Here is a 144,179-nt window from a genome sequence, read left to right as displayed (position 1 = left end):
GGTACATGTTCTATGTTCTCAACACTGGGAAGGGGGAGATATTAGCATCACAAGTCTTTCTAGCCATCCAACCTAGACTAATCAGTGAGCCCTAGGTCCCAGTAAAGGACTTTATCTCAAAAAAACAAAGTGATCGGCTTCTGAGGAATGACCTCAGAAGTTGACCTCTAGCTTCCAGATATACACATAGATATATACACACATAGACATATACACATAGAAATACACACATAGACACACAGACATATATACACACACACTAGACACACACACAAACACACACACATATATACACACATAGACACACATGTACCAACACATATGAATGTGGACACACACATAGACATATACACATAGACATACACACACACAGACATATACACATAGATATACACACATACCAACATGTGTGAATGTGGACACACATGCCCATGCACACCCCACATGCAAAGACTGACTTTTGAAAGAATTGATGCTGGCAGGGTTGGATGGACAGCAATTCCATTGTACAGGCATTGGGAGATGGTCATGGACTCATCAGACTCCCCATGGCCTGTAGCCTGTGAACCAAAGAACCTAATTCGGAGAAGCCACTGCTAAGTTCTGAAAGTTCTTTTTGATTACACATCCAGAACTCCAGAGTCTCAGAGAAATTCCCAAAGGGCCACGTTTAGCCCCAGCACTGTGATCCTTTGAGCCCACTGGCTTCCCACACAGCAAGAGAAAAGTTGAGATTCTCTACTGAGGCCACCACAGCCATGCCATGGCTTCAAGGCAGCAAGCCATCTGCAGAGTGTCTAGAAAGGCAAGTGTGCGCTATCCTCTTTCTGGTCTCTAATTTATTGGCAGAGAAATGTTAAGTAGACTTTTTAAAAAGAGTCACCATATTGCAGAAACAGATTGAAGGAAGATGGATTTGGGAAAATAGAATTTGCTGCAGGAGAGAATCCAGGCCTTGATAGGGAAGGCACGTGGGCTGTGTCGCAGCCCATGCGGCCTCCCTCCCTGTGTAAAGTAAAGTTTCTCTACTGCAAAGAACCTTGACACCAGTGACATTTCTTGAGCAATTACTTTGAGCAAAATCTTGTGATACATGCTTTTATAAAATTAAATTCTTTCATTCCACTTTTACCAAATGTATGAGTTCATTATTATTATAATTCTAATGTGATAAGTGGGGGAAAGGTTATCTTTCTAAGGTTGTTGCATGGCGGATGAGTGATAGAGTTGGAACTTGGAGCTGTGCTTTGTCAGGCTCCAAGCTGCAGAAACACTTAGAGGGAAGCCAAGCTTTATTGTTCAGAGTGACTCACTAATACTATGTATGCCTTGAATTGTATTTTCCTCAAATTTCTGTGCTGTTTTTAGAGACAATGTCTCAATAGAAGCAATGGAAAGTCTCCTGGGTAGAGTTCTAATCCAATATGGTTTTAATAAGGACAACAGTGCCGTCTTTATTTTTAATGAGGAAGTAGGTTGTGGGTGTATTTAGCTCAGTTGTAGAGTACTTGCCTAGTGTGTACAAAGCCTTGTGTTTGATTCTTAGCACCATGGACTGTAACAGCAACACAAATAACAGTAAAGAAGTAACAACAACAAATCCAGCAAGAAACAAAGGACTTAACCAGTACCTGTAGCTTGTGAGTGTATAGAAATGGCCACCTCAGAGCTCAGCATGAATATGGCCTTCTGCAACCCAAGAAAAGAGGCTTCAGGAGGCACCAATCCTGCTGACACCTTGATATTAGATTCCCAGCTGGAGAGCTGCAAGAAAAAAAATTTTGTTGCTTCAGTCTGTCAGCATCTGACGTTTTGTGATGGTAGCCCCAGCATCATGCTGCCACCTTTATGGATGGGTTATATTTTACTCACCTTTGATCACGTGATATACATTGGTTGGTAGACCATTAACACACCTATGTGAGTAGAGAATGGGTGATATTCAGGTGTTCCAGTGTGCTTTCTTGTGCTTGTGCTGTCTGAAGGCTTGTGAGAGTGTCTCCAAAAGCATGAAATGCATTGAACAGAGTCTCAGGCATGAAGCAGAGGGAACCTGTCTAAGTGAGGCAACCCTCAGAAACAGTAGTTCACAGCCAAGCCTCCTTCTCCCTGAAAACTAACCCTTATACTCACAGCAGTCAATAATCATTGCCTTAAGCTTTTGAGATTTAGGGGATTTTGTGGGACCGCATTACTGTGCAGTAGCTAACATAATAACCAAGATCAGAAGAGGAAACCTCACAGTCTTTGCAAAATTATTTCTCTGATCATTCACTGGGGTAGGGGTAGGAACCAGGATGTAAGAAGGTGAACAAATAGTAGCTCTAATAATTCTCCCAACAATTCTAATTAGGAGACTCTATATTCCTTTAAATATGAATAAAGTGGAACTTCAATCTCAAGTCTATCTTTTCCAAAACAATATCAGTGGAAAGACATTGGATGGTGATCAGGAAAGGGAAAGAGGAGTAGGCTGTTGGATTCCCTTATGCTCAATTCAAAAACTTGGCTCTGACAGTGGCTAGCTGTGGGCCACCTGATACAAGCCACACAAACTCAGAGTGATAAGCCCCTGGTTTTAATGTGTAAAAAGGGAGCTCACCCTGTTATCCAGCCCACCTGCCTTGGTCCAGCCCCTCTTGCTGTTTTGGTGTCAGGAATATGCAAAGACAGGGTAAGGCAGGGAATGTTGGAAAAACACAAACCTACAGGGAGATTCTCCAGTATTTGAGTAGTTAGCTTAGAGAGCTCTGCAGGGTGGGATGTCTTTCTTACTGGCTCAGTTAGTTGTGAAGTCTGGAATCCTAACTGTATAGCTTGCAGTAGAAGGGGGCTCCTAGTCCCCAGATCTGGAAGAACCTATCAAGATGTTACAGGATGAAAGAGTTTTTTCCGATGGTACATAAGCTGTAGCTTGACACTGGAGTCATGGGTAACAGCTCAGTTTCCAGGCTTTAGAATTTCCTTTTGACCTTAGAAATACTTAAGAAGCCTTTTGAGTGTTTATTACTTTACCTGGGAAACAAGGGCAACAGTAATGTATCCCTTATGGTGTATACTGAATTCTGAAATTCATATTAAATTGAAGGCTTTGGTTCAGAAATATGTCACAGATGAGCACTTATAAGTGTAATCTCAGCATAGTTAATTTATCCGACCTGCCTTTCTTGGAAACACGGGACTCTAGGCTCCAAAGCTAGAATGGGACAAGATAAAAGCTTTACAAAACCTATATGCGAAGGAGAGACAGCCCCACCTGTTCAGGTCTTCAGATGCACATGCAGTCTGGGGGCCCCCAGAGAGAAGGCTGGAGTCACACATTCCCTACAGGAAATCATGCAGCAGCTGACTTGTCACTGTGCAGCAAACTCTGCCTGGTTTCCATTGGTTGGGTAGATTAACCTGTTGCCCAAGTGACAGGAAGCCTGCTGCCGACTGTCAGCACAAATCATCAGGAACAGCTTCTGAGGAGACATTTCCTTACATCAAGTCCTAATCCAACTTCCCCTTCCGGAACCACAGAGAATGAACACCATGCTCTCCCCTTATGAAGCAGCCCTTATGTTTTCTGCTCTCATAGACACCTACACCCCGCCCCCATCAATATTCATTCAGCTGGTGTGGTCTGACAGCATCTCTGGATTTTTCAGTGTTGAGAATTAGAAATTCAACATAAGCTGAGCTCCACAATCTACCTGTGTGTTCATGTAGTCAGCACAGTTTTACTGAGTCTGTTTAATGATGATGGCACAGCAAAGAAAGCAGAGTCTACCCAAGGGAGCTTGCACCCTGGTGTGGAAATATGGATTCACCTCAGTAGATGAATACACACAGTTAAGGTAATAAATACTATGGGAAAAATGAAGTAGGATAAAAAGTGTGGGGAGTCAGGGAAGAATGCTGTGGGCATGTGGGTTGTCTACTATGGTGAGTGGTCAGAGGTAGGGTCTGATTCTGTTCCCCATCTTCTGCTGTCTGACTTTGGGGTAGACTGGCTTCCCTCCTTGTGTCTGCCTAGGGACTGTGGTTCTGTGACCTCTCATTTATATTTAGAATAAGCCCTGGCTTCTCCTTTAAGCTCTATCCAAGATAGACCCATCTCAAATTCCTGTGTGCAGAATATCATTCATTGATGAACTCCATCCTTTCAGAGGGATGTGAGTACTCCTGAAACGAGAAGTGTGCCCCATGTCACTCAAAGCCTTACCATAGGGTATGGACTATGTGATGACACCTATCGGGAGTACCCACTGCAAAGACCAGGGGCAGGGCCATGATCAATCTCTATTTATAATTCCTGGTCTTAAATAGGTCATACCTTAACAGAGATAGCATTTCAACCTGGCCCAAAGCTGTGATCAGTGAGACCATGGAAAAAGATGTGCTACAAGAGTCATTTGAAATAGTCAGCATTCAGGACATCCATTTTTGTCCAGCTCTTCACTCCCCAATTTCTAACAACCTTACCTGTCTGATCCTCAGAACTCAGTACCTCTTCATTTGGCAGAGTATAGTTTTGATTTTTCCCCTCATGTGATTTGATTTGGCTAATGGATGCTAGCAGACCTTCTGAAACCTACAGAAGGTGGGAATACACACATGTGTTTGGGTTCCTCTTGCACTGTGCTCCTACTCTGAGAATAATGTGCCTAGGACCCCTGTTTGTCACATGGGACAGAAGAGAAAATTGGGAAGCAGGGACAAATAACCCACATGAGCCACGTCCACATCCCTGGTGATGTGAGAGTTCCTCCTGAGTTCTTACAAGCCTAGCAAGACCCAGATAATCACCTGACCCCACCAGCCTCTTGGTCCATGAGTGGAATAAAGACTCTTGGTGTGCCTTGAGGTTTCCCCAATAGTTTGATAGGCAGTCTTACTGTGATGAGAGATGAGAGGCACTGGCTAGAAAGGTATTTGTCAAGATAAAAATGCTCTGAGTTATTATAGCTGCCTGCTTGGTATAAAAAACATAAAACCTGGTAGAACTGGTTATAGAGTTTTGAGCTTTGGAAATGTTTAAAAAATCAGGATGAGTAAATAGGATATCCTGTGAATCTTGGTCCTGGCCGGTGTGGGGCAAAGGGAGATGGAAGCGGGTCCAGAGGAAGCCAAATGTCCAGAGTAGGGATGGGTAGATCTGGCTTTTCTGAGTTTGTTTTGGATACTCCCTGATATGAATGTGCTGGGAGTTGAGCCTGTCACAAGAGAAGGAACCTTGTGGAGGGAAGAAAGATAGTAATAGACACAGCATATATGAAGGATTTTCTGAGTGGGGTTAGGAAGGTCCCTGACAGAACCAGTTAAATAGGGAGCATTCTCAAGTCTTGAAGAAACCAAGAGAAACCAGTCTGTGGGCCACAGAGGCTAGAGACATCATAGTAGGTCCCAGAGAGGACACTGGAAGTAGGACCACCTTCTCCTTGGGGACACTACTCCTTGCTACCACCAAGCCCTGTCTCTCCACAGTATAATCCAGAGGCTATTTAGAGAGTACCAGGTCAATTAAGAAACACTTCATACCCATATCCCACCCACCCAACAACACACATGAAAGGACAAAGTGGAGTCCATGGAGGGGGATCTAGAAATCAAAAAAGATGAAACACTTAATGCGTTGAGGCTCTGAATGTCTTGGATCTTTCAATTTAGAACCAAACCCATGAGTCACAGCTTAAACTAAAGTTATTTTTCTTTCTCTGCATCCCAGTTGGGAAGCGACTATGACAAAGGGTAGAACAAAGACTGAACTAGGTCCCACTTGTCAATTGGTGCTGTTACTCAAATTGAGTCTTATTCAGAAAATCTTTACCTACACCTATATCTTAGAGGGTGTGGCCTGTATTTTCTTCTAGTAGTTTCAGGTTTTACACTGAGATCTTTGGTCCTTTTGGAGTTTATTTTTGTGTGTAGAGATAAATAAGGGTTTAATTTCATTCTTTAAACATCCACTTGGACATATGGACATCCAGTTGAAGATGGTTTATTTTCTCCAGTGCATGTTTTTGGTGTCTTTGTCAAATATCAAATAGCTGTAGTTATATCTACTCATGTTTAAATAATCTATTTTTTTCCATTGGTCTATGTGTCTGTTTTTGTGTTAGTACTATGCTGATTTTATTACTATAGCTCTGTAATGTGTCTTGAAATAGGAAATAGTAATCCCTTCAGTATTGTTCTTTTTTTTTTTTTTGCTCCGGATTGCTTTGGTTATTGAGGTCTTGCATGAAGCCAAAGAAGGAATACCTTTAATAGATGTGAATGAAATGATTAGCGATGGACCTGTCTTCTATAGCACATTGCAACTATTTCAGCGCTGTATATTTTCAGTATCTGAGCCATGGATTTGTAGGGAAGTCCTAGAGGAGGCAAAGCCTGAAGGGAATGGCTTGCCATGGGTAAGGAGAAAGCTGGTCATAGCCCTTCATGGTCAGTGTTACCAGTAGTCGAGTAGGTCAGGGGAGGTCAGCTGTGTGTGTGCTTTGGAAGTTCTTCACAGAAGGGAGACATCAACCAACATATATGTGAGCTGGGAGCATGCATTATACTGGTAGAGAACATGGGGTTAACTCACAACACCCACTGCAAAGACAGGTTGTGAATTGGCACATGTTATTAGCTCCATCCTCCTCCCTCCCTTCAATTCCCACTTACCTTCTGACCATGAAAAGAATTTTCTCTATTTCCACTCAGGAATTGAAAGTCTCTATCCAGATAGCAATGAGATTAAGATGGCAGCCAAAAACAAAATCCATTTTGGAAAGAAGTAATCCTTCTTATACTTAATCTTATGTACATGTTCCAGTACTAAATCGTTTTAAACACTGACAATCAACTGCTCAGAAGGAGTTAACTCAGTTGACATTTTAAAGGACTGAAGGACCAGGTAACCTTTCAGAGGCTTGTGCCCATGGGTGTAGGCGACTAGAAGCAAACCAGGAGTTTAGAGGCTAGAACATCAATCTAAACAGTGACCCCCAGCAAATTAACTTCTCTCCTAGTAAACAAAGATATCACATTTGGAAGTCCTGGCTCCTTATCCTGATCATTCCATATTCTATCTCCAACTGATAAAAACAAACAGGGAAATATCACAGAATAGAAAATGGAGAATACAGCCGGGCGGTGGTGGCGCACACCTTTAATCCCAGCACTCGGGAGGCAGAGCCAGGCGGATCGCTGTGAGTTCGAGGCCAGCCTGGGCTACCAAGTGAGCTCCAGGAAAGGCGCAAAGCTACACAGAGAAACCCTGTCTCGAAAAAAAAAATGGAGAATACAAATCATGGGTGAGCAAAATGATGATGCAGGAGCTGAGGAAGAACTCCTGGGTCAGCTGGGCTGTCTTGGAAGAAGGGGTTGAGTGAGTTGGGCATCAGAATGGGAAGCATATGGTACAGTGGAAGAAAAGGGCTCCTCCCTAATGCAGGCCATGCAATGTCTTGACGGACCTTGAAGTAGCTAGGGATAGAGTTGCTCACTAGAAAGGCCATGAACTGGACCCTCGAGGAGCATGGTCTTGGGTTTCTCAGGGTAGAAAACTGAGATAGAGCAGGGCTGCTGCCAGAAGTTGTCACATAGCTGTGTTCCCATTGGTTGGAAGGCCAGGCCTTCCTTGAAGGAAAGCCTACCCATGAATCTCTAAACCATGGCCAGAGCCTGGTAGACAGAAATGGTCACTGTTACCAGTTGGCCATTGCATTCGGCCATTGCAGAAACTAATGTGGTGGGTAGACTTCCACAGGGTGCAGCATTGTAGACTCTGAAACTGGGAGCAGACTCTGCACAGTAAGGTTCACTTGCAGCCCTGCACCTGGAAGCAGTGGTGTGGAGAAGCTTTGGGGAATGGTTATGTGTGACACCTGTGGTCCTCTGAGAGTCATCCAAGAGTACTTTCAGGCCTTTGTGTTCAGCAGGGAGACCAGCACTCCTTTGCCTCTTCTGTTGGAGAAGCATGGGAAGAGGTTGGGTGAAAAGCCCCATCCTAGTGGGAGGTCATGAGAATTTTTCTTCTTGGCTTGTCTTTTAAAGCATGCTCATGCCATTTCTAACAAAACAGAGAGAAAGGTGATGGACAACTGGACGACTAGGCACCTGTGGTGTGGGAGGAGAGTCTTGGTCTTTTTACACCTTAAAGCTGTATGTGGGGGTCAGAGAAGTAGCTCACTTTGTAAAGTGCCTTCTGTACAAGCGTGAGGACCCAGTTCCATCCCCATAACCCATGTTAAAAGGCTGGATGTAGTGGTCCGTATGCGTAATTCCAGTGCTAGGTAGGCAAAGACAGTCTCTCTCTCTCTCTCTCTCTCTCTCTCTCTCTCTCTCTCTCTCTCTCTCTCTCTCTCTGTGTGTGTGTGTTTGAAAGAGAGAGAGAGGAAGTCCCTTCAGCAAGTCCCAGGTCCCAGTGTTAGACTCTGTCTTAGAAAACAAGGTGGGAGACTCCTGGGAAACAACAGTTGAGGTTGATCTCTAGCCTAGACAGGCATGTGTACAAACATATATGCATTTACCCCCATCTCCCCCCAACACACGCACATTGCTCTTGGGCCTGGGGATTGTAGTTTCTAGCCATGGAATCTAGGCAAGTTTTACAATTTCTCTTTTTCCTCCATTTATAAAACCAGGATCTCTCCCTCCCTTCCTGGCTCCCTCCTTCTGTTATCTAAGACACACTTATTGTGTTGCAGTGAAACATAGCTCAACAAAACCATCCATAACTTCAAAGATCCTAGTGTGCGGCAAGTGATAGCACAGTGCACACACGTGATAGTAGAGGCCTGTGGCAGCTGCTGTACAAAGTCTTTAGTTGCAGTATCAGGAGAAATCAGTGATTCCCTGGAAAGAATCACCATGGATGACACATGAGCAAAAGCCTGTGAAGTGAGCAGTGGGCAAACTGGGGCCCCAATGGGATAAACTAAAGAAACTCAGTACTGAAAATCCTGTGCACAGGCTGTGAAAACAAGTCAATTTGTTATTGACTCATCAATTTAAGGGATGTGTGAGTCTTCTGACAGCTGGGGATAGGGCCGATCAGTTGGAAATGAGTGACAGGAATGGGCAGCCATGCCTGGGGACCCTCAGATTGTTCATAAGAAGCCCTTAAAGGGTTTGGAGTTCTCAGAGCCTAGAGAGCTAGAACCCAATCCAGAATACCAGAACTGGAGTGCTTTGAGAAAGAAATGCCCACAAATGAAGCATGGCAAAGAGAGGGGTGGCAGAGAATCCCATCGATGAGGGCACCAAGACAGTGTGCTGAGGCCTTAGATGCTGCAAGGTGGCTGAGCTCAAGGACAATCCAGACTGCTCAAGGAAGTAAGGGTAGCAGTTCACTGGTGGTGGTGGAGGAGGACGGTATTTAATAGGGATTTAAGGACCTTGAACAAGCTTTGAGGATTGTGAGGAGTCAGAGAACAGGAGCCTGGGTTCCTGATGGAGGCAGGGACTGTTTGTTTTGTGCTGATGGAGGCAGGATGCGGGGTGAGGACAGACATTCACCACTGCAGATTCACAGCTTCTCAGTTGCGTTCAACAGATCACAGAACATCAGCATTTTAAATAGACACCCCTGTGCTCATGATGAATTTATTTTTAACACTCTTACATCCTCATCTCAAAATTAGCTTCTAGCGAGCTCCAGAAGATCGCCTGAAATTTGTCACTTAGGAGCATAAATAAAATCAGGGAAAAGAAAGAATGTGAAAGAGGAGCTCAAAGTTATGGGTCGTTGCTAGGTGGGAAGAAATAGTCACGATGACTGGATGGCTGGGTCAGAAAATGTATCACCAAGGCAAGAAGCTTTAGTCTTGGAGTCTGTTTTGGGTAGTGTCAGCTGTGGCACAGCTTCTAGCAAACAAAATGGATTTCACAGCTAATAGTTTTATCCTGTAAAAAGAAAAGGAAACTAATAAAATATAATAATAAGAGAAGTATGGTTGCTGAGGAAACCATAGCTAGAGGCTATGTGAGCTTTTCAATCAATCCTCATGAGTGGGAGCCTGGTAGAGTGCAGGTGACCCTGGCTGTGCATGGCAAGGAGTGGGTGGCAGTGAGGTTGAGGGGACTCTGAATCCATGTCACTGGTGATATCTCCTAAGACGTTAACAGAGCTCCATGCAGATATCCAGAGAGGAGTCTCTTAATATGGTGCATACAGTGGCCTTGGCACCATAAGTAAAACTTGGGGCCTGGTCACTTCGTGTGCATTCCTGCCCTGACATGTGTTGCTTCCCCAGCTTGGTTTGCTCTTTTCCAGATAGTCACATGACTCCTGCCCTTGCTTTCCTTAGTCCCTCCTAAGGGACCTATGTGTCCTCCCTATGAAGCCAAGGAGCCTATTTACCCACATATAGCTGGTCCCCATGTCTCCTTTCCCTGCATTATCCTTATTTCTTTCCCACAGCACTTATCATATGTTTTATTAAATTTTAGTTGCTCAAAGCAGCTATTTTGTCTGTTTTATTTAAAGAATAATTTCTTTTTTAAAAAATTAATGTGTGATGTGTCTGTGTATGTACACATGCATGGTGTCTTCAGAGGCCAGAAGAGAGCATCAGATCCCCTGAGCTGGAGTTATGATTGTCCTGAGCTGCCTGACGTGGGTGCTGGGAACTAATCCCAGTCTTTCTTCTTCCAGAGAAGTGCTCACTTCTAACCACTCAGCCGACTCTCCAACCCTGATTTTGCCTGCTTTGATCACTGCCATATCCCAACACATAGCAACATGTGTAGCACATAGACATTCTGTAAATATTCTCTGCATGGTTGGAGGAATGAATTTTGGGTCCCTGTTAACTTTCTGGCTCTGGAGAGGACTTTTCAGGCCTCTTATTCACCAAGTAGTGTTCTTTGCTCACCAGACATCATGCAAAGTCTGCTCAGAACCATTCAAGGGTGACCTCATTGTCCTTAGCCCACTCTTAGGGCTTTCTGGGTCTCCACTCTGAGCCATCATACAAACTTGTGCTCCAAAATGCCTGTCAGGCTGTAGGCTGGAGCATTCCTAAAGTCTGTAGGTATTTGGAAGACCAGAGCCTCAGCAGAGCCTGCAGAAACCTGGAGAGTGATCGCATTTCACTATACTCAGAAAGTATGACCCCAGCTAGCCTGATAGGTTCTTTCCCTCTGCTTATTAAAGAATTAAGAGACAAGAGAATAGTTCAGAGCAAGGTGAATGTGAAGTTTATTGGCAAGCCTTACAGACTTCCCAACAGAGAAGGGACCCACCAACTCTAAGGGACCCTGTTTTTTTATTTGGGCTTGTGTCCCCCTCTTAGAAGCTCCCTCTCTTCTCCTATTGGACTGAAGGTATTCATATGTGCCTTGTGTGTGAGGGGATTGGGTTTCCTGCATCTGCCTTGGAATACAGAAATCACTGCCGCCGGGGGGTGGTGGTACACACATTTAATCTCAGCACTTGGGAGACAGAGGCAGGTGGATCTCTGTGAGTTTGAGGCCAGCCTGGGCTACAGGGTGAGTTCCAGGAAAGGCGCAAAGCTACATAGAGAAACACTGTCTCGAAAAACAAAATAAGCAATAGGAACCCCTGCCTTGGTGCATGGGTTCAGAAACCATCACTGCTTGGTTGTGGTTAGTGATCCCCCGATACTCCAATTCTCTTTGTGGTGTAACAGGGAAAGAGAAACTTGTTGCAGGTGAAAATAAATAGTCTACTTATTTGGGGAAATGAAACTTATGTATTACAAAGAAATGCGTAAAGAGAATCACCGTGGTTTCTTCTTTCCTCCGAGGGGCTATGCAACCTGTGGAGTGCGCTGGGCTTGCAGATGTTAGGTGGGGGCTGTAGCTCTACACTCAGCCTTTGCATATATTGTCACATACGTGGATTGGATGTGGGTCTGCCTACCATCATGATTCTGCTGCGGATCCCATTAGACAGTCACAGACACTGTTTTCCACGGATGTCCGGTGAATGAGTGCTAAGGTTGCGACTTGGACGTGGGTTTGTTCAGATTCCCAGTTCTGCTCCATCCAATCAGTTTTGTTCGTACTATGAATTTTGGGAACAGCCACCCACTGACACCCAGCTTGTGACAAGGGTGTGTTGCTTTGCCGTTCTTTTTCTGTAGTCACCTGCACACTTCCAGATGTTCCCATGGCTCTGGGTCCGGCAGTCCTGCTGTGCTTCTGGGGGGGGGGAGGTCAGGGGTAAACTTCTGTTGTTTCCATTTTGTTCTTTGCATCATCTGCATTTTTCTCTTCGATGACCTCCAAATCAGTCCGGCTTTGTGGCTGTCTGACAGAAAATAAGAAGGAAAGAAGGAGGGGTGGGAGGGAGGGAGAAAGGAAGAGAGGAAAGAAAGAAAAAGAGAGAAAGGAAGGAAGAAAGAGGGAAAGAAAGAAAGGAAGGAAGGAAGAAAGAAAGAGAGGAAGAAAGGAACTTCCTGTGCTCTGCTGCTGGTTGCTTCGGTTTCACGTCTCTGGACTGACTGGCAGGATCACTCCTTTGCTCGCTCCTCAGTCTGGCATGGCCAACTCTCACTGAGCCTCTCCCCCACAGCCCAGCTTGAATCATCTTTATTCTAAATCAGTCATTCCATTTCCACTTGTCATGATTACCGATGCACTTGGATTTCTTTCTGATTTTCTACTTTCCATTTGTCCTGCTTAGCCTTTCTTTTCTCTTGGATTGAGTAATAGACCCAGCTCTTCCCCACTGTATTACTTATCTTCTGTTAGTTCTGAAGATTTCCTTTTCACTTTCTTAGCTAGGAGTGTCTATAGGATATATAATTTAAACACAGCCAACAACCAATCAAAACATCATCTTTCCCCTGCAAATGTTAAGAAAGTTGAAATATTTAATTCCCATTGATCTCCTGGAGCTCGCATGCTGTGTTTTCTGTCATAGTCGCCCTCCCCTAAGGGGGTTTTTGTCACTGTTCCTGTAGTTAAACAAGCTTAGATGCGATGTTTACTCTTTTCTTAGCTCACTAGTCTATGGTAGCATGGATGTTCTTTCTGGCCAACCTGTGCTTCATCCCAAGAATTTTGGTCCACAAGTGTTACAGTGAAATAGGAAGAGCGTAAAATAAGTGAACGTATTTCATAGTTTCTTCCCCACCACTCTAGAAAGGTCTCATGTAGCCCAGGCTGGCCTCAAACTTACTATGTAGCTGAGGATGATCTGGAACTATTTTTGAATTTGTCTAATGTATGTGGTATTTTGCCTGCATGTATATCTGTGTATACATTTGATGCTCATGGAGGCCAGAAGAGGGTGTTGGATCCCCCAAGACTGGAGTTCAAGTGGCTGTGAGCTGCCACGTGGGTGGGATATGAACCTGGGTCCTCTGGAAAAACAGCCAGTGCTTTTAACCTCTGAGCCATCTCTCCCGCCTGACCTTGAACTTCCGAGCCTCCTGTTTCCTCCTCTCAAGTGCTGGGATTACAGGTGTGCACCTCTATAACAGACAATATTTTATTAGTTCTTGAAATCTTAACTCGTGTACACTCACTTTCACCATAAAGGCAGCTCTGAGGCAAGCGTTGGAAACCATTTTCTGTCCTGGGGTCTTCCTGCTTGGAGAGAATCTGAGCACTGTTTTAGGTGGGTGCAGCTGCTGGGTAGGCCTCGTGGGGAGAGAGGCACGAGTGGGTCTGAGACTATCGGAACAAAATAAAGTTTTTATTGCAACCTGAGCTTTGCAAACAGTTGCTCAAAAGCGAGACTTCTGCCATTCTTTTACACGAAGCCCCCTGAAAAGCTCCCTGTCTGACGGCACAGGGTGACTGGAAAGCCTGGGGACCTGGGGGCTCGGAGGTTGACAGTGCCAATTAACAGGAAGAGTGTAGGCTGCGAAGGGCTGCCAGGGACTGGCAGAGCCTCTCTGTTTCATTAGGGTGACTTTGAAAAGGTTGGAGGCAAGCGGCACCTTTCACTTTTAAAAATCAGACTGGTGACTGATCTTAACCATGTTTAAAGCTTGATTTTGAGCTGTCCACTGTGGCAAGGACATGGCCACAACGAGCATTACTCAGAAACCCGTGGCACAAGAAGCCTGCTTCTCTCAACGCCTCCGTCTTGCTCGCCGTACTTTTCTGTTAGCTGCCTCCTCCTTGACACTTCCTTTAAACTCCCCCTCCTCCCGGCGAAAGCCCACGCCATATCCCAAGTCTGTTGCAGAGAACAGACTGGAAGACATCTGCCTCTTGCCTTTTTTTTTCCCTTTAAATTTCTCTAATTGATCGAGCCAAGACTCCACACCACAGCTCCGCTCCCCGAACAAACCAAATGGCGGCTGTTGGCAGCATATTGACAGCTTGTTAATGAAGGGATCCTTGACAGTGTGACAACCTGCCGGGGCTGCTGCAGGAAGCCAAGTCCGCCCCCACACCAGCCCCAAGTAATTAACAGGTGGGGGGAAATAGCAAGGAGCTGCCACTGAGGAGAAGAGAGATACTCAACCAAATGAATTATGTAGGTTAAAAAAAAAGATTTTGATTCTGCAATATTTTTCTCCGTTCTTGCTAGCAAGCTCCCCTCGAAAGTGTTGACTTGGGAGCCAGATGAGCGTGGGTTTGCCTCTCAGTATGGTGGCCTTCTCCTTCTGTGGCTTTGGAAGCATTTGCTTCCTGGACTTTAGTTTGTGGTAAGTCACCTGACCGGGTGCTATTTGTAAAAACACACTCATAGATGACATGTATCAATCTTCAATTGTTAAAAAAAAAATCCCTTTTTTTTTGATGATGAATTTGCTCAAGTATTCTTACATTTCTGCCAATGTTTGATTTATTTTTAATTTTTATTTTTTTAAGATTATGAAGTTGGGCTTTTATTTTTTGGAGGTATTAACTGTATGTATGTGTGTGTTTATGTACACATGTTCATGTGTGTATGCACATGTGTGAGTTTGTGTGTGGAGGTCAGGGGTCAATGGCAGGTGCTGCTTCTCAGGTGTTGTCTGTCTTGCTATATATTCCCTCCCCCCTATGCAGGGAACCTGGGGCTCAATGATTAGGTGAGAGCCGGTAGTCAGTGAGCCCCAGAAATCCTCCTGTCTCTGCCTGGGTGGTCAGTGAGCCCCAGAAATCCTCCTGTCTCTGCCTGGGTGGTCAGTGAGCCCCAGAAATCCTCCTGTCTCTGCCTTGCTAGCACTAAGATTACAAGGACACACTTGGCTTTTTATGTGTGTGTCAGAGCCACACTCAAGTTTTCTTGCTTGTGCCACAAGCACGTTACTGACTGTACTGACTGAGCCGTTCCCTCAGCCCTTTGGTTTTTATGTGTGTGCATGCAATTTTCAATGACTGTATTTTCCTGGTGAATTAAACCTTTTATCATCAGAAGGTAACTCCACCCCGCCAATCTCATGTCATGCTTTCCGTTCCACCCTTGTGTATTCTCATTATTCTATGTTTCTGTGCTGTCAACTTTCCTGGGAGTAGAGGTGAAGAATGGGGTACAGAGAACAGACAGGTTCTGGCTGGCTATTCCCCCCCCTCAGTTAATAGACTGATTGCTTCAATAGCCTCTCTGCAACTCTACTAAACCCCCAAATATCCACATGTGTCATTGTAAAGAATCTCCTTGGAGCCATGTCAGTGGCGCACCTGATTGGACACTTCCCTCTGAGCTCTGACAGACACTGGGAAAGAAACAGAGGCGATGTCTCAAAACCTGAATTTGTGGTTCCTGTTGTGTCACCGAGGGCTGGATTTAATTTAGGAGACATTCAAGATGATTTGAAGCAATTGCTTTCAAGCTTCCTGGAGGCTTAGATTCCCTTATGAGTTGATGAAAACTGTGGACTCTCTTCAAGAAAAAAAAATGTACAAACATACTTTTAAACAATTTCAGCCCATTCAATGTACCTCTCAAAGTTCTGAGTGTGCCTCTGGTTAAATATCTATGGTATAATCACCAGGGAGTGAAAGGAAGGATACAGATTTTATTCATTTTATATACCTATGTGTTTGTCTCTTTATTTATTTTATTATTATTTTAAACAGCATCTTACCCTACAGCCCTTGCTGATCAGGAACTATGTGGCTCAACCTGGCCTTGAACTTGCAAGTGATCATTTCTACCTCAGCCTCTTTAGTGCAAGGATATAGGCATGGACCTCCATGCCTGGCTGAGATGGAGACACTAAATGAACTCAAATTTATTTGTCAGAGGGCAGTTTGTGAAATTCTGGCAGAAAGTTGGCTGAGGAGCAAGCTGCTAAACAGCATTCCTCATGGTCTCTGCTTCAGTTCTTGCCTTCAGGTCCCTGCCTTGGGTTCCTACCTTGACTTCTCATGATGATGCACTATAAGGCATAAGATGAATCCCTAACCCTTGCCCCTGACCCCCCCCCCCAAAGTTGTCTGATTGCTCTGGCCCACAGTGGAATCTGGTTTACTAGGAAGGGCATGGCTCTGAGTGGACTGGCTTGTGTGCTGTGACAAGCTATTGACAAAGTGAAAAAGTACAGTGAACCCACCAAGCCACAGCTGAAGCAATCACCAGTGTGCCCCACTGAGGGCCTCCATAGTTCAGAGTATGCCCCAGACTCCCACCAAGAAAAACCCAAGGAGAAAACATCACAAATCATGGAAGAAGGCCATCACCAGGAATGGTCAGGAGGTCCCAGAGATGGAATGTTCACACTAACACAGTCAGCTGACAAGGTTCTTCATCAGAGTTGTGTTGAAAATACTCAGAATTAGGAAAGAGCGGTCGTTAGAATGTAGATCGTGTAACAGGACAGGCAAACTTGAAAAAAGTCAATTCAGATCGAAAGAAAAGCATTCCACTGGATGTAGGGGAGTATTTACAGGTATGCTCTACAACAGACAAGACTAGAACGAGGAATAAGGTATTTGTGATGGTTAATCTGAGTTGTCTTGACCTCATCTGGAATAAACTAAAACCCAAGCTGCTGGGCACACTTGGAGGAGTTTTCTTAATCAGCATGAAGCTGGAGGACCCACCGTAAATTCAGGCCACACCTTCTGGTGGCAGGCTGTGCAAATTTACACGAAGGGAGGAAACTTTCCTCTGGCCTGCTTACCCTCGCCCTTGCTGGAAAGTCTATCTAGCCTGGTGTTACAGTGTTTCTTCATGGACATTAGAACCACCTTCTTTGGGATTCTAATGTAGCCTGAAGAACAGCGCTCTCCAGGAACCCTACAGGACTCAGCATCAGATTGGGACTGAACAACTACTAGCTTCTGTCTCTCCAGTATGAGACAGTCACTGTTAGACTACACAGACTGCACCCTGTAAACAGGTCTAATAAGTCTCACATATATGTATGTAGGTATGTATATATACATATATGGGAATAGGCTACAGCATGTGGAATTTTTTCTTTTTAGTTCTGTGTAAGTCTGTGTGTGGGTAAGTTCATGTGAATGCAGTGCCTGAGGAGGTGAGAGGTGTTGGACCAAGAGCATTGCCTACTGTTAAGGGCTGAGCATCTCTCCAGCCCATAGCATGTCGATTGTCACCCTCCACAGGACACAGAAATGACAACACTGGCGTTTAAAGAGAAGGTGATGAGAGTTTCCAGAGATCACCAAAAAAGTCACTGTCACACACAAGGCAGAGTCCCATCCTCAGTAAAAGATGCCAGGGGAAAAAAAGGAAGGAAAGAAACATATCCCTGTAGCCCCGGGCAAAAGTCTCCTAGTTTTAAATCTCACTAATACAATGATTCAGACACCAAACCAATCCCACTCAATGTGACCAGCAGGAAGCCTGCTATAGTGCAAGACTTATAATGGCTGGCAAAATTAAAAGAAACTGCTATTCTTAGCTTAATATTTTTTGCATTATTCACAGTTCTTGTATTAAACCTGATTTGCTTATATAATAACTATAGCTGATAACTTGGTTGAAAGTGCAGGAAGATCGTGCCTGAGTCGGTTCATGTTAACCTGAGTCTGTTCATCACCTTTATGGCTTAGCACCAGTCACATGGTGTTCTGTGATCTACCTTCCTCTATTGTGTGTTCTTCTTCTTCTTCTTCTTCTTCTTCTTCTTCTTCTTCTTCTTCTTCTTCTTCTTCTTCTTCTTCTTCTTCTTCTTCTCCTCCTCCTCCTCCTCCTCCTCCTCCTCCTCCTCCTCCTCCTCCTCCTCCTCTCTTCACAGCAGGTGTATCTGTTAGGACCCATGGCACATTTAGGGGTCCATAGAAATGTTTAATTTTAAATACTATTGAAATCAGAAGAGGGCTGGAGGGCTGGCCAGTGTTGAGAGTGCATGCCATTCCTTCGGAGGATCTTTGCTGGGTTCTCAGTGCCTATGTGAGTTGGCTTGCAACAGTCTATAACTTCAGCTCCAGGAGATCTCATGCCTTCATGCATCTGCATGTACTTGCATTTTCATAAGCATACACAGGAATGGATATATCATAAAATAAATCTTTAAAACTCAGAAGACAAGATGAATATAATAGTAATGGAGTCACTGTCAATGGTACAGGTCTTTACATCAATGCAGAGGTGAATACTATTTCTCTCTCTCTCTCTCTCTCTCTCTCTCTCTCTCTCTCTCTCTCTCTCTCTCTCTCTCTCTCTCTCTAATAGAAGAGGGGACCCATAGGTCAAAAGTGCTTTGCGTCTGTGAAATCCTAGGGCAATCTTGCACCACTGACTTCATGTTCTGATTTTGGTTTCTACAAAAGCAAAGAGTGAGCCCAGATTCTCTGGGGAACATATTTGAGGAGAGACCTTAGGGAGCAGATTTGAGGTGCAGGGAGCGAGCAAGGGAAGGAGGAAGTGCCAATATCTTCCATGCTCTGCACACTGTCATTGCATAGGCTGCATGAGTTAGTTTCACTAAAGACCCCCATGCCCAAAGATGAGCAGAATTTCTCACAACAATGCCCCCCTCCCCATGAAGGGTGGAAGGCCTGGGTGTCCATCTATAGAGTACTGCCCTTCATTCATGGACTGCTTCCCTAGAAGTCTGTCACCTCCCTCCCAGGGGGCTTGCATAAATGCTGAGTGGTTCCCTGGCACCAGAGCAGAGATAGAAGCAGAAAATACTAAATGCTTGTTCAAGATGAGATGCTGTGAGCCTGAGGGAGAGACTGTGTGGCTGACACAATGGATGCCCAAACCAGAGAGGGGCCATCACGAGGTGATTCAAAGCACCCAGAGTGTCTGGTACAATTGTCCTGGAATCCATCTCATGTTACACCTGGGCTCTCATCTCACTTTATTTTTGTAAAAGCTCAATTTACATTAAACCATACTGCATGAATATATATAAAATGTGTGTGTTCCTTTTTTTCTAGAGATAAAAATTGCTTGAGTTCATGAGCCATGCTTATTTCATAGAACCTTGCATATAGTAAGTGCATAATACACACATAGTTTTTATTTAACTTGGATAAGGAATTCCAGGATTAAGAACTAGGAGAACTGAATCCCAGACCCCACCACACAACCCACATGATGCATGATGTTGGGCCACCCCTCCATTTATTTTGGATCTCAAAGCTGTATCTACAAAATTAGAAGCCTATACAGAGTCTTCTCTAAGGATCCCCTGGATCTGCCCATTGATGAGTCCCATCTATCTCAGCTCCATTCAGCATTTTAGAGCCCCAGTTATATACCAGGCCAAGGATTGTGGAGATAAAGCCAGCACCATCTTACTGCACAGGGATGAAGCATTTCTTCAGAAGTGAGAAATCTGAAGGATTATAGCAGATGTGAGCGGAGAGTGGCAGGGACAGGTGCATGGGGATGGGATTTAACCAAACCTGGGCATGCCAACTGGAATGCTTACAGATCTGGCAGCCAAGGTGTGGAGAATTCTCCAGTTAGAGCTTGCTTGGGAAAGAGGAGACATTGAAATTCCAGATACTTGCATAAGTATGGAGAGGAGATGTTTCTAGGGTTGCTGACTGTACTGGCTGGTTTTGTGTGTCAACTTGACTCAAGCTGAGTCATTAGAGAGGAAGGAGCCTTAGTTGAGGGAAAATCTCCATGAGATCTAGCTGTAAGGCATTTTCTCATTTAGTGGTCAATGGGGAGGAGCCCAGCCCACTATGGGTGGGACCATCCCTGGGCTGGTGGTCCTGGCTTCTATGAGAAAGCAGGCTGAGCAAGCCATGTGAAGCAAGCCAGTAAGCAGCCCCCTTCCATGGCTTCTGTTTCAGCTCCTGCCTTTAGGTTCCTACCCTGTTTGAGTTTCTGTCCCGACTTCCTTCAGTGATGAACAGCAATATAGTGTTCATATTGTAAGTGCAATATTGTAAATATAAGCTGAATAAACCCTTTCCTTCGCAATTTGCTTTTTGGCGATATCATTTCATCAGAGCATTAGAAATCCTAACTAAGACACTGACCTTGGGGGTCTGTGTTATTACAGAGCCTCATTTTATCTCCCTGTGGACAGCTATTTGGTATTCTTGTTAGAGTTCTAATGTGTGTTAGCCTAAGATAAGGAAAGGCACATATGGACCAACTGAAGTTTTCAGGGTGAGAGACAAGATGTAGCTTTTTATGTTTGCATGAGAAAGGGAATCAACCTTTGCTTTGTTTCTCACTAAACAGCATTGTAGAGATGGATTTATAAAAAAAAACTCACAGTTGTGGTTGATGTATTGTGCACCCCAATAAACCTATCTGGGGGTCAGAGAACAGAACAGCCACTATATTAATCATAGGTTTAGGCAGTGGTAGCACACCTTTAATCCTAGCATTCAGGAGGAGGCAGAGATCCAGATCTGTGAGTTCAAAGCCACACTGGAAACAGCCAGGCATGGTGACATATGCCTTTAATCCCAGGAAGTGATGGCAGGAAGCAGAAAGGTATATAAATCGTGAGGAGCAGGAACTAGAACCTTTTAAAGCTTTTAGCTTTTAGCAGCAGTTCAGCTGAGATCCATTCAGATGAGGATTCAGAAGCTTTCAGTCTGAGGAAACAAGATCATCTGAGGAATTGGCAAGGTGAGGTCGGATGTGGCTTGTTCTGTTTCTCTGATCTTTCAGCGTTCACCCCAATACCTGGCTCCAGGTTTGTTTTTATTAATAAGACCTTTTAAGATTTGTGTTACACGCACCCAATAGAAGAAGATATGTTATCCACTAGACAAATCTTCAGTGAACTGCTGCATGTTCAGTCAGTCCACTGTCCTTCTCTTTGATAATAATGAACACATTTCTTTCCAGAAATCAGTCTCTGGTATTTTCTCCCCATTTATAGTGATCAGGTTTGGGGTTATATTCGGAAATGGTCTGGAGAAGTAGCTCTTCATGCTAAGTTCAAAAAGCACATGCAGCAATCCCAATGCCCTAGGTATAATCTCACTACCTCATTGATAGACAAGAGTCAGAGATGGCCTCAACTATATGCTAGGAAGTCATTTTTCATAGTGTTTTTTGATGATAAAAATCTCACCACAGGTAAATGCCATGCTGAAAATATTTCTCTTCAGGGAGAAATGGCCGATAGGCACCTATTTTAATAACCTGCTTCATTACAGAAGACTAACAAATGACAGAACTTGCCAAAATAGTGAATAGAAATCTTGCCAACATTTCCCCCAGGGAAGAGGCAAAGTCTTGAAGACTGTTACTTTTAGGGAAGCTCATTTCTTGGAAAATTGGTTTTCTGAAACTTGTGGTGATGATAACCTTGGACACAAAGTCCTTCCTGCTGATGCCTGTTCTGGCAACTGACTGTCCATCCCGCAGTTACAATAACTGCTTAAAACACAACACGAATGTCATCATTTACACCTACCTGTGGATATTTCAGCTTTACTTCATGCTGACTCTTGACTTTATCATTTGGGGATTGTTACCAAAAGAAACAGCTCTCACCTCAAAGGAATAAAAGATGTGGTTTATGTGGGAGCCCAAATATGAGTGACCATGGCCCAGGGACATAGATTTAGAATACTGAGACAGCAAGTACATGAAGTTTTTCTAAGAAAAGAACAAAGAAACCAATTAGCTTGACAGGCTGGCCAGAGAGTCTCAGGATCCTTTAGTCTCTGCCTGGTTAGAGCTGGTGTAACAAGTGTGTGACACGCCACCTGCCTTTGCCTGGGGGCTCTAGGGGTCCAAACTAAGGTCCTCATCTTTGCCCAATGAGCCAGCTCCCCACATCCCAGTATCTCATTCATTTTCAGTTCATTTATCAGACTGAGTCTCCATGTCTTTCAACACACTAAAGTGATAAGGTTCAGGGATGAACTCATCCTTAGATAGTCTTCTGTTTTCCCTAGGGTAAACCAAAAGCCAGACAAATAATTCTTATAAAGTATATACCCCAGGTATATTTCTGGGTATCTATGGCCAAATAATAGTCATCTCAAAACTTCCCGTCTCAAAACAGTAATGGTATCTATTGTGAACATCAACAGACTTGCTTTTTAGGGACTGTCTTTGAAGACTAGGTGCAGTGGATGTGGACTCAGAGTTTTCTGGAGTGATAGGCCAGCTTTCCCTTAAGGCAAAAAAAGCTTGGCCTGAGAAGACTCTTGGTGGTCTCGAGGGATGTTCACTTAAGGCACTCAGGTTAAAGGACTTCTTATGGTATGGGGATGGGCGGATGTGACAGTTTTGTGTCAACTTGACATGAGATGGAGTCATTTCAGGAGAAAACTGTGAAAATGCCCAAACCAGATTGCCTTGTGAACAAGTCTGTGATACATTTTCTTGATTGATGATTGGTATGGGAAATCCTAGCTCACTGTGGGTGGTGCCACCTCTGGGCTGGTGGTCCTAAGTGCTATAAGAAAGCAGAGTGAGCAGGACATGAGGAGAAAACCAGCATGCAACACCCCTCCACAACATCAGCGCTTGCCTTCAGGTTCCTTCCCAGCTTAAACTCTTGTTCTGACTTTCCTTAGTGATGGACTGTTGTCTGGAAGTGTAAAATGAAATAAGTCCTTTCATTTCCAAGTTGTTTATAGTCATGGTGGTTTGTCACAGCAATAGAAACCCTAACTGAGACAGTGGCTTTGGGTGTGTGAAGAGGCTCCAAGGGTGCAAAGATTGGCTCTGCCATGGCCACTGAGGGTACAGTGTTTCATATATAGAAGGAAAGTCATTGAAAAACCCCAAGAGAAAGTTCAAAGGGCTGAGATGTGGCACAATGGTAGGACCCCTGCCCAGCACTTGTGAGATCCTGGGCTTAGTCCCCAACAAAATGAAATAAAACAAATTAGGTGAAAGATTTAAAGGACCAAGGTGAAATTTGTATATTAGAAGTATAAGGGTCACTGAAGAAGTTAGGATTGAGGAAGCAGCTGGGAAAACTACAACTGAAATGACAATGATCTTGATCCTCAACGGATGCTCAAGAGGGCCCCTGCCTCCAAAGCTGGAGCTCACTGAAATCAAATCCACGTCATCCATGACTCTGCCTTCCCTACCTTGATCTTCTTATTTCTCTTGACCTTTTGGTCACCTCAGGTTCAACTTGCTTTTAGGAAACACGGGATTTAGAAAGTGCACCATGGACAGTCATTTGGAGGTAAGACCAACTCTTCTGTGGTCAAGATATGTTCCTTTATTTTTCTACGACAGGGTTTCTCTGTGTAGTCCTGGCTGTCCTGGAACTAACTCTGTAGACCACGTTGTCCTCAAACTCAGTGATCCACCTGAGGCTTCTCCTGAGTGCGAGTGCTAAGATTAAAAGTTTGCACCACCACTTCCATGCCAAAAATCTGTTCTAAAAAGCAATGAGGTTTCCTTTTAGAGTGAGCTGATGTGATGTGTGTGATGGTGGACTAAGAATTGGTGAAAAATATAGTATGTAAAACGGTGTGTGGACAATGAACAAAAAATTGTACTCTGTGGTTTCAGTCCCTTCTCAGGTGCTGGTGGTGTTATGTTGAACAAGTTAACGCATACTTCTGTGACTCAGTTTCTTCACCTACAAGATGAGGAGGACCAAAGTCCATTTCCCAAACATTTATATTAAAGATTAAGTGAATGTAGATGAATTTCTAAACAGTCTTATTAAATAAGAAATGCAGAGCCAAATACAGAGTTAAAGCCAAAGAGATCAGAGCAAAAGCCACCTAGCTTTAGCTTACCACCAGCAGTAGCTTCCCCTGAGAGAATTCCCGACATTCCCCTTCTAATGTCGGACTTGTGTTTTTATTGCTCTCCTGTTCTGCTTTCTCATTGGCTCTAAGCCTAGTCACACGACTTCCTCATCACTGCCTATCTATACAGACCTCCAGGTCTCTATGGTTGGTACTGGGATTAAAGGTTCGTGTCACCACACTTGGCTGTGTCCTTGACCACACAGAGACTCTGCCTGCTGTGTGATCAGATAAAGGGCATGGGCTACTACTGCCTGACTGCTGTCCCTGGCTTGCTATGACCTCTGATCTCCAGGTAAACTTTACTTATTAACATACAAATAAAATCACATTTCAGCACAATTAAAATATCACCACAAGTGAATAATTAGGACTAAAGTATAAGAAACTACTAGAATAGTTCTGTCCATTATTTCACTACTAGAGCCTGATATATTCTCCATTCTTAAATATTTCTGAATGAGTATGTGTAAAACAATTATACCAACAATGATAAAATTTCACTCATAGGTTTATCTAATATGGGTAATAATAGTCAACATATGTAAAATATTTTTAAATTAAAGGAATAGCAGTAGCTTGTTTTGAATAGAAAAATGAAAGAAATACATTCATCTAATAGGTATGTTTATCAAAGGTATATTATAGAAATGAGTTATTCATAAAATGGAATACTATACAGTTATTAAAGTATGAGTCTATATGAAGTGTAAAGATATGGAATAATCTTCAACACATGCAATAAAATATTTCAGTGCATAAAATCTTATATTATTATTAGTAGAATATATATTTGTAGTTGTGGAAATTTATGTATTTGCATACCCATGTCTTAGATTCATTTCTGTTGCTGTGGAAAGTTTATTTCAGCTTAGAATTCTGGGTTCTAGTCCATTATTACCTCATAGTTACAGCAGTAGGGACTTGAAGAAGCAACATGATATCCACAGTTAAGAACACGAGAAATGAATGTGTACATGTTCAGTGCTCATCCTGCTTTCTCCATTCTTATGTATTCCAAAGCTCAGGTCAGGAAATGGTGCCTCCCACATTCAGGGTGGGTCTTCCTGCCTCAGTTAACAATGAAGACAATCTCCCACAAACATGCTCACAGGCCCAGTCTAATCTAGATAATGAGAATTTCTTCCCAGAAAATTCTAGATGTGGCAAGTTAACAAAACTAACCCATTGTCATCTTTATCATCTTCATCATGATAATCATGATCATGATGATGATGATGATGATGATCATCATCATCATCTGATCATCATCATCACCATAAATCACCATTCACGACAATATGTCAAAAGAGATTGTCCCTGGGGAAGGAAACAGGCTGTGTGGGCTAGTAAGTAGGTATAGACTTATTTTTGTTTTTCATAGAAGGGAAGTCCATCCTACTTAGAAACTAGCCAAGCAATTCAGAGTTTTTAAAAGACAGAAACCTGGAGCTGGAGAGGCACATACTGTCCTTGCTGTGGAGCCAAGTCCAGTTCCCATTATCCATGTTGGGTGGCTCACAACTACCTGTAACTCCAGATCCAGAGGGTCCTGGGCACTTGCGCTCATGTGTATAGCCACCTCTCCCCACAGTACACATAATTGAAAATAAAAGGTAAAAATCTTTAAAAAGAGAAAACAAAACCCAGTGTTGAAGAAGAGTTAATGCATAGGGTCATAGGAGAGGGTGAGTGTATTTCCGAGCATCCAAAAGAGTCACAGAAAAAGCACACATAGAGACATACTGCTTTATACAAGGCAGCACGAGGCCCTTTACCTGATAAATCCCCTGTAAATTGACCTCCAAAGATTGATTACAGCTCAGCCTTCCACTCCTTTGGCTTGGAAAATTAGATTGAATACCATTATTAATTTTGATTACCAGACTTGAATTTTCTGTAAGCTCATTTAGCCCTTCACAAATACAACTGTGGAATTCTGCAGTCTCAGGAGGTGGATGTACTCAAGGTAGACCAGAAGTACCTACTGTGTGCCAGAACCCCTGCTGGATAATCGAGGTATATGTCACAATAGTTAACCCCTTTACCTCTTCCTTGAGTAGAAGGCATTGTCTCCATTGAAATAAGAATCGGAGTTAGGTGATCAAATGATTTAGCTGTGGCAACCAGGAATAAAAGACACAAAAGAGAGGAAGCTGGCAAGCCACAATTGGTACTTGACCTCAGAGAAACCTAATATATGTCTTAGAAGCCTTTTGAGGATGATCAGCCTTAGGTACCATCTCAGCCTGGGCAGGTTCCTTTTATGCTGGTGAGAATGCAGTGGTTCAGAAGAGAGACACCCATCTGTCAGGAAACAGTCGAGCATGGAGCCACGCTCTAGGCATTTAGATGCTTCTCCCGGGGTGTCTTCAGGCTTTGTGCTTTTGCTTCTTCCTAAATGTGAATCCTAATGGTAATATCATCCTTGAACATAGTATTGTAGAACTAGGAACAGGCCCTCTGCTCTGGGAACCCTACTTTTTGAGTCTTCGTGTTCTTAATTTGTGACTTTGCCTGTGGAATGTGGATGTGAACTATCGAGTTTTAGCAATAGTTATTTTCAGCTACTTATGTTTTCACTTCACCTTTTGTGAGAAAAGGTCTCACTTTCTAGCTTAGGCTGTCCTGGAACTGACAATGTAGTCAAAGATGATGCCAAACCTTTGGTGATCCTCCTGCCTCAGTTTCTTAAGTGCTAGCATTCTAGGAGTCAGCCACCATGCCTAGCTGGAAGCTGCAGTTTTTATAGATAATAATTTCCACCTCTCTCCACAGTAGATTAGATGTATTTTCTGGAAAAGATGGAGTCTTTTATTTGCTTTGGACTTTATGGATGTCTTTGTTCTGTCCTGGGCTTGACAGTACTTACTCTGGCTTACCTAATTGAGCAACGATCTGTCATCCCTTTAAGACCTGTACAGGAGACAGGATTCTGCTGCTTCAAGGTGTGGTTATTACCAGTGGAATATGAAGTGCAAGGCTCCACATTGGAAGGTGGTATTTTCTCTCTATTCTAGCTAGAGTGGATGAGCATGTGTGCTCCTCCCTTTAACTGTGGGATGAATGACTTTTATGGGTGTTACTTGTGTTATTTTGTTACACTGTGTAAGAAATGTAAAGGGATCTCATATACGAGATGAAGGTCTCTGGCTTGATTTTGAATTTATAAAAGGGAAATTATCTGAGCAGGATTAATCTAATCAGGAAGTCCCTTTAAAAGAAGGCTTAGGACAGCTCTAGCATTAGAGAGCACCTCCTCTGGGCCTTGAGTTGCATCGCCACCAGGAAATGAATTTCAACAGCTGTATGAACCTCCCAAAGAATCCTCTGGTCCAAAAGAGCATGCAGGCCACCCCCCCACACACATCCCCTAGACCTTGACTGTAGCCTTTGGAGAGCCTGAGCAGAGACCCTGTTAAGATCCACTCAGTCTTCTGCCTTCCAGAAAAAACAAAACAAAACAACAAAAACTGGTGAGAAGTGGTTTGAAGGTTGTCAGGTTTGTTGTTCTGTGTTACACAGCCCAGAAGAAGCAAACATAGCTCTCTTCTTGGAGAAGGAAATTAGACTCCAGTGTGTAGCTAGCTACAGGGTCTGCATTTGGCTTCTCTCATTTGATCCTTTCTTAAACTTGCATGTGTATTTTTCATGTAAGAATCTTCAAAAAAAAAAAAAAGCAAGAATTTGTACCACTTGATGTACCACTGTATGACGTTTGTTGAGTGACTTAAATTCCTAAGTCACCCTTTGATTTGTCTGTGACATAGGAGTAATTGTAGTTGGAAAGTCAGACGGCTTGGTGAGAGGCACTAACCAAGAAGCCATCTGGAGAGAAGGGTCTATAAATAGAACGATTGTCTATGAATATTATGGGATGTGTGAGCAGTTATGGTGGATTAGTAGGAGAACTGACGAGTTCATGTTCATTCTATTTTAGTATTTGAGTGCTTTGTGAGCTTACATAAGTCACCACATTATTCTTTTATTCTTTCTAGTTCTTCTTCTTCTTCTTCTTCTTCTTCTTCTTCTTCTTCTTCTTCTTCTTCTTCTTCTTCTTCTTCTTCTTCTTCTTCTTTTCTCTTCCTCTTCTCTTCGCTTCTGAAGACTGAGTGACAACAATTACAGGCTAGTATCCTTAGTTTCTTCTTTCTTTCATTTTGTCTAAGCCAGCCCCTCTTTTATAAGTTTTGGGGTACCTTTTCCTTCTGACCACTTGAATTCTCTTAACTCTGGGAATAAACTGAAGACAGGATTTCATTGAGAATGGAGAATTTTCAGGTTACAAAGAAGCAATGGAAAATTTCCACTTCTTTTTTAAGAGCAAAATGTCACCCATTCTGCTTTGAGGAAGAATAAAGAAATTTGAATAAAATGTCAGTTTCCTTCTGAACTAATTTAGGAGTCGTAATGACATGCACAATCTAGGCTGAACACATGAATATTTATAATTAAAAATGAAATTCTCCCCCTCCCTTCTCATTGTGAACATGAACATAAATCCCCAGGGACGTCCTGGGTCAGAACTGTTCATTTTAAGAAAGACTCTAAGATAGTAAAATAAACTAACCCAAACCAAAAGCAGAAAAATCTCACCATGCACAGTGGGTACCAGCTACAGGCTTGGGTGAGATGCTGTTAAGGATGGCATCTGGTTGCCCCCTCAGGTCGGCTCCTAGCAGGAGGGCATCCCCTAGGTGGAAGGAGCATCCAGGATATGACCTGCCGCCCCTTCTCCTAACCTGGCTTTGGCCATGTTTTAGCTTACAGATGTATTTTATTGTCCAAATATATAGAAACTCCCCTTTATACAACAGAGTGGGCAAATTATGCTTTAAATATATAAAACGGAGCAGCATGATGTATGCCAATGGGGAAATCTGGGCATCTGTGAGATTAGCTGTTGTTTAGTAGTTATTAGGTCCATATTATAAATGAGCAATCTGAGACTGAGAGATGTCATGCTTGCCTGTACTTGGTGACAGAAGATTTATTCCCTTAATTAGAATTTTTAATTCTTATTTTTAATTAAAGTGTCTCTTCAGCATTCCTTCCTTACACTCAACACTGACAGAGACCTGCTTTGTTGTGGAGGAGAAATGAGCAGGTTGTAGGTCTGGACTGTGCAGCCTTTGATAAGACTCCAATGTCTTATTCATGTTTGGACAATTTTGCAGTTGAACTTGATGACAGTTATGGAGCATTTTCTAGCACAAAGTTTTGTGACTGTGATTCCTCTCCCAACCATGCCCCAGTTTTCCAAACTCTATGAAGCTGTTATTATTCATTTCTTTGGACTCACTTGAGGGAATTGCTTAGGGGAGAAAAACCCAGTAGGCTTGGGCCAATTAGAACCTTTCACCCTAAATAATGTCTCCTTTTCTCTCACATGTGGGGAGAGAGTGACTCCTGCTTCCCCTTTGTTGAATCAGGGGATTTCTAAATAAGTCTTGTTTGAGATTATTGAGTCCAATCAAGATAGATTTACCTCCACTGAGAAGGTGGAAAAGTTCACTAGCTCCAAAACCTCAGTCTTTCTCCCAGAAGTCATGGGGTTTCTTTTCTTTCTTTTTCTCTAGAGTTAATGGTTTCTTCCTGTAACAGAGCTGTGATCGACTTTCCTGGACGCCACCCACATCCATTATCTCAGTGACAGTGCCTTAATTGAAATGACATCTTAGAATTATTACTTTAAAATTCATTGTTTAATTCAGTAAATTTAGTATTAATTAACGCCAACTGCCCTGGTGTTTTGGTCTCTCATTTGTCACTTGCTCAGCTCGTGGAGCAGTGTAGGAAATGAGAAGTCTATTTCATTTTACAGGACTTACTTTATTTTGCAATTCAGATTGGCTATTGTGGCAAGAATGGAATTTGAAATGGCTGGGTATTTTTGCAATGATCATGCATTTGGAAAAAAGAAAGAGAATGAAGGAAGGAATTGGTGGTGGATGAAGAAGAGGAAGAAGAGAGGATGGAAAGGGGGAGAAGAAGAAGACAATAAAAAATGAGGTTGATGAGGAGAAGGGAGAGGAGGAGGAGGAAGAGGAGGAGGACCAGGAGAGCTGGTTATCAGATTCTACTTGGTTGATGAGCCTCAGTAACAGAGGGGACACCATGAGTCAGGGATGGGACATACAAGTGTCAGTAAGGGCTCTTTGGGTAAGGTCAACTCTATGCTTGGAAAACTTAGTCTATTAGCATAATGTTCAAAATAAGACTGTGCATATGTATGTCCCTGTGCATACATACCAGTATGCAAATATTCTCAACATTTTTCTAGCCCCCTGGGAAAATGGAATGCTGTAGTTAATTGAATATCATCATAAACTGTTATCATCATCTTGTTAATATTTTTCCTATGAATTAGGTGATGCCAGAAATGTAGATATTGAGTCCTGGTGGTTAAACATGGCTTTTGTCTTAGGTTGGCTCCCTCAGTGATCCTAGGTAATAATCTGGGAGTAAATAGTTGTTTTAGAGGCATCTTAGACTGTTTTCATACAATGATGTTGCTGATAACACTGTATTACAGACCAGTTAAGTAGTACAGAAAAGAAGTGTATTTTGGTTCCAGTTCCGATCAAAGCCTTCTTGCTGCCAGACCTCTGAGTGGTGCAGGGACCATAGGAGGACAGAGAGTACACACACGTCCTCATGTGTTCTGGTTTCCATTCCTCCCCTTTAAATGCCATTAGTAGTCATAGTCATTCATGCAGTCCCCACTCTGAGACCCTATTACTCCTCATGACCTCATGAAGACTACAGCTTTAAGCATTACCATCTGATAGAGTTTCCATCCACTTAATACTGAACCATGAAGATTTAACTCCAGTATGTGCTTCAGAAGGAAAAACATGGGTCCAAACCAGAGCAAGAGGTAATTAAAACAAACATCCTGATGATGAGACTGAGAAGGAAAGGAGTCCAAGAAGGGCACAACTTTTTGTTTGCTGTGACTTGGGCAACTGGGGACCAGTCCTTCTGGGGACCTTGGGAAGAGAGTCCTTTCAGTTTGTCACTTGAGGGCTGAGGAAGCTGAGTATTTATCCCTCAATTCCCCGTGGTTACTACTGAGAGCTGATCCTGGGACACTAACACACACTCCTACCACTGCCTGCACACCCCAAAGAAAGTCCTTGGGCTTGCTTTAAGTTGCAACAGGAAGCCAGGCAGCGGTGGCGCACACCTTTAATCCCAGCACTTGGGAGGCAGAGCCAGGTAGATCTCTGTGAGTTTGAGGCCAGCCTGGTCTGCAGAGTGAGTTCCAGGATAGGCACCATAACTACACAGAGAAACCCTGTCTCAAAAAATAACAACAACAAAAATCCAACCAAACAAACAAAAAATTGCAACAGGGATGTCCTGGAAAGACGAGAGCCAAATGACACAGGCAGAACACTGATAGCATCTACTTCTATTCAATAATTCCTAGCTAGTTAGGTTCAAGTACCAGCTAAGGTTAGAAACAGATGGGTGTGAGATCATAGGATAGATTGTTTAGGAGTCAGTGTTACCATAATTTCATGAATCTCAGACAGGCAACTTGCAGGTGTGGAGTGGATATGGCTAGGATTCCATCCATATTCTCATCATTGGGCCAACACCCATCCCTGCTGCCATATTGGCTGATGATACCCAGTAGCTTTTATCCATCTACAGAAAGTTACCTTTGACTAATGAGGACCACTTGTCCAAGAGGTTATACTCCTGCAAGCATAGCCCAGAGTCAGTGATGCAGGGCTATGTGAGAAGCCTAGCATCTTGTGAAAAGGTTGCTTGTTCTAACAGCAACAACTCATACTTACCCTCATGATATTAAGGCACTGTCTGTCCCTATGGCTTCCTATACTACAGTGACCAATCACTCCATGAAGATACCTCTTTACTATATTCTAATATTCTCATAGCTCCTAAAAGTCTGTCAGACACTTTATGAAGTGGGTGGGTAAGCAGAAATCATGCCATTTTATAAAGACTGAGAATGAACAATATTAATATGATGGCCACTACAATCTTAAGACAGAGAATCTTTATAAGCAAGGACATTATCTTTGTTTTATGGATACAGGTGATAGTTTTAATTGGCAACATGATTGACTTGGAGATGTGCCTAGGAAAATAGTAAATCACATGGGGTTTTTCTGTGAGGGTGTTTCCCAAGTGGATTAATTGAGAGGAGAGTGACTGCCGTGTAAGTGGGGACTGATGGAATGAGAGTGGGGGAAGGGACAAGGCCAGCCAGTGAAGACATCATAGCTCTCTCTTTCTCCATATGGGTGTGTGTGCAAACATATGTATACATACACACTCTCTCTTCATATGTGTGTGTGTGTGTGTGCAGATATGTACACACACACACACACACACACACACACACACACACACACACACACACACCTTTCTCCTAGCCACCAAGATGTGATTTATTCTGCTCTGCCATAACCCTCCCCATCATGATGGACTAAAACTATAAAATGGTAATCCCTCAAATCTTTTCTCCATTTAAGTTGGTTTTTGTAGTTTTAAGTATACAGCAATGAAACTACTACCCAATAAGGACCCTGAAGTTCAGAGCACCTCTTTAGCTTGTGCAAGGTTACAGCTTGTTGATTTGTATATTTGGAATTTGAATCAAGCCTTTCTGGACACAAGGATTGTCTGTTATCTAATGCATCAAACTGTCTCACAAATATAAGACACCCTAGTTCTTGCTGAATGCAATCTTGACATGAAGAGAGGTTGTAGGTGTGAAATTCCATTGATCTCTGTGGGTCCTAAGTTACCAATTGTCAATGACTTTAGGCGATGAGGCATTGGAGGTGGGTTCTTGTTCCTTCCAGCTCTGGTAGTCATGTGGCTTCTGGGTCACATGAGAGTCCACAGGTGTGGTAATGCTGTTTGATTGGCAGACTGGAGTGACACATGCCAGTCCAGGGTCACTGGGACTCTTTCCTCATAGAGAGGCTGGTCACCATGAATCTCATGTCCAGTTTGCCTCCATCCTCTCTTGTTTGTAATTTTGAGAGTCTTATAGCACCTTGGAGCTGGGGGCCTGCATGTCCTTGGTCATGATATGATATCAAGAATGATTCTTCTACCTCAGGGCCTGTCGAAATGCACATTCAGATCAAAACAGTAAGGGGCTGGGAGATGACTTGGTGTTTTCATGAAGTATAAGCATGAAGGTCTGAACTTGATCTCCAGAAGCCATAGACAAGGAGCTGGGTGTGGTAGTGTGGGTGTCTGTCTAGCCCTGGGGAGGTGGAGACAAGTGGATCCCTGGGACTTGCTGGGCAGCCAGCCTCGCCTACTAGCCAGTGAGAGATCCTTTCTCAAAAAACTCAGAATAGTTTCTAAGGAAAAACAGTGAAGGTCATCCTCTGGTTTCCATATGCATCTGCATACAGATCATAAAAATGCACACACACCTATGTGTGCACACATACACATACACACATACTTGAAAAAAAAACAAATAAGAAAGGAAATCTCCAGGTGGAGCTTCCATATTTACACCCGGGGAAGGGGAAGGTGCTTGGGGATGGGGCAGTATCTCACAGCACGGGGTCATTAGAGTATGTTAGGAAGTTCTTGTATTTGCTTTATGCTTTTAAATTTAAATTCTGTATACATTTGCTGAACATCTACCAAATATCAGTTCCAACACTAAGCCTTGGGGCTATTATAAAGATAAAGATGTTGCCTGGCCCTCATTCTTGTGAAGGGGCCTAGCATACACATGCTGAGTCCTAGAATTAGGGCTGATCAATCAATTGTGTATACAGCTCCAGGACCACAGAAAGACAATTGGTTATTTCTGTCTGTAGGGTGTATGAAGATGATGCTGAAGGATCAACATGGTGATGATGGGCAAGCAAAGACACTGGATCTGTTTATCATGTGTGCTCGTTCGTGTTTGTCAACTTGGCACAAACCAGAGCCGCCTGGGAAGAGGGAACCTCCATTAAGGAATTAACTCTATCAGATTGACTTGTGGGAATGTCTGTGAGACATTTCTTGGCTACCAATTGATGTGGGAGAGCCCAGACTATTGAGGCAATGCCTCCCTGGGCAACGGGGTTCTGGGTTATATAAGGAGAGAGCTAACCAAGTCATGGGATGCACGTCAGTAAACAGCACCCCTCCATGTCTCTGCTTCTGTTCCTGCCTCCGGGTTCCTGCCTTGAGTCCCTCTGCCTTGGCTTCCCTTCCTGATGGACTGTGACACAGAAGGATAAGCCAGAGAAACTGTTTCCTCCCAAGTTGCTTTTGGTCTGTATTTTTATCACAGCAACAGGAAAGCAAACTAGGACATCTTTGTAGGCAGTAACAGAAAATAAGACACAGCATCTCTCAGCTATTTTCCCACAATAGAGTTTTATTTCTATGTTAGCACACGTAGACACCCCCCTCACCCCTCCCTCCCTCTCTGAAATATTCAAAGGCGAAAACTATCTCTCATTCTTTGTAGCACTCTAGCTACTGAATAAATTAGCCCCTAGTTTTCTGTGACTTAAAGGGCCACTCCCCAACCCCCATGACATAGATGACAGTCACACAACTTCCCTATTCTGGTTTTTCTGGTGGGCTGCATTATCACGTGGCAGTCATCCAGATTAAACAGGTTCTGATGTAATTTCACGGTAAGGGCTGCTGACCTAGACTGCTTCCACATGACGAGCTCAGTTGCACAGGCCCAGGCTGCGTTTGTGTGGAGGAGAGGTATAGTTTCTCCCCATTAGGATGATTTATAAAACCTGTCACTCTGCACTTCGGCAGGTTCATTTTAAAGGGATTTGGTAGGATTCTGTTTGTTAGCAGGGAAGGAAGAGAACAATATTGCCCCAGTTTTCACTGTGGAGAGTAACGGGAAGTGACAGCCCAGAGGCACGCTGGAACGGTGACAGCAGGAACGCTCTACTGGGGAATGAGAGAGGAAGAGTGATCCTCATTGAACACCTGCTTTGTTCTGAGCACAGCTCGAAGTGTGTTTCATGTATTGTTTCACTCATTCCACAAGATAAAATGAAATTATTGCACAAAAGTGCACTGGCACCTGCTTTGCCGACGTTAGGCATAATTAATATTTTCTTTTCGTCTGAGGGAAAGATTCATTACAGAGACCATTTCTTGCTTTGTGTGACCAGATGCTAATTTGTATCGACTCAGTGGGTCAGTTTTCTTTCACCAGCAGCTTTGAAGTGGGAAGAAGCAATGCAAGAAGCAGGTGGCTGGATTCGTGGGAAGAGAAAATGGGAGTGTGTGCCTGAAGGTGGTTAGAGTTTTGTTATCAGTTCTGGCTTTGGTCTGCAACTCTTAGCCTGCTGGCACAGCAGTCCAGGTGTCACTGGGAGAGAATCCCCAGTTCTGTTCTGCCCTCCACTCTGTCTCAGTGATAAAGAAGAACAGGCTTGCCCCTCTGGAAAAAGGAAATGATCTCTTGTCCTTTTTAGGGTTTTCCCCTAATATTTTCCCTGATTTTTATGAGCATATATTAATTATACATAATAGTGTGTTTCATTATGATCTTTAATTTTTCAAAAGATACTTATTTTTAATTTGTGTGTATAAATGTGGGTATGGGTCTGTGTATATGTGAGGGTAGCACCTGCAGAAGCCAGAAGAGGGAGTCAGATTCTCTGGAGCTGGAGTTACAGGTGGTTGTGAGTCATCTCATGAGGTTACCCTGGTCTTCTGCAAGATGGGTACATACTCTTACCCACTGAGCCTCCTCTCTATTTCATTGTAACATTTTCATCATATGTAATATATTTTGACCTCCTTCATGACCCTTTTGTACCTCATTCCCACTCATGTTGACATCATTCTTTTTCCCAGCTGGTCCTCCGTCTACCTTTATGTCCTCTCCCCCCCCCCACTCCACCCCCATCCCATCCCCGCCCCGTGTGTGTGTGTGTGTGTGTGTGTGTGTGTGTGTGTGTGTGTGTTCCAATGAGTTTCATCAGGATTGGTTACAGAGGCGTGGATGAATGGATGAAGGGTTATTATAGAAGCATGGGCAATTTATCAGTGACTACACCACTGGAGAAAATGTATCTTCCTGCCCTAGTCACTATTAGCTGCTTACACATCCTCAGGGGAGTGTGGGTCCCCAGAATGTTGACAGCCCTATCATATACACATTTTCTATCAGTTGTGTTTACCCTAATCCAGATTCTTAGGGCATTTAAAAGCCACATGTCCTTAATTTTGGACACACTGAGACCAATTATTGTATTCAATTCCATTAGATAGTCTAGCCCTGTTAGACCTCTGTGGACCTCAGCATCGGTGTGTAAAATGATCTGCTGTTTTAGAGATGGTCAGCATAAAATGTTCTCACCCAAGTGACCGGTACTCAGAATTCCACCTTAAAATAGGGCAGCCAAATCACTTTCCTGCCAAGGGAGCAAGTGGCTGGCTCGCTACATTTAGTGCCCTGAGGAGGATGTGATTGGATGTGTCACTGCGTCTTTTGCCACATTCTTCCCCAGAGCAAAAGCCAAAGGTGGTGCTGAAGATTGTGTTTCGCATCATAAGGACTTAGAGAGAGGAGCTCTGAGGGCAGAGGTGGATTTCAGCTACCCCTTATCTTGAATACTGTCCAATGGCTCCCACTTTTATAGCCAATCCCCAAACATGCAGAAAGATGCATTGCATGTTGCCCTTGCCAAGGACCCCAGCCTCGACTCCCTATCTGCAGTCCCCTTTGGGCAGCCATCACTGTTGCATTTCTCCAGATTTGCAGCAGGCCCATGCTTCCCTCGCCCATCCTGATGTCTTAATTTTCTCATCTGTGATGTGTTTGTGTTATACCCCAATCCTTCTCTTCATTTTGATTCCCTCTCAACGACTCTCCATTCCTGAACTCTCTTCAGCTCCCTCCTCTCTTGCCTGGTTAGTAATGGCCTTTCTTCCTCTAAAATGTGTTATGTTTATTGCCCTTTACCAAAAGCATTGCACTTTAGGTATGGCAGGTGGTATGGTTTAATGTGAAAGGTCCCCATAGGCTCGCATTTAAACACTTGGTCTCCAGGTGGTGGCGCTGTTTGGGAAGGCCATGAATCCTTTGGCGGTAGAGCCCTCACTTGGAGGAGTAGACCTGGTGGTAGTCCTCACTGGGGGACTCGAGGCTTTATAGTCTGGCTATACTTCCTGCTCACTCTCTGCTTCCTGAATGTGAATGCTATGTGACCACCCAGCCTCCTGCCACGGTGTGTGTGCCTTTCCTACCTTCCCTGCCTGTGCTGTGTGTTCCTCACCATGGTGGATTCTATCCCTCTGGAACTGGAAGCGAAAACAAACCCTTTCTCCCTTAATGTGCTTTGGTCAGGACATTTTTATCACAACAATGAGAAAGTATCTAAGATAGCAGGCTTCTTCTGAGGTAGCATCACCATCCTGAGGTAGCATTTAACCCTCCTGTGTTGTTCAGCGTTTGTCTTCACAACGCTTTCCTCAATTCTGTCTTACTGGCTATGAATTTAAATCTCATGATGGTCTAGGACCACATGAAATACTATCTCATGGTCTCTTGAATGAGAGTGACAAAGGGAGCAGATGCTTTTGAGTCAGAAGTGGGTGTGAGTTGCAGCTGGCCACTCTCTGAGTTAAGTGGTCTTGGACAATGTGGCTAACCTTAGGAGTCTCAGCTGCTGCTCTCCAAAGAAATATGGTAGTGCTCAGCATGGTGCTTACTACAGTGTCTGGAAAGCCAGCTCTTCAAAAACATGCCTCCACATCTGAATTCAGCCCTCATCAGTGTGATCTGGGGAAAAGCTTTTGCAGATGTTACCATAGGGAAATTATCCTGGATGACACAGGTGTGTCCAACTCAAGAAGAGACCAATGCTTTTACATTGAAATGAGTTTGGTCTCAGAGGAGAATGCAATTGAGGACAGAGGCAGAGATTGCCATGATGTGGCCACAGGTGAAGGAATCCAGAAACTACCAGGAGCAATAAGAAACCTGCAATGGTTTTGCTCTAGACAAGATCCCCCAAGAGACTGATCTCAAGACTGTGGAATTCTGGGATCCAGAACTAAAGAGATCACTCTCTAATGTTCTCAACTACTGTGATGGTTTATATTGATTGTGAACTTGGCAGGATCTATAGTCATCTGGGAGACAAGCCTCTGGGCAGGGCTGTGAGGACTGATCTTAAGTTAATTGATAGGGGACCCAACCTAAAAGTAGGTGGCACTGTCTTATGGGCTGTATAAAATGGAGAAAGCCAGCTAAACTTAAACATTGCTGTTCTGTTTCTTGGCTGTAGATGCAACATGAACATCAGCCTCAAACTGCCAAACTGAAGTCACCACGCTGACTTCCATGGACTTCCCAGCCACGATGGACTATACCTCGGAGCTATGAGCTGAAATATAGTTTTCTCCCCTGAGATGCTTTTGTTAGGTGTCTAGCCCAGCAATGGGGAAAACTAAATGCAACTACCAGCTCTGTGGTACTTTGCTACAGACATAAATCTTTATTAGCTTGGCTGTAGTAATAAGTGATTATTATGCTGCACTGCCACCTGTCTATCCCAGGCAACCGTGAGTTTTCCTAGGGCAGGGACTGCTTCTTGCCTTTCTAAACTGCGCTCTTCTGGGTTTGACTCAATCTTAGAAATGAGTATGCTCTGTAAATGCTAAGACTATATTTCTAATTTATTCTCTTAACTGTTCCTGTGGAGTTGAGATTTTATCAATCAAAAGGGAATGAGAGAAACAGAGGAGGGCTTAGAAGAAGTATCCAGTGCCTGTATTTTAAGAATTAATGCTCTAAAGTTTTGCTCTTTTATTCATCTATTATGTGTCTCAGAGAGCCAGGAGAGGGTGAATGTATAATTTAGATCAGAGACCATGGAATTGCTCTCATTTTTCTTCAGCCATCAATTAGCATCTCCCAGGTGCCTTCTCTGTGCAGTGCAGGGCTCTCTTGGACTCCATATTTCAGCACCTTGACTGATGCACGACTTATTCCTGTCTTCACATCTGCTCCTCATGAGGTAGGACTGTGCCCTTGGTGCTCAGTGGACATTCATGTCAAGACAGGAACAATCAGCCTTACAACTCTATGTAAACCATACATGCACAACAAGAAAGGGCGGATCATTTTAAGATGTGTGCTCGATAGGAGTTTTCTAGAACTCTGTCAACAGTTCATTTATGTATCTATACGCTACACAGAGTCAGTCCAGTGGTAGCCAGGATGTGACTAAAGAGGAAGACAGAGAGGAAAAAGACTATAAGTGAAAATAACAGCCAAAGGAATATCACAGACATTTCCAGGGCCAGTCGTGGAATGAAGAAGTATGTCACTATGATGGGTGGAAATGATATCTCTGGTATCCTTTGGTTATTGTGTTGTAATAAAGAAAATGGACCCCATGATAAGTCATCTAAGTCTATGGGGGAAACAGACATATAACATAAACAGGCCAGTGTTCAAAAAAACAAACAAACCCAGAATTGAGTTATTAAGGACAACAGAGGTGTAGCCCTGGCAGCCAGATGATCCATGCAGGAGTGTGCTCTGTTGTGGATAGAGGTTGACGGTGATGGCTCCTTATTTCCTTATAAGAATTCCAGATTTCCATAAAGTGAAGGAACTAGAATAGAGCAGAAGAAGAAAAAGGCATTTATATCACTTTGAAATTCTAGACCTCCTGTGAATGTTATTTCGTTTAATTTTCTCAGAAAGCCTATAGAACTGGTAGTGTTGTCTGATTATGCAGATGAGGCAAGAGACCTTGGAAAGATTCAGCGACTTCCTGAAGGTCATGTAGGCATCAGATGGAGGAGTGTCTGTCGGTGTTCAAAATCTAAAGATACTCTGAATTTTCCCACACAAGTCATCTCAAGTAGCTTTATCATGCTCTGTTCCAGGTGAGGTTATTCATACACCTTCTTTACTAAAGCCTAATGGTTTGCATACACATTGGTATATTTGTAATCTGTCATGCAATAAGACTCAGTGCGTGTGTTGCAGCATAACCCACATGTCCAACTCTTGCCAGCTCCAAGTTACAATGGAGTAAGACCTAGGGCTGGGGCTTGGCTGGCACTGTTTTCTCTGGGAGAGCACCCAGTATCAATCTCCAGGTAGGATAGGGATCAGTAACAGCTGTCTTAAGTTGTAACTCTTTCTGTTTATTTTTTTTTTTCTGAAATAGCTCATCATGATGTTCTATTTGTCACTTGTCAAGGAAATCAATATAGTCTAGACTTGTGACTTTGCCAGGATCTGCTTGGGCAATCAGAGTCAAAGGAGGGTTTGCAGCAGAGCAGGGTGGGAACCAGACAGAGGGACCTGGGTCTCTGGGAGATGGGGATGTTCAGGGGAACTTGTCTCTACCAGAGAGGGCTCAGAAGTCCTGTGAGTCTAAGACAGGTCCCACTTGCACAAGAAGGGCCTGTCAGGAGGAAAAGGAAGACATTTTAAAAGCAGGGGCACTGATATTTGTTTGCTAGTGTTTGTATTATTATAATTTTTATTCAAATATTTTAACTATATATAATATTTTCATATATGTATATAATGTGTTGGCATCATATTATTTATGTCCTATTATCCTCTAGTCTCCCCTTTCCACTTAGGATTATTTTCTTACTATTCACAGGGAGCTCTCTTTCTGTTTTCCTGTTGGTGTGTGTGTGTGTTCCTATGAATTTAATTAGGATTATTTATATGAGCATGGGCAAGGGGTTCTTTAGAGTAGTGGGACAATTTATCAATGGCTATATCACTGAAGAAAATGTCTCTCCCTTAGCAATCAATAATTGTGTAGGGATCCTCAGGAAGGGGTACGGCTTTTTGAGTTAGTCCCCAACTAGTGGCCTTTTGGAGGTTAAATAAGATGTTAAACTTTGTGATGTCATATGGTACCTAAGTATCTTGCACAAGCAGGTTGTGAATGAGTGGCAGCCATTACAGGTACCAAGGGGGAAAGAGAGAAAATGACATCCTCAGCAACAGCAGACACCTTCAAGGCCAGGAGCAAAAAGAAATGGGCTGTCAATATGATGGCTAGAAACGATCTTCTCTCTCATATCCTTTGGCCATTAGGTTACTTCATTCATTCAAACATTTATCAAGGAACAAACATTGCATGTTGGGGAATTGGAGACAAATGAAGAATGGTTTTTCCCTGCAGGACTTCAGAGTCTAGTTGGGGAGACAGATGTCAACATGTAATTGCCTTGTAGGTTGCTGGATGCCTCCTTGGAGAAGAGGGAGGTACAGTCTTGGTGATGCTACGCATTCCATGAGCACAGGGCCCATCTGTGTTTGTAAGCAGTGCTTTCTCTCATGCTCACAGTAGCAAACACATGGGAACCCCCACCCATCTCCTGAGAGTGTCACTTGAATGAATAAATGCTGAAGGGAAGAGCTGGCACATCTGCAGGGTGCTCAGAGAAATCATCTATGAGATGAAATGTTTCAGCGAATGTATTTGATTCTGGGAGGTTGAGTAGGGGTGGATGGTGTGGGGTGGTGGTGGTGGTGGTGGTGGTGGTGGTGTGGGTGGTGGTAGAGAAAGACTCCAAGTCACAGAATCACAGGGGAACGTGTATAGAACATATAGGGTCACTAAACATCAGGAGCCCTCTGAGATGAGGAAACATTTAGGAGTGATTGGGGCATGAGAGTTCCTGGGATTGAGGTGCAGGTGTCATGTGGCGGCAGATTAAAAGAGAAGCCACTTCTACTGATTGATGCATCTCTTCATTTCAGAGAAATCTACTGGGTTTTACATGTCAAGGCTGTCAACACACTTTGGTGAGAGCTCATTCAACATGTCAGGCCATGTCTCCTCAGTCTCATGGAGTTTGCATCTTCATGGGGGTAGACAGCCAAACCCTTGAATGCAATGCATTCGGAGTGTCTTCAGCTGTCATTAGTAACAGATGGGAATGTAAATTCTGGAAGTGGGTATAGAGAGCAAAGCAGGAGGTGTATGGAGGAGGAACACACATGGAGGCTGATGGCTTTCCTCCCCATAGTCTTAAGGTTTGGGTTTGGAAAGCCAGACTGCACACACTTCCAGGTGTCTACTTGAGTTTCTGGCCTGTAGCCTCCATCTGAAATCTGGTGCCTGGGGCTTATGACTGCATTTGTGACTTTGCATGATTTTCTGAGCCTCATTTAACCTTCATATATAATGTGTGTGTATAGTCATTATTTTAGCCATTAAAAAGAATAATTGGGGCTGGACAATTACTTAGTTGGTGTTACAGTTTGAATATGAATTGCCCTCTATGGTTCCATGGGTTCATGTGTTTGAACACTTGGTCCCTAGATTGGTGGCTCTGTTTAGGAAGCTCTGTTTAGGAACCTGTAGCTTGTGGAGCCTCTGTGGAGCAAGAGGGTTGCCTGCAGAGCAAGTGGGTCACCTTGAGGCTTTAGAGAAACACCTTGCTTCCTATTTATTCTGTGCTTCCTTGAGGATGTGACCAGCTAGCTTCCTGTTCCTGCCACTATGCCTTCCCTGTTACCATGGGAACACCCTGCCTGTTGCCATGGCTTCATCACCACAATGAACTCTCTTTCTCTGGAACCAGAAGCTAAATGAAACCCTTTTTCCCCTTAGTTGTTTTTGTCAGGGAATTTTACCAGAGTAGCAGAAAAAGAAATCAAGGCAGTTTGCAAAGACCTTGCCAGGCAAGCATGTTGTCCTGAGTGTGACCCCCAGAACCCATATAATAAAGCTTGGCATGGTGGTACACACTTATAAACTCAACACTGGGAATGTAGAAACAGGTGGACCACTGGGCTCACAGGCCAGTCAGCCTAGCCAAAATGGTAAGCCCTAGACTGGGGAGAAGCTGCTACAAAACAAAACAAAACAAAGCAAGACCAAATCAAACCAACCAACCAACCAACCAACCAACACAAACAACCAGACAAACAAAAACAAGGTGAACAGCATCTGGGGATAGACCTCTGGCCTCTACACATACATACATACATATACACACACACACACACATACACACACACACAGAGAGAGAGAGAGAGAGAGAGAGAGAGAGAGAGAGAGAGAGAGAGAGAGAGAGAGAGAGAGGAACCATTGACTTGTTACTAATGATGATTTATCCACATTAAGGAAATACATCGCAATATACATAGGCATGTCTGTTAAATATCGTTCCAGCTTAGCAGAGGACAGACTTTTCATATTTCTCGAAAATGGATGATGTTTATTCTGTTTCCTGTTTTGGATACAAGAAAGTGTTGTCTCTAGAGAGCTCTCTGGGGACTGGCTTTGGAGGATGGTGCAGTGGCCCCACACCCCTTGCTTGTTAGAGTTGCTGTAGAATTTAATCCTTATCCCAAGGAAGGAATGAAAAACGAGGCTGAGTGTTAAAGCATTAATCATGTTAAATCCTTTTGGGCCTAAGTAAGTGTAAATAACTAAGAGAATGTCATAATTAGATTTGGGATCTCTTCTCCTCTGTTGTAGAGTACAAAGCATCAGGTCACTGGCTGGAAACACAAGTCACACTTTCTTTGTCAGGCAGAAGGGAATCTGAGTTTTCTCTTTTTCGTAATTACTGGCAATGATTCCAAGAGATTCAGATCAACCCTTTATGTTCTTCAGAGGACTGCTGACTTCCAGCCATACTTTCTTGATCTTAAGTTCCTCAAATACAACAGCAGAGAACCTCCCCTCCCATCTCCCATTTCTAAACAGTTTGTCTCAGGAAAGCTGAGGATGCAGACACTGGCTTTCTCACCTCTCTGCTTCCAACTTCTTTGTCATCCTTGCTTTGTTTCCTACCTCTTCCTTCATTGGTTCTTCCTATCACCTGCCCATGTACTCAAAATCATTTATTATATTAAAGAAGCAGAAGCCTGTTAATCACCAATGTATTTCCTTCCTTCAACATCCTTTCTTCTTGCCTTATGGAACCTTGTGACAATGTTAGTTCTCTTTCTCTCTCCTCTCTCTCTCACTCTCTCCCCCATCTTCCATTCACTTTATGATCCTCCCCCATCTTCCATTCACTTTATGATCTGTGTTTAGGAACATTTTTTTTTCCATAACCACCCCCAACAGAGACTTTCTTCCTTGGTTCTTCTGATGTTCACTGCCACTTTCTTTTTTTGGTAGTTGTTCACATTGCTTGCAAGTTTTCTCTTCACTTGGCCATTGGTTACACTCCCACCCTCCTTATCTTCTGCTCCCCCTCCCCTAGTACCTTCTTCTTTATATGGCTTCCTCTCCTGAGGGTGCTCATTGGTCCTGTTATTCTATCTGCATTCATACAGTTTCTTGGCATTTCTAGGCTTAAATGACTGCCTGTGTGTCAATGATGGCATTCATATCTAGAGCTAGACCTTACCTCTGAGTGCAAGGATCGTTCCTTTATTTGCATACTGGCTCTCACCATAGTAGCTTATCCTTTGAGCAGTCACCCTGTAATCCTCATCTTGATGCTCTTATCCTATGTCCACAATCCCAGGTGACAAAGGATCTGAATCTCCCCTCAATCTCCCACTTCCTCTAGATATCTCTCTTTACAGTCAATCAAATTTTGAATGACTTTTCTGCTTGCAAAGGGGTCCAGGAGTACCTGGAACTTATTTACTTGACTGTCTTTGTCATGGGCTTCCTGGTTCTTCAACAAGTCTTAGGAGGATCCTGGGCTACATTTTCCCACTTTCTCTATTGTGACCAAATGGGACACAATGTAGATAATTGTCAGAGGTGATCTTTAGATGCCTTCTTTGAGATATTTTATTTCTTTTATTATTAATATTTACTTATTGTTAAATAGAGAGGATTCAAGAGTTCCTAGAGATGCTTGTAAGCATAAATAACTTTGGAATTTAAAGTCTGTCTGTCCATTCCATAATGACTCTAAATTTTCATATAAAAATAAACACACTGTATTAGACTACAAAGTATGGATGCTAGTACATTGGAGTTGTTATATATATTATTAACTGATATTATTAATATTAGCTGATGCACCACTATTTTCTGACAATTAACAGTTCTATAGTACTTGGCCAGTATAGTCCAGATATATTTATTAATTCATTTAACAGTTTCCAAAAACATTTAAGACATGTATGAATTGACATTTTACTAAAGGTGAAGACACTGAAGCCAGAGGGGCTGAATGGGTAGCTTTAGCTCATACAGTGGGGACTGACAGAGGTGGGACTGGATGGATGTGGTTTTTCTCCAACTAATATAATCTTGACCACTACAGACAGATTCAAAAGGGATGTGTAATAAGCACAACAATGGTTCCCAGAAAATGTCCAGGTCCTAGTCTCTATAATGTGCAAGTAAGTATTCTATGTGTCAGGGAGGGGAACTCTTGTAGATACTGACAAAATGTGTAACCAGAGATGAAGAACCTGCCCTGAATTGTCTTATTGAGTCTCAGGTAATGATGGGGCCCTTAAAAGTGAAAGACAGTGTAGAGAAGATAAAACAAATACACCATTTAGGACTCAAGGAGTCAACCCTAAGTCGCTGGCTTTGAGGATGTAAGGAGGCATAAGCCAAGGCACCTGTGATCTTATGAAGCTGCAAAGGGTAGGAAAGTATTCTCTCCAGTGTCTTCAGCAGCACAGCCTGGCTGACACCAGGATTTCAGCTGGTGAAATAGTGAATCTGTATTGTCTTAAGCCACTGAGGTTCTGGTAACTTTGTTAAAGCAGTGTGATGTTAATGTTTAGTCTTCACTTGATTAGATTTAGAATCACTTAGGAGACACACCTCTGCTTGTGTGCTGTGAGGATATTTCCATAACCGAATAGAAAAGAAACACTCTATAAACATGGGTGGTAACATCCCATAGGCTGAGGTCTTGGACTTAGTAAAAAAGAAAAAGGATTAGGGTCAGCTGGGTACCAGGACTCATCTATCTGCTTCCTGACTGAGGATGCAGTGTGACCAGCTGCCTCCTGTTCCTGCCTCCATGCCTTTCCCTGCAGTGATGGATTGTGCCCTTGACTGGTGATCTGAAAGAAATAGACCTCCAGGTGTTTTGGTCAATGGGAAATCAGCTAATACAAGCAATGGAAGACTGTATGAGAGAGGGATATTCTTTTATCCTGGGAACTGCTCAGTTCTCCAGTAGTTTTGGGGAACCAAGTTTGTCAGTATGTGATCCTGTCCAGTTACTAGACTATCAATACATACTGAGCCTGACTCATTTTTCTGGTCCATCATGGTTATTTCAGAGCTGTATGTATTCTTTGGAATCTTAGGGATGTAAGTACTGATGGTTCATTCATTAAGTCTATAATGGAAATACATGTAAGTAGGTGTTTAGTTGCTGGAAATACATGTAAGTAGGTATTTAGTTGCTGAGGCCATGTAGAAAGTAACAACCTTGTTCTCAAAAACAGCTTGGGATTTGGGATTGCTCACTCAGTAAATTACTTTCATACAAGCACAAGTACCTGAGTTCAAATCCCCAGAACTCTTGTAACCATCTGGCTGTGACTGTGTGTACCTGAAATCCCATCTCTGGACAAGTAGAGATGGGGAGATTTCTGATGTTTGTTGGCCAACCAGTCTAGCCAAATCTTGATCTCCAAGTTCATGAGAGACCCTGGCTCAAAACAAAACAAAACAAAAAATAAGGAGGAGAGCAGTTAAAGAATACACCAAGCATTAACTCCTGTCCTCCACAGACACATACATATGTACATGTACACACACACATACACTCATATACACACCACCACCACCACCACCACCACTACCACCACCACCACCATGGTAGCAGAGGAGCAGGTGACAGAGTTTCTCCACTAGGAGAAACAGGGAGCAGAGGGAGAGATCAGAGGCAGGGGCAGGCTCTCACTGTGAAGCCCTGCCCTCAGGACCCTCCCAAAACAGCACCACTGGCTGCAGCCAGGTGTTCAGCAATATGAAGCGATTTGGGATATTTCAAACTGAGCTTCTTTTGACCGGACTTCCTCTTCGCTAGAGGCGTAGGGACAGCCACAATGGGATGTATCTTTATGTCACGTCAATAGTATCCTATTCTCTACTACACACTCTGTTGACACGAGGAAGCTTAGAGTCCCAACTCTGGAATGTCCACAAGAAATGAGCATCTCTAGGGACTAGGCAAAGACATTTGTCCCTTAGGGATCTTGCGTCTCTTCTCAGCTAGTAGTAGGATCTCCCACAGGTACAATGCAATTTCATCATAGGACAAGCACATACACAATTGTGCTATATTCCTCCCAGTAATAAGACTGACCTCCACAAAGGAAAGTCTTTGATAAGTTACTGTCTGTTGAGTGATTTGGAGTCCAATGCATAGGATCCCTTTTCAACATTATGCATATTTTACTTTTATTTACATGTCATTATTTATATGATAGAGGCATTTGTTGAGTACTCCCTTGCACTGAATTCTTACATTGTGTAAAGAGAAGAAAATGCAATCGTCCCCTCAAAATATTATCCTATTTCTTGGTAGGCAGGAAACAAAAAGGCTGGTCATATAAAATTGCTAATATCCAATGAGTTGTTTAACTTTTAAAAGTAAATAAATCTTTTGTGCAATTTCATATAGTGTCTATAAAAGCCAAGACAGGGAAGTAGCTTAAGTATTGGGGGTTTTTAATGCACCAAATCACATATCATTGAGGCAGAAACCAAGGCCATTCCAGTTATGAAGTGAATGAACTGAGTTCAGAAAAAGCCAGTTCTGCTTGTGACAAATCTCAGAACCAGAGCTCCACGCAGGTCTGTCCTACTCTACATTATTTGACATGTCTCACTTGAGTCTTAACTATTTGTAAGACAGGAAGGAAGAGGCAGGAGAGGGCAGTGAAATGCTTACTATGTAAATACAAGGACCAGAGTTGCATGCCAGAAGCCACATTAAAAATCTGAGTGTGGTAGCACAAACTTGTGAGCCCAGTGCCAGGAAACAGAAGCAGGCAGACCCTGGAGCTCCCTGGCTAGGTAGCCATATCTAAATAAAATGAGCTCTAGACAATGAGGGACCCTCTCAAAAAGCAAGGTGGGTAGTGTCTGAGGTTGTCCTCGGTGTTCATGTGCACATGGTCCCTCACATGTGTACCCACATGCACATAAACATGTACATATATGTGTGTGTATGTACCCAATTACTTTTCCTATCATTTTAAAAGTTAAATTCAACTTTGTTATGAAATGAAAGCAATTTAAATAGTTCACATACATCCTCAAAAAATCTAAAGCTAGTTAAGACATAAAAATATGTTTGGAGAAAATTATTTCTGTATTTTTAGGGGAAAATATGTGTATAATGTGTACATGTAAACCTGATTTTATTTCTTTGGTTAGAGGAGGACTTATTCACAGGGCTAATGGGGGTGAAAAAAGTCACAGGCCTCTCAGCAGAGAACAGGGTTTCTAACAATAGCAAATGGGCCGGTCGATAGCAAATCCATTTTAAAGCGCTCACTCATGGAGAATATCAATATCTTACTTGGTCAGTGCTCCTGTGAGATAAACAGGCACCTGGTCTTTCTGTGAGAAAAACCACATGAAAGAGCCAGGCTCTTGTTTCTAAACAATTAATTGGATTATTATTGAGGCTTAATGGATCTGTTCAATGTATTCACATGAAACTGTCAAGAGGATTAGGCTAGCCATTTCCTTGGAGTGACCATCAAAATAAATGGCAGGATGCAGGAGTTTTACACAAGTACATGCAAATGCAGCATTCTGTAAACATGTTTGTGCTACACCTACGGCCTATCTAAGAGCCGCTGACTGGGGCTTGCACTCACTGGGGCTTACACTGACAGGGGCTTGCACAGACTGGGGCTTGCACTGACTGGGGCTTGCACAGACTGGGGCTTGCACTGACTGGGGCTTGCACTCACTGGGGCTTACACTGACAGGGGCTTGCACTGACTGGGGCTTGCACAGACTGGGGCTTGCACTGACTGGGTCTTTGGCTTTGAACAGTAAAGGCAGACCTGGTATCCAGCTGTCCTGGGGAATATGAGCCAGTACTTAAATTATAAATGACAGCACCTAGACTGCTGGACTCTTGTAGATATGTAAAACATGTAGAGTTCAAGGATTTATGTCAGCGAGATGAGGAAGACCCTGCATCACATGACTGACCAGTCAAGTTACTAAAAAACAAAACAAAACAAAAGAGATCCTCCCCCCATGGAAAAGGAATGAAGAAGAATATCATGTTTGTCTTACCCTCACAGGGTAGTCTGTCCTAGATACAGACCTCAAAAGTTGGCAAGCAAATTATTTCTTATGTTGAGAAACACCAAATTGATGTAGAGATGAAAAACGACAAATCCCTGAGAAGTTACTATTCACTTAGTACGTAATTAATTACTCCCTTGTCCCTTAAGGTAACCCCTTAAGTGGTATTCTACATGGAAGTTGAGGCAATATGATGACTTTTTCTTTTTAAAGACTAATTTTTAAATTTCTAATTATACATATGTGTTATAGAGTGTATGCCTGTGAGTGAAAATGCCCCAAAAAATCCAGGGGCTGAATCTCCCTGAACTAGAGTATAGTCTATTGTCAGCAGCCCAACATGGGTACTGGGAACAAAACTCAGGTCCTCTGTAAGAGCAATTCATACTCTTAACTATTGAGTCATCTCTCCAGCCCTGGAAATGCTGTCTTAAAGAGTCCTATGACAATTAGATGGGGTAGGATGATCAAAGCCTTATGAGTTCAATCCCTTTTATTTCATAGTTACTGTATAGATTGTGGTTAATTTACTGTTTAAAGGGTAAGACAAACCTACACTAAAAAGCTATTAGTCTGTCCACATTAAAATAAGAAGTTTGGAAATTCATTGTATTTGATTAAGGTTAGAATCTGGGGTGTGAGGCCCTCCCTCTGTAGAAGTCTTCACATTCTGTCTCAGATACTCAAATGCAGTTTAGCTGGAGGTTCTTTCCATCTCCCTCCCTTTGCAAGGATGGTTCAGTGTGGTGCTAGCTTGGTCTACCACTCTGCCACTCATGTGTACAAACTGCATCTCTGGTGCTTGTGTTGTAGACAAGAAGCTCAGCTCTGAGCCTTGCTCCATTTGGATGCAGAATCTTATCCTGTTGGGTTTCAGGGACACGTTCTGATTGGAAGAACCCATTTTCAAGCATAGTTGCCTGTAATTGGTTGTTTTTTGCTCTTTTGCTCTTTGTTCTTTGGCCCTTTTAGGGGGCCCACCACCCAGCTGCCAAGTAAATACACACAGAGACTTATTATTTACAAATACCTGTCCTTAGCTTGGCTTGTTTCTTGCTAGCTTTTCTTAAATTATCCCATTTACCTTTTGCCTCTGGGCATTTTTCTTTTCTCTGCTTCTGTGTACCTTTCTTTACTTCTTACTCCATGACTTGCTGTGTAGCTGGGTGGCTGACCCCTGGAGTCTTCCTCTCCTCCTCTTTCTCTCACTCCTCCATCCTCTCAGATTTCTCCCCCCATTTATTCTCTCTGCCCACCAGCCCCACCTATCCTTTACTGCCAAGCTATTGGCTGTTCAGATCTTTATCAGCTCAATCAGGTGTTTTAGACGGGCAAAGTAACAAATCTTCACAGAGTTAAATAAATACAACATAAAAGAATGCAACACATCTTTGCATCATTAAACAAATGTTCCACTGCATAAACAAATGTAACACATCTCAAAATAATATTTTTCAACAGTTGCCAGATTCTAGATTCTAGTATAGATTCTCATCTGTGTACAGTGGGTATTTATTTGACAGAAGGTTTCAGCTTTCTTCACATATATGCATATGTATGGCTTAATAAATATTATGCTGAGTGCCTAAGGCCTTTTTCAAGCAAGTACAGAATGTAGTTGGGGCACAGTTCTTTCCTTCTCTGCTGCCTTCCACTTTCTCAACCTGCCCGTCCCATGAGAATACTTTGTTCCTCTAGGTACTTTGTCTTCTACTTTCCTGTCACCTGTGCATGCATGCTATGTATTTATAACATCTAGGGTGCATGCGTGAGAGAAAATGTGATATTTGTCTTTCTGGGACTGACATTATTTATACGATCACATAATACCTTCCCATGACATTTAGGTCAGGACAAGTTTCTGAATGAGTTGGTAAAGGGTCAAAGCTGAGAGTGTCTCTGATGTCATGGTAATAAGCACTTATATTGATATCACAAAGAATTGAGATATTTTTGTCATAAGAATAAAAGAGATATATGCAAACAGAAGTAAAACAAGAATTTTGTGACCTAAAATTTGAATTCAACTACCGATTGTTATACCGATTGTTTTGACTTACAAATTGCTTAATCTGTACACTCACCTAAGTATCTACAGAGGCCTAGAATCAATAGTCAAGGAGAATTGAGCACCTTAGGGGCAGATTGAAATGTCTAAGCACTGTCCTTTGCTAAATGGAACTGACACTCTACATAATTGATTCCAGGTTGAGGAAAGTGAACATACATGATAAGTCTTAGTGTTTTATCAAAATGAAAAGTTTTATGTTATCAAAGAACTGGCCATCTCCTGTGACCAGATTGGTGCCTAGCTCAATTGTTATCAGAGAGGCTTCATCCAGCAACTGATGGAAACAGATGCAGAGAACCACAGCCAAACATCAGGCAGATTTCAGGGAATCCTGCAGAAGAGGAGGAGAAAGGATTGTAGGACAAGGAGGGGTCAAGGGCACCACAAGAAAAATCACAGAATCAACTAATCTTTCCTCATAGGGGCCCCCAGAGACTGAACAACAACCAGGGAGCCTGCCTGACTCTATGGATAGTCAGCCTTCCAGGGACTGTGCATAGTCAGCCTTCTATGTCATGTCCTTCTGTATGTTTTGTCCATGTTCTCGCTGCAAAAGCACACTAGAGACTGGACTATGTCTGAGGAAGAAGGTAAAAAGAGTGTATTTTTTATACTTCTGGAGGCTGAGAAGTCCAAGATCAAACTTTCAGAGAGACCACACCACAGCACATGGCAAAACATCACAAGGATGTCAAGGGCAAGAGGTGCTGGTTAACTTTTCCAACAAATGCACTCTTGTGGTAGGAAATCCATCCCCATAATTATGTTATTAATTCATTTTTAGAAGGCAGGCCCTTCTGACCTAATTATCTTGCAAAGATACCTCCTCATAATACTGTTTTGTTAGGGGTCTAGTCCTCTATGTGTAACTTTGGGGACCCTGTTCACACCATAGCAGATGGGATTTCCATTTCCTCCTTTTTTTGTGGTAATTGGTGTTCACATATATTTGCATATCAGATTTTCCTTACCTAGTAATTTATGATAGACGCAGGCTGCTCTCATGCCTTGACTATGAACAGTGTTTCTGTGAAGGTGGGGACACAGAGAAACAACTCAACGCAGCAGTTTCATTCCTTCGGATTCAGTATGAAGTATTCTTTGCATTCTTGTGACCAAACATCTGACAGGAAGCAACTTGATGCAAGAAGAATTCATCTGGGCTCAAGGTTCCAGGGTATTAGTCTATCATGATGCAAAGGTGTGATGGTGGGTGGGGCTCATAGCTGCGGTGTCAGGGACACATCTCATGTTGCCCAGGAAACAGACTGTAATTCACCTGGAAGCTGAGCCAGGATATGATCATTAAGATCTGACCCACAGTGGCCCACTTCCACTGGTTAGGACCCACCTCCTAAAAGTTCCACAGCTTGTCAAAACAGCACTACTAGCTGAGGACCAAGTGTTCAAACACCTGAGCTCGTGGGGACATTTCACATTCATGGTGCATGTGTATATATGATGCATGATATATGTACTATTTTAATTATTTAGGTCCCACCATATGTTTCCCATATGGTGGTGCCACTTTTCATTCTTTCTAATGAAACTGCACAGGCTTTCCCTTTCTCTATTTCCTGACAACATTTGGCATCTCTTCTTCATTTGATGATAACCTCTATCAGGCATGAAGTGATGGCTCATTGTGGTTTGAGTTTTCATTTGTGTTTGTCTGATGACTTGTGATTCTATATACCTATCCATATACCTGTTAGCTATTTACATGACTCTTTTGGGAAAAAAAAAACATCTATTCTGGTCTTTTGTGCAATAGTTAATCAGGTATTTTTTTTCTTCTTTGGTAACTATTGAGTTGATTGAGTTCATTAGATATTTGGATCATAACCCCTTATCATATATATGACTACAAATCTTTCCTCCTACTCTGTAGGGATTTTTTTTTCATTTTGTTGATATTTCCCTTTCAAATGGAGAGTTTATTTCTAGTTTCTTATTGTCATGTGTGATTTTGATGCCCTGCTGCCCCCTCTCATAATTGCAAAGACCTTTCTCATCCTTTTATTAGTTTATTTTAAATTTCATTCTTACAAGTTTTTAGTCAATATTGAGTTGATTTTTTTTGCATTGTGTTATTGGTGAGGCTCCAATTTTATTCTTTTGCATATAATTTCTTGTTTTCTAGCTTCACTTATTGACAATGCCACTCCCTGCTCCAAGGTATGTTCTTACTGTCTCTGTCAAAAATTAGTTGATCATATTCATGTGGATTTATTTCTGGTTATCCCTTCCATTCCTCTTAGCAGCATGTCTGTTTTCAATGCCAGCATGGTACTGCTTTGATTAAGTAGTTTGTAAAAATAATTTAAAACTGGGAAGTGTAACATCTTCGGCTTGTTCTTGTTCAAGATTAAATTTGTGGCTCAGTACAAATTTAAACATGTTTGTCTCCTTTGATGTGAAAAATGTCATGATAATTTTGAGAGGAATTGCTTTGAATCTGTAGACTTATTTTGGCAGTATAGGTATTTTAACCATTTTAATTGATTTGTCTTATAAAGTTTCAATTTGTGCTATTTCTATTTCTTTTATTCATGATTTATAATCCCCCTTAGTTAAGCTTATTTGTTTGTTTGCTCTTTGCTTTTTTGAGACAAAATCTCTCTATATAGCCCTAGCTGGCTTGGAACTCACTATGTAGAGCAGGCTGGCCTCAAACTCATAGAGATCCATCTGCCCCTTTCTCCCAAATGCTGAGATTAAAGGTGTGTGCCACCATGCCTGGCCCTAAGTACTCTTGATGCTATTACAAATGAGATTGTTTTCTTAAAAATTTTGACTCTGTGTTGATAGAGCAGAAAAATACAATTGTGTTTGGTCTGTTGATTTTTGTGTTGTATAGCTTTACTAAATTTATTAATGATAACAATTTTGGTGGGGTAATTAGAGTTTTGTACATACAATATCATATGCAGGCAGATTTCATTCCAATTTGGATGGCTTTTGTCCCTCTTCCTTGCCAACTTGTTTTGGCTGGGACTTCCAGGATTATGTTGAATAAAAGGGAAACTTGGCATCCTTTCCTTATTTCTAATCTTAGAGGAATAGCTGTTACATTTTCACCATTGAGTTTGATGATGCCCCTGGGCTTGTAATGCATGATTTTTCTTATATTTAGATTCATTTTCTCCATTCTTAGTATGATTGATTGATTGATGACTGATTGAGACAGGCTCTCACTATATAGCTCTGACTGGCTGGTCTGGAACTTACTGTGGAGACCAAACTGTCCTCAAACTCACAAGGATGCAACTGCCTCCTTGAATGATCCTATTGAATCTATTGAGATGATTCCATATGTTTTTCACTCATCATTCTCTTAATGTTTAGTATCATTTCTATTGATCTGTATGTGTCTGGCTATTTCAATCCAACAGACAAACTCTACTGGGTTATGGTGAATGATCCTTGAACATACTGTTGATTTCGGCTTGCTGGTACTTTGTTGAGAGATTTTGCCTGCATTTACATCAAGTATGTTGGCTAGCAAGTTTTTCTTGTCCTGTCCTTGTCTGGCCAGCTTTGGTATGAAGGTGATTTTAGACTTGGAATGAATTTAAAAGGGTTCTTAGTTCTTCAAACAGTTAAAGAGTTTAAGAATTAGCACTAAGTTTTCTTTAACATTTTTTTTGGAGAAAACTCGTGAAAGCATCTGGTCCTATTCTTTCCTTCATTAGGGGCTTTTTGACTAGAGCTTTACTTTATTTCTTCACTATTTGTTCAGAGTTTTCTATTTCTTTATGACACACTCTTGACATGTCTGCTTCTCAGAATTTATCCTCTAATTACAGCCACTCTGTCTTATGGCCTTCTTACCTGCTTTCCTTTAATTAATTGATAATGATTAATTTAAAGTTTCTGCATAGGTTGAATATTGGATAAGTTTGAGTAATCATTGCAAATTTTGTTGGTTGTTTTATAATGTAAATGAATAAAAATGATGAACAAATGCCCTGATTGATGTATGACATTTCCTCTAAAGTAGCTAATCAAAGCAAAAAGTGGGGAACATATTTAAAACAAGGTAGGTGACATATTGATAACTTGATTAGCCCAGTTTCTATTGCTATAATAGAATGCCTGAAGCTAATGCTTTACAAAGGAATGTTTATTTGACTTATAGTCATGAAGGATGAAATTTCAGCACCAGGTGGTCCTTGGTGAGGGTTACTCAGAGCAAGGCACAAAGGCAGGAGTGTGTACGAGGAGGCAGAGTCCAAATGCCAGCCCCCAAATCACTTCATTTCAACAGTGGATCCCTTTTCTGCCTTTTCCTGATTGGAGAGAGTACAAGCAGAGCTGTTTGTGGGATGTGAATCTTTGCATTAACAGGGCTTGGGAACCCCTATGGCTGTTACACAGTAGGAGCTGTCAGTTCCTGATTAACTTCAGCAGGTGCAGAGACCCTTGCCAGGGAGCTGCCCCCAAATCCAGCAGCCCCATTATTTATGTGCTCCTTATTTTTTTTAAATGACACTGGAACTGGGGAGATAGATGGCATGGTTGGTAAAGTGCTTGCTGCACAGGCACGGATTCCTGAGTTCAGATCCCCAGATTCCATATGAAAAGCTGGTGCAGTGACACATATCTGGAATCCTAGTGTTTGGGGTGTGGGGAGGAAGAGGAGGATCCCTGGCCGGTTAGTCTAGCTGAATTGTTGAGTGTTGAGGTTGAGTTTTGAGACCCTGTCTCAAAAACAAAGGTTGAGAACAGCGTCGAGGAACACACTGGGTGTCGACATCTGACATCTGCACACTGCACACGTATGAGGACATATATACATGTACACTCATGTACACATAAGCACATTATATGATATCATTTGACATTTCAGCAACAAAAAATGAATGGGGCCTGTCTCTAGTCTAGTTCTTACAGAGACTCTAAGGAGGCATCTATTTTAGTCTAGCTGTTAACACAGAAGCAGCCATAGTGAACTTCTTTCTAGGGTCATCATATTTGTGATTCAGGATCATGGCCTCAAGGAAAGTCAGTTTTGAAAATTCACGTAATGGTGGTTTGTATAGGTGACCACTCTGTTATAGACTGACTTCTGGTATAGCAACACAGTATATCTGAACATTGCAATGTTCAAGGAACTGGGTTGCTGGGGGATTGTGACACCATAGGAATAAGCCACCGCAACACTGGGTTTCTTTCAGGTCAAATACATATATAAACTTCTTCAACCACCACCCCCTTCCACTCCAGAAACTTGAAGCAGATGGTAGTGAGTTACTTTGGGCTACTGCTGGCCCTGTTCTATGTTAAGCCCACCACATGTCTAGTCTTCCTTGGTTCTCATTAAATCCTTCACGGCTCACATTATTTTGTTATAGTTAAAGGTGAGCAATCTGTGAGCAGAGATCTTCCATAGCTCACCACCATCATCGCATAAATTCAGAGTGGCTTCTGAACAGAGCCACTTTGCAGGTATAAAAGACCATATTGATCTGGTTAAAACCCATAAAATCAAGAAAGGTTGGATTTAGTGTTTGGAATTCCCCAAATCAGGGAAGTTACTACCAGACATGATTGAAGATGAGTAATTTATTTGCTGTATGTAAACATGCTCTTCTTTTAGTTAGAAAATTATATTGTATCATCATAATCCATATTTAAAATGTGATATATACATCAGTTCCAGTTGGATTCCTCCAAATCCTGTGCTCTGAGTACATGATATCTTCAGCAAAAGGGTTTTTACCTTCAAGTTCTGGGAAGCGACCAGGGCAATGGCTTTAGCCTGTATTGTTTGGGACACTTGGACTCTTCTGACCAACTATTGGAAGGAGGTTTCCCTTGGCTGGCATTAGAGTTTTGTTATATAGTCTATGGCTCTTGTAAAAGCTTCAACACCCTTCATGGAATAACTCCATTTATACTGTGTGTGTGTGTGTGTGTGTGTGTGTGTGTGTGTGTGTGTTTGTGTGTGCAACAATTACAGAAGAAAAGGTGATATATTTAAAAGGAGGAGACATGGGAGGAGGTGGAGGGGAGAGAGGTGGACATGATAGAAATACGGTGCTCATGTATGAACTTCTCAAAATAATGTTGTCTTTCCACACTTATGATAACAGTAATGTGTGTATATAAAATGTATAAACTGTATGTAAAACACAATGCAGAAGCAAGTAATATTATGAGGTTAGCTCCCTTTCTCATTAAGTCTGTCATAATCACCTTATAGTAAGGCCTCCATATAGTTTCAAACAAAGAATATTCCCCCTCTTGAACAAAAATACCAGTTTTTGTTTGTATTGAACTTTATCTCTTTCCTAGGATCTGCAGGCTCTGTATTCTCTAACGCTGTATGGCTGTTAGTAATAACAAGGTTTTTGACAGTGATGGCAAGATTCAGGGATGTTGATGAAGTGATACCTTATGGAATGTGTCAGCTTCCATTGCCAGAACTGTGCAGAGAGTAGGGAACTGGCAATGTTTTCTCTTCTTAGTCTAGTCTGATCCATTTGAGAGTGAGTGTCTTCTTCCTGCTCCCAGACAGCTGTGTAGACAGAAGATCAGCTGTGTAGATGGAGGATCTGGTGAGTAAATGTGGGCAAATTGAACAAGTTGTACAAACCACTACCTGCACTGACTTGAACAGAGACAGGTAGAGAGCTAAATGCATCTATTTATAATTTAATATGTGTCACTTTCAAAATAACTGTTTTCAAACCTTCTCCCAACAGGGAGCCACAGAGAGGCCATATGACCTTATTTTACATTAAAAAATGATTTATTTTATTTTAAGTGTGTGTGTGTATGTGTGTGTGTGTGTGTGTGTGTGTGTGTGTGTGTGTGTGAGAGAGAGAGAGAGAGAGAGAGAGAGAGAGAGAGAGAGAGAGAGAGAGAGAGAGAGAGGCAGAGAGAGAGAGAGGATCCTCTCCTGACACTGGTGGCATTGAGCTGCCCAGGGTAAATGCTGAGAACCCAGTTCTGGTCCTCTGGAAGAGCAGTAGGGCTCATATTTGCTGAGTCATCTCTCTGGTTTTCCTTTTCCCTTCCTTTCTTTTTTCTTTTCTTCCCCTTCCTTATTCTTTTTCTGTTTTTTTAACATGTTATTTGCATATGATAATATTGACTATGATGGCATTACATTTAGTCTAAGACCTTAGCTCTCGTGGGTTAGGCCTCTAGATTTTGGCTTCCTCATGTTCTCTGGTTTAAAACACTACATGTTTTCCACTTTCCATGATATTTTCTGTCTTCATTGGGTTTTCTTCTACTAGGTTTGACTCTGTCTCCATGCCTAGCCATATCTTAATTCCTCTTTAACTTGGGATTTTCATGTATTCTAGAAACTTGCTTCTCTGAGTTCTATTCAACATTTCCCATTGCTTGCCTGAGTACAGGGAAAACCCGGATTTTCTCCGTGCTCCCTGTAATCACCATCAAGCCCTCCCCCAATGATCTTGTTAAGGTCTGGCAAAGTGAGGTGTTTTGTCTCTGGGCTGAGTTTCTGTACTTGGCTCCAGGACCTTACTGTGCATGGAAACCAGGAGCCCTGTGTAACAGCATCCTGTGTTGGAGCTTCGGACTTATGGTCAGATTCATCATTTCAATGACCGACTATCCCAATCCCAGTGGTACTCATTGGTTCCAATCAGATCTTAGGAGCATTTTACTTTATTTTTTTTGGTTTTTTGAGACAGGGTTTCTCTGTGTAGCTTTGCGCCTTTCCTGGAGCTCACTTGGTAGCCCAGGCTGGCCTCGAACTCACAGAGATCCACCTGCCTCTGCCTCCCGAGTGCTGGGATTAAAGGTGTGTGCCACCACCACCTGCACATTTTACTTTATATCTGCAAAGTTTAAAGGCAAGTAGCTAAGTGATTCTGAAATTAAGTTGTGGATATAAAATTGGTCGTTTATTTGATGTTTGGATTGATAATTGTGTGGATAACTCAGTCTCAGTTTCAAAGCTCTTCAACCATGAAACACTCATTTAATAAGGAGCTATTGAGGAAACACTATATCCCAGGTCAGGGGTGAGACTGGAATAGAAATGTACTTGGTACCTGTTCCATTTTTGATCCTCTTACTAAACCTGGAAACTATGGAGCCAGAAGCTTAGGAAGTCAATAGGTGAGGGAGCAAGGTCTTGGGACGGTTTGTGACTTGCCCAAGACCTTTAGATACCTAGTTATGGCACTAGGACATGAGTCTATGACTTCTGTCCATCACTACACTGAACGGTGACCGTCAGTCTCTTCTGCAGACCACATAAGGTATTATAGTGTAATGTGACTCAGAGTCCATCAGGTCTTTTTCTCTAAGTGAGTCTGTCACTAGAAGCCTGTCCATCACCGTGGTAGGATGAACCAGAGTATGAGCCTTTCTCTTCTTCTAGCACTAGAGGCAAGATGCAGATGAAGGTGATGACATCCATAATTCCAGTGTGACTCTTCCTCTTTGTTCCAATTCCTAGGAGGCAACAGGAGAGGTGAGAACCGGAAGACAAGCAGGGCCAAGCTGTGAATCTCATTGTCTGTGCTCTTTGCTCATGTGGATAAATTAGCTGTAGTCAGTGCTCACACAGTCTCATCGTCTCTGATCCTGTTTCCTCCTTGGTGAAACAGATTGTTCTACAACACTTTTTGTTTTGGGTGTTTTTTGTTTGTTTGTTTGTTTTTGAGGCAGAGTCACAGGTATTCTAGCCTTGCCTCAAACTCACTGTGTAGTTGAGGGTGGCATTGAACTCTTGATCTTCCTTCTCCTACCTCCTGAGTGCTGGGATTACAGCATGCACTACCTTGCCCACCTTATGTGGTGCTGGGGACTGAACTTGGGGTTTTGTACATGCTAGACAAGCACTCCACCAACTGAGCTATGTCACCAGCTCTACACTAGAACATTTTAAAAGTCTCTTTAGCCCTTCATCCTGTGACTGTAAGAAAAGGAAGTAAAAGATGGAAGGACAGGACCGAATAGCAAGGGTGGGTGGAGCTTCTCTGAGGATAATTGGTTTGTTGCCTTTTCTCCTATCCAGACAGAGAGTCTCTATTTTACTGGAAGATACATGACATAAAACAACATTACTTTTTGGAGCAACATTTAATATTATCTTCAGGGTTGAAAAATCAATATGCCTAAAATCCAGAAATGTTCCTCTTCTAGATAAATACCAAGATGAAACATCCTCACGTATAACAGGAGACTCCTGTTGGAATGTTGCTAGCAATACTGGAATAGAAAGGAAAACTGGCACATCCCTTGACTGTCCACAAGGAAGAATAGATACACAAATTGTCTGGAATGAAACAATTACAGTTTTTTCTTCTGCTCTTTGTGCTGTCTCAGTTAGGGTGCTGGCTACTATTTATGTCAACTTGATCCAAGCTAGAGTCACTTGGGAAGAAGAAACATCAGCTGAGAAAGTGTCCCCACCAGACTGGCTGGTGGGCAAGCCTGTGGAGCGTTTGTGATAACTGATGAGTGATGTGGGAGGAACCAGTCCATTTTGGGTGGTGCCACCCATAGGCAGGTGGGTCTGGATAAAAGCAGGCTGAGCAAGCCAGTAAGCAGCGTTCCTCCATGGCCTCTGCTTTAGTTCCTGCCTTCATGTTGCTGTCATGAGTTCTTGCCCTGACTTTCCCCAGTGATGGAGTATGACCTGAGAGTTGTGTGCTATGGGATGTCTTTCTGAATACTGTAAATGTGTGTTGCTCTGATTGGTTGATGAATAAAGCTACACTGGCCTATGGCAAGGCAGTTTAGAGGCAGGCAGGGAACCCAAGCAGATATACTGGGAGAAAAAAATGAAATGAGGGAGATGCCAACCTGTCGCCCAAGGAGCAACATGCCAGCTGACCGGTAAAGCCATGGAACATGTGGCAAAACATAGATTAATAGAAATGGGTAATCCAGCACTCAGGAAGCAGAGCCATGTGGATCTATGTGAGTTCAAGGCCAGCCTGGTCCACAGAGCAAGATCCAGGACAGGCACTAAAAACTACATGGAGAAACTCTGTCTTGAAAAACCACAAAAAAAAAAAAAAGAGTTAGCTAGCAAGAGGCCTGCCATAGGCCATACAGTTTGTAAATAATATTAGGCCTCTGAGTGATTATTTTATAAGTGGCTGTGGGATGGGTGGGGTGGGGGAAGGCAGGCAGATGTGGGGCTGGGTGGGACCAGAGAAACATTCCAGCTATAGTTATAAGCTGAAACAAACCTTTCTAACACAGTTGTTTTTGGTCATGGCGTTTTTTATCACAGCAATAGAAACTCCAGCTAAGACACTGGTTGAGCTTCTCTCTATGGCAAATGTGCACCGACTGTGTTCCCTCTGCTGGCCATTGTGTCAGCGGGGTGATAAGTGTATCCCCATGGCTTAATGTACACTGTAGCTCTCCTGTCCTCATAAGGCGTCTCATCCTTCTGCTTTCTTTGATCATTCATTCAGTCTTCACTTCTGTGAAGTTGCTGGAGGCCCACAAAAATTTTAATACTATTTGTAAGCAGTTTAATTGTTCTTGTGCATTTACTGTCCTATCATATTGAAGAAGCTGTTGACTAATGTAAGATCATGGCAGCTTATTCATAGTTTTTTTTCCCTAAGGGCTTATACACTTAAGCTTTCACATTTAGTCTATAAAACATCTTAAATTAATTTCTGCATGTGGTGTGATGGAGAGGAACAATTTCAACCATTTTGGTATTCAGTTGTGGTATCACTAAGTAAAATAATACTTTTCCCTCCATTGTCATGTTTTACCATAACTGTTGGGAATTGTGCTTTTCACCTATTTTTCTAGTTCACTTTAACTGTCGACTTGAATCTCAATCGAGAGATTTCCCACATCAGATTGACCTGTGGGTGAGTCAGTGGAGGATGGTCTTGCCAGGTGATCATGAGCTCTAAAAGAAAGTCAGCTAAGCATGAATCTTGAGCAAACCAGCAAGCAGCCTTCCTCCATGGTCTCTGTTTCAAGTTTCTGCCTGAGTTCCGGTCCTGGCTTTTCTCAGGGATGGACTGTCAGCAGTCAGCTGAAATAAACCCTTTCCTCCCCCAAGTTAGTTTTGGTTGTGGTGTTTGTTACAGTACCAGAATGGAACTAGACCAGACATAATAGTTTATTTCCAGACCTTCAATTGTGTTTAGTATATCTGTACATCTCTCCTGCGCAGATACCAGTCGTCTCGATTACTGTTTGAGATCAAAAAGTGTGAGTTCTTCAACTTTTTTCTTTATTATCTTTCTTTTTTTCTGCCTGCTTGCCTTCCTTTGCCCCCTCCTTCCCTCCACCCCTCCTTTCTTCTCTCTCTCACCCTCTCTCTGTTTTTCTTCCTCTCTTTCTTTCTTTGTTTTCTGAATCCTTTATGTTATACCTATGAAGTTTTAAGTCAGCTGGGCAATTTCCAAGAAAGCTGGAATTTCAGTAAGGTTTCAACAGGGATTGCTTTGAATCTGCAGCTCAGCTTAGAGTTTTTTAGTTACAACAAAATCAAGTCTTTAAGCCCAAAACATGACATATGCTCCTATTTTTTTCATACACCATTTATTGTCTCTCAACTTGGGTGTTTAGTTTTTATTATGCACATTTAGTCTTTTGTTTGTTCAATTTGTTCCTAAATATTTTATTTTTATTATCTCTGGTGAATAGAATTATTTTTTAATTTTTTCACATTGTTCCCACTAATATAAGTAATCAACATACTGATCTTATCATCTTGCTCACTCGTTTATGAAGTCTTGTGGGGGCTGCCTGTTCACGCAGTCTAAGTCCTTGGCTTCTCATCTCAGGGGTTCTTAAAATTTTCTTGACATAAAATCTGTAGGGCGCATGACATTGTTCTCTGTTTTTACACTAGGAAATTACATGAATAATTTACTCAGAGGATAATTCGAAAAGTATTCTTCTCTTCCATTCTTTTTAAGTGTTCTTTATGGACTTCTCCTCCTACTCTTCCTTCTCCCCACCCCCCCACTCTCTTGTCCTTGTTGTTTTTTTGGTTTGTTTACTTATTTGTTTGTGAGGCAGACTCTACCTACACAGCCCTGGCTGCCCTGGAACTCCTAGGTAGACCAGGACACCGCCAGATTCATGGCAACCCTCTTATCTCTGTCTCCCCTGTGCCGGGATTACAGGCCTGTGCTGCCACACCTGGCTCTATAGAGAGATGTTCCTCTTTATGGCTTTCACCACTGATTGTAAAAAGCTTGTCTTATCTTTGAGGGGAAATGACAGGTTATTAATAAAATCACTTAATTACTTGATACATGTCTAGTTGCAGTTCTTATAATTCTCTAAGTAAATTTTGGTAGTTTTTGCTTTGAGAATTTTTAGTTATGCCTATGACATTGTTTGGTTTTCCTGATGCATGGTGTCACTTCAAGGGGTTGCATGCCTCTGCTGGAACATGGTTGGTCAAGAGACATCCAGTTACTGCCCTAGCCATTCACCTCACTTTTGCTGGGCTCTACGTCCTGAAGAAAATCATGCCTCCATGCTACCTCCGGCCACTGTATACTTGTGCTCAATAGACACACCCCCTTTTAAGACTCATGATAGCCATCATCTGATCCTGGTGCCTGGTTTTTATCTGGCCAAAACTGTATTTTTATTACATTTTGACTTCTACAACAAAAATTGCCCTTATAACTAAAGTGCAGTTATATTTATTTCCATTTGTTGTGGGGGCAGTCTAGCCTAAGAATGGTGCTGGTACCATCTGAAAGATGATAGTGATCTCCAGCTCTAATCCTTTATCAAAAGGCTATAGTATCCCATTATCTTCCTTCTCTGTGTGTGAGTGCACATGTGTGTGTGTGTGTGTGTGTGTGTGTGTATTCATGTGTGTTTCCATTTGCATTTGCATATGCTGGTGTGCATGCATGTGTATTTGGCTCCCCAGTGCTAGGATGACAGATGCTCACCATTGGGGATCTGAGCACAACTTTCTGTGTTTGCATGTAAGCATGTTAACCGACTAAGCCATCACCCCTGCCCTACCTCACTGGGTTTCTGAGGGGATCGAAATTGATCCACTTCAGCTCCTCTGGCACAGCACGGGCAGAGCGAACTGTTCAGGCTTGTAGACTCAGGAAGAGAATCTTGGCTCTGGGATCTCAGCCACAGAAAGATGAGTTTTTACTTCCCCCGTGGCCCAGTTCCAGATCCTCTTTGTTCTGAGCCCACTGTAGCTTCTCACAGTAAGTCCTAGATCTTAGCAATAAGAAGCGCCTGGGTCCACACACTCTCTTCTTGAGTCTCTTGCCTCTTTGAAAAGTCATGTTTCAGCCCATTTCATTTTCAAGCATGTATGCACATTGCAGGCGCAATTAAGAGGGCCAAATCGGCACAACAATTATGGCGCCCGCCGCCGTCTCATGGCAAAAACAACTCAAGAGCTCAGCAACTTTATTAAAATTTTAAAGGAGTTGATCCTCTGGGAAGCGTTCCTATTAATTAAACAAAGGTGGAAGAAAATGAGCTTCACACTTATTTTCAGCCGGGAAGAAAGTGGCCTGCAGCAGGGATGCAAAGGATATGTGTGAATACAGGCAGCAGCCTCTCTTCTCAGGCTGCTGGGTGGGCGCGATTTCAAGTCCTTGATCTGCAAGGCACTCTGGGCCAGTTTTTGTTCAGTCTTTTTTCTGGGTAGAGGGGTCTTTTATGAGAGGCATTTTCCAGAAGTCTGTGGATTTTTAACCCTTGAAGAACCAGGCACCTGCATAGCAAACGGATGCCAGGATTTCATTCCCCTCAAGTTCAGTAGTAGGACAGTATGGACCAGACAAGAGGGTGAAAAATTGCCTGGTGGAAGAGGCAAATGGTCATAGACAAATTAGAGAATTTAATTCTTTTGTTCCCCATCACCACTACATCTATTCTCTCCATCAGTAGAAACATGTTTCATGCAATTCTGCACTTATGGGTGACTTATGGGGTATATAATAAATGCATCTAGGATACTTGCTTTTCCAGACATACCTACAAATAACATGCTTCTGTTCATGTAGACTCTTATTAGTTGTTTTTCTCATTGCTGTGTTCAAACACCTTACAAAAGCAACCAAAGGAAGGAAGGTTGAGACTGCCGTTCGTCACGGCAAGGAAGCCATGACAGTAGGGTCTTTAGGAGGCAGCTGGTCACATGGCAACCACAGTCAGGAAGCAGAGAGAGATGAGGGCTGGTGCTCAACTTCCTGTATCCTTTTTATATAGTCAAGGACTTCAGCCCAGAGAATGATGCCAACTATATTTAGGATGATTCTTTCTTTTTCAATCAACAAAATTAGAAAATCCATCTGCAGACATGTTCAGTGATTTATCTCCAAGGTGATTCTAGAGCCTGTCAAGTTCACAATCAATATTAGCTATCACATGGACCATAAATAATTCATATAGTGTGTGGATCCTGGAGAGACATAAAAGTTTCTGAGTCCTTAGACCTCAGTCTCCGAGTTTGTAACCATCTGTACCAAGTAGAGCAGCAAAGTCATGCTTGGGCTCCTGGCTGTGGGCTCTTTGTACCTTTTCCCATCAACTGACCAAGTAAGAACATAAGAGCAGGAACATGTGTACCTGTGTTGAACAAGGACAGGGAAAAGCAAAGACTGGGAATGACCTGTAAACACTCTCCACTGGAAGAAAGGAGTTGTAACCTAAGTTGACAGAAATCTACAGAAAGCTGAAAGAGCAGTTGTAAGGAAAAGTCTATGAGGTCCTCATGAGAATCTGACAGACCTGCCCTCTGCTTTAAGATTTCTCTAATTTATTCACTTACATTTTTTAAAATTTGTGTGTAGTTATATACACGTGAATGCAGTGCCCACAGAGACCAGAAGAGGGAAGAAGTCAAAGTGGGTGCTGAAAACCAAACTCGGGTCTTACAGAAGAAGAGCAAGCACTCTTAATCACTGAGCCATTTCTCCAGTCCCAAGATGAAGGGTTTTTGCTTTGAGACAGGTCTTACTATGCAGTCCTGGCTGACCTGCAACTTGGCATATAGAGCAGTGTGTCCTCAAATTCAGAGATTCACCGACCTTTGCCTACCTAGCGCTAGGATTACCAGCATGTATCACAATGTTTATCCCACCCTGAGTTTGAAAATCCGACCAAAGCAAAGACGCTTGAGATTGCTAGACAAGATCTCTGCTTGAGCCACTGTCGGGTGACATCTTTTAAGAGGAGCAGCAAGAGCTATGCAGCTGAATTAATCAAGGGAGTCAATGGTTCTTCTAGAGTGAAGGAACTTTAACACTCCAGGGAAATGCTCTATTGGTGGTAGAGGCTGAAGGCAAGCGGTAAGTGTACCAAGATAGGTAGTGTGTGAAGACCCCTGCGGAGCTTTACAGCACAAAAGGCTCTAAAAGTAGGAAGACTCAAACACTGAAAAGTTAACTAGTAATCGTTAGTGGACGAAAAGAAAACCATCTAAGTCTTGTTGGAACCCCTTATCATGCTGAGGGCATAAGAAAGAGCTTAGGCCTTTTAAACATAAACTCAGTATACAGACTGACATCTCACTCAGGCTTTGTGTCAGGAGAAGTATGATCCCTCTCTTATTCATTTACTTCCAGCATGTGCAGTGCTAAATAAACTCTTTTTTCTTTCTTTCTTTTTCTTTTTTCTTTTTCTTTTTTTGGCTTTTCGAGACAGGGTTTCTCTGTGTAGTTTTGGTGCCTATCCTAGAACTTACTCTGTAGCCTAGGCTGGCCTCGAACTCACAGAGATCCACCTGGCTTTGCCTCCTGAGTTCTGGGATTAAAGGCGTGTGCTACCACTTCCCAGTTAAATAAATTCTTAATTACTGTGTAATGTTCATCAAGTCAACAATCCCCAAACAGAAAAAGGATCACAAGATTTCTATGAAGATGCACAGATCACAGAGGATCCTAAAAACCTAAACCACATGTGGTAACAAAATGGTTAGGTGCCATGGATTTTGCTCTTATGTCTTCACTAACATTATTTTATTATAAATCCACTCATAATGTACAGATGTAACCAACCATCTTTTTAAATAAGAAACACAGAATCAATGCAAAGAAGAAAGCCAAGAGGTCAGAGCTAAGAGCCTTACTGCCTGCTGCAGCTAGCCTCTTCAGCCAAGAGACCTCTCCGAAAGAGAGCTACTTCCTGTGTGTTTGTCTTTATATAGTCTTTCTGTTCTGCCTTCTCATTGGTTGTAAACCCAAACACGACTGCCTCGTCACTGCCTGTCTGTAGAGACTTCCAGGTCTTCTATGGTATTGAGATTAAAGGCGTGTGTCTCCAATGCTGGCTGTATCCTTGAACACACAGAGATCTACCTAGCTCTGCCTTCCAAGTGCTGGGATTAAAGGTGTGCGCCATGAACGCCCAGCTCTGCTATGGCTTGCTATTAGCTCTGACCCCCAGGCAACTTTATTTATTAACATATAAATAAAATCACATTTCAGTACAAATAAAATACCACCATAATAATGTATTAGATACTTTTCTGTTGCTTTAATTAAAATACCATGAGCAAGCTGGATGATGGTGGTGCACGCCTTTAACCCTAGCATTCAAGAGGCAGAGACAGATGGATCTCTGTGAGTTCAAGGCCAGCCTGGGTAACAAAGTGAATTCTAGGAAAGGTGCAAAGCTGCATAGAGAAATCCTATCTTGAAAAACAAACAAGCAAGCAAGCAAACAAACAAACAAAAACAAAATACCATGCGCAAAAGCAACTTAAGGAAGAAAGATTTTTTTTTTTTTTTTTTTTTTTTAGCTCATGGTTCTAAGAGGGACAGAGCTCATCTTAGTGTGAATGCAAGATGGCAGCTGCAGGAATAAAAACAGGAAACTGAGATATCACATCTCAACTCTACACAGGAAGAGAGAGAGGGGGGGAGGGGGAGAGAAGAGGGAGAGGGGGAGGGGGAAAGGGAGAGGGAGAGGGGGAGAGGGAGAGGGAGGGAGAGAGCACTAAGTGGCTCATGGAGCAGGATGATGCTGTAAATGCTGAAAGCCCACCTTCAGGAATATGTTTCTCCCAGTATGGTGCCACCTTCTAAACATTCCATAACCTCCCCAAACAGTGTCATCAACTAGGAACCAAGTGTTCAAATATATGAGCCTCTGAAGGATATTTCACATTCAAACTATAACACATAATATGGCAGAAAGGAATTGCAACTTTATATATTACTACTACAGTATGGCTTCTTCTTTTGAACATAACATGAAAGTTCAGATACCATCTTAGAATAGAGAGAACCATGGCTAAGTAACCATGGCAACCAAATAAGCAGAATACCACAGTTATAGTTATGGCCATGTTGATGTAGCTATTAATACTCCTCATTAGAAATCAAGGAGGCCATAGCAGCCTCATCTGGGATTCTAGCTGTTAGAATTCCTAGCCACTCCCCCTGTTACATGACTGAGTATGTGCTGTCCAGAAGCCAGGCAAGATGCTTAGTTATCCCAGGGTCTTATGTCCTACATAATACATGTGCTGCATGATCACGTAATTCGCAATTTGCACACAGTATGACCACATGTGCATGTGTGGCATAGCTGCATAGGCCCATATGCTCATGCTGCATTGGGGGGGGGCTCTTAAAAGCAGACCACCCTTTTCCCTCACCGTTCCTTGCAGTAGGCCTATCCCACACCCACTCTTTACTCCCCGCAATAAGCCCTTATAGTGGGTTTTGTTGTGTCTCGTGTTTCTTTCCCATGGTAAACAGAGCTGCATAACAAATAACACTAGCATTCCTTCCTCCTGCCTCCCATCCAGCTGCAAGTAATCTTGGGAAATGCTAGAATAACTAGGAAGTGAAAGTTTAACTGTATGGGGGACTCTGTGTTATTCTACCATGAGGTCATCATCCATGGCAGGGTGGGACTTGTGATACAGCTGTTTAGGGGTCATCATTGTTAGGATCCTGTACATGCGCAGTTTGGGGTCTTGCATCTTACATCATCAGTGGGCGCTGGCAACTACATGGCCACTCAATCTGTGCCTTAAAAGCCAGCTGTGGACCCCCACCCTCTCTGTTCTCTGCTCTGCTCCCCTCTTCCCTCCTCCACCAGGCCTGGCTCTCCTCTCTTCCCCTCCCCCCCTTTTCCCTCCTAATAAAGCTCTAAAAACTAACAGTGGGTTCTGTTGCGACTGTGACCTTTTCTGCCGGTACATAACACTTCACCCATGTTTCTGTAAGTTTACTTACAAACTCACTGGATACCAAGTCATACTTGGGTTGAATCCTTCCTTTGGTCTGTCCTCAGTGTTCCATCTGGGATGAGTAGACATTTGTTCACCTCTTCCAAGGAAGACATTGATTAAACAATTGCATGCAAGAATTATTAAGAAAAAAACCTGCTGTGGGATGTTCTGTATGTCCCGTGGGAGCCCGTTCTCGGGTTCCTCGTGGCTTTACCCAGCAGGTCTGCATAGAGGATGATTAGGACCACGGGTCTGAGTGCAGGTGTCTGAGATGGTCTGCACTTAGCTTTGCTGTGAGATGGTCTGTATGTCAAATTGCTCTGATTGGTCAATAAATAAAACACTGACTGGCCAGTGGCTAGGCCGGAAGTATAGGCGGGACTAACAGAGAGGAGAAAAGAAAGAACAGGAAGGCTGAAGGAGTCACTGCCAGCCACCGCCAGGACAAGCAGCATGTAAAGATGCCGGTAAGCCACGAGCCACATGGCAGGGTATAGATTTGTGGAAATGGATTAATTTAAGCTATAAGAACAGTTAGCAAGAAGCCTGCCACGGCCATACAGTTTGTAAGCAATATAAGTCTCTGTGTTTACTTGGTTGGGTCTGAGCTGCTGTGGGACTGATGGGTGACAAAGATTTGTCCTGACTGTGGACAAGGCAGGAAAACTCTAGCTACAGAAACCAGCAATCAAAACTTGGAAATTGGAGTAGTATTTACAAGGGTGAGTGTTAGCACCCACCTTTGTGACTTTGTAGGTGGGTGGCCAAGGATGAGCTAAAGAAGTTCTGAGTGCCTCCATTTTCTCATCTGCTGCTTGGGGGCTTGGATATTGATAGAGACAAAGTGTTTAAAGCACTTGGCTTGGTTCTTAGCACAATTGTTGTGCTAAAGACTATTAGTTGTCTATTGTTTCCCTCTCTAGCCAGTCCTGTTTTGAACTTCATCTTTGTTTATCTAATCTAATAAGAGTTAAGAAGTATAAAAACAATTGAAGGAAGATATTTGTAACTTTTCTTGTGTGTGTGTGTATGTGTGTGTGTGTGTGTGTGTGTGTGTGTGTGTGCCCGCCCTCCATTCATTTCATTTTAAACCAGAATGGAGGTAAACAGACATCATGAAATGCATCCATTGTGCTAGGATCAGGCACAGAAAAAATGGCTAAAAAGTGTCTGTCCTTGAAGCTGTTTGTAATTGCTGGTAGTGATGGCCACATTTCTAAAACGAATACTCATACAAACGTAACACTTGACCTGTGCAAGGAGACTTCAAGAGTTAGGTCTCATTGAATCTAGGCAGGGTGCTCCTGGGTTGGAGCCTGATGCAGGGAGTTAAGGGCCTGTGGTCTACTGAGGACTTTGCTGAAAAACAACAGAAACCAGCCAGGAAACAAGGAAGAAAAACCTCTTCTGATCCTTAGAAAACAGCTAAGCAGAGAAGACAGGAGGAGACAAAGGGGAGAATAAGGAAGCTGCCCTGAGGGGCCTCAGCAGGTAGCACTTCCTGGTGAGCTCTAAGGGGGGGGGGGGGGGGGAGAAATGACTGCTGCTGCTTGCCCTCTGATCTTTACACACACACACACACACACACACACACACACACACACACGCGCGCACGCACGCACGCACGCACGCACGCACGCAGTAAATATAAAAATATTTTTTAAATTGAAATGAAGAGAGAAAACCCTTCTCTCTTCTCCTTGCTCACCAGAAATTGGAATTTCGCCAGGAATCTCAAATCTTGAGAAGGAAAAGACTGAAGCCTGTTGCCCCCAGAAGTGTCTCCCAAGAGATCTTAGAGCACTTCTCCTAGCACTTTTGAGGAGAGAATTAAGCTAAGGGGATCTGGGCAGCCCCTTGCCTTGATCTGGACTGTTTACTTTGCATATGTCACATCTTCTATTTAAATGCAAACCTCTGGCCAGAAAATGGCTCAGTAGGTAAACCCTTGTCTCTCAAGCCTGTGGACCTGAATTTGAATCTCCAGAACCCACAAAATCTGGATGCTGTAGGGTGTCCATATTCCCAGTGCTCTTATGAGAGGATGGGAGGCAGAGTCAGGAGAATCCTGGATGCTCACAGACCAGCTAGCCTGGCATATCCAGCAGGGAACAGAAAAGAGATACTTCCTTAAACACGGGGAGACAGGCTTCCCTCCCTCCCTCCCTCCCTTCCTCCCTTCCTCCCTCCCTCCCTCCCTCCCTCCCTCCTTCCTTTCCCATACACACTCATACACACACAGAGGAGATAGAGAATGAAGCCTCATGTCAGGACTCCCAATATAGACTGGAGTGGGTGGTCACAGGGCTCCCTGATATAAACCTCCTCTTTCTACATCTCTCTATAACTTTGCCTTTTATTGGCCTGTTTAGGATGGGTGACCGTACCTAGCTTGTTAAGGCTGCCAGGGCCCAGGCTCTGACCTGAGCCTCTCTGGCAACAGCATTACTAACTTATTTATCCTATGGCAAGCAGACTGGAACCAGCAACACTGTACAGGGTAGGTAGGTATTCTTCATAGCCCAGAGCAGCACTGTCTAACAGAGGACTAGCCTGAGCCATTTTTCCAGCTGGCCTATTAGAAAAGTAAGATTGAATAGTGTATTTCATTTAACTCATCACATCAATCATGTCATGAGAGCGTGTAATTAATATCAGTTATTAATGACATTACACATTCTTATTTCTACACTGGTAAATTCCCTATGTGGTTGGTGAGTACCATATCAGACAGTGCTGGACTCCAGGTCCGAGGGGTAGTTGTGTTCAAAGGGCTTTCCTGATTTCCCATTTCAATCACGTATGGGGTGTGGCAAAGAAGATGCAAACATGTCTTCTAAGACAGGTGGGGGGATGACACACTTTGGAATTCTGTGGCCTTAGATTTCAAGGGTCATGCTGCTGTTCATGGATCTGGGTGTGTACTTAGCTCTGGTTTACCTGAGCAGTGGTTTTTATAAATGGCCTTGTGATACTACTTGGATGACAGAGTCGAGGAGTGGCACATTGTGCCCGAAGTGTTCAGCACACCTCTGGCTTGGAGGCCAGCAGTGTCCATCTCTACACCCTGCTAAGGTAGTATTTGCCCCACAGAGAAAACGCAGGCCCATGCACTGCATACCTTTTTTTACTTCTTTCCTCTCCAGATTCTTCTCTCATCTTTACTGCATTATTTTTGGTTCTGCTTGATTTATAATCATAAATCTTTCCATTTATAACTGAACAAAACTCTTGAAACATCATCCTCAAGCTTAATGCTTTCCTTGTCAAAGTTTCCAAGGACTGAAACTCTCTTAGGGCTCAAGTTCAAATCACACCATCCTCAGAGGTGAAGACACTGGTTGAAAGTTTCTCTCCTTCCTGCTTCCTTCCTGCCTTCCTCCCCTATCCTTTTCTTCCCCTGAGAGTTCCTCCCAGTAAACTCAGTCATCCCTCCCAAGGCTTCCCGGGTTTGGGTGAACCACTGAAGCTGAAGGCAACCTGAGCAAGGCCAACTCCATGTCTACAGCACAGAGAAGCAGCTGCTGTGGGTTAGAACACACAGTATGCATGAGTCCTCCATCCTCCGGGCAGGGCAGATGATTCTTGCCACTTTCCCTCTGTCTCAGGCCTGAATTAGGTAGCACTGTGGTGGTGTGGCTGCTGCCGTGGATATTAACACTGAGGTGCTATGGCCTCAGCCTTCTTTGCCTTAGTAGCATTGTGAGTACTAAAGTGTTCCCCATCCCTCTCACTGGCTTATTTTCAAGTTAGTTTGCTCAATACATGACTAACAGCTCCAGGGAGAAATCTCAGAGTGCTTATCTGACCTGTAAATAGAAATCTTCAGACAGATTATGAATGTGTCCATAATTCATAAAGAATCTAAAATAAGAAGCATTGTTTCCCCAGAGAAGGTGTGTGCTGTGAACCACGGGCACATTTGTAACTCTATTTTCAGTGGCGCCCAATGGAAATAAAGCAGGGGTTATATTGGTGGAGCTATGGAGATCGCTCAGCAGGTAAGGTGCTCGCTCACTGTGCAAGTTTAAGGAACCAGTGAGTCTGAATTCCCAGAACTGGTGGCAAAGCTGGATGCAGGTCACATGTGTGCCTGACATCTCAGCACAGCTAGAGTGAAATGGAAGGCAGGGACAGGATAGTTCCCTAATGTTCCCAGCCCTGGCTTACACAGAGGTGAATAAAAGATCCCATCTCAAACAAGGTAGAAGCTGAGGTGAGGACCTGGACAGGTTTACATCACACATCTCTCTGTCTCTCTCTCTGTCTCTCTCTGTCTGTCTCTGTCTCTGTCTCTGTCTCTGTCTCTCTCTCTCTCTCTCTCTCTCTCTCTCACACACACACACACACACACACACACACACACACACACACACACGAAATGTAACTAGGGCACATATGTAACATCCAATTTCCTCATAGATACATTAAAAAGCAGAATGAAACAAATGGAACAAATTAGACAAATACTTAACACAATAAAGAAAATGTTTCCACAATACATTTACCCCCATTGCACCTAGAATTTCTCTTTAATAAAAGGAAAATCGCATGCCATGCAGAGGTCAGAAGCGAAGCTCCTTTCCAGGCAGGGATGGTTGATGGACAACTTCTCTAACTCCGAACAGGAGATGGTCAAAGAAAGATTAGGTTTCTGCTAATTAGGGTGGTCAGGTTCAGAGAAATCAGACATCTGGAGTTTGTGTAAAAGGGCAGAGAGTCATGCTTGGACAAGGAAAGAGCTAGTTAATGATCATATTTAAAGGTCATTCATTTACTTTTGCAGTAGCCTAGTGACATTTATCCTAAGTCACTTAAAAATGTTATAAAATGTCACAGATCCATGCAGCATGGCCACGTGGTGGGCTTGGATTCCAAGACTGGTGTTTCTAGGGAAAGGACCTGATATTGACATTGATCATGTAATTGGATGAAAGGCTTGGACTGGACAAGATGTTTCAAGTCAGTATCAGAATTTTATATGTATGTACAGACATGAGTGTGCGTGTGTATGTGTGTGTGTGTGTGTGTGTGTGTGTGTGTGTGTGTGTGTGTGTGCACATTGGGGCACATATGTGCATGTATAGGTGGAAGGCAGAGGTCAAACTTGGTGTCATTCCTGAGGAACTGCTCACCTTGTCTTCTGAGATAGACTTTCTCACTGGCCTGGAGTTTACAACTTTAAGAGGCCAGTTAGACAGAGATCCCTAAGGATCCCTCAGTCCCAGTATTTCCAGAGCTGGGATTACATGATAGGTCCTCACATCCAGGTCTTTTATGGATGTTGGGGATCAAACTTGGGTTCTCAGTCTTCTTCATGAGGCACTTCACGTGATGAGCCACACTCTAGCCCCAGTGTCAGCATTTGATAGCTCTGTTTTGCTTGTCACTCTGGTCCTCTGGAGAACTGATAGATTCTCAGCCTGATTGGCTAATGCCATTGGGAAATATTGTCTACTAAAATGTACTCTGTAATAGTGAAGCCAACTGGCCTATAAAGCTCTCATGTCAGAGGACATGGGTATAAGTCAATGTATTAAATTGAGATGACATTTTTTAATTCACCTGATTAATACTTGCCATATCAAAAAAAAAACTTTTCCTGTACAGTGAGTTAGTTACAGTATTTAATAGAAAAACTTGCCCAGTTTCTAATGGTTTTGGAGAATGTCAAGAAAATTCTAGAAGAGTGTCAAAGTTGGAAAAGAAATAAAAACAATGACTATGTTGTTATTTGGAAACACAACAGTTCAAATGGACTCAACCACCCACAGAAGGTTAACAAAACTCTAGAGCAATAACTATGATGAGTGTCCTTGTGGTCACTGATCCTCCAGGTCTTCCCCTTGCCAATAGCACCCTGATTTCCAGGGGGAAACATCTTCTCAACTTCTCACATGGTCTGGTATGATTGTCAGTCTGAGAGAGAGAGAGAGAGAGAGAGAGAGAGAGAGAGAGAGAGAGAGAGAGAGAGAGAGAGAGAGCATTCATGAGTCAAGCCACATCTATTGGTGTCTTCACCTCAACTCCCAAATTCTGAGAAGAAAAGCTCAATAGCACAAAAACTAGTTACAACTGATTAATTCTGAAGGCATGACCTAAGGAGACTATTCTATTAACAACAACAAAAAATCAGGACATAATGGGATATACCAGTGCTGATTGATTTGAGTATTGTCTATGATTGCTTTTTAAAATTTTATTTAAAAATAGAACATTTTATTAGCTTTTTGAGAATTTCATACATGTATACTATTTAAATCATATCCACTCTTTACTCCATTCCCCTAACTCCTACCAGGTCTACCCTCACCTTCCCACATGCTCCCAACTCACATCTTCTTTTTATCATGACTCAATTTGTGCTGCACATACACTCCTGGGTTTGGGACCAGCCACTGGAGCTTGGTCAGCTACCAGAGACCACACCCTTAAAGAAGAATGGCTTTAACTACCCCAGAAGCCATCAATCGGCAATAGTACCTTAATTAGTGGCAGGAACACCAGAGCCCCCTTGTGCTGGAGTGTTGACCCACATGGTCTTGTGCAGGTCTTAGGCAGGCAGCCTCGGTTGTGGTGAGTTAATGAGTGTACCGGTCTTGTCTTGTCCAGAAGATATTGTTTTGCTCTGGTCTTCCCTGACCTCTGGCTCTTCAATATATCTCTGGTGAGGTCTGAGTTCCTTTGTGCCATGGATGGAGACTAATGCAGAAACTCAAAACTGGTCTAAGTGCAGAGAATAAGAATCTCTTTCTCTGAGATCAGGCCTCACTGTACACTCATGATCCTCCTGCCTCAGCCTCCCAAAGTGCTGGGATTACAGGCAGGGAAGACCTTTTGGGGATCCCTTTTCCATTTTTTTTTTAAATGAGGAGCTGAAATTGTTAGCTGAGGTCTGAAAGAGAAGATGCAAGTATCAGGGGAGAATCTATCTTTTAGAATCATGACTCTGAGGAAGAAGAAATCATACTGAGACAGATGAGGACAGATGTCTAAGACAGCTTGACTTGCCAGCTTCATGACACATCAGCACACATGAGCATGGATGACACCAGTGATGGGCATAGAGAAAACTCTGAAGGTGTGATTTCACATGAGGTTAGCAGTAGAATGGTAGAATGTGTCCCTAAATGGCGCTGACAGGTAGAAAGGTAGTTAAATGTGAGCTCAAAGCTACAAAGTCAGTACCTACAGGGAGAAAAAAAAAATGTCTCTATCGATTTACTTTGGAGAATTAATGCAAGCTATTAATCTAAATGGGAATCTGGAGTGTGGACAATGATGTGAACAAAGTAATCCCTTGGTAACCATGACAATTGGGATCCAAGTACTGACAGCCACAGAGCCTCAATTCTTTTCTATAAAGTGGGGTCACATTTGCACACACCTGTGTGAGTCTTCCCAGAAACTTAAACCCATTTGTAGGTTGTTTGTGATGCTCAGTACAATAAAGTCAATGTGAAAGTTCGCTAAATAGTATTGTTCTGAGGTATAATGGCAAGAAAGTTAAGTCTCCATGTAGTCAGTATGTTTGCTTTCCTATGAATGTTTTTAATCTACAGGTAGTTGAATCTAGGGATATGGAACCCTCAGATTTGGCAGGTCAACTGTAGTTATTTATGGCAATATGAATGTCAAGGGGGGTGGGGATTGAGAGCAAGGTGTGTGTGTGTGTGTGTGTGTGTGTGTGTGTGTGTGTGTGTGTGAATTCCCTTGTTACTGGTTGGTAACATTACTGCTTGTACCATTTTCTCCAGCATTTCCTAGCTTTTAGGTAGAGAGGTGTAAAGGGGGAAGTTAGATTTACCCAGAGTTGAAAACTTATGTGAAAGGCTAGTGGGTGCTGATGGAGAACAAACACAACCTACAATCTTTTCATCCAACTAGGAAACAAAATGGGGGGAGTGATGGTGTAACGAGACTGGAGCTCTTTATCATGTCTGAAGTTAGATCTAAGTAGTAGCGGTGTTTTGAAGATGCAGCGTTAGTCCCATTTGGAGCCAGATGGGCACAAGAACTTTTTCACTTCTTGTGTGGCTCACAATAGGATTCTAAGGCTCCAGAAGCAAACAGACATCAACAATAACATGAAAGAAAAAGGGTCAACATGTTTGAGAAAGACGAAAGCAATGGCATCATTATAATTTGTTTTATATTTTAATTAAATTTTACTTTTTAAAAATACTCTCTCATGACAATCTTTTTTTTTTGAGATAACACTCATTAGGATCTAAGTGCTCAGAATCTGTCTTTTCAAGGCTGGGGAGATGGTTCAGTCTGTAACGTGCTCGTAATGCAAGCATGAAGACATGAATTCAATTCCAGCACCCTCATAAAAAGCTGAGCATAGAAACATGTGCCTGTGATCCCAGTGCAGGGGAGGCAGAGGCAGGAGGATCTCAGGGGCTTGTTGGACAGCCAGTTTAACCAATTAGAGAACTCCAGGTTCAGAGAAAGACCTCGTGTCAAAAACAAAGTGGAGTGCAACTGAAGGAGACAACAGACATTGTCTTCTTCTGGCCTCTACATTTATATCCGTCACACTCATGTGCACACACCCACAAGCATGCAGAAGTATTCTCTTTCATGCAAACCCCATGTATCTGGGTGTATTTCTGGCAAGGTAAGCTGTGGTAAGACAGGAGGAAGAGCAGAATGGCTTCTGTATTAGAAAACCAAAAACCAAAAACCAAAAAAAAAACAACCCAGGTTCAGTCCAGGATGGCGATTGCCGAGTCCTGAAGCAGTAGCTGTGATCTCATCCGCTTTGCTTGAGTGCCTCGGGCCAGTTGCCTGCATCTGAAATACTATTTTCTTTATTCCTGTTGGACTTTGGAAGAGGAGATTACATTTGTACAAGGTAAATGTAATGTACAAAGGAAGTAAAACTCTATGGAGTTAATTAACCCACAATCCCAAGCTCTCTGTGTGGAGAAGTAATCCACCTACCTCAGTTCACCTGAGTTGCTTTCTAATTGCCTTCTGTGTCTTTAATTTCCTTATTTAATTGAAGCTGGAACCAGTTTTTTAGGTGTTTCAGTAAAAAGATGTTGTCAGGTAGAGCTGAAAGATCGTTGTGGTGAGCCACGCAGAATAACTTCTGGGATGAAATTTGGGCAACACCAGGGCATTGCCTTATGTTTTAAAAATGAGAGACAGGACTGCGGGCCATCCAGTTTCTGAGCTGAGCATACAGAAAACAACGCCTTTGTTAGTTCTGTAGCGAGCGGCCTTGTCCCTCAGCCACATCCGGTATTCATAGTACCTGCTGTTCCCCCAGTGTGTTCCTCATCCTGGGTTCCTCAGACTCCTTAGAACATGCCGGAACTCCTCATTGCACTCTTGGTCCATGCTACAACTGTTCCTTTCCACAGCCCTCATCTGCCTGGTGAGTTTCATTCATTCTTCAAAATGTGTGCCATGTTTGCTGACCATGAGGAACCTTGGGTGGTCTGCTTACTTTCTTTTACAATCCCTCCACACACAAGGAGGTGACATTTCACATGTTATCTTGGGATTGCCATGTGTCCATTTTTGTATGTACATGTTCATATACATGTACATGCATGCGAGTATGTGTGTATATGTGTGTGTGAGTATGTGTGTGTGTGTGTAGGCTACAGGTCAATGTTTGATATCTTCTGTAATCACTCTTCTTATCTTCTTATTTTTAAGAAAGTTTTTTTTTTAAATTTTATGTGTATGAGTGTTTTAGCTGCATTTATGCATGTGTACCATATATGTGCAGTGCCTAGGGAAAGAGTGTTCAGAAACTCTGCAACTGGAGTTATAGAGATTTGTGAACCACCATGTGTATTGGTGAAATTATTAAGGCCACTCCACGTAGTTAAAAGGGAGGTTTATTCTGTGGGGTAACTCACAAGTGAAGGGATAGGTAACAGGGTCTGGGAAAGGTGTGGTGCAGTCTGGCAGTGTTCTCTGGAGAACTCTGCTCGGTCTACCTCCAGGGTCCAGGGTCCAGGAACCAAGAGAGGTGGTGCATCCTGATCTTGGCCTTCAGGGTCCTCTCTTGGCCCCGCCTTGTAGTGACAGTTCCGGAAGCCTCAGTGTGGGTTGGAACTTCCAGATCAAAGCTGGAATGGCCACCCACTACACATGTGGGTGCTGGGAACTGGACCTGCATCCCCTGCTGTCCTCTTAACCAATGAGCCGTCTCTCCAGCTCCTCCTCACCTTATTGGTTGGGACTGGGTTTCTCACTGAACCTGTAGTTTGCTGACTTGCCTAGATGTGCTGGGCAGTGAGCCTCAGAGATTCTGTTTCCTGCTCTTCAATCCTGGGATTAAAGACCCCACACTTTCCACATGGCTGCTGGGGATTGAACTCAGGTCCTCATGCCTGCATGGCAAATACCTTACTAACTGAGCTGTGGCCCCAGCTCCACCATTTAACAGTAGGTGGCAAACTCTGAAGAGAGGCGAGTCATTTGTCTACCTTCGTTTTCCTGTCTAGCCCCATTCCTCCACACGTTAGTACTTACTGATGGCTTTTATTTTTGTCGGCAGACAGCGTGAGTGATCCTGACAGAGCAGGTAGGAGGCCCCTCGGCTTCTTGAATTTCCTCGACAGGAGAATGCCGGAGAATGCCGGTCATGCTTCTTTCTTAAGCCACCACCCAGGTGTGATGCAATTGGTGGCTCAGTGAGCTGGCAGTTTCCACACATTCAGCGTCAAAGAGAAACAACGTCTGCTGGTGACTCTTCCAGCAGGCCGGGCTGCCCTTGAGGCTCTGTCTGCCGTTAACTGCAGCCATGCAGAGAAAGGCAGAACAGGGGAGGGGTGGGGATAGATCAACTCCGGGAATGTTTAAGGAGATATTTTATCTCTTCAGTATGTTTAAAGATGCTACTATGAGTTTTCTTTCCCCCAGGGAGGAGCTGGTTGAAAACAACACACTTCCCCATGCTTGTGTGTCACTTGTGTGTGCACAGCTACCTCCACATCCCGAGCAACGTCCTCTTGATTCACCCTGGCCGCTGTTTTCCTTCCCAAGGTTCAGGAATCGTTCAGGCAGCCATGACAGAAAAGAGCTGCGGATCAACGCAGCTCTGGGCCAGTGACCTTCACTAGGCGTCATCTGTCACCATGGCATGAACCAGCGTGTGTGGCAATGCAAACAGAAGCAGTTGGAGGGAAAGGGGATAAGCAGGGATGAACAGAGACCTAGCAGGGATATAGTTAAGGGGGGAATTTGCTTCATGCTTCTGGAATGTTCTTTAACACTGATTTTTTTTTTGTATCATATGTATGGTAGTTTGAATGAGAATGGCCCCTATAGACTCATATATTTGAATGTTTAGTCACCAGGGAGTGGAACTGTTTGAGGAGGATTACAAAGGTTAGGAGGTGTGGCCTTGTTGGAGGAAGTGTGCCTCCATGAGTGGGCTTTGAGGTTTCAAGAAAGCCAATGCCAAGCTGAGTGTCTCTCATTCTCTCTGCCTTTGGCCTGTGTAAAGCTCTCAGCTACTGGTCCAGTGCCATGCCTGTCTGGTTCCTACCATGATGATCATGGACTAGCTCTCTAAAACTGCAAGCAAGCCATCAGTTAAAAGCTTTCTTTCCTAAGAGTTGCCTTGGTGATGGTGTCTCTTCACAGCAATAGAACATTAACTAAAAACAGTTGGAGAGAAAAGTCAAGGAGGGTCTGAAGGACAGTCTACCACCCTTCCCAAAGCTTGCTCCATCACTAGGCCAATTCCAATGTTCCTAGCATCATTCCCATCCATTTGCTGACTATACTGATTCACGTGCTACTAGGGGAGGAAGGTCCATAAAAAAGACAAAATCAAAGATTGACTGTTGATAAAAAGTTGACCTTCTGAGCTCAGGGATGAATTAGACTGTCTAGGGTTTGATGCTCACATAATTGAGCGTGTGTGTATGTGTGTATGTATGTATATGCCTGTGTATATGTGTGTATGTGATGTGTGTATGCCTGTGTATGTGTGTGTATGAGTGTGTGTGATGTGTATATGTGTGTAAGATGTATATGTGTATGATGTGTGATGTGTGTGTGCATGTATTTGTGTATGTGTATGTGCGTGATGTGTATGTGTGTGCCTGTGTGTGTGATGTGCATGTGTGTGTATATTTGTGTATATGTGTGTGGTGTGTGTGTCAAATCATTTTAAATATAAAATTGTGTAAAAATGAGCATTTACATCTGAGAAAAGAAATCATTCAAATTATAAGTTTGAAATTCCCAATCAAGACCACAAATACATGCATCCTAGACAGTGTAAATGCCATTATGTATTTGTGCATGTGTATCTATATGCTTAAACATTTATAACAATAATTTTGTAAAATTATGTGTTGTTTCATTTTAAAATTATGTACTTTCATTTTATGGCATAGCTAGTTACAGATACTGGTATTGAATTACCACTGCAGTGCATTGTGATCCAAAATCCTGTAGTCAAACAGCTCTCATACTTTACTCATTGGCATCTTAATGAAGGTGTGTGGAGACTTTTTCCTTGGAACTGTTGCTCTTCATGTGCCTTTGCTGCACCAGAGGTCATTGTGTGTACCTTAGTGTTTAGGGTCAAGGTCATGGCATGTATTATATGTGTAAAGATACAAAGATAGACTGGTATTCACAAAGTGCAGAAGTTTGTTTACTTACAACATTAGTGTGTGTTTGTGTGTGTGTGTGTGTGTGTGTGTGTGTGTGTGTGTGTGTGTGTGAGTGATATGTATATATAGGCACATGTGTGCTACGATATAGACGCTAAGGGATACTTTGCAGGAGTCAGTCCTCTCCTTCTACCACTGGGTCCAGAGGTCAAACTCAGACTATCAGGATTATGTGGCAAGCCTTTTCCTGTCCTCTTTAGTCATCTCACTGGATCATTAAGTGAATCTGGTAATCTTCCCCTTGTCTGTGGTACTGATACATGCTGGTACTTCACATACACTGGGATTTGGTTTAGTATATTCTATATTCCATGAATCTCATATGTAAAGACCATATTTGAAATCTTTTAAAATTTGTGTATATTGTGGGATATTTGTACACTGTGGTAAAATGTGTTGCTGTGATTGAAGTAATAAAAAGCTGAACAGCCAATAGCTAGGCAGGAGGTATAGGTGGGACTTCCTGGCAGAGAGAGAACTCTGGGAAGAAGAAAGGTAGAGTTGCCAGCCAGATTTGGAGAAAGCAGGTTGTGCAGGAGGAGAGATTAACATCCACGAGCCATGTGGCAGCGCATAGATGAATAGAAATGAGTTAATTTAAGTTATAAGAAGTAGTTAGGAACAAGCCTAAGCTACAGGCCAAGCTTTCATCATTAATAGTAAGTCTCTGTATCATTATTGCGGGCAGGAGGTCCCACGCGCGCACGCGTCCTGTGTATAGCAGGACAGCTTCTGAGGGTTCACCTGTCTCTGTTTCCCATCTTGCCATGGGAGTGCTGGGATTATAGATGTGTGTAGCTGGCTGTGTGTGATCTGAACATAGGTCCGCAGGCTTGTGTGAGAAGTGCTCTACCCACTGAGCCATCTCTCCAATACCATATTTATAATTTCCTCCAATGCACTATTGAGTATTTTCCTGAGAGGAGAAATTTTACTTTTACTTGGTATAGATTAGAGGTCTTTTGTCTACAACTGTACTGTGTGTTCATTGGAAGGCATTTCCCATGGTGCCCTTCTCCTGCCTGCATAGTTCTGGTAGCAAGAGCTTCAAGACACATTTGTATTATGTTTGCCCTCAAGTCCCGTGTCATGATGCCAACTGAGTCAGCACGGTGGGTGGTAAGGGCATTCTTAGAAGTTATTTCTACCACCCGACAATAAGAATGTAAGCACAGGGAGCTACATCAATAAGCCCTTCTGAACCCACACTGAATATACACTCAACCTCTTTCTTAGCTCTTCTAAAAATACACATGGCTTTTCTGGTGTCACTGCACATAAAAGGGCAGAGGCGGCAGCTTAACCCATTGTACTTGAAAGACCCTTTGATAATTTCATCAAAGCTTGGGTTCTTGCAAACATACTCACAGAGCTTGGCAGGACCTGGGCTGAAGTGTGCGAGTGTGAATATTTCTAAATTCGTGTTCATTATCATCCTTGTGCAGGCTTCCTGGCTCTGTAGATTGCCTCGTCGGATGGGTGTGGCTTTGAGAAGGTTTTCACATACTCATGGATTCAAGCTTAGGTTCTTTTCACTCATCTAGCCATGCACTTGGATTTAAGACTGTCACAGTCTGACAGTGTCCGTGTGTAATGGGCAGGCAGACAGGTAGACAGCCAGCGGCTTCTGGCAAAGCAGGGTCAGCCCTTCCTCCAGTCCCCACTGCTCAGGTTGCTTTGGTTAACAAAGGGAATTTGAATTCCCCCTTCACTGGTTTGACAGCCCTTTTTGAAGGGGTCTCAAGGTGTAGGATTTGTCCCAGCTCACCTTGTTCACTTCACCTGTGAGGGTCACAAGCTCTGCAATTGTCTCCCTGCCTGACAGAGCTCCTATTGAAGCAGCCCGGTCCACTGAGCAAATAGCTAGAGAATCAAATATTGCCACACAGTGGGAAGACGTAGATTCTTTGATTGACACAGAAACTTCCACTTACTTGAGAATCTTCACCTAAGAACTCATAATTACTACTGGTGATTGCATCCTATCTTTATGCCATGGCTGCCCAAGATGTCCCACAGGGCCATCACCTCATTTTATAAGGGCTGTAACCTTGTCACCAGTGGACATTTTCTCTTTTTTATCTCAGGCTCTGCATAGCTATCAGATGTGGAGAGAAAGAGGAAAATGATAGAGTATTTGGGGCACACTTAGAAAGCAGGGGGGCCTTCAATAAAGTTAATCTCCTTTTCCTTAAGACCTAGAGTTTCTTTAAAAAGAATCTTTTATTGCTTGAGAATTTCATACATGCATATAATGTGCTTTGAGCAAATCCATCTCATTCCCCTGCCTAGAGTCCTCCCCATATCCCTCCACACCACGTTTCCCCCCTTAGAGTCCTCCCCATATCCCTCCACACCATGTTTCCCCCCTTAGAGTCCTCCCCATATCCCTTCACACCATGTTTCCCCCCTTAGAGTCCTCCCCATATCCCTCCACACCGCATTTCCCTCCCAACCTCATGTACTTTGTTTTTAAACCCACCAAGTCCACGTAGTGATACCATTGGCCACAGGCAGCTTCTCAGGGAGTCAGATCACTGAAGAGCGCTGGGGTGTGGCTTCACCAGCTCTTCCTCCATCTCTGCTTGGATTTTGGCTGACTTGATCATGTGCAGGTCATGTACAGTAAGAGCTGCTATGAGGACATGTATGTACTGTCACACCCAGCAAACTCTGCTTCATCGTAGATGTCCACCACCTCTGACCTACAGTCTTTTCACTTCTCTTCCATAAGATCCCCGAGCCCCGTGGGAGAAAGGAATACTGTAAAAGAAGATTAAGATGCTGCTGCTTGTCAGGACTGCATCTTTGGTTGAGACCATGCAGGTGTACCTTTGGCTGGCATGGAGCTCAGTAGTCGAGTTCTTGCCTAGCTTGCACGGAGGTCTGGGTCCAATCCCCAATACTATAGCAGCCAAAACCACCAAGTAAACCAAGTGGAAACCCTGTGGACTGAACCTCTCCTTTCAGCTAGCTGCTTATTTAACAGACAATAAATCTTTTAGTGAATTTACTCTTTTAAAATATCTTTTTGGGAACTAAAAATTCTCTGAAGAAAACAAAAACTTAGGAAAAACAAGGTAAAACTTTTACTGTGTATGTGTGTGTGTGTGTGTGTGTACGCATTTGTCTGTGTGTGTATGTGTGTATATGTATGTGCCTCTGTGTGTTTATGTGTGTGTGTATGCCTATGCCTGTGTATGTGTGTGCATGCATGTGCCTTTGTGTGTGTGTATGCATGTTTGTACATGTGTGTGTGTAGGAGTGTGCAAATGCCTGTGTGTGTGTTCTCAGAAAAGGTTGCTGAGTGTCCTGCTTTACCACTCACCACCTTATTCCCCCAGGACAGGGTCTTTCACTCAGTTTGGAGCTAAGCTCGCAATGAGGGAACCCAAGTGACCCTCCCGTCTCCTCTGCCACGCAGCACGAGGGCTGCCAGTGCATATGCAACCACCTTGGCTCTTTTTTTTTTTTTTTTTTTAACATGGGCATTGGGATCTGAACTCAGGTCTCCATACCTATATAACAGGTGCTCCTACCCACTGACCTGTCACTGCAGCCTGGAATAACCGTTTAATCCTACTCTCACTACCTGCCCCGGGTCCATGGAGTCTTGAATGTTAGACATACAGAAAAAATCACGGTGGTTTCTCACTCTCCATTCTTTTTTGTGCTCCATGCCACTAATAATCCTGCTATCAGGCAGATAGTGTGATAGTTCACTCCTATTGCACCAAAGGGAGGGATATTAATTTTCATTTGGGCTGGATCTGAAAGCTGCTATGCACACACTGACTGATGTCTCACTTTTCCTGATAATGATGTTGATATGTCTCTGGACTACCCATATGCTCAGCATTTGCTGTTTCAAACTTGTTCTTCATTAATTATAGCTATAGGAAAGCTGCCAGAAATTAAGTTCTATGGAGGGTTTTAAATTGAACTCAGAGTGGAATTTTATGTTGATGGCAAGAGATGTGGAGTTTCCATGACAAGAAGCATATGAACAAGGACATGATCTTAGGTCTGCCAGGACTTCCTGTGGCACCACTGATCCCATGCAGGTGTGCAGGTTGGTGATAAGAACTTGATACAAGCTACGGTCCTTGGGGGGAGAGTGCCTCTAGGCAAGTCTGTGTGGCATTTTCTTGATTAAGGGTCGATGTGGGAGGGCCTAACCCCAGTGAGCAGTGCCATCTCTGGGCAATGATCCTGGGTTGTATAAGAAGCAGGCTGAGGAAGCTGTGGAGAGCAAGCTGGTAAGCAGTGTTTTCCGCTTCGGTTCTTGACTCCAGGTTCCTGCCTTGAGTTCTTGACCTGACCCCTATGAATGCATTATGAGCTGGTAAGCTAACGTACCCTACCCAAGTTGCTTTTGATCATGGTGTTTATTGCAGCAATAAGAAGAAAACTAGAACACCAAGGGGACTGAGGGGAGACGTAACTTCCAGGTCTTTGTGTGGAGAGAAACATAGAGGAATGAAGTGAGGTGTGACTCCAGCTGTTGGGGTGTTTAATCTAGGGTATGGAAGACATTTGCTTTTGTGAAAATTGCCAATACCCCTCCCCGTCTTCCTTGCACAGATCTGAACTTCTAATATCTTTTTACACCAGATTAATTGATAATTTGAGAAGTAGAAAGAAGGAAGAATCTAGGTGAAGGTTTTAAAATAAAGATAATAATATATTTATTTTGAGAAGTCTAAACTTGGCAAGTATGTTCTAAAGGACCAACTATTTTTACCTCTATGGAGCCCCATACCATCTCTATTTTACCCTCCTTCTTCCCCTCTTCTTTCTCCTTCCCCCCTTCCCCCTCCCCCTCCCCCTATTTGCTTATTTCTCCTATTTCCCTTTCTTTTTTCTCTTCCTCTCCATGTCTTCCTTTCCCTTTTTTAGTTCTTCCTCATATTATTCTTTACAACCCTTTAAAAATACATAAAAAAAATCTTCTTAGCTCATGGACTGGCTGCAAGAATGATTTGCTCCCTAGAGCATGGCTAACCGAGCCCTTCATCATTTTCATGCCTCCCTGTAACACCTCACTTTTGCCAGAGTGAGGTTTCCAGTCATTGATAAGGGGACAGGGCAATGGGTGGAATCTAATAAAGACCAAGCATGTGGTCTGAACTCCATAGAGCTGACTCCCCAGGGCTGCCCTTCATTCTGCAGAACCGCCTTGCAAAACAGGTACTAGGGCTTCTTTAGAGGTAAAGAACTTGATGTCCCCACAGCTTCAGTCACTATTGGTTCCATCCTAGGAGGTCTTTGAGTCTCACTCTACGGAAATCCAAAGGCAGCATGGGAGACACTGAATCGGAGTTCAGGCAGACGTGACAACAAATGATACTCTGTGGTACAATAGAACATTGAAAGAACTAGGAGAAACTAAAGGGATTGGGTGGAGCAGAGGTGTTCCAAGCAGGAAGGGGAGGAGAGGGTCTGAGAGTCCTAGGAAGGCTGCATTGTTTGCCAATTTCTACACTGAAAGCAATCCTAGAGCTTTTAAACACTATGAGCAAGTGACTACCATGGGGAAAAAAGTCCCTTTGGAAAAATTATCTCTGCTTATAGAGTGTGTAACACTTAAACCATGTAAGTGTGGGCATTGCAAGGTTAGGAGGCATTGGATCAGGCTAGGCAGAAGGTATCGGTGTGGACCATGGGAGTGGAGGTGAGCTGTGGAGAGGTGAACAGATTTGAGATATTTCCTTGGAGATAAGTTTTCTAGGATTTGGTGATAGATGGATGGGTGGGAAGAAATGAAATCAGGGAGTGGTCAGGATGAGTCTCGGTTTTTCACTGTGGAGGAGAAAGAACAGTGCTTACACTTAGCACTGGGAAGTAACGTAAATGCTATACCTGTGAGGGGATGCAGGAAACGGAGGGTATTAATGTTTGTCCCTGAAGAGGAGAGAATTGGATAATGAGGTGGCAAGGGAGAACAGGAGGTGGGAGATGATCTTTTCTCCCTTTTAGAGTTTTGTACACTGTTCTCTTTTCCATGCCCGATAACATTAATCCAACATTTCAACCTGAGACTTTTCCTTGCCCTCTGTTCCTTCCTTTTTCTCTTTGTTCTTCTCAGGTTAGTTTAGAGTGCTGGTATTACAGTGAAACCCCCAGGTTCACTTGAGTGACAATGAGTCACTACTTAATCTCCAGGAGACTCAGTGTTTTACATGAGAAATGGAAATGGAAATTGTGCCAGGGGCTAACTCACAGGGCTGTCTCCTGGGTACTAAATTGTTAATGTGGCTGTTTATACAGGTACTCAAGAAAATAGCTTCATTGCCCTCGCTCCGTCTTTCCTTCCAGTCTCTCTTTTCCTTATTATATAAGCAGTTCTTCAGGTACAATTGTTCAGTTTTATTTTTCCTCAACCATGGAGGGCTTAGCACTCTCAGGGGGATTAGTTGTATACCTCAGTAATATTTCCCCCAGGGCCGACTCTTTCCGGTATTGTGGCATAGGTGTTGATGGCCTCAATAGATACTGCAGTGGAGCCAGGTGCTTCCCTGAGAGTAAGGATGCTGAAAAGTGTGTCTCTTGGGGCATGGGCACACATCATACTGGACAGAAGTTGCCTTGGATGTTGTTATCTCTCCAGCACACTTTCATTCAAGAACCAGACATTCTACTCCTTGGTGGGCTCTGGATCTATAGCATCCATCTCCTTGGCTTCCTGATTCCATGTATGAATGCACATTGTTCTAGGCTTACTTGTTTGGGAACAGAATTTTATAAGGATGATATGTTGGTAATTTTGGTGGTCATGACATTAATGGGACAAAGAACCTGGTCAAAATAGCAGTCTCAAAAGAACTCAACTGAGACTGATTCCAATAGCTAGGACTGTTTGCCAACAGGTCTTTCTGGGGAAGCCCTGCAGCTGCTGTCCAGTCACACTCTACCAGGGCCAGCTATATGTTCTCTCCACGGGAGATACCCAAAGACAGAAAGGCAGGCAGATAACTGGGATGTTTATGTACAAATAAGAGCCCTGGGAAAGTTGGCAGGCACACACTCCTCTCCCACAGTTCCTGCTTCCGCCCCTTACCACATTGACTGGAGGAAGCTGGAGTCCTCTGAGTCTCCTGACCCCTGCTTACTCTTGTTTATCTGGCGTATGATACCTCTGCCTCTAAGGCAAATCTCATACTGCACGGATCAATAGGCTATGAGGGTCTTAATTAAAGCTGCAGGATTAAATTGATACCAGTAACTAAAGTGTAAGAAGAAGGAGTGCTCTTTCTCATGGAGATATTTTATTATTAATTTTTAACCTTATAAAATGTAGTTGGTATTCCAAATATGTATATACTGATGGCATGCTATCTAATGTTGAATATATGTATGAATAATATAGTGTTCAGATCAGGCTAAAAACATCTCCTCAAATATTTGTTATCGTGAATACATTTATAATCCTTTTTTGTAGTTTTCCCTACTTCCAGTTGATTGTACGTATCAGCAGTCACCCTTTGTGTAATAGAACAGTACTTTTAATCATAATTTAGTGCCTGTTATCAACATTTACCTTTGCCATCCCTTCTACACTTCCCACCTCTCATAACCGCCCCGCAGCATCATCTCTTTGGGGAGTTTACCTATGAATGATGTTATATGGGATTAGTCTTTTTATGCCTGATTTAGTTCACTTAACACAGTGTCCTCCGGTTTCATTAGTGTTGTTACAAAGCGCCCTGAGTCTCATGAATGAATAAATGAGATCTGTATGCACAGTGAAATTCTTTTTGTAAAATTACATTTATTTAGCACGTGTGTGTGTCTCTGTACATGCCTGTGCCATGGCACACATGTTAAAGTCAGAGGACAACTTGAAAGAGTCCGTTTTATCCTCTATCACATGGGACCAAACTGCAATCATCAGGCAGCAAAATCTGTTTACCTGCTGAGCCATCTCTCGGGCCTAGCATAGTAGAATTCTGCTGGGTCATAAGGATAGACTCTTCCTGCTTGCAACATCACAGAGGCCTTTGCATGCATCACAAAGATGCTTCAGAACTTTGGGGGAACGTTTGTTGTCCCAGTGGATGTTATAAGTCCACATCTTAACTGCGATGCAAGTCATGTGTGTAGATTTCAGGCCCTGTTTCAAGTAAGAGAAGTTGAAATCTCAGGAACACTTGAGCGGACATTAGCAAGGATTTTTATTTCATTAAATTAATTATCTTCTTGTTTGTTTTTGCTGTGGTTGTTTGTCTCAGTATTTCTTTATTCCCAGTGATGGTCATGGCATCCTTTTCCATGAAAGGAAGAAACAACATCAAGGCAGAGCGTTGAACCACCAAGTACATAGGCTTCCTGATGATGATGAAAGATGTGGGGGGCAAATAAGGAAGCATCAAGAACAACTAACTGGACCCACAGCTGGGACCCGCTGCACTAGTGGACGTAGTGGGTTATAAACACAGCAAGAAGGGAGCATGAGGGAAAGTGGGGTGGAGTTGGGAGAGAGTGCTGGAGGGGAAAGTAAGATCTAAAAACATTGTCTTCATGTATGAAATCATAAAGAAGAAATAAAATGCAGAAGATTCTGTCTCGAACATTCATTAACTCTAAGTACAGAATGATTTAGTTTCTATGCAGCTTCATTTGCCCATCTGTAAATTTTGATTTATGTAGGCAGTAGATAAGATTTGCATATGAAAATATACAGCATAGTATCTGGAATATTTTGCATTTTTGCCAGTTGATCTTTTTCTAGATCTTTCACTTTCTGAGCCTACTATTCCCAAGAGCTGCTGTTGTTGCTGAGGACATTGGGAGGGAGGGGAGCAGAGGTCATCCTAGGCCTGGGTGCCTAGGTCACTAAGAAGAATATGTTTCATATTTTCCCACATCCATGATATTTATCATTTGGGAAAAAGTATGATTGATGACTGACTTTTTTATATGATGGGGAGGTAGAGGGAGAGAAAGAGAGAGGAGGGAGAGGAAGAGAATGAGAAAATCTTATTTCCATTAACCCTATGAAATTAGCGTCCCTGAACCCCAGACAGAGTGAAAGAGCACCAGAAGGGATGAAGCCAAGAGACACATAGCAATAGAGTAGAAATTCAGGGAATCAGAAGTTGACGTTCAGGTACCTGGAAGTCATCTTCTCTGTGGATATAGTTCAATGTTTAAGTGTGTGACCAGACCATTGGAGAAGAGAGAATTCAGAAACAGATTGTGGGACACATCTTAAATCTAAAATTTCACTTGAACCTATTTGGCAAATAAGATTATACTGAAAGATCTCTTTGTGATACACAGTGGTTGATCTAGCATGTTGAGAATGCATGATAAAAATCATCAGGGGAAGGGAACAGGGAGAAGGCTTAGTGTGTGAAGTGTTTGCTGTGCAAGCACAAGGCCCTGAGTTCAGATCTGTGGCACCTCTGCAACAGCATCTGTAATCCCAGGGCTGGGGGGCAGAGTCAGCAAGATTCCTGAAGCTCTCTGCCAGTCAGCCTAGCTGAGTAAGTGAGCTCTGGGATCAGCGAGAGCCCAGGAATTAAAAAAAAAATAATAAGGTTAAGAGTGGTTGAAGAAGAAACCTGATGTTGACCTCTGAATTCCTCCTCCATAGACACACATGCCCAAACACTCTTGTACAAAAGAATACACACACTAACATGCACACACATAATATTTGGGAACAAGTACAGAATTTCTTCCAAGTTTTACAACTGTAGAGGTATCAAGTCCTGTGTGAGATGAGTCAAGAGTGTAGACTATTGATTACGGAATTTAGAGTGCTTGAGAACATGTATAAACTCATTTTCTGGCACTTTACACACTGCCATTGTGTTACCTTCCATTCTGGATGCATGGGAGGAGACACCCTTCATATAAGCTAAGTCTCATCATTGCTTGGAGTAAGAATTTAGTTAGGGCTGACAATTAGCTTTCATGATGAGTGTGCAAAGGATCCACTTTCATCCAGTAAGAGATACTGTAGCTACAGACACAGAATGCTTCTGAAGTGTGTACAAATACACCACCATGAAATGAACACTAAACAAGAAGGTTGAGTACGAGGGTTTAATTCTTAGCACTTACCTGTAAGTCACGTGACTTTCTATAAGTTATTTTATTACTTTTTACTTTCATACTCCTTACCTATAAATATATAATGATAAATCTCTTTTTTATTGTACCATGTTAATGTAAAGATGAAAAGTAAAAAAAAAATTGGCTACATAAGAAAATTCTTTAAATGTTAAAGTATTATACAAATTAAAGCATTTATTTAATAGACACATTTGTACACATCAAAAAATTAAAACTGTTTTAATCATTGAACATAGAAATTGATAATTCAGAGAAAACATTTTATTGGCATTTATTCAATCCCATAGTCAGGTTGTGTTTGCTAAAACCATTGAGCCTAAATTGGGGAGGAACCAAGGATAGTGTCTCTTGGAACAAATTTACATGCAGGTTGCCTTCAGCCTCATGTGTATACACAACCTTCTCAGGGCTTCAGATCTGCCATGATTCCTTGGTAGGCTTAGGGCATCCAGGGTCAGGCAGAGAGCCCTAGGCGCCCTTGGAGCCAAGGCTTTCCAACACCCTGTTGAAGAACAAGTGGCCTCACAGACAGCATGTTACCTAGTTCTGTTTCAACTTCTTCATTGGTTTGGTCCATCTGGTCTTGGCTCACCAAGGCTTCAGTTTAATGAAGCTTTAAATAAACATAAGCCTGGGGGAAATCAAGGAATCCCATTCCAGAAGAATGCACTGAGGTATGGCTTTATTTGTTGTCTTCCAAATTAAATGAGAAAATGGTGCTTCCTTTTCTTCAGGAAAAAATGTGAAAACCAGTTAGGATAGAATAGATAGAACTAGTTTGTGATCATGACACTCAGTGGACAATGGATACTTTTTAATATATGTGTGTTGTGCATGTGTCTATATGTTCAAATAGGTGTGTGTGTGTGTGTGTGTGTGTGTGTGTAGGTCCCAGGTTGACATCGTGAGTCTTCTTCAATTGCTCTCTACCTTATTCATTTAGGAAGGACTCTCAAAATTGAACTCAGAGCTTGTCAGTGAGGCTAGTTGGCTCATTAGTGTGCTCTGGGATCCTTTGTCTCTGCATTTACACCATTAAAATTACAGGTGGGTCACCACACTCACCCAGCCTTTATGTAGATTCTGGGGATTCTTTGTTCTTCATGCTTGCCTGGTAAATGTTTTCACAACTAAGCCATCTGCCCAGCCTGACAATGAAGGCATATTATACACATCCTAGAACCTTGGCTACCTCCTCTGTGAACAGAGACATCACATATAAAATAATAGAAGCCCAAGAGTTCTCTGATGACAGACTGTCTCTCAGAAGGACTCATCAGAAATTTTTCTCTATTTTTTTAATAATTCTGAAAAAGAAGATGTGAAACATGATAATTTCAACATCTTCTGTGAACTTTAGTTTTATGTAAGTTTATGAATGGTGTAGAGCCAGGTCAAGTGTTAGAAAGTTTCAAGTTCAAGGTTCTTGCTTGAAGGAGAATACCTGACTACTTCAATATGGTTTCTGCTGTAGGGAGGGCAGTGTAGTCCAGGAAGAGTTGAAAACTTTACTGGGACACAAGGAATATGGCCAAGACCTCTGGGCAGCCTCAGACCCTGTGAATTGTTTGACAATCAGCATCCTCATTCTGTGCAGAGTTGCACGAGACCCATAGGGCTCAGCCCACTGCCTGTGAAGAGGCACAACCAGACTGGGAATTGATTTGAATGTAATGAACTTTCTGTCTCATCTGGCACTTTCAAAAGAATTTGCAGAGTCAATAGGTGATGGAGGCTTTAATTAAAATGAAAGAGGTGAATTAAAGCTTGACTACAGCATCCTAAAGGAAAGATGACCTCAGGGATCTGGGAAAATATTGTCAGCATCACACAGGACAGGAACGACTGTTTCTGTTGAATTTGGGTAATTTAAGCAGTGTGCAACTGGGAGTAGAGCTCACTTGCATGCACTCTGGTCCCCCCTAGCCATTTATTTTCTCATATCTGGAAGAGAATTTTCAATACCTGGCCTGGTGCATAAACTACATAGTGCTGTAGGATTCCATCACTCACATCTTGATGGAAGTATAGGGGGCATAGCATAGCTACCCTAAGTTGGATGCTACTTGAGATGATCTAACATGGGGTAGTCACTTTGTCAAGAATAGTAAACTTGTTATATAATGCTTGGGTCTATTTCAGAAGTAAAAGATGAACCAACATCTACTCTTGGTGTTTAACCTTTCATTGACCTATCTTATGGACCTTGAATTTTCACTAGTGATGGAAAACATTCTACTGTGGAAATATGAAGGCGATTATGGAGAAATGAAACAGGGTCTTTTCTAAGAGTTCGCACTATGCTAGGGAGAATGGTTCTGGGTTTTGATTTACCATTGGATGAAATGCACCACACACACACACACACACCACACACACACCACACACATACACACACACACCACACCACACACACACACACACACACACACACACACACACACACACACACACACACACACACCAGGCTCTGGAAAAGAAAGAATGTTGTCCTTTGAGCATTTACTCTGTACCTTGAACAAGGCCAGATGTTTTACTTAGCTTCACAGCATGAATAAACCTGACAGCCTTATGTTACTACAGAGCTCACTAAGACTCAGGACCTCAAGGAGCAAAGAGGTACAGAGTCACAACCAACTTTAAGCCTGAGGTTTTGTGACTGTTATGGGATAGTGCTATGGCTGAGACCATGAGTTCTTCCACAATGTCTATTCTCCTGAAACTCAGTTGCACAGTGGTGTTTGGTTTTAGTGGATGTCAATTTTAGTAGAAATGTTTGTATTGTACTGATAGACTCAAGGATTAAAGGGCAATCAAATTTTATTAGGAGATAATCACCCAAAAACCAGAAAAATCAAGTCTATGGTGAACTATAGTCAAGAGAACATTTAGGAAATAAGTATGGAAAAAAAATCTTTTTAGACAGTCACCCTTTGGAGTCTGGCTATCCTAGAAGTTGTTCTGTACAGATCAGGCTGGCCTCAAACTCGCAGAGATCCACCTGCCTCTGCCTCCCGAGTGCTGGGATTAAAGGGGTGTACCACCATGCTCATGAGGAAATAAGGACTTTTAAATCATGATCATAGCAGTAGGTGACAGTTCCCTATGGTGATATTTTATTTGTACTAAAATGTGATTTGTATGTTAATAAATAAAGTTGTCTGGGGGTCAGAGCTATTAGCAAACCATAGCAGAAACTGGGCAGTGGTGGTGCATGCCTTTAATCCCAGCACTTGGTAGGCAGAGCTAGGTAGAGCTCTGTGTGTTCAAGGATACAACCAGCATTGGAGACACACGTCTTTAAGCTCAATACCAACCATAGAAGACCTGGAGGTCTGTATAGACAGGCAGTGACAAGGAGATCAAGTGGTTGGGTTTACAACCAATGAAAAGGCAGAACAGAAACACTATAAAAAAGACAGACACACAGGAAGTAGGTCTTTTTCGGAGAGGTAGGACCACCGCAACAGTGAAGGTAAGGTTTTTAGCTCTTAGCTATTGCTCTGACCTCTTGGCTTTCATCTCTGTATTGGCTCTGTGTTTCTTATTTAATAAGATGGCTGGTTACATCTACAGTTCCCAAGGAAAAAGAAAATACTAGATAAAGAGATTGGGAATTTAGGAAAATACAGGAAAGCACAAACATTCACAAAGAGAAAATTCAGAACTGAAGACTATGTCATCTTACCAGACAGCTGGGACAGTTGAATAGGGGACAGGAGAAACGATGCCTACAGAAGGAAAATGACTGAAAACACCCAGGAAGAGCAAATCTTAGTGTTTCAACCTGCTAGAATCATAAAGTTTACTAAATGTGTATTGGGGGAAGGTGGAGTCAGTGGGGGCAGAAAACATGTAGTTGCATGCTTGTATGATCAAAAGAGCATGTGGGGTGTTCAGATCCCCACTCAGATAATACAAAACCCAAATTCACTTTGGTATATGTCATTCAAATTTCTGGGAACCAGAAATTGACAAAAGTCTTCAAATAAATTAAAAAAATTAAAAGACACTTTTGATATACAAGGAAAAAAGAGAAAAGTGGTAGATGATTATGGATGTAACCAACTGTTTTATTAAATAAGAAACACAGAAATAATGCAAAAGAGAAAGCCGAGAGGTCAGAGCTCAGAGCCAAAATCTCACCCTTCCGCCTGCGGTGTCCCAGCTTCCCGAATGAGGCCTCCTTTTCCTGTCTGTTAGTCTATTTAAAGAGACAGAACAAGCCACAGCTATCTCACCTCACCAGTTCCTCAGCTGGTCTTGTTTCCTCAGACTGGAAGCTTCTGTGTCCTCATCCCAATAGCTCTCAGCTGAACTGTGTTGCTCCAAAGCCTGAAAGCTTAACCAGCCAAATGCTTCTAGTTTCTGGTCCTCACGCCTTATATATCTTTTTGCTTTCTACCACCACTCCCTGGGATTAAAGGCTGGCTTTCTGGGATTAAAGGCGTGTGCCACCACCGCCACACTCTTGCTATGGCTCTAATAGCTCTGACCCCCGGACAACTTTATTTATTAACATACAATCAAAATCATATTTCAGTATAATTAGATTACCACCACATTTCCCCTTTTCTATTTTAATAAAAAAAAGCAAAAGGTTATGACTAACAAAAGAAAAACTATACACAAAAGTACAATAACTATATACAATATATACAAATAATAAATACCTAAACAGGTATTTGACAAGTCAGAGAAAATAATTCCATTATCTATCCTATTTTGGTAATTCCAAGATGTATCTAATGCACTTTCTATCCTAATTAATTTTTCAACTATAAGTAACTAATCTTCAACCATAACTAACTAATCTTCAACTCCCTCAGAGACCCAAGAAGGAAATAATATTAGCTAACAAAAATAAAAAACAGGAAGTGCATACAAGCAACTTCCAAAAAATTTGTAAGTTGACAGAAACAGCCAGCTGCCTGGGCAGTCACCTGAGGTTTCTCCACAGTGTTGGGGCATCATCTTCAGCCTATAGGCTTAGTGTATCTGACAGACTCATTTGTGAAGTAGGTTGTACACAAGGTCAACAGTTCAATCTCACATTGGGTGAGAGCAGTCCATGTACCAGAAACACCTGAATTCCACTAGTGTCCTGTCATGATTCAGGATTTTAATTTCTGGAAATTGTTGACAGTTTTTTAATTCAGCTGTCCATTCTTCTTGGCTGTGTATATATGGCTTCATCTCAGCATCCTCTTCTTCTCCACATCCCTCTATTAAATGCCAGTCTACTTTTGAGAGGCATGAACTTTCAGCTGCTGTTCCATTGTACAACAGAATCCATCGGCCCTCTGCCTGTTAAGCTGCCTTCGAAGAAAAGGGCACCGTACCTTTTCCGGATGCGAAGGCCACTTCAGGGATGGGGCCATATTGTCCTGGCCTCAGAAGATGCCTTTTGATAAAGCCATAACCACACTTGTTTTGGTAAGAATCAGTAGTCCATTGTTCGTGTTCTGTCTGTCCATTTTGTCCTGTTGATTCGAGGATACTTTGTTGTCCAGTGGCTAACTTTTGCCACAAGGAAAGTTGACTCCATATGCAGTTTCTTCAATGCCCATATTTTCTCTGAAATAGATTAGTACTGCCAGGAGCTGACATGTCTCAAAAAGAAAAATTTTCTAAGTTATTAAAACATTTTAAATGCCATATTCTGTAGATCTCTGAAGGGTTTGAAGATGACCTGTCTAAAACATCTCTGCTCAATTTTTAAAACATATCTAATATGACTACAAGTTCTATTGAAATATCTAACTACTAACTTTCATTTCTTTATATCCTAGTAGTTGGTAATAATAACATTCAAGGATCAGAAATTTGTATTACATTGTTAAATGAATGGTATAAATACAATTAGAAATATACATATAGCATTTTCTAACAATATCAGTTTCAAATTTGTATACAATATAAAACAATTCAATCCAATGTAAAGTATTAGTGATTGTCTTTTTCTTTTCTTTCTTTCTTTCTCTCTCTCTCTCTTTTTTTTTAACAAGAACCTTAAATCTAATCTCCTTTGCTTAGCCTTTTTCTTAACCCTTGACAATAACTTGTAACCAGCCCCCCTAAATGCTGAAAATTATCCCAGACCCAAAACCCATTAAAAAGACCAAAAAACCACCCACCCCACACCACCTCTTTGGGAATGTGGGCGATGTAGTCTTAAAATTGCTTCCTGCTGGGTATGGGCGAAGTTTTCTTTATCATGAAAGAATGCTCTGAGCACCTTGTAGTTCAAAGCTGATCTGTGGATGATGTTTGTCAGCTTAATGATATCATTATTGTCCACGTGGAATTGTTGTTGTTGTGGGGCCCCATCTTCTTTCTGGAGACTTCAGTTGATGTTAGGCCTGGCCATGATTTCCTGCAGAAAACTGATAAGAGACTCGAACACAAAAACATATATATGCAGCTAGCCTTTTTTCTAGAATTAGTTAGTACTCTATATGACCATTCATATCTTAACAAAGTTTAAAATGTATATATATCTATATATCTTTATATGTTAATCTTGTAAATTTTGATATAAAATTCATACTTTAAGAAAAGTTTAAAGAATCAGAATAGAATCAAAGAGTTGAGATTAGTAATAGAATAGTCCCTTAATTAATTTTGCTTTTGTCCTGTACCATAGCAGAAGATGGCTCTTATTCTGGCATGATACAGGGAGTTTGCATTTTCCTTTTAACAACATGCTTGATTTTAAAGAAGGAGAGAGCCATTCTCCAACTCCAAAGTCAGCTTTAAATTTTAATTGAACTGGGACTATTAGAAAACCAATAGTGTTAAATCTTTAGAGAAAAGCAGAAACAAACATTTAGGAAGACATAAAAATTTTTTAGATAATATATACCCATACACCGTTTCATTCTGTTTCTTGGGATAGATGATTTGTCCCTTTTCTTCAGTTGTCTCATTTGTCCAGTGTTCTTCAGATTCCTTAACCTTCATTCTCCTAAAAGACAAAAACAAAAAACCTTTCCCCAAGACTAATTTTGGGGATGTTTCCTTTTGACAAGTTATTATTTGATTAAATGAAAAGGCATGTGTTATTGATACCATTTAGTTTAAATTGGATGTTCATGCTGGTTGATGAACTATCACCTCCTCTAATTAAGAGGTCTCTCTTGTTCAAATCGAACCTTTATCAATTTTGATGGTACCCACAGCTTATCTTCTCCTGTAGAAACAAAAGCAAAACCTCGTCCCCAATGTAATACATACCCTGGTTTCCATTCTGAGGTCAGCACATCCTTAAAGTATATAGGCTGATTTAATTCTGTAGTTTTTTCTATTATCCAATGTCTCTCTGCAGCTGTTGTTCCTTTCTCATTGGCATTCAGAAAATTCAAAGTTAGAAGAGCATTATGCAGTCTATTTCTGGGGGTTTTTGTTACCCATTTCTGTTTATTTAGCATATCCTTTAGAGTTCTGTTTGATCTTTCTATAACTGCTTGACCTGTAGGATTATGTGGTATGCTGTGGGATGTTCTGTAGGTCCTGTGGGAGCCCATTCTCAGGTTCTTTGTGGTGTTACCCAGCAGGTCCGTATAGAGGATGATTAGGACCATGGGCCTGAGTGCAGGTGTTTGAGATGGTCTGCACTTGGCTGTGCTGGGGGATGGTCTGTATGCTCTGATTGGTTAATAAATAAAACCTGATCGGCCGTGGCTAGGCAGGAAAGATAGGTGGGACTAACAGAGAGGAGATATAAAAGGACAGAAAGGCAGAAGGAGACGCTGCAGCCGCCACAATGACCAGAGAGGCTGCAGCCGCCGCAATGACCAGAGAGGCTGCAGCCGCCGCAATGACCAGAGAGGCTGCAGCCGCCATGACCAGAGACACTGCAGCCGCTGCCATGACCAGCAGCATGTGAAGACGCCAGTAAGCCACCAGCCACATGGCAAGGTATAGATGTATGGAAATGGATCAATTTAAGATAAAAGCACAGTTAGCAAGATAAGGACAGTTGGCAAGAGGCCTGCCACGGCCATACAGTTTGCAAGCAATATAAGTGTCTGTGTTTACTTGGTTGGGTCTGAGCGGCTGTGGGACTGGTGGGTGACAGAGGTTTGTCCTGACTGTGGGCAAGGCGAAAAAATCAAGCAACAGATGATAGATTAGGTTTTTCTTTCTCTGTGAAGTGTGTTCTCATGATCCCTGAAGCTGACTGATTCTGTTTCAGTAGCTCTCAGCTCCATGGGTCAGACCATACTGCAGGTCATGGCTGCTTCCTTCTCTCTGGCTGGCATGGGGCTGAGGATGACTGAATCTTCATCCGGACCTGAATGTTTCTAGGTTCCTTTCTGTTCTTGGCAAAGCTCAGTTCCTGAGATTAAGGGACTAGCATGCATCTTGGTGGCTGTCGGCTGAGGGCTGCTACTGACTTCTAGGGCCTACCTGAATTTCTCAGAGTGAGCTTTCTCCCATCTGCTCAGGCTTGCTGGATCCTTCTACTGCTCCAGTTCCCTCCAGTCTCCTCTTCTGGTTCCCACCTGAGAAAACACCACACCAATAAGGCTCATCTAACTGATTATACCCATCTGATGGCCTTTGTCACATCTGGGGAATTTCATCACATCACCAGCTAGAGGGGTATGTGTGGGATAAGCAGGAATTGGGTGTCTTATATTACATGGTCTTTATCTTCCAATCGTAGAGTATTGTTTTTTTTAGTCAAAAACAATGCTTAGTCAGAAGACATAGTACCAACACAGAGAAGCCTTTTTATGCTGGTTTATGCTAGACAATAGTTATAACCACGCCAAGAAAAAGGCTCTTTGGGATAGGAGACAACTGAGACAGCAGAATCTGGAGAGCACTCACATAAATTGTCTGTAATCCTAGCACTGGATAAGTGGAGACCTAGGGATCCCCTGAGCTCACTGACCAGCCAGTCTTGCTTAATGGGGTGAACCTCAGGTTCAGTGAGAGACTGTTTCAGAAAATAGAATGGAGAGAGATCCAGAAAGATTCTTGACATTGGCCTCTGACCTCCACATGCACACACAGGCACACATGTGCACACACACTCACATACATACATCACACACAAAGCATTTAAGAAGGAAAAGGATAGCTTATTCACTATATTTTGATTTGGCAATAAAATAGCCAAAGTACTAGAAACTTCTCAAGGATTACCAGGGGACTAGGTGACAGAACTGTGGTGAAGAAGGATGTCAAGTACTTGGATGAATCTCAAAAAAAAGTGTCCCAGAAAGAGTTATGGCATGAGCAAAGGGTGAGCTGGGTACTCACCTTAGATGTATTTCTGTGATGTCCACCAAAGAATAAGGTCATTGGTACTTGTGATGGTCAACTCTCAACTTGTCTGGATTGAGATCAGCTATTACTTTGATAAGGCACACCCTTGGGTGTGTCTGGAGTGCCCTTAAGCTGCATTTGTCAGGCATTTGTTCACCTCAATGAGAAAAGTGACTAACCCGGTTCTGTAGAGTAAGGGCATGAGACACCCCATTGGTTGCTAGATTGAGACTTCAGGGTCTTTGGACTTGATTATTTCACAGGCAACTGCGGCGCTCTTTGGCTCTTTGATTTTGGCAGTCTGTGAATCGTGTTTGCATGTGTTAACTCCTGTCTGCAGGAAGAAGTGGTAATGATCACAGTGCAAAGGGGGAATGGCGAAGATGGTCAAACAGCTAATATATCAGGATGACTGGATGTCAGAGACTCATGGTTCAGTGTGGAAACACCGTGGGCATCACTTCCCTTTATGTCTTCCTTAGCCACTTCTAGGAGGGGAATTAGGGAGGAAGCCTTTTCTAAGGGTGTGAGTTTGAGGGGGTTTCTGACATCTGGAGATGACTTCTTACTTGGGGCAACCCAAACCATCAAATCGTTGGGAATGAAATACTCTCAAAAGATGGGTTTAATTTCAGTCCCAGGGTCTGGTAACCAACCCCAGAGGTTCTGCAGAGCTACTGTCTGAACTGTTGGCTTCTTTCTCCTTTGGTTCATGACCTACATCTTCTCTGTCTTGGTGAAGCTCTAAACAAAAGGATGTGCAGACAATGCTAACATCTCCACAGCTCCTCGTTGGTCAGTTCTGTGTGGTTAGCATCTATAACTGCATCCATATGGCATGATGACATACTAAGCTCTGGATGTGGAGAACCTCCAAGAAAGCTTTTGTGTTTACCTCTAGCCTTCACATTCAGTAACAAGCTCAGGCAGTGAAAGTATCTCTTCTAATGTTGCTAAGCTTCAGTTACTAAAATCACAAGCATCTTCATATTTAGTTGTCTATCACAGAGTCAGAAGAAAGCAGGGTACCTGTCTCCCACTCTGTGCACTTTAAGACATGACTGTTTATAAACCTCATCTTTCTTGATGTGCTCCTGTCAAAGTCTTCAAGAAGTCAGCTAAACCTTGGATGTCCTTGGGGTTTGAACCCTGAGTTTTCCCAGGGGAACAGTCTATCTACTGCTCACTATTTTAAGAAGGGGTGGTGTGGCCTGGATACCCTTATCCCCTCTGTGACTAGGCCTTTCCTCTCACCCTATCTTATGGTAGTGGGAAGTCTGAGTCAACCCTGATTTCAAAGGTCAAGGCCTGCTTCCATACTAGGATCCTCGGCTACTGAGACCCCTTCAGGATCTCCAGCTGCCCTTGCATTCAATGGACAGAAAGGGCCTTTCTCCATCCGTAGTATCAGATACCCATCCTCTGAAGCCACTATTTCTTCCAGCATCTCTCTTCCTCAGATATATGATTGGTTTGTTCTCCTACTTCTCTCTCTCACTAACCACCACCAACCATGGATGACCTGGAACTTTCTTTGTAGACCAGTATGGATTTGAACTCATAGAGCTTTACCTGCCTCTGCCTCCTGAGTTCTGGGACTAAAGGTGTGCACTGCTTTCTAAGGATTTTCTCGAAGACATAAGTACTTTTCTTCTTTAACCTCAGATTGCTTTGCCCTTTATGTCTGCTCATATCAATGCAGGCTACTATTTCAAAAATTGGATTAAAATTCCTATAACTAGGACTGAACATGTAACTGAGTTAGTAGAGGTCTAAACTGGTATGTACAAAGCCCTGGGTGTAAATCTTGCATTGCATAAACAGATATGGTAGTGAAACACCTATAATCACCATCACTCAGGAGGGTGGAAGCAGGTTTATCAAGTCCATCCTCAGCAATGTAGCAAGTTCTAGACTAGCCTAAGCTACAAGCAACCTTGTCCAAATAAATAAATAAATAAATAAATAAATAAATAAAGCAACCCATATTTAAAAATCATAAACAAACATTGAATTTGAAAATTCAAAGTTCAGAAATAGAATTGGACTGGAACTTTGGGCACGTCAACTATTTAAACTATCTCTTGAGATGTAGATGCCTCACAAATAGAAACAGTCTCTTCTCTGCCTTTAGGTGCTGAGCTGAGGATGTGTCCCGCCCCGGCAGCACTTCAGTTATTTCCCACTTTCTTCTATTTTATACATCTCAGCAGAATTCCAAAAGTCACACATGGAAAGAAACCCCCAGAGTAGAGTTTTATTTTAGCAAGCCCTTATGAAGACCTTCCTGGCTTCGAATCAATCCCGCGGTAAAAAGCCAGCAGGAAGCACATCAGATATATTTAGAAGCCAAGGAGAAGCTGGCTAATGAGATCTTGAACTTACGCCTGTCCCCTTGGTTTCACCAGGAAAGCAACACCTCAGCCCTGCCTGCAATTAGGTGTAATTGTTTCCTTACAGAAATAATCAGAGTAATTGAACCAGCGATCTGTTTTTGTTTTTTATAATTCAAAGCACAGTTCTTGTGTGGTGGCGACTGACAAGGGGGTAGGTTGGTACCTTTAGACTGCAGGTGCTTTGGGTTTCTAGAATACCTTAAGTTTCTGTGACTCCCATCTTCTTCTGCTTACTTGGGTCCCTCCCATGCTGTAGTCGCTGCCAAAGAAAGCTTTGAGATTGTAAGGTGGGTTTTCTTAAGAAGAAAACAGTTCTGTGTGCTGGCAGGGGAGTGCAGACCACTGGCTGAGCTCCCTTGAGCCAGACTGCTCATCCCTTGCTGGAGGGAGACTTACCCAACATGCAGGTGAAAGATACTAGTAATGAGAGAATGATAGAGCTTTCTGGAAACAAACTTGTCCAAAATGACGACTGGCACACACACGTTCAGTACCTTATTGTGGTGGCTAGTCTTCACTGGCAGCTTGAACGGACTTAGAATTATCTAGTGGATTGTCAAGGAGCAAGTCTGAGTAGATGCAAGTGTGAGGCTATTTTCAGAGAGCATTTACTGAGAGGGAAGGCACACACGGAGTGCTAGTGGCTCCATCCAGCCCCTGGACTGAGGGACTGAGCAGAATGAATGAGAGGAAAAAAACAAAACTAGTTGAGTGACAGCACCCCCCCACCCCACTTTCTCTGCTTCTGTCTGCTGTGATGTGAGCAGCTGTCTTCTCCATGTTCTTCTGCTCAAGTGGGTGTGGCCAAGCAGCGATGGCAGAACCCTCTAAAACCAGAGTCCAGATAAATCTTTCCTCTCTGGGTATTTTGTTAGAGTAACAAGAAAAGTAACAGATATGTTAGCTTGTGGGTTCCGAAGTTTATGGGAGAGGATAGCCGTAACAGTGTCTAGTTTGCACCCGAGCCCTGGACCCCTTAATTGTGCAATTATTGACCTCTCTGAATTACAGATTTCTAACTTTCAAAAGTGGATGTAGAATGCTTTCTGGAATTAGGTAGTTTGCTGTGTATACAGTGAGATATGCAAGCGTAAGTCATATTGACCAACAGGCTCCACAGCACAGGACGGGGTTCCCTGGACTTACCTCTGGGGAAGTAGGATAAAGGATCGCTTTTTTCTTCTGTTCCAGCTCATGTGACATGAATTTAGGAGTATCTATCAGATCCTCCCCTCTGCAAACCTCAAAGAACCATCCCAAGGCCTTATAAAATACATCTCCTAACAGCTCCACTGTTCAGCAGCTGAGCTATCTAGAGGGAGAGCGCAATCAGAGAGAGAGAAAGGAGGTCACTCTCTTACTAATGAGAACATCAGGAGCTGGGGCAGGTGCTTTACATGTCTCATATAATCCTTCCAAGCACCCAGATAGCTGTGTTAAAAAAATTAATCCTGTGTGGATCAGAGAGAGAAATCTCTTGTTCAAAGCCACACAGCTAAAGTGTGGAAAAGAAATAAAGTTACCCAAGTCTGTCTGCCTTTAAATTTTTCCTTTCTCTTTGCTAAACCATGACTCCTCTACCTTCTGTAAGCTTAGTATTTTCACTTATGATCAAATGAAACCAACCATAAAGATTTAGTTAATAATATTGAAAAAGGAGGCTGGAAAGATGGCTCAGCTTTTAAGATCACATACCGCTCTTACAGGGGACCTGAGTTCAATTCCTAGCACCCAAGTTGGGCAGCACACAAACACCTGTAATTCTATCTCTGGGAGATCTGATGCCCTCTTCAGGCCTTTGACAGCACCTGCCTTCATGTGCACAACTCCCTGCTACACACATATACACATCATTTAGAAATTAAGTATTTAAAAATAATACCGAGGAAGTAAGTCTCCTCTTAAATGGTAAGTGGTCTATAATATATTCTATCCATGTCAGAGGTAAGCTAGAAGGAGGCACCATCAACTCTTCCATCAGTAGTTCACAGGTGGTATTGAGTGACTACCTGATCAATTGCAGTTCAGACTTCATATCTGGGAAACATGGAGGCTGAGGAAGCATTTGTTTTTGAGTGTGAAATGAATGGTAGGGAGATGAGGAGAGGCCATTTGAGAGCACAACTCTTCAGTCCACATTTTGGAGTCTTTTTCTGGGAAGAAAAATTGATTTAGCATAGGAAATGACTCAGCAATTACAAAGACAAAATTGTGTGCCTTGAAACAAAGGTCTCAATTTAGGCACGTGATGTGTTGATGGTTGCCAAATGGAGAAAGGTAGGCTGCCCTCTATCTCTGTAGACCAGAGGTGTTCTGATAGTCGAGCTCACCCTCGTGGTTTCTTCTCCAATTATAGAAAACAATGGGAAAATGATTGTGTGATGAGCAAACACGGCTGGTCAGAGTCACATTTGCATGAGAAAACCCACACACAAAAAAGACAAGTGATCTCCTTCCCCATTCCCAACATCACAGGCTGCTGCTGGGTGACATCATCGCGACACTAGCCTTCTACATGCACTCTTCCCCTTTTTTATTGCAAAAAAGGATTCAAGTCAGTCAAGCACAGGTAAGTCTAAAATAATGGATTTGAATGGAGTTTAAAATCTGCATACCAATGTCACAAATTATACTCGGAAAAGATAATACACAATGTAAATGTGTTTTTGTAATAATAATATATATATTTCAAAATCAAATAATAAGACTCCAGGAACTAGTAGAAGCAGTTAGCAAGGAAATTATTTTGCCAATCCATCTTCTTACATGGGTGAACTCAGTAGAGGGTTGTTTATTCTGCAAGTGGATATTTAGGCATGTCTTATGCACCATAATGTAATGAGGGCTGACTCTAGCTTGCACTAGCTTTTGCAGGTTACTTGTACACACCTGTTTCAAGTCGACAAACACTCTGAGATTAGACTTTTAAAAAGCTGATTTAGAACTTCTATTAAACACAATGTTGCCTATAACAAAAGGCACAGGGGAACAGAGTGAGACCGAAGGATGGTGGCCAACATATGCATACTGACACAATGTGTATACAAAACTGAAGGGCGCAGGAGCGGAAGTCACATCCCAAAATCTTGGTGGAAGAGGTAGAAGTGTGTTGGACATAATGAAATTTGTCTGGTATTGAGTGGGACAGGATTCATGGAGACTAATTTGGTAAACAGCGAGGCTATAGTGGTCTGTTGCAGCATACTGTGGAATTAGTCCTCTTCACAGGAGATTTGGAGGTGCAAGGAAATGGGGGGACGCTCTCCAAATGTGTATGGAAGTTTTCTTGACTTGCAAATGGAAAGCAGATAGGGGCCAGAACATTGTGAAAAGAGTTAGAGGCTCCAGATGGGAGGCTGGAGTGCTTTCCTGGAGAGTCAAGGTAACTGACTGAGTAGACAATCCACTTGGCTCTAGACTGATGGCTGAATGTGGAATAGCAAGGCTCAAGCACAGATGAGGAGAATACCGAAGATTATTTGGGGATTATGAAAGAGAAATATAGCAGTGGGCTGTAGGAAATTGAGTTAGGACCGATGAAAGCCCAGAGGCTATGTGAAGGAAAGAACAGAGTAGTCTGGTCTCAAACTCAGTTGAGAGAACTGGCTTGGGAGGTAGGGACTGAAAAGCCACCAGCACACAGTATAAGCTTCCTGCTGAGAGATATAGTTTTGAAAGTATTCAATATAGACAGTGTGGACAGTTCTGGAATTGGGGGAGATTCCTCTCAGACTTCACAGAGAGAACAGAAGCCAATGTAGGCACTGAGCCCTAAGAACACAGAAGCTCGAGATTGAATCTAGGTTGGGCTTCTATGAAAGGTCCTGGTCTACTCAACACTGGGAGCCATGCTCTGTCAAAGCCAGCATGATGACCTCGCTGGTAAATGACTAGATAAGAGAGAGCAAGAAGAGTGATGACCTTGACAGGAAGATGGATGAGTATGGCAGTCCCTGTGCCAGAAGCAGATGTGCAGTGAAGTCATAAAGGACCAGGGCCTCTCACTCTTCAGGCCTGTTCCAAAGCCCCTTTTATGAAATTATATTCATAATTGAATACTTCTCAGTTTGTTCTAATGAGAGTCCAACATGTGCTAGAGCATAGGGTCTTCTAAGCCCCATCCCAACTGTGTGTAGAATCAAGGGAGAAGGAGAGGCAGATATGAGACAGACAGGCATTTTCCTGATACAACTACATAAGTTTATGCACTGAATTAATAACATTCTAAACCACAGTTCAAACTACAGGAAACTGAGAAGAAACTCACAAAAGCATCAGGGTGGGAGAAAATGTCCTCCCTCTAGGTACTAATAAACTGCAAGTAAACAGCATTGTGAGATCTGTGAATAAGTTCTGTGGATTTTGAATAATAGGACAAGTATGTTTGATGTACTAACTATAGAAGTATAGTTAGTCTGGGGCTGGTGAGATGGCTCAGTAGGTAGAGGTACTTGCAGCTCATGGCTGACAACCTGAGTTCAATTCTTAGAACCCAGGTAAAAGTGGAAGGACAGAAGCAATTCTACAAAGTTTTCCACACATGCATGGTGACAGGAGTGTCCATTTACACCCATCATAGACACACACACACACACACACACACACACACACACACACATACACACACATGCATAGGGACAGGAGTGTCCAATTATACCCATCACACACACACACACACACACACACACACACACACACACACACACACACACCAAAAGAAACATACACACAAATGCAATTAGCCTATCTTAAATAAATTTCTTGTTTGAGAATGGCACAAGGTTTTCTCTTTAACCAGATGGTAATAAAAATTAAAATGAGCTTAGCTGCTGACCCACATTTATCATGAGACTATTTACAATAGCCAAGTTCCAAAATCAACCTTGGTGCCTTTTAATGGCTAAGACAAAGAAAATATGGGACCTCCATCAATAGAGTATTGCCAGCTGTAAAGAAGGACCCTGCCATGCTGTTTGTAGGATGGACTGAGGACCATGATGCTATTCTAAGTAAGTCAGAAAGACAAAAGGTGCATATTTCTCTCCTCTTTGGAATCTGTAAAGGAAACACAAGGGGCAGAAGAGGAAAGCCAGGGAAGAAGCAGGAATTGTGGGTAAGGGAGAGAGGAGACAGAAAAGAGAGGTAAGGTACACATACAGAAATGTTGCAATGAAACCTACTGTGTTATACAATGTATGCACAAGCTTCCAAAACAAATGGAAATGTTATTGAAAATTAAAAATATCTTTCAGAATTTCCAGCTCAAAGGTGATAAGATAGATATTTTAGGATCTTAAACATAATAATATGTAATAAGACTGAGAGTGAAAAGTCATATGAAACATAAATTCTTATTATATTAATAACCAACAAGACATTAAAATGAATGTTCAGTCTTTACATCAAGAAGGTATCAAGAAACAGAGCATATAACTTTGAGAAAAACATAAAGAAACCCTTAAATACAAAAATGGGCTTCTCAGAACATAGGAAAATAGCTGAATAAGCAAGTAAGCCCTAAACTTGTTTGGCTGATCAAGGGAAACAAAGCAGGCCGCCAGAGGTGGCCTGGTCAAGACAAAATAATTAAGAAGTGGGTGGATGAATTGGAGCGCAGAACTGAAAGCTAGAGTCAGCCACCAACACACAGGAGATGCTGAGAACTTCAAAGGGATATTTACGAAAGTCTCTTCAAATGACTTTGAAGTGGATTTTTTTAAATTTTTTTTTTGGTGTGGAAAATACAAATTACTAAAATTAAACCCAAAAGCGCCAGTGTAAGACTCCGCATGCGCAAACAGCAAGGTTTCGGCCGGTCTGCGAGACTTCTCCCTCGAAGCAGCGCCAGGCACAGATGGCTTCCTCGTGAATTCTTTCAGCCTCCACAGAGCAGAAACTGCAGAGCTATTTAAATGGTTCTCAAGCGGAGGCTAAAGGAAGTTTTCCAAATGATTTTTCAGAAGCCAGCGTTGCACTCATTCCAGAACCCTAGAACGAGAGCACAGGAGACAAAACTTGAGATGAATCCCAGTTCTGAATTCGGGAGTCTAAGTCCCACAGAATGGTCCTGAGTCGCTTCAGTGCTTTTGAGAGACAGGGAGCACACCGTCAGTCATCATTTACCCGAAGGAATTGTGTCCAGTTGTCATATGTCATGGATGGATGTAACTGTCTATTTCAACTATTGAGTTTTATGGTTAGGGATAGTCTTGTCTGTGTGCCTGCCTGCCTCCCTGCCTGCCTTCCTCCCTCCCTCCCCTTCCCCCTCTCCCCTCCCTTCTCTCTTCTCCTCTCCTTCCCTCCCTCCCTCCCTCCCTCCCTCCCTCTTCTTTTTGCTCCCCACTTCTCTCCTTTTTGGGCTCAAGGTCTTACTTTGTAGTTCAGGTTTGGCCAGAAACTGATCATATAGCCTATGCTTGCCTCAAACTCATAGTAGCCTGCTGGCTTCAGTGTCCTGAGTGGAGGGTAGAGGTGGGAGCCACCACACCTGGCGTAATTTAACCATTCTAATTTAAATTTACCATACAACCACAACAGTAATAAATTATTGTTTTTAGTACTTTTTCTGCTAGTCGTACTTTATGCCCTTTTATAAAAGTCTCTCTTTCAACTGGTGCTAAAACTCATAGTAAAATAGTCATTGTGTTTTCTTACATGAGAGAAATTGGCCCGAGCAGGGGAGTTCTATGGCTCTGGGGTAGATAGTTTGATTCTAAACTAGAGGAGATGGACACTGGAGACTCTTTTTATTGTTCAGATGGTTTCAGTCTATAAGACTTCTGTCATCTGGTGTGAGGAAAGCTAGGTCCTGTGTAGACCCTAGGTGCTGAGAGAACCATCTTTTCTTTCATAAGGCTGGCTGGGCCTTTGGCCCCTCTGCTGGAGCACTCATCTGACACACACAGGACCCTGGCTTCCCTCTCCAGCATGTTCCTCGAGTCCCAGTGCTCAGGAAGTAGAAGCAGGAGTGTTGGAAGTTCAAGGCCATCCTTTGCTACAGAACACATTGAGGGGAGGCTGGCCTACATTTTGTTTCCACGTAGTAAGTGTATCCACTGTGACTGGGCATTGGAGGATCCTGGCAGCTTTGGATAGAGCTATAAGCAAACTAAGAACACAGAAGTCTGGAGAGAAGTGGGGTCAGTAGACGTGTGGGGAATAAGGCAACAGCATTCCTGCCATTGTGTGAAAGACATCTGTGTGTAGACCTTTGGTGAGGATCTGAGCCATGGGACACACACTTTGAGTTTGTCATGAAGCCTACAATTTCCACTGATATTTGCAAAGTGGTCCATGTCCACACAAGTTACACTTCAGTGTCTTAGGCCAGAGTGACTAGAAGGAGAAGGCAAGAATCAAAGGAAGAGGACTGGGCAGCTCCAGTGTCCAGGCTGGGCCAGCCTAGGGAAAGGTGTGTGCATCTATGCATTCATACTTCAGCCCAGCAGGCCTCCACTTCAGGGCCATCTTCCTGCTTTTTAGTGCCTGCTGGGTGCATATAGCAATAGGCTAACGGTCCTTCTTCATCTGCCTGCTTCAGCCTTCAAGCCTGTGCTGGTGCATGTATGTGCACAAACAAAGGAAAGATTTTTCCAGGAGCCTGGGTTACACAGATGTTCTGTGAGTATATGGTGTGGTTCTGAGACCCAAAGCAAAACTGAGTGGATGAAACAACATAGCCAAAGACAGGCAGGATCTCTGCTCTTCAGCAAGGCCAGCTCTTCAAGGATAGGTGGAGATAGAGGCAGGGGTAGACTTGATTCAAAGGGTGGGTGTGTAGTTTTGACATTCACAGATTCAAAGCCACGGTGTTTCTCATTGACCCTTGTCTTGCCACTAATTATCCACTTGATGTTTCCATGATTTGTCTTGATTGTTTGGAGTTACCATCATACAGTGCTAAAAGAAAGGAAGAAAGAAAGAAGGAAAGAAAGAGAGAAAGAAAGGAAGGAAGGAAGAAAGGCAGGCAGGCAGGTAGGAGCGCAAGCAGGCTGTAGCTTAGCAGTAGGACACATGCCTGGTATGTGAAAGAACCCCAAGTTCAATGTCCAACACTACACAGAGAAGAAAAAGTTGTCTTCCCTCCTGGTATGAATTTCATCTGAAAAGAAGAGCACAACCCGAAGAGGATGGCTGGATGCTCACAAATTATCATGCGGGGTAGGTCATTGGGTAGAAAATCATCTCTTACTGTGAAAAATTTTCCTTTCAAACAGCCTCAGTTGGAAGCTGGATGGGCACAGCCGGTAAATGAGGGCTTAGCAGCTAATTCGGCCATTGGAGGCGGGGCGTGCCCTGTTTGTATCTTAACTAGTTTCAGCTTCTCAGAAACAGCAGAGTTGGCAACAGGAGAGGGAGGAGGTGCTGCAGAATGCAACAGGAGGAAAGAGTCCAAGAAAAAAAACTAAATTGCCTACAGTAGGAGAATAAATAAAAAGCCCCAGGAATTCCTTATAGCTGTGGCCTCAAAGGCCCCATAAAATGTAACTCTCTGATTTACCTTCCTTGTCTCCTGTAGTGGCTGCCAGATGAAATTAAAAATGGGCCCATGAAAGTAGCAAGATTGAACGCGACATAAAGAATGCTTCAGAGGCTCCAGATTTTAAGTGCCTTTCCACTTAATTGTCTTTGGTTGCCAGATATGGAGGGAATGGAGAGAGAGCGGGAGAGGGAGAAGGGACTGGCTTGGAACACTTGCATAGTGAGAGAGGACAAAACATCATGCTTGTGCATGCTAATGGCTACCTGTGCCTCCTGCATTTTATCTCTACTTTGGTAGAGGATCCTCTGTCCAATGGGATTCATGCCAGAACTCAGGTATTCTGGACTGTGAGAACAGGCAACATTTTGCACATATCTATCAGCAATATCACTTAGTAATTCTCATCTTTTTGGGGGAGCTCTTGGATGGGTGCTCCTAGAAGTGGGAGCAGAGAATAAACTTGATCCTTTCTGCCTGTTAGGTCAGTTTTTCCAAGGTGGTGCAGTGCTGTGTCTATTTGGGGACATTGAATGCAATAAAAATTTATTGTTAACTTACTGTAATAAGTATAGAAATTATAAAACAATCACAAATCATAGTAGAGAGCATGAACTAGTGGTTGTTGTATTGAATCAGCTGGAGGGGAGTTAAGTGATGGATGATTTAGGCTGGGGCAGTTTGCCAGTCTTCAGGTTGGTTGGCCAACTGTTGGCTGATCTAGAATGACTTTGGTGGGGACATCTGACCCACTCCATGTGTCTTTCATTCTTTGCTGACCTAGTCTGGGTTTGGTTTCTTCATGATGATGACAGAAGTTCAAGTACCAGGCAGGACACACAAAGCCTCTTGAGACACAAATCCCAGAAAGAGGGCATTGGCATTTCTGCTATATTTTCTTGGCCAAAGCAAGACATATACTGGTTCAAATTCAAATGGAAGCAGAGGAGACTCAGGTTAGTTAGTGAGAAAAGCTGCCATCCAAGGGGAATATAATTAGGTCACAAGAGGACTGGAAATGAGGGTTCTCCCTGTACTCTACCAGGCTCACCATGTGCTGTACCCACAGGGTGCTTGTAGACAGCCTGCATTTCCTTTGACCCCATGCTTCTCCTTCTTGCTACCGTGTGGGACATAGCTTACCATCAGCTGTCCTTGTTGCTAGGGAGAAGGGTCACCCTGAATTTTTACCATATGCTCTTCTCCTTTGCTTCTTGGCTCTTCCTAGAAAGCAGGAGTGTTGGAAATGAACACAAGAAGGAAGTTTCCCCCCATTAAGCGTTACAACCTGGGCTGCAGCAGAATGCCACTGAAACCCACAGAGAGGGTAGGCTGGCATCCCACTCTGACCCCCTTTACCCACCTAGTGAACCCAGTTCCCAGCTACTGAGAGCGTTATCTGCTAATGCAGCTGCTTTCTCTTGCAGCATATTGCCTTCATCCAAGTGATGGCTGCTTTGCCTTAGCAGTTATGTACCTACAGTCTGTCCAAGCAAAACAGGCTTTTGTTAATGATGCAGTGAAATGGAACTGTAGGAGAATGTTTAAGGGTGGGAAAATTCTGGGTGCAAATTGTGGAGTAGACTGTAGCAGACCAACCTGAAGCTGACCTTTAGCTAAAGTTACATATTTACGCAGTTTCCTCTCTAGACTCATCCTACCTGACCCATCTCCACTCTCCTAGGAGTATTTTATCAGTAGGCAGGTCCCCTGTCTCAGGCTCTGCTTCTGGTAACCCACACTAACATGCCCATCTTATACCACGCATGTTAAAGGGGAAGAAGAAGGCATGGTCCTCTTTGGCAAAGACCGTCTTGCCATTTTGGTACCAGGAGAGGTTTTACATCATAGAGGTAGATTTTGTTGTAGTGAAAGCAATACCCACAAGGCTTTGGAGGTAATGAATGCTTGAGCAGTGGTGGTGCCTGGACTGCTGAGCATTTTCAGTATTTTATGTAAGGTGTTCTTGTGACTCTCAGGCACAGCTGTCCAAGGCTTGGAGAAAGGAGAGAGGTGAGAGATCTTGTGTAAGAAAAAAATAAGTCAGCTTGCACCTTACAGCTGTAAGTTAGCTTCTGCCAAGACCAAGGAACTGAGTTTTGTCTCCAGAATCTACATGGTAGATTCTGACTCCCCAAAGAAAAGAACTTACTCCCCAAAGCTGTCCCCTGACCTTTACATGAAGACCATAACACATGCGCGCGCGCGCGCACACACACACACACACACACACACAGAAATGAAAAATCTTTTAAAAATAAATCAAATGTCTCTTATCATGACATTTTATTTTTCCTGTTAATGTGAGGCACATCCTAAGTCCGATCCAGTGAGTCTGTCAACCTTAGATTGCCTTTTCCCAGTGATTTTGCCGTGAACATTTCTGCTGCATGTTTACCTGTATGCAGTCTAGTGGTGAAGACACATCTTTATGTTAATAGAGGTCTCCAGGATCCTGGGGGTGTGGGGTGAGGATGGGCTCATCACCCGCTGCACAATGAACAGTACTTGGTCTGCTCCTTAGGAGCGATCAGTGTGAGCATTTTTAAATCAGTGTTCTAACCCTCATCATACCTCAGCCTGTGTCTTCTAATCCATTCTCCAATCCTTTGCCAGATTAATCTTGTAAAAATTAATTCTTACCTTGCTACTGGTCTGCTTATATTCTCCTTTCCTCTGGTACTGTTGTTTCAAATGACAAATTTCCTGCCTTTTAAAGGTGTTTGAGTATTCCTTTGTGAGTACATACACCTCTTTATCCAGTCCTTTGTTGATGGATGCTTAAGTTGCTCCCATATTTTGACTTTTGGATATTCTGGGCAATACTAAAGTGGACCAAGGAATTCAGATGCCTCCTTATCACACTGATTTCCATTACTTGGGTATATGATCTGATTTCACTTATTTGTGGAATCTAAAAAAACCAATCTCATAGAAACATAGAGGAAAAAAGTGGTTGTGGTGGTTTGAAAGAAAATGGCTCCCAAAGGGAGTAGCCCTACTGGGAGGTGTGGCTTTGTGGAGGAAGTGTGTCACTGTGGGGGTGGCCTTGAGGTCTCATACATACTCAAGCTTCACTCAGTGTGATACTGAATCCACTTCCTGTTGCCTTCTGATCAAGATGTAGGCAGCAACATGTCTGCCTTCACGCCATCAAGTGCCCTAACATGATGATAATGGACTGAACCTCTGACTGTAAGCTGCCACCTCAATTGTTTTCCTTTGTAAGAGTTGCTGTGGTCATGGTGTCTCTACACAGCAATAGAAACCCTAATTAAGACAGTGGTTTACCATGGTTTAGGGTGTCATGAATGAAAAGATTCTGTCCAAGTGCATAAAATTCCCATTGCTAGAATATGATTTAGTGACCTGGTACATTATGGGTTGACCCCAGTTGGTCATAGTTATTGTATATTGCAAACTTGCTGAGATATTTTTAATGCTCTCATCACAAAGCAATGATAACTTGGTGAGGTGATGGACGTTAATTAGCTTCATTGCATTTTTGTACAATGTATACATCAATCAGAGCATCACATCATACTCCATAAATATATATAATTATCAATGCCAATTAAAAATGAACAGATTTAAAATTTCCTTTGATTACCTTTACCTTCATCTATAACAAAAATCTGAAACTACCTAGAATCACAATAAGAGACATTTGATTTATTTTTAAAAGATTTTTCATTTCATTTCTCTCTCTCTCTCTCTCTCTCTCTCTCTCTCTCTCTCTCTCTCTGTGTGTGTGTGTGTATGTGTATGTGTGCATGTGCTATGATGTTCATGTAAAGGTCAGGGGAGAGCTTTAGGGAGTCAGTTCTTTCCTTTACCATGTAGATTCTGGGGACGGAACTCAGTTCCCTGGCCTTGGCAGAGATCCCTTAGTGCTGAGCTGCTTTGCTGTTCCTGCAAATGCATTTCATGACAGCTTCTCCAGTTGGCGCCTTTTTGGTTTCTGCTAGGTCTAGACCGGCTGTAGGCTGTTTGCTGAGCAGGCCATGAGTCTTGCCCTGGGCTTGCAAGCGTGGTTTTCCTTGGCTTAGAGAAGCCTTCATGTTCTAAAGCTGGTGAACCTCGAATCATCTTCCCATCTCCCTCACCTCTAGGAGGAGTGTCTCCTGTTCTTTCAATTCTGTTTCTACCTCAGGATACATTACATTCTTGTTATATTCATTCTGGGCAAGCAGGGCACACCAAAAATACATCTATCATCAGAAGTGTGTGATGGATGAATGCATTAGAATGCATAATTCTTCTGGGAGAACTGCCTAAAGTCTGATAAAAAAGAATCATAAACAAACAAAACAAGGTTCAAGAGCACTGAGTAAAATAAGGCTCCTGTGGGTTCAAAATCATTTCTTTTATTCATGGAAAAGTCACATTTTGCGTTACTTTAAAGAACTGTTGTCCATGTACTGTGCCTCACTGATGTTACTTACAATGTCTGACTTGGAGAATTTAGGAACATTTCCCTTCTCTTTTGAGCAGTGTGTCTTATGAAGAATCTCAGTTCAAGACAAAGCTGTGAGAGGCTCTACCCATTCCTTTTCAGGATTCTCGAACAGTTTGCATATATGTGAGGGGAGTCATGGGATCGGACAAACACTATGCGTGTGTATAAGGGGTGTCCTGGGGTGGGACAGACATTATGCATATGTAGAAGGGGTGTCACAGGGTGGGACATACATTGTGCATATGTATGAAGGGTATCATGGGGGTAGGACAGGCACTATGTGTGTGTATAAGGGGTGTCACGGGGTGGGACAAATGTTATGCATATGTAGAAGGGGTGTCTCAGGATGGGACAGACATTGTGCATGTGTATGAGGGGTGTCACGGGGCTGGACAGACACTATTTGTGTGTATAAGGGGTGTCACAGTATGGGACAGACATTATGCATATGTATGAAGGGTATCATGGGGTGGGGCAGGCACTATGCTTGTGCATGAGGGGTGTCATAAGGTGGTGGGGAGCCCCTGTGGGACAGAATCTATGCCTGTCAACATGGTTACTTTCTGAAAATGGCTCTGGAGATGTCAGTTTCTTAAAACAAAGGAGACTGGACACATACACCCAGTATTAAATGAGTCAAGCTGGCTGATCACCAAAGGAACACAAAATCTCATGACTAAGCAGGGGTGAGAGGGAGAAGACCACATTTCAAATCACTTCCTTGGTGCCCTCATTTTCATAGGTGTGACAGTCACTTGGGGAAATGATATAAATGTTTGTGTCTAGGTTTAAACACTCAGAACAATTCTGATTAAGACCCAGTGGCAGAGGGTTGCATAGGTTTCCTTGTTATTCAGGAGGAACTCTGGCCACACATTCAGTATGCACCACACAGCCAGCTAGTCTCTAGTCACAAAACTTACATTTAAAAAAGCAAGAAAAAGGAATATGGTGCTGTCTCCTTACAGAAGGCTGTGTGAGGTGAGCTCGGGTCAGTTCTGCATTGATCATCTTCTTCTCTCTCCTGGGTGGATCACTTCCTTTGTTAAATTGGTTCCTGTGTATTTGATGGTTATGGGAGGGGACTCATGCAAATAGGATCACTGCTTTGGTGTCTCTTTTGAGTAGGTCATTATTTGTACAAGTCATTTTTTGCATGTTGATTTTATGTCCTACAGTTCTATTGAGCTCATATTTCAGCTCCAAGCATTTCTTTTGGAATGAGTCATTAGGGACCTGGGGAGGCAGGAAAGTGCTTGCCTTGCAAGCGTGAGACCTGAGTTTCATCCCTAGAACCCATGGTGTTATGAGTTTGTAATCCCAGGGCTAAGAAGACAGAGATGGGCAGATCTCTGAGGCTCATTGGCCAGTCTGTGAGCTCCAGGTCAGTGAGAAACTTTGTCTCAAAAAATCTAGGTGGATGCCTTCTAAGGAATGGCACCAGACAATACACACACACACACACACACACACACACACACACACACACACACACACACAAATATAAATGAAGATCTTTAGATATTTCAGCATGTAAGATAATTGCATCTGGAAATAGTTGAATTGCTTTCTGATTAGGATGACTTGCATTTTCTTCTCTTGTGTGATTGTTTCTGCCATTCATGTTGGACAGACATATGGCGGTAGGCATCCTTACTTTCTATCATTCTTTGTTTTTTATATTGTAAACTATCTTTGAATCTCAGAGATAAACCCTATTTGATAATATAGTAACATTTTGGATGTGTTACTGAATTGATAATTCCTGATATTTATCAAAACTGCAGGGCAGTTGTCCAGCTGTGACAGAATGGATAGGAACTGTACAAGCTCCAATCTGAGAGAATGCAGCACTGAAGAAAGAGGTGTCATGAAGTCTTAGCCTTAGCTAAGGAACTATGGGTAATTAACAGCTTCCAGGAGGGGAACTCAAGTCTGCTTTCCTTAAGGATGTGGTCCCTAGTAGGCAAAGCACACTCTAGAGGATGACTTGTACAGGCCAAGCGTACGTGGGCAGCACAATTTGGACTTAGGTGTGTTTTAAAGGAAAAATGAGGGCACAGACTTGGGTGGATATGAAACAGGAAGTGGATTTTGGAGGAGATGAGGGAGGGGAAGTAGAATGATCCTTTCTCTGAGGTTGGTGTTATGGTGGACCCCACTCATTTATTGCTTTATTCCTTCATTTCATCCTGCCTAATAGACAAGTTCATTGAGATCCAGTTTTGTGTATGACCTTGTCAGCTCAACTTCCCAGATTTGCAGCAGTGGAGGGTAGCTACAGAATGGGTGAGCTACTTCTCCCTACCAGAAACAACTAGATCTATTATTTTTTACTTAAAAAATGTATCTGGTGTGTGCACGTGTGTATATTTGTGCACCTGAGCCATAGTATACTTGTTGAGGACAACTTGGAGGACCTCAGGATCAAATTCAGGTTGTCAGGCTTGAAAGCTCTTATCCCCTGAGCCATCTCACCAGCCCTAGCTTTACTTTTTGAGAGGATGCCTGCTTCCTCAGGCTTTGCTTATAGTGAACGTTCTCCTGTGCATCTTAGAATAGTGGGTAGAGTCATTGACCTTGACATTTTGTAAATTGGCAGTGGCTTGGATTTGGCTCCTTTTATGTAAGACAAAGAATATGAGACTGACTTTACTTTTTAACAACATAATATTGGGAAACAGAGCCAAAAGGCACACTCAGAAGGTAGGTGGAAGTGTGTTTTCTTTTCTTAAAAAGGATTTATTTTTATTTTATTCATGAATGTTTGCCTGCATGCATAAATATTTGCCTGCTTGCATGCATGCATGAATGTTTGCTTGCCTGTATGTATGTATATCTCTGCACCAGGTGCTTGCTGTGCCATCAGAGGCCAGAGGGGGCATCATATTCCCATGGAACTAGTGTTATACTTAGTTTTGAGCTACCATGTGGTGCTGGGACGTGAACTCGGTCCTCTGGAAGAGCAGCAAGTGCTTTTAGCCACACTCTATCTCCAAGATGCTCTTAGTCATCTCTCCATCCCTGGAAGTATGTTGCCTCACTCTGTGTTAAGTATTTGTCACAGTGCCTAGCACAGGGTTGAGTACATAATCCTGTTGAGACAGGTATTTTTGTTGTTTTACTGTGACAGTACCTATCTTGAATTTGGCTCATGTTTTCTGAGTTGTTTTCATGCTAGGAGATTTATTTATCTTCTCTTGGACTACACTCTGAGCTGAGAATTATAAGATAAAGGAAAAATAATGATTAGAAAAATAATTGCCAGCCTCCTTCTGAGACTTCTCATTAGAACTGGATTTAGGTGATGTGTTTGTTGGCAAACTTAAGACTCACATAGAAAACCTGGAATCCTGTTAGACATGGAATGACCATAGGAACAGCCCAGACACCAGAGGAAGACCAGAGAGAGAAAAAAATGCCAGGAGAGAATCTTGCATGTGCTTGAAACTTAGGCATAATAGTTTAGGAATGATCAGAGTAAATTCTTTGCTGTCTATAGATTTATGTCGCAGAAGTACAGCATAGGTAGAGAAAAACTTCCATCTGTGGAACTGTCAAGGTATAGTTCACAGTGAAAATAATCTCACTCAACACTCAGGACTCCTCTGCTATGAAGTGTGTCACCATGAGATCATTTCTCCTTTCAGAAATGAAGAGGTTGAAGTACAGAGGGTCCCAATTCACAGGCCCCATATCTGCTAAATCCCAGTTCTTTCTTCATTTTATTAAGTTGTAACTGTTCAAGGATGTTTGCCCAGGAATAGAGATGTCTGAAAAGGCTTTTCTTTGTTTCTTTTGTCCTTCTCTTTTTTCTTCCCTCCCTCCACCCCTTCCTTCCTTCCTTCCTTCCTTCCTTCCTTCCTTCCTTCCTTCCTTCCTTCCTTCCTTCCTTCCTTCCTTCTTTCCTCCTTCCTTCCCTCCCTCCCTCCCTCCCTCCCTCCCTCCCTCCCTCCCTCCCTCTCTCTCTCTCTCTCTCTTCTTCTTCTTCTTCTTTCTGTACAAGTTTCTTGCTGTGTAGCCAGACTGGCCTCAAACTTACAATCCTATTGCCTCAGTTTCCAAGTGCTAGGCTAACAGGTATATACCACCATACTTAGCTCTGATAGGTCTCTCAGAATTAAGAATATTGGGGGCAGTGAGATGACTCAGTAGATTAAAGAGAACTTGTTGCACTAAGCTTGATGATCCAAGTTCAATCCCTGGAATCCAGGGCAGAAAGAGAGAACTGACTTCTGAAAGTTGTCCTCTGTCCTGCACATGTGCATCGTGGCATGTGTTCACACACACACACACACACACACACACACACACACACACACACACACACACAATTTTATGCACAAACACAATAACAATAAATATAACAATTTTTTCCATTTTTATTTATTAAGAAATTTTCTACTCACTCTACATACTACCCACAGATCCCATCTCCTCTCTCCTCCCACCCCCCAACCCTCCTTTCCAAGCCACCCCACATCTCTACGTCCCCCAAATCAAGGTCTCCCATGTGGAGTCAGCAGAGCCAGGCACACTGAGCCTAGGCAGGTCCAAGCCCCTCCCCACTGCACCAAGGCTGTGCAAGGCGTCACACCACTGGCACTGGGCTCCCGAAAGCCTGCCCATGTTCCAGGGACAGATTCCAATCTCCCTGTTAGGGTGCTCCCCAAACAGTTTGAGCCAAACAACCATCTTCCATATTCAATAGCAGCCTTAACTTTCTGAAGTAAGATTAAATGTGTGACAAAAGCCAGGAGGTTTGAACATGTGTTTGTTTTTTTTTTTTTTTTCTTAGTCACTTGATTCTGCTTTATGAATTAGCAGGGTCCATGCCCTAGTTTGGACTTCATTATAATATGGGTGGTGGAGTGGATGGGTAGTCTACACAACACTCACAACACTTTTGCCTGTGGTGCTGTGTCTTCTTACCACCTAGGCACTGACCTTGTTCTTGTGTCTCCCAGGGTAAAGCAACTGTATTGTTGAGAAACTAGTCTTCAACCTAGTGATAGTCTGAGCCGCATAGCAATCTCTGACAGAAAAACACTTTATTCTTCAAAGTTCACATGTTCCTTCTTCTTGCCCTTGAAAAACCTCCTATTTGAAACAGCAGGGAACAGAGGAAAGCTAACATAGTTTATTCTTCGCATTTTTCTAAGTGTTAGTTTCTAAAAGAAATGTTTCTGTTAAAAAAAAAAAAAGACCAAAAGGAATTCTGATTTAGTTATTCCACCCATATGTAGGACGGGTATATGTCCCTAGGGTTTGGATCTTGGGGCTTACTGATTCTTCATTTGTTGTCCCTTGGATGCTACAACCATCAGCAGCCACGCCTTGAATAAGCGGTACTGTGAAGGGGATTTCCCCCCCATACTGTGGAGTTATGAATCCTTTCTTCCCAATCTCTGGCTTGCCAAGGGGTCCTCCTTTTGTTCTTTGTGTTCAATCTCTCTTTTCTTCCCAGGAGTCTCGCATGTCCTCTCCAGTGTATGTGCTTGAATAAGAGGACAAACAGATGTGGACTTCCATACTGTAAAGCATACAGAAAATGAACAATTAACATTTATCCATGATGAATCTACTCTTCTCCAGCATTGCTAGCTCTTGAAAACGTGTATTCCATGTAAGCACCCTGGGACATTTTGTTTTCATTTAGATGCATAGCAGAACTTAACTCAAAGCTATATTCAAATCCACCCAGTGGGAGTCTTCAATTATTCTAAGAAATAAAACCAATGAATAGAATATTTCCATTTAAAATATTTGAAAGGATTTTCCCCAAATGTATTCATATTTTTGCATTTTTAAAAACTCTTATAGATAATTGTTGTTATCTACTTAGACAGAGGTAAATGTAGTTATAAATGGTTTCTGACTATAGGTATTATGTCTAGTCTTAAGCTAAGTATATATAGAAGATAATGATGCTTTAGGGTGTTTTCGCTGGATAAAGTAGCCACTTAGTGAGAAATAGATATCATGATTTGTTTGCTCTTAGAATTACCCAGTGTTAGACATATATGTAAACCACCTCACACACAGATACACACACACACACACACACACACACACACACACACACACACACACACCCACACCACACCTCTTATGTGTCTGCCTCTACTTCACAGTATGTTTTCGTAGTAATCCCATGCCTCTAGAAGCTCATCTTGATCTTTTTTGGTTTTCACTCGAGTGTAACAGAGCCTGAATCACTTGGACAGCTGCACATTGTCCCAATATCTGGTAGATATGTGATGAGTGCCCAGGTAGTGGCAGGATGATCAGAACTGAACTGTTCTCTGAGAAACAATTCATTTCAGACCACTAGTCTGATGTGTTCATCTAGAATATCCTATTTGGAAGCAGAATCTGTCTTATATTTCTAGACTGTGATTCAATCCTTCTAAGTAAACATCTTTTCTACTTCTGCTTGTTCCCATGACTAATTATGACAAGTTCCATTATACTTTTTTTAACCCTAACTCCATTTTCACCTTCATCCTATCTCTATCATCTATCTCACCTGTACCTCTTTCTCCATCCATATCCACATCTCCATCTGAACCCCACACCTTTATCTTCATTTTCATTTTCATGACCATCTCCATTTTCACCCCCACCTTCATTTCCATCCCAGCTTCATCTCATCTCCCCCTCCTACCTTCATCTCCATTTCCTTTTCTAGCCTTCCTTCACATCTTCATCCTTACTTCCATCCATATTAACACCTCCAGCTCTGATTACCAATACTAATTTTAACCCTGCCACTTATGATTTCCACTGATAGGCCTGTTCCATTCACTAACCAATTAAAAAAAATTTAAATCCACACCCTCAGAATTCACTGTTGTAAGTCACCATGGAACCAGCCAGATGATAGACACTGGTAGATGCAATAGACCATTTCAACTGATTGACCAATAGAGAATCAGAAGCTGGCAAAGCATCACTGCAGTGACCCTCTATTTCTGCTCTATTCACAGCCTTCATCCTGCCCTGTTGCTTATAGTTCCTTTTACCTGTCCATTCTTATAGACTTGCTTTGTTTACCCCCATTTGGCATGACTGCCTATGCTTTTCTTTCATCTAAAACTTGTTTCTTTCCCCTGCTCATGCTGCTACTTATAAGGTTTCTGAAAGTCTTGAAAAGCAGAAATGTATAAAAAGCAACTACATTTTAGTATAATAAAAGTGCTGTAGAGACAGCATTGTGACTAGATGGCATACAAAGAGATAAAGAGATTTGTTACGAAAGTCATTTAGTAGATAATAAATCTAACTTGAATGAGGCCTCTGGGTCCCACCCCAGTGCATCAGATTCCCTAATTTCAGCAGCACAAATATTATAAGATTAACACGGAATGAAACATTGAGATGAGATTAAATACAACCTGATGCACTATTAATCTTAACCTTCCTTGGAGAGTCACGTTTCAGAGGATGTAGAAAAGAACTCCAGAAGGAAGCAAGTCCCAGAAGCAAACAAGCCTTCACTCTCCCTGGCTTTCTAGGGGTGGAACTGACCTCTGCCAGCGCTAGAATATATCAGTGTTGTTTGTAATCACAGCTCCCACCACACTCCTGACACTGTAGCACCTGCAAATTGAACTTAGAGGCACAAGATAAATTATGCAATTTGTGAGGTGCCCAGAAAACAGCTACCGTGGAAAATTACCATTAATAACAGCCTCATTACAAGCTTAGTTTATTCTAAACTATACTGAGTCTTGACTCTCATACCAATGCATTATATTCTTTGTTATGAAGATTATATAAACTTATTAGGGAAAAGTGGGTTCTTTCCATAGCAAAAAGAATCAAATTAGAAAGGCAAAAAGAACTGCACTTCGCCGAGTCCCATGATAAAAACCCATCAATATTTGTCAAATTTGCACTGGAATTTCTGACAATGAAAAACACAAATTCTAGCTGTCCAGTTGCAAGTCAACACAGCTTGTCTAAATACAGCCCTTTGACACCAAAACCAACTTGAAATGTATTGAGCTCCCTTCAGCTGGTAATTTAGACCTGTCAGACAACAGTGGAGTATAACTGGGCTGAGAGATCCTACTTCTGTCTTATACAAGGCTCATAATGAACCACATTTTTCTGACTCAGTCTTCCAATCAGATTCTATTCAATGTGTTGTTTGGTTCTGGCATTATTGTGACTCATGGGGCTCCATTTTCATACTGCAGTGGCAACTTTCTTTTTCAGCATAAACTAAAGTAAACTTATTTGTCGAGTGTAGCAAGGTCTCACTGAAGTGAGAAAAATAAGATTGTGTCAAACATTCTTTGAGTGTGAAAGTATTCTGGACAGCTTAAACTATTTTGGGCATTGAGTTATTAAAAGAATCCTGAACTTTCTCTTATTGATCTGAAATTCAAGAGTTGCTCAGTTGTCATGGTTTTATACCTACTAAGTTTTTAGATCTCTTAAGTTTTTGGATTCCTCATGACCTTTGATTCAATACTTGCAAACTATATATATATATATATATATATATATATATATATATCAACAAACATAATCTTAGACCTACTCTCAGCCAGACCTGAGTGAAGCCCTAGTAATAGGGAGATGAAGAAATCCTTGCCACCTTAAAGCTCATGGTTCCATAAACAAGTTGAAATGACAGTCTGAGAATCTGGATCTTTAGGAGAGAGGGGAAACAGACTTGTAAAGAGTGCATGTGCATTCCTTCTTGTATTGAATCAATGCTTGCTTCCATACTGTAGGGCATAAGAACATGGGTCTTGGGTGTGGGGACAAGGAAGGAGAAAGGGGGGTTTCTAGAGACTAGTAAGTGATCCCAAACCTTATTCTGATCAGTCAAGACCTCTTTTCTTTCCTTGAAATCAGCCTGTTCCTGTCATGTGGCATTTGGTACCAGTTAGATCTCTTTATATTGTCCTTCAATGGCCAAACATTCTGATGTGGACCATGTGGAGAGTGTAGACAGAATGCTGGCTTTCATAAAGTTCCCTTCCAGGTGGTGTTCTAGTTACTTACCTGTTGCTGTGATAAAACACTAATCAAAAACAACACAGAAGGAAAGCATTTATTCAGCTTACACTTCCAGGTCACAGACTATCATTAAAGGAAGTCAGGGAAAGAACTCAAGCAGGAACTGAAGCAGAAACCATGGAGGAATGCTGCTTGCTAACTTTCTCTCTGCCTCCCTTTCTTTCATAGCTCAGGACCACCTTTCCAGGAGACACCACTGCTCACAGCAGGATGAACCCTTCTATATCAATTAAGATAATCAAAACAGTCTCTCACAGACATGTCACAGACAAACATGATAAGGTCAGTTACTCAACTGAGACTTTTTTCAATTGGTTCTAGATTGTATGAAGTTGACAGTTAATGGCAAGCAGGACCAGTGGTGATGATAGAAATGAATATGGAGGGGACAGACCCTGAACATTTGTTATACACGGTAGAAGACAAGTGACAGAAAATGGCTTCTCCAAAGCAGAAACTGCTGTAGATAGCACTCTATATGCTGCGAATGTGTTGCTCTGATTGGTTAATAAATGAAGTGATGATTGGCCAGCAGCCAGGCAGGAAGTATAGGCGGGACAAAGAGAGGAGAATTCAGGGAACAGGAAGGCTGAGTCAGGAGTCCCCAGCCAGACACAGAGGAAGCAAGATGTAAAGATACTTGTAAGCTATGAGCCACGTGGCAAGGTATAGAGTTATAGAAATGGGTTAATTTAAGATATAAGAACTAGATAGGAAGAAGCTTACCACAGCCATACAGTTTATAAGTAATATAAGTCTCTGTGTGTTTACTTGGGTCTGAGTGGCTGCAGGTAGACACAGGAAAACTCCAGCTACAAGTAACATTTACAAGGAGACTTAAGGCCGCACAGTGGGGGCTGTTTCTGACTATGAGAATGAAGTCAACATGGGTGAATAAGAGTAAGTGTGGAAGACAGGTTTTGTGGGACATGGCAAGGAGTTAATTCTTACTGAAATAATATGAAGACATGTCACATTATACAAATTATGGGCTTTGGATACTTTTATTGTTTGCTAGTTTCACATATTTGTATGGTATATTTAAGTCCTCTTCTACCTATCCTCTTCCCTCATTCCTTTCACTATGCTGCTGGAACTCTTCTCAACCAGTCTCCCTCTGGCTTCCATGTCTTTGTTTTGTGTGTGGTCACTGAGAGTTACTTTGCCAAGTGTGGGTGGGGAGACACAGTTGGGCATATAAGCTACGGAAGAACAAAATAGAAGTTGCCTTATTTTGATTCTGTGTTGCTGTAATAAAACCTTGACCAAAGCTAACTTGGGGAAAACTTTGTTTGGCTTACAGGTTATAGTCCATCATTGGGGAAACCAGGCAGTAATGCAGGGCCAGAACCTGGAGGTAAGAACTGAGGCAGATACCATGGAGGAGTGCTGCTTACTGGCTTGTTCCCTATGGCTTGCTCAGCTTGCTTTCTTATACAGGCCAGGACAACCTGTACAGACAAGAAACCACTACAGTGAGGTAGGTTCTTTCATATCAGTCACCAATCAAGAAAATGTCCCCCAAAAGCATGCCTATGGGACAATCTGAAAGAGGAAATTTCTCAACTGAGGTTCCTTCACAGATTACTGTGTATGTGTGTGTGTGTGTGTGTGTGTGTGTGTGTGTGTGTATGTGTGTGTGTTTGTGTGTGTGTACACACAATAATATACATAATCAAATGATAGTAGAATTTGTGAAGAACAATGTGGGAAAAAGATGAGAAAACTTAATTAGGACAAATACCTGTAGTGGTATTTGCTCCACCCATGACCTTGGACTATAGGGCCTGAAAGAGGTGGTGCTTTCACTTCAAGGCCCATCTACAAGATCAGATTACTGAGTGAGTTTTAAATTTCCCAAGTGTACAGATTGCATTATAGCCATGTAGGAATGTTGCCTAGTTCTTATGAGCTACATGATGAAGTCTCTAGGGATAAACTGCCATGAGGCATTCAATTTACATTCAAATGTGATTCTGAAATATGCATACGAATCAATAAATTTACAAAAAGATAGGGAAAGTGACCATCTGAAGTTCTAAGGTCACCACTGGTAACTTTGGGTGAAGGAAACCTCGGGATTCTTTGTATGACATGTGGGGTTTAGTTCCAATTTTACTATGCATTAGAAACTTTGTAAATTATCAGAGCAAAGGATGCATGGATTTTATCCATATTGTGGGAAAATATAAATTTTGTGTTCAAGGGTATTTACTACATGGCTTTTACTAGCAAACAAAAAGAAACCTTTGGAAAGTGAATGAAATAGCTGTCATACCCATATGATGAGATACATAATCATTAATATTTGAATATATATGATTGGCATATATGAGAAATGGAGGAAAGAAAGGAGAGAAGGAAGGAATAAAGGAGTGTGAAGAGGAGGAAGAGAATTGGAAGAAAGAAGGAAGAAGAGAAGAGAGGAGGAGGAAGGGGAGGAAAGAAGGAAAAATGGGAGGGAAGAGAGATGGAGAGTGAGGAAGGAGGGCAGAGGAAGGAAATGGTGGTGGAAGAAGAGGGGGAAGGAAGGGAAAGAGGTGAGAGAGAGTCAGAACCTGTGTGTGGGGGGTGGTGGTGGTGGAAGGAAAGGAGAATATGAATGCTGAGCCAGCCTGCTCTAATATTCAATCAGTTTCTGGAATGAAGCATAAGGAACTATTAATAGTGATTTCCCCTGGAGAATTAGAAAGAGATCAAGAAATTTTTTTTTCACATTTCATTAGTGTTGGAATTTGTTTACCTTGAGCATATGATCATTATTATAATGAATGTTTCTATTCTCCCTGACCTAAAAAGTAGATGGTCTCATTCTACAGTATACATTCTTAGAGCAGGAAGTTAAAACTATGTCTGTTCCTCGCTAGTAGTCTTGCTTGGTGCTTTGCCAGATTCTCTGGGGCCAGGGACACAGGTTCCTTTGAAGTGAGTGTGTTCTAATGAACATACAAATGGAAGAATGTGTCATGATGTTGAGACAGACCCACTGTTTCCCTAGGTCACATGTCACAAACACATTTCTGGTCTAGATCCCTAAAGGTCCTAAAAACAAGAAGGAACTCAATGACCCCTGATTTACTAACTATTGAAAAGTCTTTGTAAGCTGTGACTCTGACACATACATTGCCAACATTTCTTTAGAGACTTAGCTTCTTGTAGTCAGAGAAGTTATGCCGGTCTTTTTTGTTTACAAATGAGGGCTTGTCCAAGACTTGATTATCATGATGATATTGATCTTCTCCTATTGTTAATGGCTCGCATATATAGAGCAGTAACTGAGAGTATCTTATATTTTCACCATGGAGACCTGTTGGGCGCCAGATGTAGATGTAACCAATCGTCTTATTAAAATAAGAAACACAGAGCCAATGTAAAAGAGAAAGCCGAGAGGTCAGAGCTCAGAGATAAAATCTTACCTCCTGCAGTGCTCCTAGCTTCCCCGAGAGAGAGCTACTTCCTGTTTGTCTGTGTTTAAATAGTCTTTCTGTTCTGCCTTCTCATTGGTTGTAAACCCAACCACATGACTGACTCATCACTGCCTGTAAGTACCGCCCTCCAGGTCTTAAAGGCATATGTCTCCAATACTGGCTGTATCCCTGAACACACAGAAATCTACCTAGCTCTTCTAACCACCATGCTCTTGCTATGGCTCTAATAGCTCTAATAGGTCTAGTTGACCCCAGGGCAACTTTATTTATTAACATAAAATTAAAATAACATTTCAGTACAAATAAAATATCACCATAGAGACCTGAGCTCAGGATATGTGGAAAGGTTATGTGCTTTCTTTGGCCTTTGAGGGCCTTTTTTCTTTGCTTAGAAATTCGGAATCAGGGAACTGGGCAGATGGGTCAGTTGGCAAAGTGCTTGCTGTATAAATGTGAAGAGCTGAGTCTGATCCTCAGAACTTACATAAGGAAGCTGGGCATAGTGGAATGCGCTTATAATCTCCATGTTGGACACACAGAGGCAGGTGGCTCTTGGTGGCTCACTGGCCAGCCAACCTAGCTGAATTAATGAGCCCTGTGGTAGTGAGAGACCCTGTGCCAAATTAACAAGGTGGATAGTGACTAAAGAAGACACCGAGACTGACATCTGGTCCCTGCACGCTCGGAGGCACATGCACACACAAGAACACACACACACACACACACACAGAGAGAGACAGACAGACAGACAGACAGACAGAGACAGACAGAGATAGAGAGAGATAAAGACACACACACACACACACACAGAGACAGAGAGAGAGACAGAGAGACAGAGATACAGAGGGACAGAGAGAGAGAGAGAGAGACAAAGATACACACACACACACACACACACACACACACACACACACACAGAGCGCGCTAGCATTCAGATGTGGCAACCAATGCTTACCACTGTGTAAGCCTTTGTAGGACATCACAAGGGTCTACATGCTAAGTCCCATAGCCATTTCCAGAACTTTATGTAATTTACACAAGAAGTTAAATAGCACAAAACTTATGAAGATCACAGATTTGATTGCACCTTTTAATCACAGGTGGAGGAAATCTAGTGGATGGGAAAAGTTTAGGCAAAATAAGACAGCTGAGACACCTCTTGCTGTGAGCATGAGTCAACAACACTAGTTAAGCCCCAGAAGCTAAGAAGCCGCAGGTACAAACTGCTAGGCCTGTGATCAATATGTTACTTTGACATTTGCAAACACCCTCTAGAATCAAAACACTATTTCAAACCTTTTAATGTCATTTTATGAAGTTGGCTTGCCCTTTAAATGTCTTTTATCCCTCTGAGAATTAAATCAGTTTGGGAAAGACCCTATTTCGATGATCTGAACAACAGTTTGGGGAAAGAACAACAAAGGCTCTTAACTTGGTTGTCATAGGTTGTTGTCATTGTGATGGCCAGCCATTCAGCACTCTCTCTGCTCTCCTCTTAAAGAGTGATACGAGTGACTTCCTCCCCTGCCTGAGAAGCAGATGAAGCTAGAGAGTCACATCAGTGAAGAGTTCATAAGTGTGGATTAGAGAGATGCACAGCTCTGTCAATTCCTGGCACACAGGGGGCACCAACCAATTAGACTCATTGGGGAATATTCTTCCTAGGATCTCTCTGGTGAACACAGGAAGGAAGATTCTCCATGAATGGATATAGTGCAAAGTTGGAGATGTCAGTCTGCCATATCCTGTGTTTGAGACACATACAGGAACAAAGGGCAGGGAGGTACCTGGAATAAACTTGTCAGATACTACGTCAGTACACCCCGAATGGCACTCTGTGATGTTTCAGAAGCCTCTCTATCCATAGCAGAATTTAATACCATCAAACGTGTGTGTGCATGCACACGCGCGTGTGTATGTGTGTGTGTGTGTGTGTGTGTGTGCGTGCGCGCGTGCATATGTACATGTGGAGGCCAAAGGACAAATGCAAGTGTTGTTCCTTAGGTACCTTTCACTTTTTATTGAGACAGAGTCTCTGAATGGCCTGGATATCCCCAAGTAGACCAAGCTGGTAGCTAGTAAGCCCCAGTGATCCACCTGACTCTACCTCCTCAACTCTGGGATTACAAAGATACAACTTACACAATCCAAGGGTTATGAATTTCAGTGGTTTCTAAGATGGGATATATCTGGTGAACCTCCTAAAAAGAAATTACAAAGCTCCAAGTATATGCCAGAAGGTAAAAGCACTTGTTGCACAAGCCTATGATCCAAGTTTGATACCTATAACCTATGGTAGAGGGAGAGAGCCATTTCCTAAAAGTTTGTCCTCTGACCTTCAGACATATGACGTAGTATTTGCGCACCTGAAAGAATGGGATACGCAAACACACACACACACACACACACACACACACACACACAAATGAAATTTAAAAATTAAATGAATGATAAGAGGAAGGGAACACTCCACTCAACAGTCCCAGACCACAGCGATTAGAGTCATATGTGTTACTTCACACATCGTTAAGGATGCTGCACCTGTTGTTTGCATGCTTATCTGTTACGTGGTCTGTCTAAGAGGAAGCATGAGTACACTATAATTCTAGAAAACAGGAAAGGACACCTTAGAATAGCAGTTCCCAACTTGTGGGCTGTGACTGACCCTTTCACAGGGGTCACATATCAGATATCCTGCACAACAGATATTTACATTACGATTCATAAAACCAGCAACATTAGAGCAATGAAAATAATTTTAGGATTAGGGAGTCACCACAACATGAGGAACTGTATTAAGGGGTTGTAGCAGTAGAAAGGTTAATCACTGCCTTAGAAGCTCAGCAACAGTCAACCTATGACAAAGTGGGAACACATGAAGACTGTCATCATGGCAACTAGTTGTCTTCTCAGAGAGAGGAGCAAAGATCTCCTCACAATTCTGCTTCATGCTAAACAAGCATGTGCGTAGAACAGGAGCCAAACACTGGGGGGTAGAGGTTGCTAAAGAAAACAGACAATCACTAGGCCTCGTGATGAAGACCTGAGATTCCAGTTACTTGGGAGGCTGAAGAGAGAAGATCACAAGTTCAAGACCTTCCTGGATTAAAGTGTGTCTAAGACTAACTAGTCTGTGCAACTTGGTGAGATTCTGTCTCAAACTAAAGGGAAAACCTGGGATGTTGTCTAGTGGTATAACATCTTCCTAGGATGTGTGATGCCTTGGCTTCTATCCCCAGTAAGAAAGTGGACAATTCACGGCTCTTGGAACCTGTGGGTAAAACCTTGGGGCCTGTTAAAAAAGGCTTGGGGCCCATTGGAGAAGCCTTGGGGCCTGTGCAAGAATACTGTGTCCTTTGGGGGAAAGCTGTGGGAAATGTGGAAAAGCCTTGTAGACAGGAAGAAAAGCCTTGGAGTCTGTGGGAGAAGGCTTAGAGCCTTGAGTGAATTTGTGGGACCTGTGTGAAAAGCTGTGGAGTTGTGGGAGAAGCCTTGTAGACTGTGGGAGAAGCCTTGTATGTAGACTGTGGGAAAAGCCTTGTAGACTATGGGAGAAGCCTTGTAGTATGTGAGAGAAGCCTTGTAGTATGTGGGAGAAGCCTTGCATGCTGTGGGAAATGCCTTTTATATCAAAGGAAGTGCCATGGAGAATATGGGAGAAGCCTTGGGAATTGGGAGAAGATAGTAAAGACAGAGACATGTGACGTGACAAACATCATGTAATTGAAAAAGACAGTGGTCCTCTCAAATCCCGAGTACCTAGAGGTCCAGCTCCAGAACAAACTGCACTGGTCTCAGCCTTATTACCAGTTCTCTGTCTGGCTCCCTTATCAGGAAGTTCCTCACCAAAACATTCCAAGAGCTTAAATCAGTTCTTGACACAAGGGAACGGGCTGTAGGAGAAGGGAATGATTAATAGAGCTCTGGAGACAGCCCAAGCCTCCTGGGAATGCTGGTTACCCTGTCCTGTGACTATCAGGGCCAAACTTAGTGCAACAACATGGGGGCCACGTGGTCCATAGGGAGGTCATCCCAAGAGGCAGGCTGGGAGAGCAGTGAGAGTCGGACAGTGCTGGGACAGTAACAACCAATAAAGAACACAGTATTGGAAGGTTGCCGTTTTAGGCGACTGTGACTCTGTCCTGCTGTGAACTTCTTAGGAACCACAAAGCACATTATACAGAATTGTCCCTCTGAAGGACAGGAGGCTGAGGCATTCATGGACTGATACCCATCATTCCCACTGTGGCTTGGGGTTATCCCTGCAGCAATTTTCCATTTATTTTATTTATTTTTAAACCTTGAGACAAATACTCAGCCAAGCCACTAAACAAATACTGCATAAAATACTTATAATCCCTGCGAGCTCCTGTGAAACATCACAGTGAGATAAATCTACATGTGGGGACCCAGCTTGACCTGACAGTAGCCATCTTGGGTCTTCACTGACAGCATTGTCCCCAGGACTCTGGGTAGTTTTCCCCACAGTCTCCAAGTGTGCTATGCACAGAGAGAGCCATCAGAGGGGTATATGTTTGGTGCTTTACAGACTCTGCTGTGATGTGGATATGCCTAACAACCCTGATACTGGCTTTGGATATACCAGGTTCACTCAGGCTTGCATGAAGTCACTTTGTCCTTAGCCATTATCTAAGGCCCTCCTTCTGACCCAAATAATGGCGATTAGCTGCCTCACTGACTGAAGACACACTTCAGTTCCTCAGTCCCCCTTAGACCTTGTTCTGTGCCGTCTTGAGTTTGCACAGCACTTGTTTTGGTCTCTGTCACCTTGGGAACCATTCTCATATACCAAGACTGGGTTTCTTGGGGTCATATTTTAAAAGGAACTCCCCAAAAAGAATTCCAGGGAAAAATAATGTGAAAGAAGATAGTACGCGCTACAAGAAACAGCAGCACTGTATAGTGCTGGGAAAGGTTAATAGATTAGATAAAACCAGAACTAGAATCTTGGGATGCTGGTAAGATGACGACGATAGGACATAGTGACATACAATTAAAATCCCTCCCTAGTGCTGGGTATGATAGAGTGTTATATACCTCTAACCCCAGCATTGGAGAGTGGAGGCATCAGAATCGGGAGTTCAAGGTCATCCTTGACTAAATAGTGGGTTTGTACACAGGCTGAGCTACATGAGACTTTGTTTCAAAAAATAAGCAGGCAAGTGAACAAAAATTCTTTTTATAAGATCAAATCCTTTACTCAACATGAATTACAGGCCCATGACTGTGACTATGTAAATATCATTTGAGGCAATTTCAGTCTTGAAAATCAATCATATAAAATATCACAAACATCATTGTAGGTATTTGGAGAACAAAACAAATGTTAGAAGCTTTGACAATATAAAATCTAAATAAAACAACAGCAAATGTTACTGAGTAGAGGGATGAAAAGATTAAGAAGTAATTACAAAGTTATTATCCATTCTTCCAAATTGTAAATTTTTACATTATTTTGGTATGTGTATGTATTTGTACTTGTTAGTGTAGGTGTGTGTATCTGTGCATGTGAGCATGCACATGTGTTCATGAGGAGGCCGGAGATAGGAAACATTTTTCTTCTATGACTGCTCATCTTGACTTTTTGAGATAAGGCTTCTCCCTGAACTTGCACCCTGGTTCAGCTAGGCAGCTTAGCTAGTGAGCTTCAGGAGTGCAGTAGCTCTGGGCCTTAATGCTGGGGTTACACCACTGTGCCCAAGTTCCTACATGGACGCTGGTGATCTGAACTTAGTTCCTCATGTGTGCAGAACAAAACCTTTATATCCTGAGCCATCGTCTCAACCTGACTTTTATATTTTGAGCTGGTTTATAAGAATTGTCCAGAGTTAAGGGTACAATGTGGTGTTCTGACATGAGCATGTGATGTATGATAATCTAATTAGCCTATCCATCACCTCAATCATCTACGCATTTCTTGGAGTGAAAACAATCAGAATCACTTCTAAAGTATTAGTTAGAGCTGGAAAACCTCAAAACACAAATCCTGATACATATCTTTCATAGCTGACAAGCTAATGACCAGAAGAAATGAAGTAATAGTATAATTGACAAGCCTGAAGTAAAGCAACAGTAGGGGATTGTAAGATGAATTGCTAAACGGTCTTATTAATAAAAAACCTGGAGTCAGATATTGTATGAAAACCGAAAGATCAGAGGAATAGGACAAGCCATAGCCAACCTCACCTTACCGACTCCTCAGTCTCCAAAGAGACCTACTTCCTACATACCCACACCTATATGCCTTTCTGTCCCTGCCATCTCACTTCCTCTCTCTGCCCAGCTACTTCAATTCCTCTTCCTGCCCAGCTCTGTCACTTTCTGTCTGTCTGTACAGACCTCTAGACCTTCATGGTTAGTGCTGGGATAAAAGGCAATGGTAATTGCCTGACTTCTATGGTTACTATAGTGGCTGGCTTTTTCCTATTATCTTCAGATAACCTTTATTGAGGTACACAGATAAAATATCACCACTGGGGATTTATAAGAGGGTAGCAATTTCTTCATCATTTTATTTTATAGAGAAGATTGGGATTGTCTAGAATTAATAACTCAGGCAAGGAGAGATGGTTTGGTGGTCAAAAGTACCAGCTGTTCTTTTACAGGACCCGGGTTTGATTCCCAGCACCCCCTGTGGCAGTTCACAGCTACCTGTAACTCCAGTTTCGGGCCATCCAATACAACTTCTTCTACTGTCCTCACCAATGCCAGGCGTCTTCGTGGTGGACAGACATATATGCAGGCAAAACAACCACATAAAATGTAAATTATTATTTAAAATTGATAACTTAAGAAGTAAAAATCATTAAAACCCTAATGAGAATGCTGTGGTTACTGAGGTGGGCAAGACTGTCGCTTCCACAATTTCAGTTTGTAGAGTCTTTAGAACCTATGTATCATCCCCCCAACACAAATGTTGAGACACTGTTTAGAGAATATTGTAAAAGAGACTCAAACCCCATTAGTTTGCTGGCTCTAAATGAAGTTCCTGTCTCAGCCCCGAATTCCCTCTGATTAATAACAACTTAGCAATGCTCAGGATTTGGGAGAATAAATAACCCTGTCATTTTCTACCCCCAAGCTGTGGCTTCATATTAGACAGCCATGCTAATTCTGCTTGTAATCCCCAGGAAGTGTGGGGACTTGTGTAATCCTTCATTGCTAAGCCTGTTTCATCTCCGCTGAACGCAGAAGGATCAACTTTTAAAAATTGCCAGTGGGGGTAAGGAGATGAAAAAACAATAAGGAATGACAAGTGTGTTGGGAGATGAAAAGGAATAACAGTGATTAGGTTAAAATAATTAGATATTTATTCTACTCACTTATCTCACAGGGATCAACATTTCACCTGCAATAATGGGAATTTCATATATCTCCAAATTACTTTATGAAAGCCTCGTCTGAACCTAAAGTACATCAGATCCTAAAATATTCAGTAATGTTCCAAATCAAGAATTTATGAATTCAGCATCTTACTGCAAGTCCGAGGCTCTGTTTTGAACCTTCTTTACTCCTCAAGAGAGGGGTAGAGCACAGAATTCAGGGACTATTGAAATGGGCAAGTGAGTTGGTGAGATAGGCCCAGCTGGTTCTACAGGTTGGTTCTTGATGTGCAGATGTCTCCAAAGTCCTGTTCCCTAGGAGCAGTGATGAAGCTGGAGCATATGATGGAAGAGATGGTCCAGTCTCAGTTCTCTCTGTTTATATGTGTTACTTACCTCCTGTGCCATCTGTATTTCCACTGTACATTACCATCAGACCATTCCTTTTTCTGGGAATGGGAGGAACGGATAGCAAGAAAGGGGCTTGGAATGAGAAAGAAGGTTGGATATTAAGTGTACGTATCTGGCAGTCATATTATTGCTTTGAATTGGAAAATTGTTCCTTGAAATATCAGAGCTAAACCTTTTTTTCTTTTATTGTGTTTTATTAAAAAATTTATACAATATAAAAAAAACCCTTCAGTTTCATTCATTCTTGTGTGATGTGTGTGTGGTATTTGTGTGTGTGTGCGCGCGCGTGTGTGTGCGTGCGCACGTGTGTGTGTGTGTGTGTGTGTGTGTGTGTGTGTGTGTGTGTGCAAGTTCACCTGTGTGCATGTCTATGTGGAGGAGAGAGGTCAGACTTAGACTATCTTCCTTACTTTTTGAGGCAGAGTCTCTCGTTGAACCTAGGCTGTGGTGACTGGGCTAGACTGGCTGATCCCAGAGCGCCCTCCACTCCTACTCCCCGGGAAGGGATGACAGGCGTTTACTGCCATGCCTGGATTTTACACAGGTGCTGCGGACTGAACTCAGGTCTTCATACTTGCATTGCAAGAACTTTATACATACACGTGTTTTCTATTTTTGATCAAATTAAGGTAGTAAATCATGTATATATATATATAATATCTAAACAAATACAGAATTAGTAATACATTTTTTCATATCTGTGTTTATTTCTCTATTGTCTTTTTTTTTTTTTTTTTGCACAACATGCGGGTCATATGTACTCTTTTCTACTGTAATCTTCAACTTAAAAATATACCATGGATGGGGCTGGAGAGACAGTTAAGTGCTTAAGGTAACTTTCTGCTTTTGTGGAGGATCCAGGTTTGATTCCCAGCATCTACACAAAAACTCACAGCAGTCCATGATTCCAGTTCTAGAGGAATTCGACATCCTTTTCTGGCTTCCCAGGGCACCAGGCACATACACAGGGCACTTACATCCATACAGGTAAAATGCTCACATATATAGAATAAAAATAAATAATTTTTTAAGAAACAACCTCCTCCCCAAAATACTACAGATAAAAAATCTTTATCAGTTTATAAAAGTTCTATTTAGTTTTTGTTGTTGTTTCTTTCAGAGAAGGTTTTGCTGTATTGCTCAGGCTGGCTTCAGTGTATAAGTCTCCTGGGATTTCAGGCATGTGCCACCAGAGCCTATCTACTTTTACTCATCTTATGGCTGCTGAGTACTCCACTGTAGCATGATTTTTTTTCAAACCATTCTACTAAGGATAGAGTTTGTTTCCAATATTCATAATTACTGTGGATAATCTTACATATGTTATTTTTATTGTAGAGATATAACTTCAAAATAAAGTTTTGTAAGTGCTGAGACAACTATGCCAAGAAACACATACACACACACACACACAGGCACACACAGGCACACGTGCGCGCGCGCGCGCGCACACACACACACACACACACTGTGGTGATATTGTGTCACCCAATATATTGAGCACCCTAATAAACTTATCTGGGGTCAGAGGACAGAACAGCCACTAGATAGACATAGAGGCCAGAAAATGGTGGCACACAAACATTTAATTCTAGCATTCTGGAGGCAGATTTTCATCTGGATCTCCGTGAGTTCAAAGCCACACTGGAAACAGCCAGGCATGGTGACACATGCTTTTAATCCCAGGAAGTGATGGCAGGAACAAGAAAGGTATATAAGGAGTGGGGAGCAGGAACTATAGGCTTTTAAGCTTTTAGGCTTTTAGCAGCAGTTCAGCTGAGATCCATTAGGATAAGGACTCAGAAGCTTCCAGTTTGAGGAAACAAAATCAGCTGAGGAATTGGCTAGGTGAGGTTGGCTAGTTCTGTTTCTCTGATCTTCCAGTGTTTACCCCAACACCTGGCTCTGGTTATTTCATTTCTAAGACTGTTTAGCAATTTTTCTTACAACACACACACACACACACACACACACACACACACACACACACACACACACACCAAGAACATAGCACATTTTCCTCCCCTTGTGGCTACTCTAGTCTCTGGCAGTCACCATCAATGCACAAATATGCCTGTTTCCTCATCGTCCCACCAACAAAACCAGTTTGATTTACTAATAATTTGAATCTTTACCAATTTTATAATTAGATGATATTTTGGTTTAGTTTTGATTTATATTCTTTCTGATAATTTTTATTTGTTAAAGGGAAAGTTGTATTTCTTTTTTAATAGAATGATTGTTTCTATTTTTTTCCTACCAGACTTATGGTAAACAACTTTACTTACTTCTCAATTGATGACACTTATATGAGGACTCTTAATTGAATATGGCCCCATGCACTAAAATAAATATGTATTTTAATTACTCTTGGGCACTGTCTCCGATGAAAAACGTTTTTTTTGCAACAAACAAATGTTTGCTTCAACAGATAGAACTTTGGCTCCAGGCCATCCATCCAAGACTCAGAGACATATAAATCAAATATAGTTCGGAGACAGAGATTGTAGGCCAGGTGCATGGCGGCCAATCCGAGACTTTATGACCATCTGGAATGAGGAGGGTAATCTCATGGTACAAGAAAAGTGCAGGGTAGAAATTAGCTATAAGGGGCTTGGGGGCATCATCAAAGGATGCTAGCTGAGGAGTCAGCAATACAAAGTCCCCTGTGGTCGGGCACCTTCTTTAAGATGAATACAGTCAAAGGCAAATGGCCATCATTGATTCAAGAAAGGTCTTCACAATGGAGGTGAAGTTCTCAAACTGAACAAAAATAGGCTCAGTCATAACACCAAGACTGAAGCATTGGGGGAAGAAAACATGTCATGAAGAAAACTTTATCTGTGTTTCATAAAAACCACGCAAAAGGGTTCTACATCTTCAGTCCTGTTAAAAGATGCCTGCACCTGATGGAGTTAAACAGGCAAGGAGATATAGTTAAGACTGTTTGACTAGGGAAGAGAAGTTATTTTCCACTCAACAAAAACAGAAGGTGGGGAATTTAAAGCCCTGGGGTGATCCTGTGGAGAAGAGTCAGAAGACTGGAGGCACAGGATAGACACGGTGATGGATCAGGTGTGACTAACTATTAAGTGCCAGGTGAGGAAGCTGGGTTTCTTCTTTCCCATAGATGTGAATTCCACCTTTCTTAATGATGATATTTCACGGTGATGCCTCCCATGCCCTTGAGGAAGATACTTCTGCATTGTACAGCTGGATAGAGACTGGAGGAAGATCCATGTTCTGAAGAGAAAGGAGGACTTCGAGCAAGAGTTAGCACTCAGGACAAGTGTCTAGAAGAAACCTGTGGTAGAGTCTTACTGGGCAGATGAGGACATCTGAGGTCATCCTGAAAATTTACACTATACTTTACAACTACTGATGAAATGTGGACTTTGTTGTGGAAATCTAGGTGAAATAAAACATATCAAAGTGAACAGTACCTTCTGTGGCTCAGGTAGGTCTGTTAACTGAATATTGTGAAGAAATAGATGCATAACCATTGGGTTGCTGGTGAATTAATATTGGAATCTGAGTGTGGATGTTCCTTTCAGTCCATCTCCTGAAGAGTCACTAAAGATGACATGATGTCATCCATGTAAATACATATTCTAAGTGCAATCTAGAAGGGAAGTAATGATTATGTTGCAAATGTTGATTTTAGCTATGAGAATCAATTTTCACATGGTTTATTGATTCTAATTTAGAGTAGCAGAAAATCACACATGAAAAAGATGTGTCTCATGGCTTACATCTTCTTTATTAGAGGTAAAAATATTCAGGGGTTGGAAGGATGTCTCAGAAGTTAAGGACATTGGTTACAGAGGACCCAGGTTTGATCCCTGGCACCTACATGGCAACTCACAACGATCTGTAACTCCAATTTCAGGGAATCTGCTGCCCTCATCTGACCTCTGAAGTCATCAGGTATGCAAGCAATGCTCAGACATATATATGCAGGCAAGACACCATAATACACATAAAAGAGAAATTAAAACAATATTTCAACCCCTTTCTTCTCCTCATTATTTCATCACTTCCAAAGTGTAGACAGAGCCATGGGTCAGGGCTGTTAAAAATGATATCATTTTAAATTTATATTAATCTTAAACAGAGATAAATTTATCCTGATGTTAGTAAGGGAACCATTGCTAAAGATATCATACTTACTAAAGATCAGGTAATAAGGTTAAAGATATGTGTTTGACCCATGACCATCTGACTGAGCCAATGCTCTTTCTTCGCAGATAGTAGTGAGGTCTCCAGTGATGTTTGGCTGGAGGCATTTGCAAGGAAAATTAGGAAGCACTCAATATCCCCTGTAATTCTATAGTTTAAAATAAAGTGGGAAAATTCAATAAACACCAACTTCAGGCGTTTTTCGCCTCTAATTTTAGAATGCCAACCATGAAACAGCCGCAGCAAGAAGAGAGTGGCGGCTGTCATCACCCTGGGTGTTGGAGTGCGGGCTCCACATTTGTACAGGGAAATGCGAGGATTATTTAAGCACTTTGTTTTCCTATGCACAAATTGCCTGCCTGCTTGTGATAAAAATGAGCTGACAGCCTTTGGCTGTTTTTACATCAAATTCAGTACCAAAATGTCCCCAGTTAAAGGCCTCCCTACTTTCAGCCCACATGCAAGTTTTTTTTCTTCTTCTTCAGAAAAAGGGATTCTTTGGGACTCAGCAACTTCTTCCCCTCTTTAGCTCTCTATTTTTCCAGCTTCAATTTTTTTTTTTTTTTTAGTATCACCTACATACAGAAAATTCCACAAATTGTAAGCATAAATATCCATGGACCATAAACACTAGTTACTTCTAAACAATGGCCCGATGAAGACCAGACCTTCCTTCAGTCTGACTCCTCATTTCCTTATCTTACTGAGAGCAGTATTAGAGACTTTGTATAAAACCAATTAAAAATTTTAAAATTATGTCTCTTTACTTTTTGTGTGTGGCAGGGGGAGGGTGAGTGGGTGGGTGGGTGTGCCATGGGCCAGGTGTGGCGGTCAGAAGGGAACTTTCTTGAGTCTCTTCTCTCCTCCTACCGTATGGATTCTAGAGAACTGAACTCTGGTTCTCAGGCTTGGCAGTAAACGACTCTACCTGCTGAGCCGTACTACTGGCCCTGACATTTTGATGTTATGAGCTAGAGACATGGCCTCCCCAGGCTCACACCCACCTGTAACTCCTCTAGCTGCTGTGGGCACCTGCGTTCATCTGCATATACCCACATGCAGACACAAAATTTTAAAAATTAAAATAATAACAGCCATGCATTGTGGTATAGTATTCCCCCAAATATTGTGCATTCTAATAAACTTATCTGGGGTCAGAGACAGAGCAGCCACAATATTAAACATAAAGGATAGGCAGTGGTAGCACACGCCTTTAATCCTAGCATTCCAGAGGCAGAAATCCAGGTGTTCAAGGATACAGCCAGGCGTGGTGACTCATCACACCTTTAATCCCAGAAAGCAAGCCTTTAATCCCAGGGAGTGGTGGTAGAAAGCAGAAAGGTCCATAAGGCATGAGGACCAGAAACTAGAAGTATTTGTCTGGTTAAGTTTCCAGGCTTTGGAGCACAGTTCAGCTGAGAGCCATTCGGATATGAGGACACAGGGGCTTCCAGTCTGAGGAAACAAGACCAGTCTAGAAGTTGGCCAGGTGAGGTTAGCTGTGGTTTGTTCTGTCTCTCTGACCTTCCAGTGTTCACCCCAATACCTGGCTCAGGTTTGATTTTTTTAATAAGAACTTTTAGGATTCATGCTACAATGAATGGTGATGAACACATTTAATACCAGCATTTGGGAATCAGAGGCAGGTGGATCTCTGTGAGTTTGATACTAGCCTGGTCTATATATCTAGTTAATATGTCCAGTATGTACCTAGAGCTACATACTGAGACCCTGTCTCAAAAAATTAAAATAATCTTTTAAAATTAATGTTTTTATTTATTCTTTGAGAATTTCATTTAATATATGTAAACCATATTCTTTCCCCAAACTCCTCCCATACCTTTCCCACTTCCCTATCCACCCAGTTTCATGTTCTTTCTTTATATTAAAAAATGAAAACCAAAACAACAAAAAAGCCAAGCATGGAGTCTATTTTGTCTTGGTAGACTACTTCTGAGTTTAGAGCCTGTCCTGGTGTCTGGATGATGCACCACATGTCATTCCAATGAAGAAAACTGATTTCTTTCCTTTCTTAGCAGGTATCAATTGCAGATAACTTTTTTGGCTCTGTGTGGGATTTCATGCCCACTTCCCTCCTCTGTCCTGGGATTTTTCTCTGGCTTGATCATGTGCAGGTCTTGTACACACTGACATGGACACTGTTCTCAGTATCCACCATTAGAGTTTATAAGTAAATGTCTATATAGACTTTTATTAAAGTGAACCATTTCTCAAATTCTTTCACCATTGATAATTCCAAACTATTTATGAATCTCATATATATGGGATCATACATGTGTCTTGTTTTATTTCCTTCAGTAATAATTGTAGGTGATGTTACATTGCCATGTCTTACAGGAATATGCCACATTTAATGAACTGTCTTGTTGGTTATCTCAGATGTTTAGATATGAATAAACCCATTATGAATACACATGGTTGTTCAATGTACGTCTGCACCTGTGCTTCTTGTGAGCTGACTGAGGAGTGCACTTGCTGGGTCATAGCAAACATCCTCTGTCCATCAATTTAGAGGTGCTCTAGTTGATTCATTGTCTCACTGATACTTGGTATTTTCATTACTTGTATCTGCTAAAATAAGCTCCAACTTCCCTAGTACAGTAAGAATGAGCACTCACTGTAGTTGTAATTTTTTATTCTGCCATGACTGGCCAAGATGGCCTGCCCTTCTCATCTTCCCAATTAAACTCTAAGCAGTTTTTCCAGACTCTCAGCCTCATGGCTCTCCTTGCTTGGATCCTTTTTTCTTCTTCTTCAGGACATGTATATTCTTCTGATCTCTGTTCATTTGTACAACATGGAAGTACAACCTGGGAGCCATCATCCTGAAACGCAGTCATTAGAGGATATGGAATTTAGTGTCTGCAGGAGACCAGGGATCCAACTTCTTTGTGTCAACAACTAGGTACAGCTGTCCTTTCACCTTGTCCGGTCTCTCCC

This window comes from Peromyscus maniculatus, chromosome 7 (genome assembly GCF_049852395.1).
Source record: "Peromyscus maniculatus bairdii isolate BWxNUB_F1_BW_parent chromosome 7, HU_Pman_BW_mat_3.1, whole genome shotgun sequence".
In the NCBI taxonomy this organism is placed as follows: Eukaryota; Metazoa; Chordata; class Mammalia; order Rodentia; family Cricetidae; genus Peromyscus; species Peromyscus maniculatus.
This window is presented reverse-complemented; position numbering follows the sequence as displayed.